Source organism: Choloepus didactylus, chromosome X (genome assembly GCF_015220235.1).
Source record: "Choloepus didactylus isolate mChoDid1 chromosome X, mChoDid1.pri, whole genome shotgun sequence".
Taxonomy (NCBI): Eukaryota; Metazoa; Chordata; class Mammalia; order Pilosa; family Megalonychidae; genus Choloepus; species Choloepus didactylus.
The window spans coordinates 180312440-180456618 of NC_051334.1; the positions used below are offsets into that span (position 1 = coordinate 180312440).

At 40.6% G+C, this 144179-nt stretch overlaps 1 protein-coding gene and 1 pseudogene across 2 annotated transcripts; both read right to left on the reverse strand.

Annotated features, from left to right (window-relative positions):
• Positions 1 to 5031: 5031 nt before the first annotated feature.
• On the reverse strand, positions 5032 to 79113 carry LOC119522501 (annotated as a pseudogene).
• Positions 79114 to 121681: 42568 nt separating this feature from the next.
• SLITRK4 (SLIT and NTRK like family member 4) lies at positions 121682 to 129117 on the reverse strand. Of its 2 annotated transcripts, none has more exons than XM_037822599.1 (2): positions 129060 to 129117; positions 121682 to 125433 (listed from the first exon to the last, which is right to left on the reverse strand). In XM_037822599.1, exon 2 carries the CDS (start codon positions 125381 to 125383, stop codon positions 122870 to 122872), a length of 2514 nt encoding a protein of 837 aa, XP_037678527.1. In that variant the 5' UTR covers positions 125384 to 125433; positions 129060 to 129117; the 3' UTR covers positions 121682 to 122869. The 2 variants fall into 2 exon arrangements, with proteins under 2 accessions (XP_037678527.1, XP_037678526.1); XM_037822598.1 differs by lacking the exon at positions 129060 to 129117 and adding an exon at positions 127846 to 127868.
• Between the last annotated feature and the right edge of the window lie 15062 nt (positions 129118 to 144179).

Below are 144179 nucleotides of genomic sequence, written 5' to 3' on the forward strand. Positions count from 1 at the left end.
ATATTTGTATATCATAGGAGGTAGGGTATTGCTAATTATGTAGGTCTTAAGTATACAGTTCTCTGCTGGAATTCGTTCTGTCACTGTGCTTGTCATGTAGCCAGTGTTTGACAAATGATAGCTTCACTGGTATTATAATTACTATTTACCACATTTTAAAGAATATTTCATAGGACTTGCACCACATACTAGCTCATCTGACCATTGCAACAACCTTTGTGAAGCTAGTAAGTCAACAAGATAGCAGTAGATGCCTCAAAATAGGTCTGGTGTATGCCTGGGTGACTGCTGGTATCCACAGAGAATACACATCATCAAGATGCATTGGGGTGGGGGGGATTCAGAGACAAAATGGTTTTGCATTAATCAGGATTCTTGCCTTGCAGGTGAAGGGAAACTTACCCCATTCTGGCTTAAGGAAATAAAGGGACTGCATTGGTTTCCATAATTGAAAAGTCTAGAGATAGACTTGGCTTGAAGTTTGGTTTGATCTAGGTTCTCTTCACCAAGTCTCCCTTCTCCTGGTTCTGCCTTCTTTTGCATTGGCTCCATTTTTCATTCAGGCTCTCCCTTCTTAGTTGCAAGGCTAGCCACACCTCTCTATTCATATCCCTACAAGTCCAAACCAAGAAGAAAAGTGTGCATGACTCTCAATGACAGGAGCAAAAGACCAAAGATTGCATTTCATTAGCTCAGCCTGAATTATATGCCCATCCCTGAACCAAAAACTGTGACCTGTAAGATTCTGATAATACATGCCTAAGCTGGTGTGTCCAAAAGAACTGTGAGGGGAGGTCATTGTCCCAAAGGAAATTCCAATTTGTGTTCCAAAAAGGCTGGGGAGAGAATAAATGTTGAGTCATTAAAACAAAATGTCATCCCACAAGTTTGCTGTCAGAATATCAAATAGCTGAAGAAATCATCTTAAGGTCCGAGAGGACAGCAAGGAGGTCTTAGACGCAACTCATCTGCCAGTAGATTCCACACTGTCTTTCTGATCTGAAGACTTGCTCTCCAAAGGATCACAAAGGCAGGAGATGAAAATGGCCTGTTTCAAAAACAGGTGCACACAGGTGGATCTGGCACCACAAGAGCTCCTTGAAGAACAATCTAGGACTTGGTGAAAGAGGAGCTCATGTTCCTAGTACACATGGATTCCAGGAAGGTTGGAGAAATTATGAGTGTCAGCTATTAGATAGGACTTAAGTCAGAGCCACCATAGAACCACTTTCTCTGAAATCTTAGCTCTTTTCACAAATCAAATTGGAAGGAAATGCACTGACAGTTCCTACCTCTGTCTAATTTAAGTTAATTTCCAAATAAATTTAACAGTAGGTGTGAAATATTTCATTAATTAGCTTTACATTAACTGGGCTACTCCTTCTGATTTGGTGATTATATCATCAGATACATTGTTAAATTGGGACCATTTTGATCTCTCATAATCATGAATTAAAGTACATTCAAATTCAGCAGAGCTGTAAATGCACTGCTAGAGCTATTTCCCCTTCCGGTGGGGGGGTAGAACTGCTGGAATTTCTAGCTCTAGTCAGGAGGGCCAGGCTGTCATGAGTCGGGCAGAGTCTTGCCCACAGCTGCCATGTGCACGGAGCCAAAGGCAGTGACCAAAGGGCCGCCAAGAGAGCCTTCCAGGCCACCACTAGAGAAGTGTGTCTCTAATGGGTCATGAGAACCTGAGGCCGGAAGCTTAAGTCAGAGCCACAGTAGGGAGCCAAGAGGTTCAGATCGCCTGGAAAGATTAGAGCAAGAGATGGTGAGTCATGACTGGCAAAGGAAGGCCGAATCCTGGAGATACTGCTGCTGGCAAGAGATTAGGTGAACTGGTTAAAGTGTCCAGGGTGGAGAAAATTACTGACTGGTTTCCAAAAATGTCTGGCAGCATGCTCATAAATCTAATTTAATCCATATAAAAATACCCCTTCAGATCCAGCCTGTCCTTGCAGCTCTTTCTAAAGGTGGGGCAGAGCGCTACCCAGAAAATGTATGGAAGACATGATTTCATGTGTGAAATTGAAATTTTAAAAGTGGTTCCAGACAGGTATTTGCACCTGCCTTGAGCCTTTGTGCAGTTGGTTAAATGTGCTCTTTTCTACTTTCTCCTAGGCTGTCAGGGAGAAAGGGTCCATCTTTCATTCTGTAACAACCATTAGATTGATGGACATTGGGAATGCATAAATTGTAAAAGACAGTATTTATTTTTCATTCATTCAAGAACTATTTCCAGAGCATCAATAATGTTCCAAGCCCCTGTGCTAGGCGGAGGAAACTTAATAATTAATTGGACCTGAGGAGGGCATGGAAGAGTGAGTTGTTAAGGATAATTCTGAAGGAGTAATCTAGATGACCACTCTCCTTGTAGGGTGCCCTACAACCACAGCAGCCCAACAGCAGTTTCCCCTACACCTTATAGACTAGTCACATATATGTGTTCATATCACCTCATCAGTTTCAATGGAAAGCCTCTTGAACTTTCCAAATCTCAAGAAAGGTATCCTGTGCCAACCAAAGAGAAAAAAGAAAGAAACACAATATGGGAGAAGATGTAGTAGTTTCCTTTTTTTGATGTCATTCTCAAAGATTCTCATTGAAATGCAGCAAGCCTAAGTTCTCCTTCATTCACCATTATGTATTAATTATCCATGGCTAGATCTCAATTCTTGTTAAACTTATTTCAGAAGCCACAAAGCAAAGGGTTAGAAACTGGCAGAGTATTGGAACCTATGGAACATACTCCCACAGAGAAATATTTCCTTTTAATGGTGTGGAGGAAAAGAGAGCAGCAGTTGGAGTCAGGCAGACAAGTTCAAATCTTAGTTCTGCCACCTAGTGGGCACGTGACTTTGGAGCACCACGTTATTTCCGAAAGTATTTCCTTGTCTCTAAAATGCATTCCATAATGCCTGAGTTACAGGTTGTTGTTAAGGATGATATTAGATAACTAAACCATAGTTTCCTCAAATCCCCATTATGGGACAATTGTGTTTCCACTCAGAATCATTGTGTGGCAAGATAAGGAAACACATATATGGCACAAAGAGGGCACTCAGTAAACCATAGCTATTAAGAAGAAGGGAAACCCTTTTTGCCTGTTCTATACAAGCAAAATTGTTAGGGGGAAAAATCTCATAATTTGAATAAAGCTTTTATGGAACTAGTTACTACCCCTTTGAGGAAAAGCCACTTTTTTTTTCATGTAACTATTTTTATTTCAGTGAGATTCCAAAGTATGGGCTGGACTGCTTTTGAATAGTACAAAATGGAGTTTTACCACAAATATACAAACCACACAAACCAAATGACAAACCAGCAGCTTGCTGGCTGACCCCTCACAGTGCTCTTAGCATTGTAAAGTTCTGACCGTTGAACGGTAACAACTGCACACTAATATACTATCACACTTCAACTGATGATGGGGCCTCATGCAACATATTAGAATGAATTTTTTATAGTCTTAGTGCAACACTGATTATAAAGTACCTCTTAAGATTCTGTTTGGCATTATTTTCTTCTCTTCAAATACTATTTCCTGAAAGGTTAACTTTCCTAACAGAAGTGGAGTTAATGGAGTTTTCACGTTAAGCCCTTTATCATCTCTGAATTCTTGAGTTATTATGCACAAATGAAAATACACTTTTAGACTTTATGGACCTGGGTTAAAACACAAATTGGACAATTTAAGGGTATCTAGATTATGTCCTTTTGTCCATTTCACATTCCCTTTGAGGATTTGCTTCTTATGGAAATATTTCATAAGGGACAAATTACATATACAATCTGTATCCTTTTTAATTAGGCCCCTTCTTTTCACAATACTCTTTATATCATATGTAGATTGTACTCATAATGTATTTTCCAAGTATATTCTGTTACTGAGAAGTCATTCTGTCCCCCCTAAGTACTCCCTGGGGACACCCATTCAAAGTCCCCTTGAAAATCAAACAAGAGCGGGTATGGCAAGCACATGAGGTTCAATTGTGTAAAAATTATCAGTAGATAGCACACGCATGCATCTAAGATTAAAGCAGATGTCCTCTGTGAAACAGATGACGGATGTGATGGCTGCAGTTTTCTTCTCTTACTTCTTGCTCTTCTAAATTTGAGCTAAGGTGGGACTTCTATTTTATATCTCTCATAAAAAGCTTTTAGAAGGGGCTGGAGAATGATTACAGGAGGGTTTTCAGTCAGGGGAGTAGGAAGGCCAAGCTCTTTGGAAAGCTTTATGAAGAAAAAGACTAAGAGAACACCCAATGGAAAACTGTTCAAAAGAAGAGGTTAGAAGGAACAACTTTGGATTAAAAAATGCTTGTAAAAGATTCCAATACAACTAGCATTGACAAAATTAACATATATGTCTTTTGAAATCAGACATTCACGCTAAACTGCTCAACCACCATTATAACCCTCACTGTGCTATTTCCCTGAACATCTATTTGAACGATCGGGAAAAGGAAGCAAGCACAGTGGCCACTCCTTAATGACTCCTATCAAGTTTTTAAGGATTTGGTTAAAATCGTGAAACTACTACCTCAGAACTACTACCTCTGACTTCCACGTTCCTTTGGGGAAATGAATGGATAAATGTGTTTTGTGGACAGAAAACAAACAAAAATCATCACATAGCTCAGCAAAATACCAAAGGGCTAGCCTGTTGGCCCCTTAACTTTATAAGTACATTTTAGGGCCAACTTTAGAGAAATTATAAGTCTTATAACAATTTTAGCAAATATAAATTACAGTGACCATCTGGATATTCAAACAGCCAGACAGAACAAAATTTACGTAAGTAGACACTTCTCTAAAATAGACACATGCACGAAATCAGAACTCAAAATTCATTAGAAGGTTCATTTCCTTGGGTGTTTTAATCAGGCTCAGGCTGAAATAAAAGTAGTCCACATAAAAACCCCAGTCTGGAAAACCAACCCTGCAATGGTTGTGATTTCGTCTTTTCAGCATCTTGTGACACACATTTAGACAGAGTGTAACATTTTGTGTAGGCAGTTTGATGTCTCAGTCCCCTGCTGTGGACCTGTGGCTGATGAAGAGGAACAGACTGGGAGAAGCAAATGGACAGGGGACACTTAAAACAGCAGCCTTTGGACACCTTGCTTGGGGCTTCCCATCTGGTGACTTGGTGAGAATTTTGGGGGTGGAATTGGTGAAAGTAGAAAGCCAGGAAGGCGGTTGTCTTTGCAGTGGCAAAAGCTCCTCCAACTGACTGGCCAACAGCTTCTCCTAGTTGTACAACATTCTGGCTGGTTGTGACCATGGCACCATGGCATTTCCAATTTTTTTTTTTTTTTTTTTTTTTTGCCACATTGGCTATTCTAAACAAAATGTGAATATCTGAACTTCATGTCTGGCACTGAATGTTGGCCTTGAAATAGATGATTAGGATTTATTTCTGAAAGTGCCGGATGCTTGTTGCCATTGCATACCATATAGTTTTGTGTATTCTTCCATGCTGTAACAAGGTTGTCCCATAGGTCACTATCTAACTGCAACGTCACACCAGCAGAGCATGGATGTGGACTGCGAACTGGGCCCAGATCCATTTGTCACCTCCCTCCTAGCCTGTGCCACCCAGGAAGATGTCATCCCAGTTCTCAGTCATGTGCTTCACTAGATAATCTAGGGACTCAATCAGAGGTTGGGTTAAGCAGCTTCCAGAGTTCTGGATCAGGGATCTGGATCAGAGCATCTTCCACTTCCACAATGGCACCACTGAGTTGTTTCTGTTGGCAAAAAAGGATGTTAGTAGCTCCAGCAACAAATCTATGAGTGGTGACATGAGAGAGAAGATGCTGCTGCTGCAATGCCATACTGGTCCTCTTCCAACCCCAAAATTAGCCCTGGTTTCAAGACCACCTGCCCTGTGTTAGCTTGAGGTTGTTCAGTCATCAGAGGACTGTCTGAGGGCACAGAGTCCTTTGAAAATGAGTTTGTCTGTTCTGACCCCACTTGTTCCCTTTCTTTTGAGTTGGGATCCTCTAAGACACTAGGAGCCAAGGTCTCCTAGTCAGTTTCTGAAGACTCCAGAGAGGGGCAGTGTTCCAGTTTGCTAATGCTGCCATTATGCAAAATACCAGAAATGGATTGGCTTTTATAAAGGACGTTTATTTGGTTACAAATTTATAGTCTGAAGGCCATGAAAATGTCCAAATTAAGGCATTGACACAAGTATACCTTCACCAAAGGAAGGCCAATGTTGTCCGGAAAGCCTCTGTTAGATGTGAAGGCACATGGCTGGTGTCTGCTGATCCCGGGTTGTGTTCCAGCTCCTCTCTCAGCTCCTGTGCATTCTTCAAAATGTTGCTCTTGGGTGTTTTGTCCTGTCTTAGCTGCTCTCCAAAATGTCACTCACAGCTGCTCTGAGTTCCTTCTGTTTGTCAGCTCCTTTATATGACTCCAGAGATTTAATTCATACCTACCCTGAATGGGTGGGGTTACATCTCCATGAAAATTATCCAATCAAAGGTCTCACCCACAGTTGATTGAGTCACATGTCCATGGAAACACTCAATCGATAGGTTCCAACCTAATCAGCACTAATACGTCTGCCCCCACTAGATTGCATCAAAGAACATGATGTTTTGGGGGACATAATACATCCAAATGGGCACAGGCAGGAAGGAGGTTGTAAATATTAATTGGTATCATTAGGTTCCTTTGCTGTCGTCATTTTCTACTTGGAACAAAGATCCTTCATTCTTGATGACACTATTTTCTCCATGTTTTCCTGTCATGGATCTCTTGAGAATTCCTAAGTTGGTATTTGAAATGTCAGGAGCAAACCCAGAAGCAAAATCATCTGCAGGGGGATAACTTTCCCAAAACCCAGCATCTTCAGACATACTCTATAGTGAGAACAGTCACTGAGACCGTATTCAGTCATGCCTGGGAAAAAGGGATAACACAGTCATCAGTGCATCCACTGACTTATTCACTGGAGAAATGTAAAAGAGAACCTTATTCTCAAGAAGAATCAGTTTAAATAGGATTTAGACCTTGTGTCGAAAATGAAGGACAAGATCTTGAGGAGATAAACCAACTTATACTTAGGGTCCTCCTAATGAACTTCTTTCCAAGGGGCTATTCATATGTTCATGAAGCTCCTTTAGAATAGAAATTTGGGAAAAATCCTTCTCTTCTAAATATGCATGTGTAGTGAGTGGAAGTTTTGCTGGAAGTAATCTATAGAGAGGTGGTTTGCTTAGAACACACAGACACTTTTGGGAACAGTCTCTCTGGTGATATATGTTTGCCTTACTTTCAATGCCTTGGCTTCAATTTGTCGATAGCAAAAGTTACTGTATGCTGTGGCTCCATTTCCACTTCTGGGTGGCAAGTGACATAATACGGTATCTTCCTGGTAGTTATGAGCACCATCTGGTAAGGCAATGAAGGGCCAATATTTCCATTCTCCAGGTAAAGTATGGCAATGATGCCCGTCTCCTGGGATTAGGGGAGGGTAAGAGAATTCAACCTGGCAGCCCTTCTCTATAGGTGGCCACTGCGGGCCCACTGGACAACAGCTTTAATCTCCAAGGGCAGCAGGTGCAGTGGGCCAGCTGATGCCACAGTCCCTAGGAAGCTGCCACCACTCTTCCTTTGTCCTCTCAGTTTTTTTTCCACACCAACACTACATAGATTTAACAGGAATTTTAAAAAAATTGTTTTCATTACTTGGCATCATTTGATGCCATGATACGGAATCCCCAAATTTACCTTATTTCCAATGATGCCTTATCAGAGAAGTCTTCCTTACTCTCCTACATCAAATAGTACCTGTCCCCTCACCCATACTGCAGACATAACCCCATCACCACAGTTCTCCCGGCCTCTTTCCTGTCCTTTGCTGTCCATAATACCTATCACTGGCAAGCCTAACCTGTTGACTTGTTTAAGTTCTATCTCCCCCCACTAGAATGAAAGCTCAATGAGAGTAAGATTATTTTGTTGTGCCTTTTTCACTGCTTTAGCTTTGGCACCTAGAACTGTACCTGACTGTTCCAGTTTGCTAATGCTGCCAGAATGCAAAACACCAGAGATGGATTTGCTTTTATAAACAGGGTTTATTTGGTTACAAAGTTACAGTCTTAAGGCCATAAAGTGTCCAAGGTAAGTTATCAACAATCAGGTACCTTCACTAGAGGATGGCCAGTGGTGTCCAGAAAACCTCTGTTAGCTGGGAAGGCACGTGGCTGGCATCTGCTCCAAAGTTCTGGTTTCAAAATGGCTTTCTCTCAGGACGTTCCTCTCTAGGCTTCAGCTCCTCAAAAATGGCACTCTTAGTTGCACTTGGGGTATTTGTCCTCTCTCAGCTTCTCCAGAGCAAGAGTCTGCTTTCAACAGCCATCTTCAAACTGTCTCTCATCTGCAGCTCCTGTGCTTTCTTCAAAGTGTCCCTCTTGGCTGTAGCAGCTTGCTCCTTCTGTCTGTTCTTATATAGTGCATCCAATGGGCGGGCCAACACCTCCATGGAAATTATCCAATCAGAGTTATCACCCACAGTTGGTTGGGGCACATCTCCATGGAAACACTCAAAGAATTACAATCTAATTAACTCTGATAGGTCTGCCAACACAAGATTACATCAAAGATAATGGTGTTTGGGGGGGACATAATACATTCAAACTGGCACAGTGACACATAGTAGGCACCAATAAATATGTGCTTTTGAATGAAGACTAATATTTATGCATGCTTACCAAATAAAGACAATCTGCCAATATGAATCATAATAATAAAGCTTTCATGCAAACTGCAGTTTATCCTTCCTGGAGGAGACTAGGGAAGGCTTTATTGACCTTTTGCAGTAGAGTAAATCTAAAACAGACAAGAGAGGTGCTTTGCCTGATACAGCACAGCTAGTGAGTGTGATTCCTTCATTGGAACCTGATTCTAGAAGCCACTACAGTTGAGGTGTCACAAATGCAGGAAAAGTCACTATGAAGCATTCAGATTGTATGTGTCATTAAATGAATTTCTTACTTTCTAGTTGAATTTCAAGTTTCTTGTATTAATGGAAGTATGCAAATGGTGAGTGACTTCTTGCTCACCCTACATTGCAAAGGTTAAGGGCAAAGAATGAACACCTGCTGTGTGATGTTGCTTTTGTACAGATAAAACAAAAGAATTGGGAGCTTGATTTATAAATACCTGCATAATGACAATGCATGATAAATGAAAAAGCCTGGTTTCATCTGACAGAAAGCAAGCGTACCATACTACATTCAATTCAGATCAGTATTTTCCCACTTCACTGTAGAAAATGTGTTCTGCTAACACAATGATTTAAGATGCATTTGGGTAGCAAGTCTTATGTAGGCCCACCCTGGGAAAACTGGGAGGTAGGCAGACCTTAGCTGTTGTGCTTTGCCTATCTGCCCATGCTACCATCACCCCTGCAACCACTCCCAGGTAACAACAGCCTTCTTAAAACAGTTCCTTTAATTTCCTTGTGACCTTTCCCCATACCTGATGCCCAACCTGGACCCATCCCATCCCGCCACTCAAAAAAAATTTTCTTTTGATCAGCTAATTTATGCTGACTTATCTTAATGATTCCAGAATAATTTTAGAGTCAGCTCTCCATGTGAAACCACGGTCCTCCACTTACTAACTTTCTGCCCTTGGACAAGTTGCATAATCTCACTGGGCCTCAGTTTTCTCACCTGCCAAATGGAGCTAATAATAGTACTTACTTCACAGGGTTGAAGTGAAGGGTGTGTGTGTGTGTGGGTGTGTGTGTGTGTATGTATGTATGTGAAAGTGCCGGAAACTAGTAAGCATTATATTTAAGCATTTGGTGTTAATGAGAGACAATACAATGTAATAAAAGGAGTGAAAGTGCAAGGTTTGAGTTCTGTGACCAAGGCAAGTCACTTAACCTCTTTGTATTTAGGCTCCTTGGTAAAATGGGAACATGTCTCACTTTACAAGTCAGATAAAGGATCACTAATAATGTATGTAAAGCATCTACAATACTGTCTGTTGCAGAGCAGATGCCCCCATGGTATTAAATATTATTCTTTGCAACCTACAAGGGAATTGTGGGATATATTTATGTTACTTTAAAATAACTCAATGGATAATGGCTTTGAGGGAATGGTTTGGTTAGAGAAAGAGGCCTCTACATGATCTTTTTAATCAGACCAGCAATTTTGATAGAAAATTATGGTTTTCATACCAGATGTGGTGATCGCAGCAATAGCTCCCATCCCATATGTCCTTCTTACCATGTGACTTTGACATTCCTTGAATCTAGAGGTGGGATATATAGCTCTTCCTCTTGACCTTGAGCCTTCATGACTGTCTTGATCAGTAGTGATGCTATGTGACTTCCAAAGCTATGTCATTAAAATGCTATGGGCTTCTGCCTTATTTTGGGGGGACAGTCCTTCTGCGGGATGCCAGCCACCAGATAATCAAACTGCCTTGAGTCTGCCATGCTTTGAGGAAGCCTACACTAGCCTGAGTGGAGAGCCCACATGGAGAGAGTTTAAGGCTCGGAAACTTGGAGCCAGAGTTGCCCAGCTAAGCCCTACTCAAGTTCTTGAAGCTCAGAAACAGTGAGAATTAAAAAAAATCATGGTTTAAGCCAAGTTTTGGAGTGGGTTGTTATGTAGTTATCGATAAGGGATTCACTATGCGATGGCTTTATTGTGCTTTACTGTGTGTTAAGTTCTTTTATTATATATTTTTTGACACAACTGCCCCAGGAAATAGATATTATCATCTTTTTTTATCACTGAGGAAATGGAAGGTCTGAGAAATTAAGTGTTTTGTCGGAGGTCGCACAGCCAAGAACAGTGGCAGAGCTGGGACCCTAACACAGATTCTCCAACTTTAAGGCAAAAGTTGGCCTATCTAAATCACCCACCTAAAAGGAAAGGACCTTTAGAAGACCAATATAAAAATTGCTGATGGTGCAGCTTTTCCTCACATTTCAAACACCTTTTTAAAACTAAGATCGCATAAGCAGACACGATTTATTTCAAGATCTACCTGGTGTTTGGTTGATGGATTTCCATAGTTTGTACAATAATTATGAGTTAGTGTTGTTTTTAACTACTTGAAGTGAAAACCTGAAGCATGTTCAATATTTACACTTCATTCTAGTAGATCTTAGTCATTTTATTGTTATTCAATTTCACATTGTAGTTTTATGATTCTCACTTGCATGAATATTAATCGAAATGGGAAATGTACTCAGTGATTTAAATGTGTGGCTTTTTTAAGTACTGGAGGGGGGGATCTAATTAGGGTGATATGTCCTGGAAAACCATCTTTCTATAGAAGTGGAAATTATTACCATGTTGTGGTTTTGTCTGAAAATGTACTGTGAACAAAGATACCCAATTAAAGAGCATGATAATTGCTCCCTTGAAATTCTTACAGGTAATTAAAAAAGTCATGCTTTTCTTTCATCGTGTATATTTTCTACATCCCAAAGGTTTTTTCTCCTCTCGATGACTCTGACTATTGTTTGCTCTTGATTGGTCATGGTAGCAGGAGTTTGGATACAGGGCCCATGAAGTGACCCTCAAGAATTATCCCTGTTCCATCCATTGCTCCAGGCCACAGGCATTCTCTAGATTAGAGACTGGAGTGCTTTGGAAGAATGGAACATGGGGCTAAGGATTTGATTTCATTTCGTCTCCTCAAAGTTCCCCAACTCAGAATGCTATTAGTCTGATATCCTGGATCTCTTTCCCTTCAGTGATTTTTGAAATAGAAGCATTTTGAAGATAACCCACTGTTTTAGTTTCTGAGCCTGCTGAAAGAAGAGACCATGAAATGGGTTGGCTTAAACAATGGGAATTTATTAGCTTACAATTCAAGACCAGGAAATTGTCCAAATCAAGGTATCATCAAAGCGGTGCTTTCTTCTCAAAGACCAGCTACCAGTGATCCTTGGCTTCTCTGCCACATGGCAAGGTACATGGCAGCATCTGCTGGTCTCTCTTTTCTTCCGGGTTTTGTTGATTTCAGCTTCTGGCTTCTGTGGCTTTCTCTCTCTCAGTTTCCATCCCATTTTTAACAGACTCCAGTAAGAGGATTAAGACCCATCCTGAATGAAGTGGGCCACACCTTAGCTGAAATAACCTCATCAGAAGGCCCTACTTACAATGGGTCCACCCCACAGGAATGGATTAGATCTAAGAACATTTGTTTCTGGGGTACATAAGCTTCAAACCATCACACCCACCCATTGAGATATTGGTTGTATAACTATTTTTAGAGATCTTTGACATGCTGCTTCCTAAAATGCAGGTTTAAATTCCAAGCTTGTTTAGGATTATAGAATGCCCGATTTAGTAGGGGCCCACTTGAGATCATTTAATCCACATCTTCTAAGACGACAAATGGGCCGACCGAGGCTCCAAGAGAGGAAGTACCTTGTCCATGGTCACATCGAGGAAGCCATCTACCAGCTCTCTTTTGTTGGATGAACCTCCTTCATCATCATTTGCCCCTGAGAAATTTTGTCCCTGCAGGCCCATGTGAATTTCACAGATCAACATGAAATGGATTAGATATTAGATTCTCAGTTGCTTTCACACCCTCCAATGGCCATATTGCAGCAGGCATTATGGGACAGGAAGCCATCATATGGCCTTTGTGCTTCATGGAACTTACAGACTGAACACCAGAGTGACTGAATTTAAAGATGCACTAGTTAGTCTTACCGTATGCAAACACCTTCTCTGCTCTCTGAAAACCCCTTGGCCATATATTGCAAGACAGTGGGTACCAGAAGAAAAGATTTTCACCTAATAGTCAATGCATAAGGACCATCTCCAGGCTCGGCCCCACCCCAGATAGCCATATATCCAAAGCAGATACTTTTCCCACTTGCTCCTCAGGCTGTTTTCAGTTGCAGACAAGAAACTTTCTATGCAGCATCTGTCTCTCCTTCTGGGCTAACATTTTCATTTGAACTGTCTCTTTTCTTCCTGACCCCATTCCTTTGTTTCTAGAATGTCTAATAGAGAACTTCCTTTGCTCTATACCCACTGTTGTGAATCAGGCTAGACCCACTGGGAAATAAGAGGGTGTTTGGACATTCCCAAACCAGAAAGAAAAAAATCAGTATTTTGATTAAACCTATTAGGTTGACTTATAAAAATATTTTAATATTCAAAATCTAAACAAGGCATTTCAACACACATTAACCAAGCCTTTGGCATTATCTATAAGGGTCAAATGAAAATTTTGAATAATGAAACTACCTGGGTAATTCAGGGAATAAAACTTGGATTTGGGAAGAAATGAGTTTTTGTGGAGGCCTGAATTAGACACATTCCCCTTCTATCTAAACCAAATTGAGCAGACAGTGCCTCGTTTCTTCAGTGTGCTTCAGAGTCATTATCTCAGGCCAAATGGAATTTCCTCGGTTCAGCAGCAGCCCTTGAATGTGGCCCCAAGTGAGGTGTCAAATTTCCCACCATGAACTACATCCCCCAGATAAACTGTCACAGCTGCAAGGGTAAGCGATGGTCCGAAGCCAGTCATCATGTATAGACATGGCACAACGTGGGCATAAAGTGTCCTTGTAAAACAGAAAACAATTAAACAATGAACCCCAGAGCTTTTCCCACACTGCAGGAAAGTCCACAATGTGAAAATGGCCCTGTTGCCAATTTCTCTGTGTACCCAGCACATAATAGACACCATATATACATTGTGTTGAAAGAAGAAATAATCATTTCAAATTTGGCAACCCATGGATCAGTTTTAATGAATATTGGTTATATGAGATTTGTACAACAATCCTATACATCAGTGCTTCTCAAATTTTAAGGAACATAGGAATCACCTGGGGATCTTGTTAAAATGTATACTGGAAATCAGTGGAACCCGAGATTCTGCAGGTCTAACAAGTTCCCAGGTGACGCTGATGACTCTGGTTCACAGACCACACTTTCGGTATCACGGCTCTAGATTAAAGCTTCCCAACTAGTGGGATGCAGTACTGTACTGAGAATGCATTACTATGGTCAGAGGTATTTATGCCCACACCCCTTGGAGCAGTTGGGATTTCCCTGGGAAGGATCTAAGCTAGATGTCTCAGGCAGTGAAATTTACCCCACTGTGTTGTAGAAACGTTATCATTTTCTACATATGCCATGATAGGGGAAATGTTTGGAGGCTCTTCTCTAAATGACAATGGAGGTTTACCATAACCCCCATCACTGCAACAAGTTATTCTTAATAATAAGCATAATGATAATGATAATTTTATCATTTATTGTACACTTACTATGTTCCGGGAATTGTGCCAAGTACTTTACATGCACGTACTCATATAATCCTTATAACAATCCTAAAAGATACATGATTTTATTAGCTTCTAGGAGACCTCAACTTTGCCTTTGACTTCAAAATTTCAATATTATTTTTTTACTGATGATTCCCAAATTTATATCTGCAGCTCTGACCTCTCTTCTGAGGAGAGGTCAGAGCTGCCTATTAGACATTATCCAACTGCCTATTTGACGTCTCCACTTGGGGATGATCAAAATCTGTAACACAGATGACCTAGACGGAATACCTGTTCCTCTCTCAAACTTCTTCCATCCAACTGCTCAAGCCCAAAAGCCAGGAATCTTTTTTGACTTCTCTTTCCCTCACCCCTCACAAGTAATCCATGAGGAAATACTATCAACTCAACTTTCAAAATATAATCTGAATCAGTCTACTCTTCTCTCCTCTGTCACCCTCAGCTGTCGCCTGAGTCACTGCAAAAGCCCCCTGGCTGGTCTCTTCTCTGCTCTTGTCTTTGAGCAGCTTCGGTTGGCTGGAGTGAGGCTGTGTGGCTGCAAGTGATAGCCAGTGAGGCCAGACTAGGAGAGTTGAGCCAGGTAATAATAGCAAGCCCATATATTGAACCCACTATGCCCCAGGCACCTTCCTAAATACCTTTCACATAATGACATATTTAATACTCTCAGTGATTCTCCAAGTCATGTTCTATTGTTCTCCCCATTTTACAGACAGTGAAACTAATGGATGGAGAAGCCAAGTAACTTGCCCAAGATCACCTAGCTAGTGAGCAGTGGAACTAGGATTCAAAGTGAGGCAATCTAACTCTAGAGTACGAGATTTGAAAGCCTCTGCTCTACTTCCTCTAATGAATCCACCAAGTTAACTGTGTGGTTGTTTTGTCTATGGACAAGTAAAATAACCAAGCCAAGGACATGGTTAATTTTCAACCGAATTGATCATTTGAGTGAACTGAATCAAAAGAGGAGAGTTGCTTAAGCAAATAGGTAACTTCCTTTGGAAGCTGTGGATATTGCTAATTCTGCCCATCCACTCCCACTTCCTTGGGAAGATGTCCTTAAGGAACCCCAACAGCTTTAGATAAAGAACATTTGTCTGATGCTTCCATATATTTAGACCAGTATATATTTTTACCTTTTTTCCCAATGTATAATTCCAGTTTGAATAAGAAGTAGAAGAGAATGAATTCCAATCCCTTTTGAAACTGTAACAATACCTTGCCTGTTCTGAAAAATACCTCCCAAGAGACTTGGCTTATGGTTAACTTACCTCTTTGGCAATAAACCCTGAAATGTCATTCAGTACATCACTGGCAACACTCAATCAATACACTACATTAATGAATAAATAAAAAAAGGTCTATTCATGCCAATCACTTATCTCAAAAGATTTGCAAAGAAAGGCATGGTACACTGTGCATATGACTCTTTCAGCACTGACCACACTATATCATCATGATTTGTTACTTGCCCATCTCCTCCACTGAACCATAAGCTCCCCCAGGGTAGGAAGCACAGGTTGTTCAGCTGGGAATCCCAAGTACCTAGCTCAGTGCCTAGAAAAAAGTGCACTCTCAATAAATGATTCTCAGATACATGAAGTGGCATTTGACATAGCTGATCAGGCCTTCCTTCTTAAATACCTTTTTTCGCTTGACATCTGAGATGCTACTCTCTCTAAGCTTCTCTCCTACCCTTACTGGCTGTTCCTACTCAGTCTCCCAAGGTTCTACACTCATTCCCTTATGGAATGCATCCAGCCTCTTGGCTTTAAATGTCACTCATAAGTTGATGATTCTACAATCTTTCTCTTTCGCCCAGACAGCTCACCTGAATTCTAGATTCGCATAGCCTACTGCCTACTCTAGGTCTCCACTTAGATGGCGAAACTCAAACCTGATATATCCAATGGCTAACTCATGACTTCTGTCTCTAAACCTGCTGCTTTTATGGTCTTCCTCATCTTAGTAAATGGCAATTTCAGTTTTTTCCAATAGCTCAAGGCAAATAGTTAGAGTCTTATAGCAACATCAAATTTGTCAAGCAACTCCTGCTTGGCTCTACCTTCGGACTCTATCCCTAATCCAACCATTTCTTGCCAGCTAACATCTTAGTTCAAGCTGCCATTCATCTTTTGCTTGGCTTATTGCAATAACCTCCTAACTGGTCTCCCCAGTTCAACCCTTGCCCTCCTACAGTCATTTTCAACACAGCAGCCAGGAGATCATTCCAAAATCTAGGGCCAATAGTGTCATTCTCCTGTCCAAATTCATCTAATGGTTTCCAAACACAGAACAAACTCCAATTTCTTTACCCAATGTGGCCTGCCTGCCTCCCCACCTCTGACCTTATCTCCATCCTACAACTCAGTCCTTAGCTCATGCTGTTCCAGCTGCACTGGCCCCCTTGCTTTTGGGGGAGATATACCAATCACACTTCCATTACCTGGAGTGCTCTTTCCTCATATCTCCTTCATTTCCTTCAATCTCTTCTCAAAGGCTTCTTTCTAAGGAAGCCTTCTGTGCCGGTTTGGATGTATTATGTCCCCCAAAATGCCATGTTGTTTGATGCAGTCTTGTGGGGGCAGACATATTAGTGTTGATTAGGTTGGAATCTTTGGATTAGGTTTTTGCCACGGAGATGTGACCCACCCAACTGTGGTCAATACTGTTGATTACATTATTTCCATGGAGTTGTGGCTCCACCCATTCAGGGTGGGTCTTGATTGATTTACTGGAGTACTCTAAAAAGAGTCACATAGGGCCACACACTACACATTTTGGAGAACACCATTCTGAAATGCAACCTGAGAGCAAGCAGATACCAACCATGTGCCTTCCCAGCCAACAGAGGTTTTCTAGATGCCAATGGCCTTTCTCCAGTGAAGGTACCCTATTGTTGATGTGTCACCTTGAACATTTAATGGCCTTAAGACTGTAACTTTGTAACCAAATAAATCCCCTTTATAAAAGCTAATCCATTTCTGGTATTTTGCATAACGGCAGTGTGATGGTTGGGTTCATGTGTCAACTTGGCTAGGTGACCCAGCTGTCTGGTCAAGTGGGCACTGGCCTGATGATTGCTGTGAGGATATTTGAGGCTGGTTAATAAACCAATGGGCTGGTTTGTTGGATCATCAGTCAATTGACTGCGGCTGACTGATGACTCATCAAGGGGCGTGCCTTCCACAATGAGAGAATGCAATTGGCTGGATTTGGTCCGGGTGATCAGTTGAAGGCTTATAAGCGGGACGGTTAGAGAACCTTCACTTCTTCTTCGGCTGCCCAGTGAAGCATTTCCTGGGGAGCTCGTCGAAGTTGCCGGTTCGTTTCCTGAGGAGTTCATCAGACATCTTCCTTGGAGTTGACAGTTTGTTGACGGCTCTGCAGAATTTGGACTCGTGCATACCCACAGTTGCGTGAGTCACTTTTACAATTTGATAATCAGAGACATCTATCATTGATTCTGTTTCCCAAGAGAACCCTAACTAATATAGGCAGCATTAGCAAACTGGAACACCTTCTTTGACCATCCAATATAAACTAGTTCCCACTCTAACCCCATAAAACTCTATCCCCATTTACTTAGCATTATTTTCTATTCATAGCACATATTGCCATCTGACATGTTATATATTTATTTGCTTTTCTAAATTGTCTGTATCCTCCATCTAGGCTATAAGCACTTTGAGGGCAGGGGCTTTGCTTTATTCACCACTATATTTCCAGTACCCAGTTTAGTACCTGGAAATGAGTGGGCATTCAATCAAGGTTTTTGGAATAAATGGATGAATGAAATGGCAGATTCTTGAAAGCAAATGATAAATTGTAATTTATACTTGCAGCTGGTGAAATGAACCCCCAAATCCCCATAATCAATGAGTTCAAACCACATCCCTCATTTTATTTCATGACCAGCTAGAGAGTTGGCTCTTCCTTACTCATCTTTGTGTCTCTAATGCCTAGCATAGAGCCTGGGATGTGGAAGGTATTTGATAAATGTTGAAAGAATGAATACAAACATATTTTTCTATTAGAAAGCAAGCCCAACTATTTTAACTTGTGTCCCCTGGGTTGATGTGAGGCAGGCTTGTTAAAGGTGATCGTAAAACAATTGTCAGGCACTAGGGTCATGCTTGGTGGCACTTTAGATTTTTATTTGAATGGAGAAGCCATTAGCACTGTGGTTAATTCAGTTTTCTGATTTGTCCACAAGGGCTCCTTCATGTAGCTCTAATAGCCTTTCTCTCATGAGAGAATTAACCTGCTTGCCTTGCCTTTGAAAAATAGGAAGATAGGGCTGTTACAAATGAAACCACAGTCCTTTTTAAAAAGAGTTAAGTCCTGTGAAGTTTTATATTTGGGCCAACTAGAGTCATTTGTGAATTACCCAGAATCATAAAGAAATAACTATTCTAAAATAAGATGATGGTTACATATCAGGGAAGTGCAGTTAACACAAACAAAAATGGTTATTTTTTTTTAATTGTGGTGGTTTGTAGCTGTTATGTACCCCAGAAAAGCCATGGTCTTTTAATCCATTCATGTGGGTGCAGGACCTTTTTGTTAGTTTATTTCAATTGGGATGTGACCCACCTCATTCAGGGTGGGTCTTAATCCCCTTACTAGAGTCCTTTTTAAGAGATGAAATTAAGAGAAGCTCATGGAGAAAAGCCTTAGAGACGCTAGGAGAGGACCCGCAGAAACTCAGAGGGAAAGCAACTGGAACCAGAAGCTGAAAGCAATGAAACCCAAGAGAGAAGGACCAGCAGACACCGGCCATGTGCCTTCCTGTGTGACAGAGGCATACAGATGCCAGCAGCCTGTCTTCAGAGAAGGTATCAGTCGTCCTGTTGACGTCTTAATTTGGACATTTTCACAGCTTTATAACTGTAAATTTGTGAGCTAATAAATCCCCATTGTAAAAGCCAACCCATTTTTGGTATATTGCATTTTGGCAGCTTTAGCAAACTGGAACAAATATTCATCAACATTTAAAAATGCTTTGAAATATACTTATTTATTAGATATTTTTATTGTGATTCCTTTATAATTCCTGAAATGTCATTTCCATAAACATCAACATTTCCTATATGTAGGGTGACTGTAAAATGTATTATTCAGACCAGAACGCTTTGAAAGTATAAGAAATCTCTAATAATAATAATACCCAATCACAGGAGCAGACCGGGACTGCCTCAAGCCATGGGGTCACTCTGCCTGAATGAATGCTGATTAGCCCCTGTGTGGTTAACTTCATTAAAAAACATCAAGATTTCTGGTTGTCTGACTTTTGTCTGGGTTATAAAAAAGTAGATGGCCTAAACAATTTATACAATGACCTGTATCTTACATATTTGTTTCTTTCTCTACATGCAATTTCATTTATAATGCAGGAACACTTTGATTATCATTTTTAGCAGTGAAGGAAAATGAGAATATGCAGCCATCATGAGGTACCTGCAAATCAGTCAAGAGAAGGGAGATGCAAACCCAAGTGTTCTGGACTCCCAGTTCAGTTAAGAAATGGTAGAGTTAAGATTGAAGGACAGATATGTCCTACTCCAGAGCCCATGCTCTTTTCATCTACCCCACAGCAACTTGTACTAATCCTTTATAAGTGGGTAGGATATAGATAAAATAAGATTGGCCATGAGTTTGTGAATATTGCAGCTGGGTGATGGGTAAATAGGGGTTCCTTATACTATTCTAAAAAACTTTTGTATGTGTACAACATTTCCCACATAAAAGTATCTTCTTCTTCATTACGCTCCACTAACTCCAACTTTCAATGAATGCTAGGCTTAATATATAAGAGAACATGTATTGCTATTTCTCTCTTTAAATTTTTATGATGAAAAAATTATACATCCTTATTTAAATGATTTTGAAAGTACAAAAGAGTATAAAGGAGAAAATAAAAATTCTTTATAATCCACTCACCCAGCAACAAATACTCTTAGTATATTGATGTCTCACTTTTGACTTTATTTTTTTCTTTTTCTTTTGGTAAAATATACATAATATAAAATTTACCATTGTAACAAATTTAAAGTATGCAACTCAGTGGCATTAAGTACATTCACAATGTTGTGCAACCATCATGTACTTTCAGAACCTTTTCATCACCACAGAAAGAAACCCTGCACCCAATAATCAGTCACTCTTCATTCTCTCCTCCCCACAGCCCCTGACAACCACTAATCTGCCACCCATATTTATGGATTTACCATTTCTGGACATTTAACTTAAATGGAATAATACAATACATGGTCTTTTGTGTCTGGTCTCGTTCACTTACCATTAAGTTTTCAAGGCTCATCCATATCATAGCATGTATCAGTACTTCATGCCTTTTAATGGCTGAAAAATATTCATCCATCAGTTGATGGATAATTAGATTGCTTTCACCTTTTGACAATTGTGAACAGTGCTAATTTACTATAATTTATAATTAAACTTTCTTATTTTGAGATAACGGTAGATTCACAAGCTGTTGTAATAAAATAATACAGAGATATCTACTGTACATTTTACCCAGTTTCCCCCAAAGGTAACATCTTGCAAAACTATACTACAATATCATAATTGTGATACTGATACTGATATAATCAAGATACAGATCATTTCCATCACCACAAGGCTCCCTCAAGAACCCATCTCCCTCCTGCTCATATCTCCTCACTAAACCCTGTGGCAATCACTAATCTGTTCTCCCTTTCTATAATTTAGACATTTCAAAAATGTTATATAAATGGAATCATACACTATATAACCTTTTGGGATTGGTTTTTGTCATTAAGCATGATTCTCTGGAAATTCATCTAGACCACTGCACATATCAATTGTTCATTCCTTTTTTACTGCCAAGGAACATTCAATGATAAGGATTACTACATTTTGCTTACATTACCCATTGAAGGGCTTTTGGGTGGTTTCCAGTTTTAGGATAGATTGAAGAACGCTTCTAGGAACATTTGCATACAGGTTTTTACATGAACATATGTTTTCATTTTTCTGGGATAAGTGTCCAGGAGTGTAATTGCTGGGTCTCATGGTAGTTGCACTTTTAGTTGCTTTTTTTTTCTTAAGAAACTGCAGAACGGTTTACCAGAGTAGATGAAACATTTTCCATTCCCAACAGCAATGTATGAGTGGTTTCCATTTCTTCACATCCAGTGTTGTCACCATTTTTAAATTTAGCCATTCTAATAGCTGTGTAGTGATATCTGATTATGCTTTTAATTTCCATTTCCCTAACGGCTAGTTGCATTGAGCATCTTTTCAAGTGCTTATTGTTTGCCATCTGTATATCCTCTTTGGTGGAATGACTTTCCATGTATTTTGTCCATTTCCTAATTGGACTGTTTGTTTTTTACTGCTGAGTTTTGACAGTTCATTGTATATTTTACATAATAGTCCTTTGTCAGATATGTGGTTTGCAAATATCCTCTCCTGCTATGTAGCTTGCTATTTCAGAATGTTAACAGGAACTTTCACAGAGCAAAAGTTCATAATTTTGACGAAATCTAATTTACCAATTTTTCCATTTGTGGCTCAGGCTTTAAGTGATGCCAGTGGGGATGGAGCCTAGTGGTGCTTAGACATGCCTTACATCACCTCATTAAGCCTCACTGATGCTGGGTAGGGATGGAGGCTCAGCATGCTCCTAGACCCTACTGACACTGTCATGGTGGAAGAATTAGAGCATCACCTGCTTCAACTGGGTGGGGATGGAAGATCAGCATGCAACTTGACCCTGTTGACACCACACAGCAGAGGACCTTCAGTGGAGAGGTAGGCTGGATAGAATATCAGCTCTCCACTCAGCCCAGCATAAAGGTGGGGGTGCAATTTTCCCATTGCTTTCTAGTTGGAATAGGGCAGGTATTGCAACACCATAAAGGTTTTCTATTACGTTAGAACACCCTTTTTTACAATTCTAAGGCTAGGATTCCCCGTCATCCTGAAGCAGCCAGATAGACAGAATGGTGCTGGGGAAATATGTTCACCAGGAGGTTGTATATATTCTCCATCAGCGTCTAATATATGGTGCTGTTTCTACCATAGCCAGGGTTCACAGGTCCAATAATCAAGAGGTGGAAATGGGAGTGGCACCACTCACTATGATACCTAGTGATCCATTAGAAAAAAAAAATTGCTTCCAGTCTCCCAGACCTTGTGCTCTGCTAATCTAGAAGTCTTAATTCCAAAGGGAGGAGTGCTTCCACCAGATTATGTAACAATGATTCCATTGACCTGGAAATTAAGACTTCCACACAGCCACAATGAGCTCCCTGGGCTTCTGAATCAACAAACAAAGAAAGGAGCTGCTTTACTGGCTATTTTGTAGATGTGATTTATGTCTACAATCAGTCAACTTTAATTAAAGGTGATTACTCTCAATAATGTGGGTAGGCCTCATTCAATCAGTTGAAGGACTTAAGAGCAAAAACTGTGGATTTGAGTAAGAGAAGAAATTTTGCCTCAAGACTATACTCTACTCCTCTCCATGCTGATTTAGGACTCAAACCTTCAATATCAACTGTGACAGAATTTCTAGCCTGCTGGCCAGAATTGCCAGCCCCTGAAATCAATCATATGAGCCAATTCTTTAAAAATAAACATATATATCATACATCTCTCTCTCACACACACAAACACATCCTGTTTATTCTGTTTCTCTGGAGACCCCTGACAAATACAGGGGAACAGGCTCTTCATGGAGCATTTGTTTGTCTGTGCATATTCTTGGTTCTGGGTTGAAGCTTTCTGTAGCATCCAGTCCAGTATATGTGGGAAACAATAAGAAAACCCAAGGCCATTTTGTTTCTCAAGTCCCAAGGTCCCTATGCATCTGCCTTTTGCTTTCCATCTTTCAAAGTCTTCCTTTGCTCATTTGTTGCGCTATGTCTAGGATTTTTTTAGCTGTAAGAGGGAGTATCTGGGAGAAATGGATGGGCCCACTCTCTATTGGTGAACTGGAAATCCCTCTAGTCTATTTTAATGCAAATATTATATATATTACATAAATGTGTTCATTCTAGAGTAAATTTATATATATATACACATATATATGTGTATGAATATTTGTGGAATCTTAGAAGCACTTAAAATCTAAAGTCTCAGTCCATTTGCTTATTTCTTTTATTTTTAATCTGTAAAATGAAAAAAGTTGAACTGGATGGATGACCTCTAATACCTCTCCAGCTCTGGCAATCTAGGATTCTAAGTGCATTCTAGAAATAGAATGAGTGATGGTTCCAAGCCACTCAGAACAAATTTTTAGTCTTCATCACTGCATTAAATCTTCAAAGACAGAACTTGACCTTTTAACTTCAAGCCCTAAGATTTTCTCTTTGACAGACAATCCATTCTGCAAGAGGTGAATTTAGTTTCTACATGCAAATCTTTGCACTCAGTACAAAGAGAAGGCTTATTGTTGACTAATTGGGTAGCAAGAAAATTATCATAAGGATTAGAAGAATTTATGAAAAAAAGCACATATATTTGGATCAAAGCTTCAGCTTTGGGCAGTGTTTCAGTGAGAAGGAGACATTTTAGTTGAGGCATAGGCTCTGGAGTACCTAGACACGAAAATGAATCTTGACTCCATCACTTCTTGCCTGTGTGACCCAGAAAATCATTTAACTTCACAATGCTCATCTCTAAAGTGAGGAAAGTCAATATGCAGCTCATCAAGTTGATATAAGTTTTACATGAGAAAATATGCATATAGCACCAAGGACAGTATCTGGAAAACATAAGCACTCAATAATAATAGATAATGATAAAACGTTTGACCATAAAATTACAAAATCATTATCATCATCATTATCATCATCATCATCATATCAGGTCCTCTATTCCTGATCCCTATAGTGGAGAGTGGTTGCTAAGAACAAAGGCTCCTGCTGCCAAATGTCTGAACTCAAGTGCCTTGTCCTTCACTAGCTGTGCAACCATAAGCACATTACTCCATCTCTCTGTGCCTCAGTTTCCCCATCTTCTGTAAAAATGGGAATGATAACAGTACTCACTTCATAGTGCTATTGTGAGAATTAAATAAGTTAAATGGATTCGAAGTGCTCAAAATCACAGTTGGCATAGATTAAGTACTTAATAAAACACTAATGATTTTTGTCTACCTGTGTATATATACAGCAATCTCTGACCACCTGGTACAGGAGCATTGAGTCAGGTCAGTCAACATTGACTCAAACTTGATTTCTGACTGATCTGACTGGCTGTTTTCACATCAGGCAGTCAGTAATGCTTTCACTTTGTCAGCTATGTAAATACTTTGAATGTTCGCAATTACTATGGGGAATAGAAGATATCTACTTTCAAATGGAAAACACTTCAGATGATCTCTGGGCCTGGCTTTCCTAAAGTCTCCTAACCACATTTGAAGTGTCTAATTCCTGGAGGCCCTTATTCAAGTTTACCTATTTCTAGAAGCTCACAGAGCACAGAGCCTCAGGCCAAGTCCTCTCCATCAACCCCACCCCCCCTGCCTTGAGGAAGACGGAAAATTTTCATCTGGTTCCACAAAAGAATGGTCAAGTCCAAAACCGTTCTGAGAATATCCAAAATGAGCTTTAAAATAGCTCCTGGCGGTGTCCTTTTTTTGAAAGCAATACACCACCAGCCATATTTTAAATGCAACGATCACATTCAAATGTGGTGACACAAACACATTCAGACTCTGGGGATGACAGGGTAAAGTTGTGGCACTATTCTTTAGGAAAATAATCTGTGGATTTTGCAAACACCATGAATAGCTTTATTAAATGAGGTCTTACTGACCAACCCTTCTTCTCCTAACCCACACTGGGCACAAACACAAACACACTCTTAATCAAAAAGATATTTATGATTGGTTTATTTATTACAATAAAGGAGCATCTTTGCTCACCCACAGGGAAAATAGTTAAAATAATTTATCTACTCAAGGGAATATTATGAAACAATGAAAAATGTTGAAAGTTATCACCTTTCTATATATATGATATATTCACAATAAGGAAATAACTAAAATTGTGGAACTGTAACCCATAACATTTTTTGAAATTTGCTAACTACTTGTTAAATTGTACTTTGAAAGTTATTACTGTTCTGTATGTATGTTATATTTCACAATAAAAAATGAAAAAAATGTTATCTATGGAGACTTTAACATGGAAAATGCTTATATGATATTAGGTGACAAAACCCACCAAGTTATAACTATGTAAAACATGCACATTTATCCTCAGCAACTTTGGGGATAGACACAGAAAAACAGAAACAACTGACCCAGTGGTGATAAGAATATAGATACAGTTATTCCCTTTGACTCTCATGGATAATTGCTGTAACTAGGAAGCAGAATCAAACCTTGCAAGGGATTTCCATTTACCAACTTTTTCTTCTAGTCACATTTTTGTTTCCTACCATGAGCCTACAATGCATTGGACTTTCATAGCCACACAGTGATGCAGTCTCAATTCCCCTCCCTGGCCTACTGGGTTATGGCTGCACACTCTCCCTAACTGTCATACAGTGACTTCATCTATACCAGACAACACTGGAACATTCCAGAACATTTTTTCCAAGACCCTTCAGCCTTTCTGCACACATCTTAGCCCTATTTTTCGCCCCCGTACAGATGCAGGAATATAGTCTCCACACTAAGGTACCCAAAGTTCTTGCCTTCTTTGCTCTTCCCCAAGGCTGCTCTGATAAAACCTACACCTGTTCTGCCTCCATTCACACTCCCTTTGTCCTTCCAGATCCCTGGTTCTCTCTTTCCTGTGTTTCTCTGCACATATTGTTTTAAGTTACCATACTTCTGAAATGATTTCTAAGGCAAGTGTTTTTTGGCACTGTGATACAACTTGCATAGCCATCCCATGGCTTTAGCCATGCCAATCAGGTCATGTGCCTTGGCTGTGTCAAAAACCCAGCATATTGTCAGCCCCCATGTCAGATGCTTTATAAATTTGATAAAATGCACAATTACAAGTTTTCATGTAATGATTATTTTGAGAAAGGCAATGTTATGGCTTACCTTGCTCCTGAAATAAAAAAGGGCATCTACCTTACATGAAAGGCATCAGATATTTTTTCCAAGTAATTCAATTATCCCAAAATGATTTCAGAAGAGTAACATAAGTGCCCAAAGAAAAGAAAAGCTATGACAGAGTCATGCCTCATAGAATTAAGATATTTATCAAGATGACATGGCAACACCATTGCCCACACCCTGCACAACAGTTCATCATATAACAAATAGAAAGTTTTTGGCCATTATACAAGTTCATTATATAAGCTCATCTACAGCATAGTGGTAAAAAGGTGAAAGCCTTGGGTTCAACCTAGACTGGAAACACAGTTCCACTGGGACAAGTTACTTCCCTTTGCTGAACCTCACTTCTGTCACCTGTAAAATGAACACAGCAATTGTACGTACCTCATGGGGTCACTGAAAACATTAAAAAGGTGATATGAAGTGATCAGCATAGTGTCTACAGTGCAGTACATGTCCAATAAATGCTAGTTATTATTACTACTACTTGACAACTCTGCTGAAACACATCAAGGAAAGCATGTGGCTGTCAACCCTGATACTCCCACTCACTTGCACTGGATTTAATGTAGCTCTCAAGATCCAACATATTAAAAACAAGACAATGACTAAAAATTGTTTTAAAGAAAAGATGGGAGGAGACAGAAGATGATTGTGGCATAGAGAGGAGTGGAAGTTAGTTAGTGCCCCTGGAGCAACTAAAAAACAACCAGGAACAATTAGTAAATGATCTGGAATAACTGCTGGGGGACAAGCATGACTGTCCACATATTGTGCACCAACCTGGATTGGGAGGAATGCCGGAGATCGCAGCATGGAATCTGTGAGTAGAAACTGAGGAACTGAGCTGGGAGTCCTCTCCCCCACGGCAGACTGAACTGCAAAGCCTTGCTGTGATAGAGAGCAGCACTCTCTGAACAAGTGAATATTCCTCAGTCCAGCTCCACCTGGGGTTTTAATTGGTAAATGTGGACTGCACAATGCCAAGCTGCAAATCCCCAACAAGCAGACAGAGGCTTTTAGTGATGACTGACCTTGAAGAGCCAGGGCACTTCTCTTTCCCAGGAAAGGGAGTCCAGAGGACTGGGTGCTATCTCTGGCTGATGGGTGAAACTGGAGGCCATGGATGGACCCTGAAAGGGAGCTTTCTGTCCCTTTATCTGTCTCTCAACCTGAGCAGCTCAGTGGAGAAAACCTCAGCCATTTTCAGTTCACAGTACTCTGCAGTGGAGAAAGCCTCAGCCATTTCAAGTTCACAGCACTCAGACCCAGACAAGGGTGGAGATAGCAGAGTCAGAGAGACAAAGAACCTATGTAAATGTAAATGAAAACTCCCTGGGGGGTGTATCTTCCCTAAGAGGAAAGAGGTGGTACCCAGCTCTACCATCAGCCTTCCATTCAGAACCAGACCCCAGGGCCTGGGGGAAAACAATCAAACCAGAAACAACTTAAGCTGAGAATTAAAGGGGCCACACCTCCTGACACTGGTTGGGAGCAACAGGCTGAATGGCGCCACCTGCTGGGCAGGTTAGGAAAAGCACTGTGGCTTGAGGCCTCACAGGGTGTGTCAATCTTCTAAGACACAGCTTCAGGGAAACCTGGTGCTGAATATTTCCCCCTTCTGGGACCTAAGCCAGTTCTGTTCTGGGCAAACCTGATTAGGGTAACCAAGGAAACCAGATGCCTAGACAACAGAAAACTACAACCTACACTAAGAAAAACGAAGATACAGCCCAGTCAAAGGAAAAAACTTACACTTCAGTTGAGATACAGGAATTGAAACAACTAATGTTAGATCAATTCAAAAAGTTTAGGTAATATATGGCAAAAGAGATGAAGCATATAACGAAAACACTGGGTGTACATGAGGTAGAAATCGAAAGTTCGAAAAAACAACTGGCAGAATCTATGGAAATGAAAGGCACAACACAAGAGATGAAAGACACAATGGAGACATACAACATCAGATCTCAAGAGGCAGAAGAAAACACTCAGGAACTGGAGAATAAGACACCTGAAATCCTACACAAAAGAACAGATAGGGAAAAGAATGGAAAAATATGAGCAACATCTCAGGGAATTGAATGCCAACATGAAACGCATGAATGCACATATCATGGGTGTGCATTCTCCTTCTGGGTGTCCCAGAAGGAGAAGAGAAGGGAAAAGGGGCAGAAGCAATAGTAGAGGAAATAATCAATGAAAATTTCCCATCTCTTATGAAAGACGTAAAATTACGGATCCAAGAAGCGCAGTGTACTCCAAACAGAATAGATCTGAATAGACCTATGCCAAGACACTTAATAATCAGATTATCAAATGTCAAAGACAAAGAGAGAATCCTGAAAGCAGCAAGAGAAAAGCAATCCATCACATACAAAGGAAGCTTGATAAGACTATGTGTGGATTACTCAATAGAAACCATGGAGGCAAGAAGGAAGTGGTGTGACATATTTAAGATACCGGAAGAGAAAAACTGCCAACCAAGAATCCTATATCTGGCAAAACTGTCCTTCACATATGTGGGAGAGTTTAAAATATTCTCTGACAAACAGACAATGACAGAGTTTGTGAACAAGATACCTGCTCTACAGGAAATACTAAAGGGAGAAGTACAGACAGATAGGAAAAGACAGGAGTGAGGTTTGGAATACAATTTTGGCTGATGGTAGCACAGCAATGTAAGTACACTGAACAAAGATGACTATGAACATGGTTGAAAGAGGAAGGTTAGGAGCATGTGGGACACCAGAAGGAAAGAGAAAAGTTTATGACTTGGATGTGTAACTCAGTGAAACCTAGAGTACTCACCAATTGTGATAAAATGTACAAATATGTTTTTTCATGAGAGAGAACAAGGTGTTAAAAATAGGAAGGTATTGGGGGAAAAATAAAATCAATGCAAACTAGAGACTATAATTAACAGAAACATTGTATTATGCTTCCTTTAATGTAAAAAAGGCAATACACCAAAGCTAAATGCATATAAGAGGGGGACATGGTGGGGGGGGGTATGGGACTCTTGGCATTGGTAACATTTTCTGACTCTTTATTCTACCTTAGTTTAATGCTGGCTTTCCTTCGGTTGCTTCCCAGCAGGCATGGCTTTATTTTCTCTTTTTTCTTTTTCTTTTGTCTCTCTACCTTCTTTGACTCTTCCTCCTGCTTTGTGGAAGAAATGGAGATGTCCTTATATAGATAGTGGTGATGGTGGGGAATACATAAATACATGACTATACAGGGAACCATCAATTGTTTACTTAGGAAGGAATGTATGGTGTGTTAACAAAACTGTCTTAAAAAATGGGTTGATGAAGAAACTTTGAGGGCACTATATTGAGTGAAATAAGTCAGACACATAAGGAAAAATATTGTGTGGTCTCATTGATATGAACTAATTATAATATGTAAACTCATAGACATGAAATATAAGTTACCAGGATATAGAACAAAGCTAAAGAATAGGGAGCAGTTGCTGCTTATTATGAGCAGAATGTTCAACTAGGGTGAACTTAAATGTCTAGAAATGGACAGAGATGACGGTAGCACATTGTGAGAATATCTAACAGTGCTGAATGGTGCGTGAAGGTGGTGGAAAGGGGAAGCTCAGAGTCACGCATGTCACCAGAAGGAAAGTTGAAGGTTAAAAGATGGGAAGTTATAAAACACTGAACCTTGTGGCGGGCAATGTCCATGATTAACTACAAATATGAGAAACCTCTTTCATGAACCAGAACAAATGTATGACACTATAACTAGAAGTTAATAATAGAGGGGCATATGGGGGAAAATATATCTATTGCAAATGATATACTACAGTTAGTAGTATTTTAACATTCTTCATCAACAGTAACAAATGTACTATACCAAAACTATGAATCACCAATGGAGGGGGGCATGTTTAGGAGTATGGGAGGATCTGAGTTTCCTTTTTTTGTCTTTATTTCTTTTCTGGAGTAATGAAAATGTTCTAAAAATTAAAAAAAAATAATTGTGGTGATGGATGCGCAGCTGTATGATGGTATTGTGGGCAATTGATTGTACACTTTGGATCTTTGGATAATTGTATGGTATGTGAACAATCTCAATTAAAAAATGTAAAAAAGAAAGATGGAAAATTTTATATTGAATGGATGTTTCCACAATAAAAAGAGAGAAAGACAAAGATGAAGATGAGAGAAGAAAAAGAGAATGTAATCCTATGAGAGAAGGAAGAGCTGATGATACCAGGCCTCTGAAATACAATGATTGCAACCAAGGAATATTGCTTTTACCTCTAGTTTTTCTGGCAGGGTAGGCATAATAAACATTAACACCTTCGTTTTCACAGCCTGTGCTGTCTGATTAAACAAATGCATCCTTACCTTCAGAACAAAATTTTACAGGATTAACCTCAATGAAGACTATATGATATTGACTAATATTTAGTGATTGTCTTTAATATGACATGTTCGAGAAACATGTATATTCTGTACAAATAGGCAAGTTTTGTGTCCAGGGCACCTGAAGGTCATAACCTATAAATGTAGTAAATGTCATTTTCAGCACTCTTCTTCCTGGTGAGTACCAAGACAACTTTAAGAGGACTATTCCAACTTTCTGTGAGGTCCCACTTAGTGTCAGCAATTTTGAAATTCATAAAAATTATGGAAGGGAAATGATTTTTCTCAGCATAATATAGGAGATTCATGTCTAGGATAGCTACAATAAATGAAGGATATATGATAAAATATGCACCAGAACTAGACTCAGTTTGAGAGATAAATGTAATTTTTTTACCCCCATATCGTCCCAGAGATTCCAATCTCAAATTTCATTTATCTGGGAGTGAAGATTTGACCAAATATCTTCCTCTTTGGAAACTGGAAAGTGAGTTTATAGGAATGAAAAAGAGTGGCAGATTGTATTTTCCAAAGATTGCCACACCAATACATTTGGCCTGTCCCACACAATCTTCTTACAACGTGACTGACTCTTCTTCTTCCACTGAGGTGGGCTCTCTGTTTCTTCCCCTTGTATCTGGCTGGGAGCTTGCAGCTGCCCTAAACAACTGAGTATGACAGAAGTGAGGCTATAGCATCTGGCACTAGATAAAGCTTCTACCTGCTTCTCTCTTTTGGGACACACACCCTTGAAGCCCAGTCACCAGGTTATGAGGAAGCCTGGACTACACGGAAAAAAAAAAAAACCAACACTTGTAGGTGTTGTAGCATCTACTCCAGCTAAGGTAGAAGCCAACAGGCAACAGCAGTTGCCAGACATGCAAGTGAGCAAGCTTTCAGCTGACCCCAGTCTCCAGCTGTGTGAATCTTCTAGCAGAGGCTCCAGACGTCATGGAGCAGAGACAAGCTGTAGCCACTGTATCCTTTCTGCATACCTGGACTATAGAATCTGTGGATAAAACAAACGGTTCTTTTTTGCTACTGAATTTTGGTGTAATTTGTTACACAGCCATAGTAACTGAAACAGGAAGTTAAAGTTGCAGTGAAAAACTCTCCAAATCCTTGATTATCCTCCTCCATGTATACACTGCTTATTGGGAGGTGCCCTCTTTACTTACATACAAACTGTCTGTAGACAGACTGAGAAAACTGACAATTGGCCTTGGCTCTTGGTGAGACAGCTTTCCAGAAGGGCCAACTTGTGAAACCAACAAGAAAATGAAGCCCTAGAAATATGAAATTAGGTTCAGGTTCTCCTCCAAATAACAATGTCAAAATCCACTGCCATGGTCATTTCCAAAGCAGTTTTATGAGATTTGGGGACAAAGTAGTTGAATATGTATGTCTCTGGCTATGTTCAACTTCTCCCCAACATGCTTTGTAACGCGCTACCCTGTTCCTGGGCACTGCCTCCATCATGAAGTGAAATTCATTCTTATTGATGCATAAATTTAGCTAACTAAAACTGCTGTCACCTAGCTCCCCCTTTCAGAACCAATGCACTTATTTCCCCAGCTGCCAGAGTGCTGGCTGCAGATAGCTCAAGATCCCTGAATCCCCCTCTGGGAATTACCCTTCCATGTCAGAGGCCATACCCCTTCCCTGGGGCAATCCATTCCCAGTGGCTGTTTAGGACATTTCCGGAGAATAGTCTCAATTCCAGAGCTCTCTATAGGATCAGCTGCAGCCTCTGCTGCAACTGTATTAGAATTCAGCTTCTCCCTCTGCTCGACCTTCCTTCCCTCCCTCCCATAAGGGTGATGTTCCAGAGAACAATCCTAATATACCTCCTGTGAGCAAATCTTTCTCTTGGAGCTTGTTTCCTGGGAACCCAACTTGTGACACATTCCCCATGGAATATTTAACAAGGTTGAAAGATGAAGGCAAAATGAATGAAACCTTGATTGTGGAATTGCAGGCATTAGCTAGCAGGCGGAGTGAGTCTGCAGGTACATATTGGGTCAGGTCATCCTAGCCTCGAGTCAGAACATGATATTTTGAAGATGTGTATTTCATGGCCATTTTTCCCCTGCCCTTTTGCTTTTGTGGATGAGAAACTCCTGCTGGTATGAAACTCTTTATTATCAGGAAAGTTGACTAGGGAGAGATAGTACCCACTCTAGTCATAAGTGAATTGGGGGGGGTCTGTAAATCAATAGCAGTCACATAGCAGTCATATACAACTCCCTAAGGTGTCCCTTGCCCACTTTAGTTCCTTACAGCACTCCAAATAACTTTTATTCTGCTTTGCTAAGTTGCCATGCAAGAAGGAACCATCTGGTCAACCCTGGAATACTCATCAGCAAGCATTGCTTTAGGTGATTGAAAGGCATTCTCCCATTTAATTCTCAGGGGGAAAATACAATGAAATTTAGTAGCCCATTTTATAGATAACAACATCAAGCCTCAGAGAGGCTAAGTTATTTGCCCAATGTGATAAAGCTGCTAAGTGAAGGGTTGGCAGTTGAGCCCAGGTGTGCCATACTCCAAAGCTTTAGTTGGTAAATATATACTGTACTATATATTATACTGTGCTACATTAAACTAGAAATATTTTTACTTGACAGGGAATATTGTTGGAGAAAAGAACCTTAAACGAGATGCCAACTTTCTTTGATTTTTTCAGCATCTTTTGCTGGGGTTCTTAGACCCAAGAGCTAGATAGCCTCCGCTGTGTCTAATTTGGTCTGCCTTGTGTTTTCTATAAACTTTTATATAGAGGTAATATATTTGGACTCTAAAATGTTACCACAGGTCATTAAAACCAGACAATGAAAATTTACTGCCATTATTATTGATATAAATTTAGAAATGTTTCATTTAATGCTAACCCTTCAAATGTTAAGAGTGTTGACCGAATTCACCATTTTCTTTTCCCTGTGTTCACTGCTTATTAGTATTGTGGAAAGCCAAAGAAAAACAATGTGATATGGAGCAAAGGCCTACCTGCAGGTGGGACCTATGAAACTCCAAAATTTCAAAGGTGCATGGGAAATGTCTGAGGTTCCTTCAATCAAAGAAAAATCCCTTTTTCAGAGCAAGACTCAGGAGAAGATGAGTCCCACATTGGGGGAACACACGGACCAGAAGACCAGCCCCTGCCTTGTGATGAATTAGGCCTCAGCTACGTCTGACATCATAAATTGGGGCATGCTGCACAGTCACCCAGGTGCACTTCGCTAATAGACAGAACTAGTGCTGCACTGGTTTAAGGTCATCTCCATTGGTTCATGGTAATTGTTTTCAATTAACCCAGCTGCTGCATTCTGCAAAGGAATTTTCCAAATACGTGTGTATTTTTCTAAGCAATATCTGAAATGCATGCACTCAAATACCTTTAGGTGACAGTGCAATAATAAAAGGGAAAATTCTGTAACACAGGCTCTGAGACTAAATAAGTATACATTCGTAACATCTTTGAATTGATACCACAGAAAACATGCACATTTGCCCTTACCACTCTGATGGAAAGTCAAGTGATGCTAACATTTATAGTGATAAGACTTTGCTCTTCTCTTTGAGACTGCCTGGGTTTGAATCCTGGCTTCACCAATTATTACCTGGCCTCTGTTCCTAATTCCCTAACAAAAGCACTGAGCTCATAAGGCAGTTGTGAGGACTAAATGACTTTCTGCATATGAAGTACTTGATATTTAATAAATTCTAAAAAAATACTGTTAGAAACAATTAGAAAATATTAGATGCTATTAGAACTAGTAGTATTCATTGTTAGTGAAGCATTTCAGTCCAAATTAAATGTTCTTAGTTTAAATGTGCATTGGTTTGCAGTTTACTAAAATAAAATAATTAACTTGGGATCTTTTCAATGTCAAGATGAAATAATATAAATTACACTAAGCTTATCTGCTATCTGTGCATAGAACCTTTCTTTGGGTAGAGATCAGTCTCTGTGTTCTATTGAAACCTCAGCTAGAGAGACTTGTTCCATTATCTTGAATATCTTGGATGTTTCTGCTCTCAGATTAACATGCTACACAGTAGGAGATGGAGACCCAAAAGTTTTAATGACTAAACCTAGAGTCACAGAATTAGGGACCTGGAAATCACCTGCATGGACATCTGCTTAACTAGCCCAAGTTTATATTATCAGTTGGCACCTGAGCTGGGACTAGAACCATGTCTAATGTGAGTCACCCTATGTGGTGGTTTGAAGCTGTTATGTACCCCAGAAAAGGTCACGTTCTTTTAATCCATTCTTGTGGGTGCAGACCTATTGTGAGTAGGACCTTATGATTGGGTTATTTCAACTGAGATGTGACCCAGCCCATTCAAGGTGGGTCTTAATCCTTTACTGGAGTCCTTTCTAAAAGGATAAAACACACAAGCTAAAAGAGATGAAATTCAGAGAAAAACACCCAGAGAAGTTTAGAGGAAAAAAACCACAGAGACGCCAGAAGCTGAAGCAATGTGACCCGGGAGAGAAGGACCAGCAGACATCACCATGTGCCTTGTTATCTGACAGAGGAACCCAAGCTCACCAGTAACTGGTCTCCAGGCAAGGTATCATCCTGTTGATGCCTTAATTGGGACATTTTCACAGTCTTAGAACTGTAAATGCGTAAGCTAATAAATCCTCATTGTTAAAAGCCAGTCCATTTCTGATATATTACATTTCGTCAGCTTTAGCAAACCGAAACACCATCTAAGACTTTTTCTCCATTACTATGCTACCGCTCACCTCCCATGCTTGTGCCTTCATTCAACAAATAATTTTTGGTTGCCTATTGTGTGCCAGACACCATGCTAAGTCCTGATGAGGCCATAGCAGGCCACGTTGACACCTGACCTGCAGGGAATTTGTGGTCGAGCCACCCCACATCCTTGCCATTGTTCAGGTTTCTACATTAAGTAACTTTCTTCTAGAAGTGATAGAAAGTACTTTTTTTTAAAAAAAATCCACAACAACACTACTTTCTGTCAGGGGAAATACAGTTGCAAGTGTTAGACATTTTGATGTAGAGAGTGACAGAGGTGGTGAGACATTCTTGCCCAGAGGAAAAAGCAAAATGTGCTCAAATTACACAGCTTTTCCAGGGTGAACTCATCCAGATCAGCTGTCTGATGGGGTTTATGACAATTTCACCAAAGTTCCCAATTGCAATCAGAGGTATGATGCTCAACAAGTCCAAGTCCAACCTGCGGCCCTCTGATCCCACACAGAGAACTGAAGAAAGATACTGTGATCCTCCCTGAGACTTTTGCTTCTCTGAGTTCAGTGTTCTTGGTCCTGACCCAGCCCTTATCCCCAATGTCTGGCTAACTGTGGACCTGTTGATCTGCTCCCCACCCTGCTCCCCTCACACACCTGCCTCTTCCCTTCCTCCCTCCCCACCATCAGAGAACACACAGACACACACACACACACAGACACACACACACATCTCCTGGAAGGAGGGGCTTGTCACAACCTGTTGATTTTATTTTTATCATCATCATCCATGTGCCTTGTTGGCATAATATTTGGTCTTTATGGGTTGACTATTTCTCTAGTGTCTCCTCTAGAGATTCAGCTGATGGTTCTTGGTCTCTGGACTTCAACATGCACAGGGCGTTACTTGGAGTGGTGGAGATCTCTGGAGTCTCTTGTTTCTCCTCTAGCTGATTTTTATTCATTTTCTTATTCAGCCTATGGTAGAAGACTACTATTGATGGCTTTCTTGCTCACTGAGAATTTCTCAAACTTCCTTTAAGGGCTAATTTTACCTTCAAAATTAACTTCTGCACTTTGTAGGGCAACAGGATGAAAACAGAAGGGTATTAGTTTGGGAGAAGACAAATGGTGGGAATGGGACTTCACCAGAAGGGCGGCAGGCTGGGTGCTGGGTTGCACCAGGCAAGGACTGGGTAGGAGTCTTGGGTGTGGGATAGATGGGAAGAAGAGGAGGACCATGGGTAGTGGCCTCTGACCTTTTTACTCTTTGGAGTCATTTTGCCAGGGAGTCTTCCTCTTCCTCTCATTAGTGCTCAATATGGTTGGTTTGAGGTTGGTGTTGGTTGTTCTCTATCTGTGATAGGCTCCTGTGGTTTTTCAGCCATGTCTGCCATGTTATTGCCAACAGTGGTCTACCCTAGGGCTCCTGACCTCTCTTTATATGAGTCCCCAGGATGATAAGCAGCCACACCCTTTGGCATTGATTGGTCACCAAGTCACTCTCCCAGCCAACAGTGGCTAAAGGCGGCTTAGACATCACAAAGCACCACTGCGTACACCTCCATGGAGGGGAGGGGAGGATACTGGGGAGCTCAAGATGTGGCTTTGGCATCAAAAGCACAAAACTTGAGACACTCACATGGAGGAAGGGGGATGATGGGGAGACCAAGGTGTTCCAATTGGAGAAAGGGGGTGTTTCCTCAACACTCCCTAAAAGAGTTTTTCCAAAATGACCTGCTATTCTGGTTTGCTAATGGTGCCATTATGCAAAATACCAGAAATGGATTGGCTTTTATAAAGGGGATTTATTAGGTTATAAAGCTACAGTTCTAAGGCCATAGAAGTATCCAGACTAAGGCATCAACAAGAGGATACCTTCAATGAAGAAAGGCCGATGGCATCTGTTACACCTCAGTCAGATGGGAAGGCACATGGCTGATGTCTGCTTGTACTTTGCTCCTGGATTCCGTTTCAAAATGGCTTTCTCCAAAATGTCTCTGGGCATCTGTCTTAGCACTTCTCTCTCAGCTCCTGTGCATCCTTTCTTCTTTCTCCCAGGATGTTTCTCTCTAAATGTCTGGAGGTCCTCTCTTTGCTTCTCCAGGGCAAACTCTGTGCTTCATCTCTTAGATTACCATCCCCAAGTGTCCTTCTGTCTGCATCTCTCAGTGTCTCCAAGCATCAGCAAGCATTTGGGTCTGTGTCAGTTCTTAGCTTCTCTCTTAAACACTCTAGTGAACTAATCAAGGCCCACCCTGAATGGGCAGGGCCACATCTCCATGGAAATAATCTAGTCAAAAGTATCACCCCCAGTTGGGTGAGTCACATCTCCATGGAAGCAATCAAAAAGTTCTACCCTAATCAAAAGACTAATAAATCTGTCCCCACAAGATTGCATTAAAGAACATGGCTTTTCTTGGGGACATAATATATCCAAACCAGCACACCTGCCATCCCTTCTCATCTCCCCATGTTCAATTCTGGAGGATCATGTGACAGAGAGGGTGTTTCTTCTAAGCCATTCCCCATGGACACCCCCATTCAGTGGTTCATTCTGTTCTCAGTCACACTGCACCATTACCTAGTGTTTTGGATGTCTTACCTAGAATCCCTCCAAGGTAATGTGACCATATTTAAGTTTCCATGGAGATGTGAACTATCCTGCCTCCCTCCTACAAATTTCCCTTATATGCCTCAAAGACCATTCACTTCTAGGCTACTATCGGTGAACTTTCCCATCCACCTCCTTTCCCCAGTGTCCACGGGGATCTCTTCAGTTTTCTGTTGTCCAGTCTGAAATCACTGCCTTTAGGCTGTCAAGTCTTCAGTGAATAAATATGCTCTATTGGGTATCCTAAGCTTGTTTCAAATATGGGGGATCGTATTCATCTTTGTGGATGTAGGTATCCAGATGTGGGTTTTTACCAGTACAGTGGGGAAGGGGCAGCTATTCCCATGCGGAAAGTTATTCTGGTTGTTTGCATGCAGGAAACTACAACATAAGGCTGAGGAGGGTAATCAGGCTAGGAGATGTTCATTTTTGTACTAGAGATTCCATCCAGTACAAGAAGAAGAAAAAAAGACAGATTGGAACAAAAGAATTCAAACTGTCTTTATTCACAGACTACATGATAGTCTATGTAGAAAGTTATATCAATCTAAAGCATGCTTTTACAACAAACTGCATTTAGCAAAGTTGCAGAATATAAGATCAATATACAAAAACCAATTGTATACTTATACATGAGCAAAATTGAAATTAAGAACAGTGCAATTTAAAATATCATTAGAAAATATGAAACACTTAAGTATAAATCTGATGAGAGATGCAAAAGACCTGTTCACTAAAAACTGCAACAACATTGTAGAGAGAAAGTAAAGAAATAATGAAATAAATGGAGATCTATACCTCATCCATGGGTCAGAAGACTGTATTTTTAAGATGTCCATTCTTCCCAGATTCATCTACAGATTCAACTTAATTCCAATCAAAATTCCAGAAAGGCTATTTTATAGAAATTGGCAGGATGACTCTATCATTCTCATCGAAATGCAAAGGACCAAGAATAGCCAATAAAACTTAGAAGTGTTGACACTTGCAAATACCCTGTGACTTATATCAGTGTCACTGATATAATTATAATAATCAACCTCAAGTGTCTCTCAATGGTTTTCTTCTCACTTGCTGTTGTATTTTTTAACAATATAAAGCAGGTTTAGAAAACATTCTGAGCACCAGAGGTAGGATGGAATCTGCTTGAGGTTTTGCTTCACTCAACTCAGTGGCCAGAGAGGGTGAGGAGTTAGAGTTCAAGCATCCATTTTCCTTCTCGAGCATGGCACAGTTGAAAAGTAATAGGAAGCAGGGAAGACGTGAGGATGAGAGGGATATTTCCTGTAAGCTTTGCATGTAGTTTGCTGCGTGAGTTTGGACAACACCAACACCTTCACCTCCACTGCCACCACTACTACCACTTACACTACTACTTAAAGCAGCAGTCTCCATGTATCAGAACCTCCTCTGTGCCAGGCTCTGTTCTAAGCAGATTGATGTATCAGTCAGGGTCCAAACAGGAAACAGACGTAACAGTCAACTTAGAGTAAGTGGTCAACAACTTCTTTAAAAAGGCACTATTAACAAACCAGTGGGTCCAGGGAGATCCTCTGGGATCGTGAAGTAAGCCAGTGCTAGTAGCAGCTGACCTGCCATCACACCGACCCAAAGGATGAGAAGCGGGAGTGGTTCCTGGAACCTGGAAATATAAATAAACACAAGGAAAAGGCTGTCTTGAGAGTAATGACTTCTATCAAGAGACTCAGCCAGCCCAAGGTAACTCTGGCAGGAAGGGAGCCAGGAGAATAAATACCCTGACTTCTTTCTCCTAGCACTCTCCAAACCCTTGCTGGGGCTCACCACTGGGCAAACCTAATGGACCCCAGGGGGCACAGGACCCTGTTGATATAATCCATAGAAAACAGCCTCCCAGGACAGAGAGCAGGGCTGAGAAGGGAGGAGATCAGATTTGAAAATGGCCAACAGAAGATGTCCAGTAGAGACACAATACTCACAAGATTCCCAACAGGTGGGCACTTAATTAACATTCCTATCTACAGATGAGGAAAGTAAGGCTCAGAGAAGCCAAATAACTTGTACAAAATCGTGAAACAGCAGTCAAACTCAAGTTCTTCGGGCCCTAAATATCATATTCTTTCTGGTACCCTGAGTATGTTGCATACCTTCTAGTTCTCCCATCTGTGGAATGGGGAGATTGGCATAACTGATTCTAACTTTTAAAGATATTCTGAGTCTATCATACTAGCTTTTAAAAACATTTTGATTCCTTTCAACTCTTAATAATATTATGAGTTTAGCCAACAAGGCTTACAGTCCCACAGTATAAAACTGTAAGTGTGGTGGGGATATCTTGCTTCAACTACCCTTCTGGCTCTCTCTCTCTCTCTGACTTGATCACTGCAGGGAGGGTAGTAGCCCCATCTTGACCCCTGAAAGTAAAGCCCTTTCCTTAATCTGGAGGATCAGCCTGGGAATAGGGAGCTTTTGACAGAGGTAATCCATAGAATGAAGACCATGAAGTCCCTCGACAACCCCTGAATGTGTACATATTCTGTGTGGGACACAGTGCTAGCCACTGGGGATATAAAGGCCCATGAGATGTGGCCTTGTCCTGCACTTTTTGAAGAAAATCTTCCTGCTCCATATCTTCCAAAAGGTATAGTTCCTTATTTGACATATTGAAAAAATGCCCCGAAGTAATTTCCATCCTAATAGAATATAAACCTGACCCCTTAAAATCAAGCATTTTGACTATTCCTTTCCTACACTGCTCAAATTTTAACTTCTTTTCTCTCCGATATGCCTAAGGCTAAGGAGTATGATCCTTTATTACCATGCCTAAGGTGAAAAATGCTTTAATGCCACATGCTAGATGGAAATATAAGTTTGCAATGAGAAATACCTTAAATTGTGCATATCAAAGAAATAGAAAACTGCATTGCGATTTTTTTTTTACCCTGTGGCCTGACAACTTGAAAAAATGTTCTTTTATTCCAAAGAAGCTATTTGGGGTCCCTTTTCTGGAAATTAATGCTGGGTATTTTGAGGGAGAAAAGAAATCATGCTTTAAAAGTTTTTTTTTTTTTTTTTGCATATCAATATTTACTACATTTTATTTCTCCCAATTTTTCTTTTCATTTTCTCAGGGACAATGTTAGAAACTAGCATAGCACAGTTAAAAAATAATTAGAATAGCAATTTGTCCCTACATTCCCCCCACCACACACTGTTGAGAAGCACTTCTTGTTTTACCCATGCTTTAGATTCAGTTATTTTTCTAGCATCTCCTGGACTCTAGAAAGAAAGCCACTGTGCCAGTTTGGATGTATTATGTCCCCCAAAATGCCATGTTCTTTGATGTAATCTTGTGGGGGCAGAGGTATTAGTGTTGATTAGGTTGGAATCTTTGCATTAGGTTGTTTCCATGAAGATGTGACCCACCCAACTATGGGTAATATCTTTGATTAGATTATTTCCATGGAGGTGTGGCCTGGCCCATTCGGCATGGATCTTGATTTAATCACTGGAGTCCTATAAAAGAACTTACAAACAGAAGGACCTCAGAGCAGCCAAGAGAGACATTTTGGAGATGGCCACTGAAAGCAGAGTTTTGCTGACACTTTGGGGATGGCTAGCCCAGTGTTTGCTCCAGAGAAGCTAACAGAGGACAAAACACCCTAAGAGCAACATTTTGAAGAATGCACAGGAGCTGAGAATGGAGCTGGAACACAACCCGGGATCAGCAGATGCCAGCCATGTGCTTTCCCAGCTAACAGAGGTTTTTTGGATGCCATTGGCCTTCCTTCATGAAGGTATACTCATGTTGATGACTTAATTTGGACATTTTCAAGGCCTTCAGACTGTAAATTTATAACCAAATAAATCCCCTTTATGAAAGCCAATCCATTTCTGGCATTTTGCATAATGGCAGCATTAGCAAACCACAACAGCCATTGACTGAAGTCAGTTCAAAGACAGAGAAAGTGAGATGTGCTGTCCACACATAACTCCAAGGTGAACCCACAAGGTGTCTTGTCCCTCTAACCTATGTATTTTCACCAAGCAGTTTTGTTTTTACTATAGATATTAAACAGTTTGACCTTTAAAAAATCATTTTATTAATTTCCATAGCCTTAATTAAATTATACATTTCAGAAAATTATAATACTAAGCAGAAATGTCATAAAGCCAATAATGGACATGCTGGCCTAAAAGATGATCTCTGCCACTTCACGCAGTTCACATTTCACCTGCAAAAAAGCTCTTCATACTCACCACAGTTTACTTTCCTTTTCCCAACCCATGGCTACTTTGAATACGTACACTTTACAGATATCGACACGTTTGTAAGCCATACGTGCCTTGGTGAAAGACTCTAGTTAATTATTCCCGGTAACATAAACATTTAAGATGCATTTGCAATTTTGTTTTAGAATTCCCTTTCTAATTATTACATTATAAGCAACTTTTTCCTGCCACTTACTTAGGTATACATATATCTTATTCTGCATAGCACTTTATATTTTACAAAACACTTTCACTTTGTAAAGCATATATTTCTAACATAGGAGTATACCTAAGTAGAGGATGAAGTGGGGGTGGCGATTCTTTTCATATTTATATCTGCCAGGACAATGTGCTGCATTGTTCAGCTAGATGGAGATGCACAGATCCCCATTTGTGCCATTTTGTTCCTTCCACAGAGGACACGATCCATCTTTCACACGTGCCTCATCACACCCTCCACAGGCCTTTCCATTAAAAGAGAATCAAGGGCTCTCATTGGCAAATGCTGCCAGCATGTCACATGGCAGAATATAGATACTTCATGCTCCATCAGGAAAGTCCAGGAGAATCAGGAAAGTAAGGGCAGAAGATTTCCAGATTTCCAGAACCTGGGCCTAGAATTCACAACATTTGTGCCTTGCTAAGCTTGGCCATGGGATGAGTGACAATTAACCACTGGCAACGATGGAGTAAAATATGATTTTCACTAGTAACACTGTTTCAACAAATGTCCGCAATCAAATTTCTTTTGTGGTTATATGAGGAGATGCTTACATTTTGACAGGCTCAGTGTGATCAGTTAGAAAAATTGTGGGCGCACTGCTGAGCAGTCCCTAGGGTTACCAAGGGCAATAGAGACCCATGTGGTCACCAACAGAAATGACACTGGACATTCATTTGCACCCCCAACAAGAATGTGTTCTGCCTTCAGGCAGCCCTCTGTTTAACTCCTCACCAGAAGAAGCTTCTGGGGACAGCAGCGTTCACTACAGAGCACTTTTCCAGTTGAATTCAATGAACTCTACTGGGCTCCTCTGTGCAGCCACCGAGGTATGGGGGACACACTGATGAATGGGACACAGAGTTTTTAGGGAAAATAAGACAGAAAAGGACATAAGCGAGAGAGAGCAGTTTAGGACAGGAATGGGGTGTTTTAGGGGCTCCAAGGAGGGACAGAATACAAGCAGATAGAAAGGGGCTGTGGAGGAGGTGGGGTCTGGGAAGGCCTTTTCTGGATGGAGGGGAGATTTTTCAGTGGGGAAGAATGAAGCCACTCAAGAAGGGGGACCGTGAGCCATGCATGGGGCAGGGAGAGAAGGATGTGGGCAGCCTGAGTCCTGCCTGGTCTCCTCCCAGCACCTCAGAGTTTGTACTCATCCCTCTCCTGCACCCTTGCTTGCTCACTTGTCTGTCTCCCTCATGATACCATGAGAGCAGGAGAAGTCACTTGGTCATCTCATCCCCAGTTCCAGCATAAAGCAGCAAATGGGGGCCACACGGAAGATACTCTTAAATTTTTGCACAACCAGTGGATGCATAAGTGAAGAAATGAAACTCTGAGAGATAAAGCAACTTACCCAAGGGCATGCACACTTATGAGGTGGTAGAGCTGAGGCTCAAGCACAAGTTTAACTAACTCCAAATCCTGGCATTGAAAACGCTGTCTTGCTAGACCCTGACAGGCAGAGCAAATGCTAACTAAGTTAGAGAAGGTACAAGCAATTGGCTTTTCCCATCACATGAAATAGAAATAAAGTCAAGCCTGGTCATCTTTCCTTGTTGACGTTATGAGGAGGGTGGAGACAGAGGCTGTCACAATTTTGAGGGAAGTAAGGAGAGCATCCTGAGACAGCCAAGTGGTCTTGTCCATCACTTTCTGTGCCTTACATTTTCAATGAAACAACATCCTGGGTGAAAGTGGATGCAACCTGATAACCAGGGTGCAGTCAGGTTGAGGCTTTGAAGTCAGTGGACATTGGCTCAAATCCCAGCGAGGCCCCCTGCTAGCTGCTTGACTTGGGACACATTCACTAACCTTTCAGACTCCATTTCCTCAGGAAATAATGTCATCAACATCAGAGGTGATGTGAAGAGTCAAAAGGAGACAAAGCCTGTGGCCTGCTCAGCCAGTCAACATCTGTTATCACCGCTCCAAGGAAGGCATGTGCCCATCTTCAACCAAAACTCAGGAAGGAGAATTGGAAGGGAGTTCCCCAGGCAAGAGTGGCAATGGTGCGTGCACAATAATCAATCTGCATGGTGGTTGGAAGTCTTTTAATGGAGAGGCCTCTGTATCTCTGTATATGGATTCCAATGAGAAGTTAACATGTGCCAGGAAACCACCAGAGGTTCCCGGGTGCAAACTCGCTCATTCCTCCCCACAATCCCAGCCTTATCTGCAAAAGCAGGCAGACTTGCTATATAGGGAAGCCCTACGGGGAATTTCAGCCCTACTCACAAGCGGTCACAGTTCCCGTCCCGATTGGTCAGGGACCGTGACATTGCAGGTGTTTGATATTAAAACTCCCCCCCATCTTCTAGGACTTGTAACTGCTCTCTGATAAGCAGAGGGTATACAGCACCAGGCTGTTGGCACTGAATGCCCAAAGAACCCTACAGATGCTCAAAATAGGGAGATTGCTTAAGGGAGGTGACCGTGGGCACCCAGGGCCACAATATCCTCCAGAATCTTTGATAAAGGATGACAGAAGACTCCCTGCTGCCAACTGTGTCTGCCTACCAGCAGACCCTTCCTCCTGAGCTTTCCCAAGAGGGTTTGGCCCTGCATCCACTGGCTTCCTCTAAGTAATCATAACAAACTCTTGTTTATTTATTGAGCCCCACCTTTGGACCATGCACTCTGCCAGCAACTTTAAATGCATGTGTCTCATTCAACCCTCCCAACAATTCTACTCAGTAGGCATGTTTACCACCCCCATTTTACAGATGAAGAAAAAGACTCACTAAGGTAAAGCAATCAAAGGATGTGAGTTCTTCTGGACAGAGCTCCTGGGGAGTACTGGTCCTTGGGAGAGGCAACAGCTAATCCCCTGTGCCCATTTGGTAAATAGCCCAGCCTTCCTGCCCTTCCAAAAATGTTGAGGGAGGAAAGAGAAAAGAGGGTCATTTTTGGGCAGGGCTGGTGAACTGGCTGTCTCAAGTTCAAGGTCTTTCACAGAGATGCAAATTATTTCCATGAATGGAAGGGGTGGTAAGGGGACAGCAGCTCTTTGGTTTGATCACTCCTCCCAGGCCTCATGCATCTGAGTAAAGGATCAAAATGAGGCTGAGGGCTTAGAGGCACTAGCAAAGGACAGCTGTCTCTTGCTGCTGTGCAGAAATCAAGAGTCCTGGGAGCAAGACTCTAAGGACTCTGGAAACTAGGGCATCTTGTGTCTGGTAGGTGAAGTTTTGATCCTCTGTTTCTGCATGGTGGTTAACAGAAGACCCATGGAGATACGGTCTGTGTGCTGGTTTTTGGACCCTCCAGGGAAGGGGGAGTAGGGGAGGCCACATTCCACACAGAAGCCAACCATGGCAAGAAGCGGTACCCCGAAGAAAGAAGTGGGTGTCTGAAGCTCAGAGGGAGAGGTGAGCAGGCAGTCCCCAGGCCTTGCAGTGAGGAATGGGCAGGACACACACAGCCTGTCTGGGCTGAGATGCAGTTCTTAGGCTGAGCAGTTGGTGGGACAAATGTGAAATTCCCAGGTAAATGTTGGCTCAATAGTCTTACTGGAACTCAACGTCCCCACCACCAATTAAGGCAGTACCTGAAGGGTAAACCGGTGTGCCCAAGAATGGAACACTTTCAAATAGGGAGTATGATGCAGTGTTCTTACAGTTGGCTAAGAACCACAGGGGCTCAGGATGGGCTTTGCACTGAAATAAAGAATTAAAAAATGAATCATGTCCTTATGGGAACAAACACTTTTATGACTTTATTGCAGCTATAAATGTCTTAATAAATGACTTTCATGCAGCCTCCTACATGTAAATATTGGGCATTATTTTAATGGTATCTGAAGCTGCTAATATTATTGCAATAAAGGATTGAATCTTCAAAGGGGCCAACATAAAAAGCATATTAAAATTTTAAGTGTACCATCAACTAGGAGGTTGATGCAATCCAACTTCTTGCTTCCTAAGCTGAACTTGGAGAGTCCCGGGACCTTGTGGAAGAGGGACCTTGGGGTCTACCTAGCCCAGAGGTCACAAACCAGAGATCTGGGCCTCAGGTGGGTTTTCTTGGGATTTTCTTTGACTTGCATTGCAATTTTTAAAAAACTGGCTACAAATTATAAAAGATGGGATTTCACCTGGAAATCTGGATTTGGGGCTTTTTCAGAAAAATCAGGTGATGTGTCAACATTGAGCTTGCATGTGAAAAGTCAGCTGGAGCTGAGTAGCAGTGGCCCCTTTGCATGGCCACATGTTCTCCTGTTAGCCCACGAGTCCCTCAGATCCCTTGGAGAGGCCAGGGGCCTGTTGTTGGTTATCAGTGTGTTTCTTGACAGCTTTTCCTTATACCCACCATTTTTCATTAATTTATGTTATCTGTCTGACCCCTGCAGTCCTTGACTTCGCCACTCATGCTCTAGTCCAACAACCTTCTTTTACACAGCAACCCAGAGGAGATTAAAGGACTCACTTAAGGACACACAACTGCCTTGCAGTGGGTGTAAGAGAACTGAGGTCTTTGGCCTCTTGGTCTTGCTCCCATAGGGCACTAATACAGTTCTTTCTGGATAATGTTTTTATAAAAGTTCCAAACTGCTCATTTTGTCCCACAATACATGGAAACAAATTCAAATCCACAAAGACAGGGTATCTATAGTGGTCCAGGCCCTGCCCTAAGTGCAGGTAAGGCAGAGAAGAAGCAGACCTGACCCCTGTTCCAAGGAGCTCCTGGGAAGCAGCTATGGATAATCTTGGCAGGCAGGCAGAGTGGGACAAGTGAGTCCAAGGGGCTGTGGGAGGATGAGGAAGGAGGGTCTAATCCTTCCTGAGGAATCAGCGAAGGTATTAGGGAGAAGCTGACAAACAGAGGGGATTGGGCCTTGCTGAGCAGAAATCCAGTGGGGCAGGGAAAGTTATTCCAGGCAAAGAGAGGCAATCATCCTCTTTAAAACTTCTTGCCAGCCTGGAGCAATTTAGGAAGTTGATTTTTTTCTGACTGACCTCGAAGTTTGCAAAAGCAGGCCCAAGCAAGTTGTATGGGGGTGGGAGTGGGGTGAAAAATCCTGTCCTCTGTCCCTCATGACTGACTCACTTCCAGCTAAGCCAACAGAGCGTCTATTCCTAAATCCCCTTTAAACTCAGACCCCTAGCACCTCTCATCCCTTAGATTAGAGAACTCTTAATCCCTTGAGAATTGGCTCCATCTATTAAATCACCCTCTGGTGAACTAGGGGCAGCTTGTTTCTCACCAGTCAGTAGGGCCCACTTCCACACTGGTATCATTAGCCAAGTTAAAAAACCACACAGTAGAGTCCAGAAACAGATATACTCATATGTGGAAATTGAGTCTTGACAAAGGCACAAAGGCAAATCAATGGAGAAAGGATAATCTTTTCAACACATGCTGCTGGAAAAATTGGACACCCTGGTCTGGTTTGCTAATGCTGCTGTTAGGCAAAATACTAGAAATGGATTGACTTTTACAAAGGGGGTTCATTTAGTCACAAGGTTACAGTCCCAAGGCCACAAAGTGTCCAAGGTAAGGCAGCAACAATAGGGCACCTTCACTGGAGAAAGGCCATTGGCATCCAGAAAACCTGTGTCAGCTGGGAAGGCATGTGGCTGGTGTCTGCTTGCTCCCAGGTTGTGTTTCAAAATGGCGTTCTCCAAAATGTCTGTGTGTCAGCTTTTCAGGGCAAACTCTGGGCAAGTACCTCCAAAGCATCAGCAAAACTCTGCCTTCAATGGCTGTCTTCATAATCTCTTTGTAAATTGCAGCAGCAAGCTCCTTCTGTCTGAGCTCTTATATAGGGCTCTAGTAAACTAATCAAAGCCCAGGCTGAGTGGGTGGGGCCATGCCTCCATGGAAATTATCTAATCAGTGTTATCACCTATAGTTGGGTGGATCACATCTCCATGGAAACAACCTAATCCAAAAGTCCCAACTTAACACTAATATGTCTGCCCCCACAAGATTGCATCAAAGAACATGGCTTTTTCTGAGGGACATAATATAGCCAAACTGACACACATCCCTAAGCAAAAAAAAAAAAAAAGAAACTCAACCTAAATCTCTGTGCTGGTTTGAATCTATTGTGTACCTCAGAAAAGCCATGCTTTAATCCACTCCTGTAGGTGCAGACTTATTGTGGGTGGGGAATTTTGATTAAGTTGTTTCCATGGAGATGTGACCCCACCCATTCAAGGTGGGTCTTCATTAGTTTACTGCAGTCCTTAAGAGAGCTCAAAGCCAACACAGACCCAGACACTTGGAGATGCTAAACTAAGAGATGAAGCCCAGAGTTTGTCCTGGAGAAGCTAAGTGAGAACCCACAGATGCTTAAAGAGAAAGCCACTGGAATCAGAAGGTGAAAGCAACACAACCTGGGAGCAAAGGACCAGCAGACACCAGCCATATGCCTTCCCAGCTGACAGAGATGTTCTACACCTTTTCCTCAGATAAGGTATCTACATCTTGATGCCTTAATTTGGACACTTTTATGGTCTTAGAACTGTAAACTTGTAACCTAATAAACCCCCTTTATAAAAGCCAATCCATTTCTGGTATTCTGCATTCTGACAGCTTTAGCAAATTGGAACAACCTCGCACATTATACAAAATTAACTCAAATTTGAACATGGACTTAAAGGTAAAACATAAAACTACATAGCTTTTAGAAGAAACCATGAGAGAAAATCTTTGGGTACTAGGGATGGTGAAAAGTTCTCAGACTTGACACAAAAAGCCTGATCCATAAAAGGGAAAAATGGATGACCAGAACTGAATCAAAATTTAAAAAAGAAAAATTTTGCTCTGAGAAATCCACTATTAAGAGAATTAAAAGACAAGCTACAAACTGGGAGAAAATATTTGCCAATCATATATCTGACAAAGGACTTGTATCCAGAATACATAAAGAACTCTTAAAATGCAATATTTTTTTAAATGGCCAAAGATCTGAACAAACACATCACCAAAAAAGACAAATGGATGGCAAATAAATGTATGAAGATATGCCACTAGGGAAATGCACATTAAAATCACAGTGAGATACCACTACACATCTAATAGGATGGAAAACCAACAACAACCTGGCTATATCAAGTGCTAACAAGGACACAGAACAACTGGATCTCTCATGCATTGCTGATGTAAATGAAAAGTGGTAAAACCTCTTTTGAAAACAGGCAGTTTCTTATAAGTTAAGCATATACTTACCACAGGTCCCAACATTCCCAGTCCTATTATATTTACCATAGGTATTTGCCCAAGTGAATTACGTTCACATGAAAACCTGTACATGAATGCTTAATAGCAGCTTTATTCAGCATTGCCAAAAACTGTAAACAACACAAATGCCCTCATTGGGAGAAAGGATAATGTGTAGTACATTCATATAATGGAATACTACTCAGTAATAAAAAAGGAACACATGACCCCACCCTGATAAAGATGGTTGAGTGAGAAGCTTCAGGGCTCAGTTCCACTCCCCCATAGAAACTTTGAACAACCAGCAAGAACTGGCAGAGACATTGTTTAAAATGCTCCAGAAGATAGTTAAAGGATTATTGTAACAGGTGAATGCCGAACCAAGGAAAAGGCTGTTTAAAAGCAGTAGGATCTCATGGTGCCCTGGCCAGCTGCTCCCCCACTACTCACAGGCTCAGTGTGGAGCTGGCCTGTGTTCCCAGTGTGGATCCCTGGTCCTGGTTCCAGAGGGAGCAGAGTAACCATCATGCATGTACTGGGAGCATGTATATCTGGCCCAAGCCCTCTGGTGTTTGCCTGAGGGATTTGCCATCCCAGAGCTTGCCCTGTGTGTAGAGGGTGGCTCACTGAGCTCTCCTATAGAACACTGTGGGAGAGCAGTCAAGTTGTGCTGCCTGTGGCAAGGGATTGTTGGCTGTAGGACATACAGTGTGGTGTCTGGGACCATGAGGAAACTGTCCTATTGAAGAAGGGGCATTCATATCTCTGTAAACAGGGAATTCCTCAGCCCAATCTCACATGCTCAAGACTAGACACATACACTTTGAGATGGAGCTAGTCTCAAATCTCATTGTATAGATATGTTCTGAAGGAGGGGACTGCACAGGTCAAAAAAAATTATTATTTTTTATTAGCTCCTGGCGTTCAAGGAAATATCTTCCATAACACTAGCAGAATACAAGCTTAAAAAACAGACACCTCAGAGTTTAAATTCCAGTGATAACACATTAAAATATCAAAATGCCCAGGTTTCAACATTAGATTACAAAACATACGAAGACACAAGAAGTGATGTTCCAAGCAAAGGAGAAGATTAAAGCATTAGAATCCATCAATGCGGAGGATCAGGGCTGGGAAATTCCACACAAAGACTAAAAAATGGTCCTAAATATTCTCAAAGAGCTAAAGGAAAATATGGCCAAAGAATTAAGTAAAATCAGGAAAGTGATAGGTGAACACTGTGCTGGTTTGGATCTGTCATGCACCCCAGAAAAGCCTATGCTCCTTTAATCTAATCTTGTGGGTGCAGACCTATTGTGGGTGGGATGTTTTGATTAGGTTGTTTCCATGCAGATGTGACCCTGCCCATTCAAGGTGGGTCTTAATCCCCTTGCTGGAGTCCTCTATGAGAGGATAAAAGGCAGAGACATTTTACAGAGAGCTCAGAGAAGCTAAGAGAGAAAATGCCCAGAGACATTTTGGAGAAAGCCACTTTGAAACCAGAACCTGAGATCAAAGAAACAGCAGACGTCACCATATTTTCCCCATCTGACAGAGGTGTTCCAAATGCCACTGGCCTTTCCTTAGAGAAGGTATCTTCCTGTTGATGCCTTAATTTGGACATTTCGTGGCCTTAGAACTGTAAATTTGCAACCTAATAAATCCCAACCTAATAAATAAATAAACGAAAAAGCCAACCCATTCTGGTATATTGCACTGCGGCAGCTTTAGCAAACCAGAACAAACACAGAGGATTATCAATAGAGAGATGGAAATTATGAAAAGGATCCAAACAGGGCTGAAGACCACAGTAACAGAAGTTAAAAATTCCCTGGAGGGGTTCAAAAGCAGCTTGGACCTGGCAGAAGAATCAGTGAACTTGAAGATAACACAATTGAAATCACTCAGTCTGAGGAACTGAAAGAAAAAAGAATGAAGAAAAATGGACAGAATCTGAGAAAACTGTGGGGCACCATCAAGAGTATCAACAAACACATTGTGGGAGTCCCAGAAGAAGAGAAAAAGGGGAAGAGAGAATATTCAAGGAAATAATGGCTGAAAACTTCCCAAATTTAAAAAGGACATGGATATATACATCCAATATACTCAGTGAACTCCAAATAGGATAAACCTTCATAGACCCACACCATGCCATGTTATAATAAAACTGTCAGATGCCAAAGATAAGAGAGAATTCTGAAAGGCACAAGAAAGAAGCAATGGGTCACATACTTGGGGGCCTCAATAAGATTTTGTGTGCTGATTTCTTATTGGAAATCATGGAGGCAAGAAGGCAGTGGGGAGAAATATTTAAAGTGCTTGAAGCAAAAAAAAAAAAAAAAAAAAAAGCCAACCATGAATTCTAAATCCAGCAAAACTGAATTTCAAATATACGGGAGGGATTAAAACATTACCAAATAAACAAAAGCTGAGGGAATTCATCACCACCTGACTGACCCTACAAGAAATGCTAAAGGGAGTTCTGCAGGTTGAAATGAAAAGAAACTAGACAATTAACTGAAGCCACACAAATAAATAAAGATCTCTGATAAGGATAACAAATGTGGTAAATATAAATGCCAGTACTATTGTTATTTTGGTTTATAACTTCATTTTTTACATCCTTCAGGTTCTAAAAGGAAGATGCATAAAAAGTAATGATAAATCACATAAATCATTTGTGACAAGAACTAGATAAAGGTGGGGGGACAGAGGGGTAAAGGGATATAGTTTGTGTATACTATTGAAGTTAAGTCAGTATCAAAGGAAATGAGATTATTATAAATTTAGGATGTTAAATTTAAGCCCCATGGTAACTACAAGGAAAATATAAGAGAATTTGCAAACTCATATACATTGAAAGTATAGGTTATCAGGACTAGGAGAAAGGGGCAATAGGGAGTTAATGCAGAACGAGTATAGGTTTTCTGTTTGGGGTAAAGGGAAAGTTCTAGTAATGGATGGTTGTGAGTGTGCTGCAACATTGTGAATGCGATTAATCCCACTGAATGGTATGCCTGGGAGGAGTATGGATGGGAAGATTTATGTTGTATATATGTTTTTACTCTAAAAATAAAAAGATAAACTTCAGAGATAATGACAATTAAATGTAATTAAAGAATACAGGATGGGATCTAAGAATGGAGGAGAAAATGCTCAAAGGACATTATTGGTGCATATGAAAAAAACGGAATATGGACTGCAGTTTTACAGCAATGTTAAATTTACTAAACTTGATAAGTACAGTTAAGGTGGTTACACAAGCGAATATCTTTGTTTGTAGGAAATGTGCATGGGCATATTATGTGTCCAAGGATAATGATGTGTACCCTCAAATGTTCAGAAAATTTATAGAAGATAGATAGATAGATGCATAAATAGATAGATGACAAGCAGATTGAAAGAGAGTAAAAAGGGAAGGGAAGGGAGAAAGGAAGGAAGAACAGAAGGAAGGAAGGAAGAAAATGTGGCAAAGGTGGCAAAATGTTTATATTGGTGGATCTGGAGATTTGGGGGTGTGGTATGTTGGAATTCTGTCTATGGGGTTTGTATTATTTTTGCAACCATCCTGTAAGGTCGAAATTATTTCAAAATAAAAAGTTAAAAAAGGAACACACTACTGATACAAGCAACTTACATGAATGTCCAGAGAATTATGCTGAGTGAAAAAAGCAACCTCAAAAAACTGTATACTCAAGGATTCAATTTATATGACATTTTTGAAAAGACAAAACAATAGGAAGAACAGATCAGTGGTGGCCTGGATTTCAGGGTAGGGGGAGGGTTTGACTATAAAGGGTCAACATGGGAGAATTTGGGGGGTGATGGAACTGTCTTGTATCCCGATTGTGTTGGCGGTTAACATGAATCTATTCATGTGTTAAAATTTTTAGAACTGAACACACACACACACACACACACAAAGTCAATATTGCAGAACATTAAAAAAATCACACAGATAAGAGTGGAATTGGGAGAGAGCTCAGTATGTGAAAGAAGTAGTTAGCTTAAGGGAAGGTGCACAGTATGCCACACTTAGGGATAATGTCTCAGCTCATGCACCTCATCCCTGGAACATAGAAAGGGTTCAGTGCATGTTTGTTGACTGAATTAATAAATACTGAAATCCATTGTGGATGCTCTGATTCCTTTTCCACCTGTTCTGAGATTTGTTAGGTCCTATTATTTAATCTACTCAAATATGGGGGCCAGAAACCAAATGGAATACACAAGAGTTGCTTTACCATCGCAAGCAGCAATATTTGCCTCACATTTCCCCAACCCTAGCAAGAATGTAAGCTCCTCACAGAAGAAGAAAAGGTGAATAATTCAGTGTTTGGTAGGTAAGGTTAAGGGATCTATGAAACTATCCAAACGAGGTGTTGAAGAGGCAGTTGGATCTCTAGAAGAGAGATCTGAGATGCAGGCTCAGATGCATGAGTTTGGTGGCAGTGGAAGTCACAGGAATAGTAAAGCCTGTAAGGTAAAAATGACAAGTGGACCAGGGCCTAAATCTGGGAAATATAAACTTTTAAAGTATGGGCATAGAAAGAGGATTCTCCAGCAGATTGTGAAAAAGGAGTGAACTCAGAGGGAAAAAAAAAAGCAATCAGTAGACAAGGCATCACATCAACAAAGATGATGAAGTATTAAGAAGGTGGTCACAGTGTCAACAGCTGCAAAAATGTCTATAGAAAAGGAGAATGGGGACATGAGATGATGTCATGTTCTCTGATTATTTGAACAAAACTCCAGCTACTAATTTTCTATTGTACACCAGTTTTATGTAGGAAAGATAATGTTCTTCTAATGAGAAAGGGTAGAACAGATCGTTTAAGGAGGGAATTGCAGCCCCAGATTAATCAAGAGATAGCCAGAGATTATCTAACTATTTACAATGAATACAAACCCTCAGGTACAGCCTAATGACACACTAGGGTTTTGAAGGATCTAACAGGTATAATTTTGGTCACCATCAGTAATTTTTTTTCATTCCTTGTGAAACCAGAGAGAAATTCCAGCAGAGTAGAGACAGGCAATGGTTGCTGAGAATGTCAAGAAAGGGCAACAAATGGGCATCTAGAGAATAATACTGTCAGTCTGGCACTGAATCCTAATAAAATGTTTTAGTAGCCGGAGGAGTCAGAGATAACTCCAGGTTTTAGGACCAGGTCACTGATTTATGGTGGGAATGCATATATATGCATATATACATATACACATATATACACACACATACACATATATATAATATAGAAACCTCACTTATATGAACTAATTAGAATATGCAAATTCATAGAGTCAGAAACTAGAATACATGTTACCTGGGGCCAGGCATGGGTGGGAATGGGGAGTTAATGCTAATGCTTAATGGATATGAAGTCTGTGTCTGGGGTGAGGGAAAGTTCTGGTACTAGATGGTGGTGATTACATTGTGAATGTAATTAACACCACTGAATTGTATATTTGAAAGTGGATATAATGGGAAATTTTCAGTTGTATATATGTAACTAGAATAAAAATTTTTAAAAAACATAGAACTGTACAATACAAATAATGAACCCTGATGTAAACTATGGACTACATTGAATAGTATAAGTATAATAAGATTGTTTGACCAATTGTTTCAAAGGTACCACACTGATGCAAAGTTTTAATAATAGGGAAAACTGTGTGAAGGGAGGTGTGCCAGTTTGAATGTATTATGTCCCCCAAAACGCTATTATCTTTGAGGTAATCTTGTGTGGGCAGAGGTATCAGTGTTGATTAGATTGTAGTTCTTGGAGTGTTTCCGTGGAGATGCGCCCCACCCAACTGTGGGTGATGACTCTAATTGGATAATTTCCATGGAGATGTTGCTCCGCCCATTCAAGGTGAGTCTAAATTAAATCACTGGAGCCATATAAATGAGCTGACAAACAGAAGGAACTCGGTGCAGCTGAGAGTTACATTTTGAAGAGAAGCTACAACCAAAAGGGACACTTTGAAGAATGCACTGGGACTGAGAGAGGAGCTTCAGCTTACAGAGACATTTTGGAGATGGACTTTGAAAGCAGACGTTTGCTCCGGAGAAGTTAAGAGAGGACAAACGCCCCAAGAGCAACTAAGAGTAGCATTTTTGAGGAGCTGAAGCCTAGAGAGGAACATCCTGGGAGAAAGCCATTTTGAAACCAGAACTTTGGAGCAGACGCCAGCCACATGCCTTCCCAGCTAACAGAGGTTTTCCGGACGCCACTGGCCATCCTCCAGTGAAGGTACCCGATTGCTGATGTATTACCTTGGATATTTTATGGCCTTAAGACTAACTGTGTAACCAAATAAACCCCCTTTTATAAAAGCCAATCCATCTCTGGTGTTTTGCATTCCAGCAGCATTAGCAAACTAGAACGTTAGGGAAATCACAAGACACCTGCTCAGCAGCCATTTCCCAGACCTCACTCTCACCTCCTTCTCTGGGGAAGTCACATTAGCAAACTGGAACAGGAGGTATATGGGAACTCTGAATTTTCTGCATGAGTTTTCTGTAAACCTACAACCACGCTAATAAGAAAAAAAAATTAAAGATACAGAAGCCTGGGGGAAAAGTTTTAGAGGAAAGGACATGTCATACCTGCAGATTCATACATGGGATTCCTTCATGGAGAGATGTTTCACATAGTAGCTGTAAAAGAAAAAGTTCTCAGAAAGTAGTAAAAATAGAATATCATTGGGATATTGCTTGAACCTAGAGAAGTGGTTAGTGTCAGTGGTGAGAGAGAAAAAGGATGCTCAGAAAGATAGATGGAAAACCAGCAATGCATATTGCCAGGACCAAAGTTGGAGTATTATGAAGTCCCCGGATGTGACATTCTCTTGCCCACCTACTGATGACAATAAACAAGTTGTCTCCTCTACTTGGGATGCGCTTTTCCCACATCCCATCCTCAATCAGCAGGCAAATGTCTCTATCCATTCTTCAAACTGCAGCTTAGATGTCATCACCTCCAGAGAACCCACCTTCACCCTCTGTTTTTGGTTTGTTAAAGATACCAGCATGCAATATAATAGAAATGGTTTGGCTTTTTCAGTGGGGGTTTATTAGTTCACAAATTTACAGGTTTAAGGCCATGAAAATGTCCAAATTAAAGCATCAAGAGGAAGATGCCTTCTGTGAGTAAAGGCTGCTGGCATTTGGGGTTCCTCTGTCACATGGGAAGGCACATGGTGACATCTGCTGGTCCTTCTCTCCTGGGTTCTGGTTTCAAAATGGCTGTCTCTAAATGGCTCTGGGTATTTCTCTCTCAGCTTCTCTGAGCTCTCTGAGTTTCATCTGCCTTTTATCCTCTCACAGAGGACTCCTGCAAGGGGATTAAGACCCGCCCTGAATTGGTGGGGTCACATCTCTGTGGAAACAACCTAATCAAAAGGTCCTACCCAGCAGTATGTTTACCCCCACAAGATTGGATTAAAAGAACATAGTCTTTTCTGGGTACAGAACAGCTCGAAACCAGTACAACCTCCTCTCTACCACCTCTTTAAAAATAAAAAAATGTTGACTACCCCCACCTCATACCTTGGTACATGTTTTTTTACAGGGATACTCAATATTACAAATTATCTGTTTATAAACCTCTCACATTAGTTGATGATATCACTGAAGGCAAGGACTGGGTCTTATTTGCCTCTGTACTCCTAGCAACTAGCACAATGTCTGGCACAGAGAAAGCATTTGGTCATTTGTGTTGTCAACTGTTAAGTCATTTGATGGTGGGGTAGTCCTTGGTATTTTATACCAATGGAGGTATCACAGAGATTGCAGAAAAATGTCTGTTATGGTTTGAATTATAACCCCCAAAGATATGTTGAAGTCCTGATAGCTGGTACCTCAGAATGTGACCCCATTTGGAAACAGGCTCTTTGCAGATGTAACTAGTTAAGACAAAGTCATACCAGAGTATGGTGGGCTCTTAATCTAAGATGACTGGTGTCCTCATACGAAGAGGAGAAGAGACACAGATCCAGAGACACACAGGGAAAAGATGGTCATGTGAAGATGGAGGCAGAGAAGAAAGTGATGCTTTCACAAGTCAAGGAAGACCTGGAGCAGCCAGAAGCTGGAAGAGGCATAGAAAAATACTCCCCTAGAGGCTTTGTAGAGAGCAAGGCCCTTTCAACACCGTGATTTCAGAGTTCTAGCCTCCAGAGCTATGAGAGAATACATTTCTGTTGTTTTAAGCCACTTGGTTGTGGTAATTTGTCACAGCAACCCTAGGATACTAGCACACTGCCGATGACCTTGGTGATCTCTGACAGCAGATCCGACAGGCTAGTGGTAAAGTAAACCTGATTCCTGGAGCTTACAAAGGTGACAGGTCTTGAGGAAATTGGAGGGAATGAATGTCAGTCAGCTCCTAGTAAAGCTGACTAGATGGATATTGTCTAAGGCTAACCCATTTTCTGATGGCTAGTTGTGTCCTTAATTCCATTATACAGAACAAAAAAAGTGAGGGATGATATCCTACAGAGAGGAGTTTGAGCCGCACCTCCTCTGCATTTTATGGGGAAGAAAAATAGGAAACATTGATATAGCCTCATTGTGATGGTTTAAATCTGTTATGTACCCCAGAAAAGGTCATGTTCCTTTAATCCATTCCTGTGGGTGTAGATCTATTGTTGGTAGGACATTTTGATTAGGTTATTTCAGTTGAGGCATGCTCCAGGTGGGTTTTAGTCCTCTTACTGGAGTCCTTCATAAGAGGATAAGACACACAGAGAAGCAGAGAGATGAAATTAAGAGACACTCACAGAGAAAAGTCCCAGAGAAACTAGGAGAACCCACAGAAAACAGAGGGAGCCACTGGAACCAGAAGCTGAAAGCAACAAATCCCAGGAGTGAAGGACCAGCAGACACTGGCCATGTGCCTTCCAATGTGACAGAGGTGTCACAGATGCCGGTAGCCTGTCTTCAGAGAAGGTATCATCCTGTTGATGCCTTGAGTTAGACATTTTCATGACCTAAGAACTGCAAATTGTAAGCTAATAAATCCCCACTGTAAAAGCCAACCCATTTCTGGTATATTGCATTTCGGCAGATCTAGCAAACTGAAACACTCATTCACACACGTACGCAAACACAAAACCAAAGGAGTTTGAGAACTTCTGCTTAATTTACAAATGCCTTTCTATAATAGGCTCATCCCTAACTTCATTGCTGCCTTGACTCATAGTGTTTACTCATTTACCAGAAACAGAGAGACAGAAGGAACTCAGAATAAGTAAAGACCTCCACTGCTGTCTAACACAACTGGTCACAGGAAGTCCACAGCCAGGTAGAACAAGGTGGAAAGAGTCAGGCCATCCTTTCACATGTTGCTTCACCTCTCTTAGTCCAGTTTCCTCATTAGTAAAATGGAGATGAGAATAATAGTTCTCTCCCACTAGGTTGTTCTGAGGATTAAATGAGATATGAAACAAAAAGCACATTGCAGGAGGATCTAAGATGGCGGCATAGAGAGGAGTGGAAGCTAAGTAGTCCCCCTGGAACAACTGAAAAAAGACCAGAAACAACTAGTAAATAATCCAGAATAACTGCAGGGGGACAAACGTGACTGTCCACTCATCATACACCAACCTGAATTAGGAGGAATACCCGAGATCACAGCATAAAATCTGTAAGTAAAAACTGCGGATCCAAATTGGGACACCCTTCCCCCACAGCCTGAGCTACAAAGCCTCTTGGTGCCAGAGAGAAGCTTTCTCCCAGCAAGTGAATATAGCTCAGCTGAGCTCCAGCTGGGGTTTTAATTAGCGAGTGTGAACTGCCCACTATGAGGTACAAATCCCCAACAAGTAGACAGAGGCTTTGGGTGACGACTGACCTTGGAGAGCCGGAGGGTCACCTCGGACTAGCTCTGTTCCTTTTTCAACTCAGTGGAGAAAGCCTCAGCCATTTTCAGTTCCCAGTTCTGTGACCCAGACAAGGGTGTGGCACAGGCAGAGAGAGACCATTGAAATGCTAATGACCCCCCCTAGGGCATCTATCTTCTCTAAGAGGAAAGGGGTGGGGCCCAGCTCTACTACCTGCCTTTCATTCAGAACTTACACCAGTCAAGAATTATAGGCTGACAGGCACCACCTGCTGGGCAGAAAAGCACAGTGACTGCAGGCAGCAGAGGGTGTACAAATTTTCTAAGACACGCCCTCAGGGAAACCGGATACTGAATATTTCTTCCTTCTGGGACCTTAGCCCATTCTGGTCTGGGGAGTCCTGATTGGTGTAACCAAGGAAACCATACCTAGACAACAGAAAACTACAACCTACACCAAGAAAAATGAGGTTATGGCCCAGTCAGGGGAACAAACTTGCACTTCAACTGAGATACAGGAATTGAAACAACTAATAATAACTGAGTTCAAAAAGTTTAGGGAAGATATGGCAAAAGAGATGAACCATATAATGAAAACACAGGGCATACATAAGGTAGAAATTGAAAGTTCAAAAAACCAACTGGCAGAATCTATGGAAATGAAAGGCACAACACAAGAGATGAAAGACACAATGGAAACATAGAACAGCAGATTTCAAGAGGCAGAAGAAAACACTCAGGAACTGGAGAACAAGGAATCTGAAAGCCTACACACAAAAGAACAGATAGAGAAAAGAATGGAAAAATACAAGCAATGTCTCTGGGAACTTAAAAGACAAAACTAAAAGCAAGAATTTACATGTCATTGGTGTCCCAGAAGGAGAAGAGAAGGGGAAAGGGGCAGAAGAAATAATAGAGGAAATAATCAATGAAAATTTCCCACCTCTTATGAAAGACATAAAATTACAGATCCAAGAAGTGCAGCATACCCCAAACAGAACAGATCTGAATAGGCCTACACCAAGATACTTAATAATCAGATTATCAAACATCAAAGATAAAGAGAGAATCCTGAAAGCAGCAAGAGAGAAATGATCTATCACATACAAAGGAAGCTTGATAAGACTATGTGTGGATTTCTCAATAGAAACCATGGAGGCAAGAAGGAAGTGGGGTGATATATTTAAGATACTGAAAGAGAAAAACCACCAACCAAGAATCCTATATCCGGCAAAACTATCCTTCAGATATGAGGGAAAGCTTAAAATATTCTCTGACAAACAGACAATGACCAAATTTGTGAACAAGAAACCTGTTCTACAGGAAACACTAAAGGAAGCACTGCAGACAGAAAGGAAAAGACAGGAGTGAGAGGTTTGGAAAACAATTTTGGGAGACAGTAGCACAGCAATGTAAGTACACTGAACAAAGATGACTGTGAATATGGTTGAAAGAGGAAGGCTGGGATCATGTGGGACACCAGAACAAAAGATGAACGATAAAGACTAGGACTGTGTAACTCAGGGAAACCTAGGATGCTCAACAATTGTAATAAAAGGTACAAATATGTTTTTACATGAGGTACAACAAATGAATGTCAACATTGCAAGGTGTTAAAAATAGGCTGGGATTGGGGGAAAATACAGTCAATGCAAACTAGAGGCTAGAATTAACAGAAACATTTTGTTATGCTTCCTTTAATATAACAAAAGCAATATACCAAAGCTAAATGCATACGGGGGGGAGTGGGGAATATGGGAAGGGTATGGGACTCCAGGCATTGGTGATGTTGTCTAACTCTTTATTCTACTTTAGGTTAATGCTATCTTTCCTTTTGTCACCTTCTAGCTATCAAGTTTTTTTGTTTGTTTGTTTTTCTCTCTTTCTCTTGCCTTTTTCTTTTCCCTCTCTGCCTTCTTTGACTCTTCCTCCATCTTTGTGGAAGAAATGTCCTTATATAGAGAGTGGCGATGGTGCTCAATACATAAATATGTGACTATACGGGGAACCAACGATTGTTTACTTAGGACGGAATGTATAGTGTTTGAACAAAGCCATCTTAAAAGAAATGGGTTGATGAAGAAACCTTGAGGGCACTATATTGAGTGAAATAAGACAGACACATAAAGGCAAATATTGCAGGGTCTCACTGATATGAACTAATTATAATATGTAAACTCATAGACATGAAATATAAGTTACCAGGATATAGAATGAGGCTAAAGAATGGGGAGCGGTTGCTTATTATGAGCAGAATGTTCAACTAGGGTGAACTTAAATATTTGGAAATGGACAGGGGTGATGGTAGCATGTAATGAGAATAACTAACAGTGCTAAAAGGTGTGTGAAGGTGGTGGAAAGGGTAAGCTGAGAGTCACGCATGTCACCAGAAGGAAAGTTGGAGGTTAAAAGATGGGAATGTATAAAACAGTGAATCTTGTGGTGAACAATGTCCGTGATTAACTATACAAATATTAGAACTCTCTTCTCTCTCACGAACTAGAACAAATGTATGCCACTATAACTAGAGGTTAATAATAGAGGGGCATATAGGGAAAAAATATATACCTATTGCAAACTATATACTACAGTTAGTAGTATTTTAACATTCTTTCATCAACAGTAACAAATGTACTATACCAAAACTATGAATCAATAATGGAGGGGGGGGCATGGTTAGGGGTATGGGAGGATGTGAGTTTCCTTTCTTTTTGTCTTTGTTTCTTTTATGGAGTAGTGAAAATGTTCTAAAAATTGAAAAAAAATAATTGTGTTGATGGATGTACAGCTGTATGGTGGTGCCATGGGCAATGGATTGTACACTTTGGATATTTGGATAGTTGTATGGTATCTGAACAATCTCAATTAAAAAAAAGGGAATCAACAAGAAAGCTACTAGAGCTAATAAATGAATTTGGCAAAGTTGCAGAGTACAAGATAGCACACAAAAATCAACTGTTTCTTACCACAATTACATGGAACTTTGAATAGGAAGTGAGCTATGGTAGGTCTATATAGGTTAGAGTGAAATAGCAACACATCCCAAAGTAATTTGGGCAGAGAATAAAAATATATATTCGGGGTCCCCCTGAGGAGCTGGGGGAAGATGCGGAGGTGTTGGACTTCCTCACCTGGATTGTTGCTGATGTTCTCACAAACATTGGGGACTGACGGCTTGACATGCTGAGTCCTCTGTCTTGGGGCTTGCCCCTATGAAGCTTGTTACTGCAAAGGAGAGGCTAAACCTGCTTATAATTGTGCCTAAGAGTCTCCCCCTGAGTGTCTCTTTGTTGCTCAGATGTGGCCCTCTCTCTCTAACTAAGCCACCTTGGCAGGTGATCTCACTGTCCTCACCTCTACATGGGACTCCCAGGGGTATAAATCTCCCTGGCAACGCAGAATATGACTCCTGGGGATGGATCTGGACCCGAATCATGGGATTGAGAACATCTCCTTGACCAAAAGGGGGATACAAAATGAAACAAAATAAAGCTTCAGTGGCTGAGAGATTTCAAATGGAGTCGAGAGGTCACTCTGGTGGACAGTCTTATGCACTATATAGATAACACTTTTTAGGTTTTAATGTATTGGAATAGCTAGAAGTAAATATCTGAAACTACCAAACTCCAACCCAGTAGCCTTGACTCTTGAAGACAACTATATAACAATGTAGATTACAAGGGGTGACAGTGTGATTGTGAAAACTTTGTGGATTGTACTCCCTTTATCCAGTGTACGGATGGATGAGTAGATAAATGGGGACAAAAACTGAATGAAAAATAGGGTGGGATGGGGGGATGATTTGGGTGTTCTTTTTTATTTTTATTTTTTATTCTTATTCTGATTCTTTCTGGTATAAGGAAAATGTTCAAAAATAGATTGGGGTGATGAATGCACAACTATATGATAGTAATGTGAACAGTTGACTATACACCATGGATGATTGTATGGTATGTGACTATATCTCAAAAAAACTGAATTAAAAAAAAAAAAAAGTGATAACACCAGTGGTCTTTTTTACTTTAATTGTTCTTTTTCACTTTAATTTTTATTCTTATTACTTTTGTGTGTGTGGTAATGAAAATGTTCAAAAATTAATTTTGGTGATGGATGCACAACTATATGGTGGTACTGTGAAAAATTGATTGTACACTTTGTATGACTGTATGGTATGTGAATATATCTCAATAAAATTGAATTATTAAAAAAATAAAAAAAGCACATTGCAATGCCTGGCATATGGTAAGTAGTCAATAAATGTTAGCTTAAAAATATTAAACCATAGCCAGGTGTGAGGTAAATTCTCATCTTTCCTAAGCCACTAAAAATAGAAACAATAACCAGATGGTTGCTGCTTATTTCACTTAGCATCATCAGAAGGCAAAGATGCTTAAACCACTCCCATTACAGGTTTTTAATGGATAAATATAGTTTTCCTCAGAGGATTCTCAGTTTCCTAGAAGACTTGATAATATAAAAGGGGGCTATTCTAAACATACACAGGCAGCAGGGACAAAGGCACTTGTTTCCATAGCTACAAGGATCATGTGAAAGTGGTAGACAAATTTCTATACCATCGCCATATCCTTGCTTCTTTCCACTCTTCTTCTCTGCCTGGGTTTTTCACTTCATGGTTTTGAGAAATTGAAAAACCCAACAACCTCTCTTTGAATATCTACCATGGAGAAAATATTTAAAAGATAAGTACAGTCTGCCTAAGGTGTGAATTCGTATCAGTCATTCCTTCAGAGAAACAGAGATGTTAGAGACAGTGTAAAAGAATGTGTGAGTGTGTGTGTGTGTTGGGGTGGCAGTTATAGTTTTATAATTTTAACTGTATGTTGAAACAATCTTTGAATTCATTGAGGATAAGAAGTAAGTTCTTTTCCTTAGGTCAAGTGTACGCAAGTTGGCAGAGGGAAAAAAAGTCTGACAAGGTATGGTGTGAGTCTCTTTATTTAACTTACAGAGCTTTATTAACTAGAGAAAGAACATCATCAAAATATTAACCTTGTGCCATACAACACTAATATTAGATCTTCATTCACCAGAGGTGCTCAGTAAATGCTAGGTGAATTGAACTAAGTGAAATGAAGCATCTCTTCACCAAAACCAGAACCTCAGCATCCTTTTGACTCCTTTCTATTTCTAAGTCAATTCTGCCATGAAAATATCTCTGGAATCTTCTAAGCCTTCTCATTTTCATTGCCACAGGCTTCTTGCAGGCTCTTATCACTCACATATTTCCTCTGCAATCATTGGGTACTAAAGAGATAATGGAATCTGGAATCCCTAGCATGATATTCCAGGGCAGTTGACATTGGAGCTCCAAGCTTTGCTTCCAATGCTGTCTCTCACTACTCACCATATGCCCCACCCAACCTGGAGTCCAAACACAAGGGCCATTCACTTCTCTTTCTTTGAAAACTTCAGTCACTTTCATTGCTCATTGCTTTTGCTCATGCTGCTTTTTCAACCTTTAACAGCCTTTTTACCTCCTCAACTACATCTTACTCCTCACCTATCAAAGGCTACCCATCCATCAGGGACTCCATTCAAATGCCCCCACTAAACCTTGCCTGACCCTGGGAAAAGAATCAATCTATTCCTCCTCCAAGTTCCCGCAGCTTTTAATTATATATATTTTTTCTTATGACGCTAGGAGATAGTGTAGTTTAGGGGGAATGTGGAGTCGGATAGGCTTCCTTTACAATCTCAGCTCCACTTCTTTCTACATATCTGACCTCCAGGCATGAAAACTAACCTCTTTATGTCGCAATTTCCTCATCACAAAATGAAGGCCATGACAGCACCTACCTCCTAGAATTGATATAAGGAATGAATTATTGGATGTCTAGAAAGTGCCTGATACAATGTAAGCACTCAAATACTATTCCTCTCATTCATTCCTGGCATGCTCTGTGTGCCAGAGTGACATATCTCTATCTATCTATATCTATCTATATCTATATCTTTATCATCACCTATCTATATCCATCCATTATCTATCATGTATCTATCCATCCATCCATCCCTATCATCTACCTACCTACTGACTGACCAATTGCCCTATTTATCTATCTATCTATCTATCTATCTATCTATTTATTGATCTATCTATCTTACAGTCTTCTTGTTAGGTTTTTCAATGGAGAAGAGAATAGATGAAAATTTGATCAAAAGGAGTTTTATTGCCTGGTTGTGTGCAGGAAGACTGAAGCCTAAGAAAATTGGCAACAGCCCTGAACCAATAAGCAACAGTAGGGCTTATAAAGGATGGTTGGTGGGAAGTTCTTCATCCAGGGAAGGGGAGGCTGGCAGGCCTAGGTATGCAGTTTTCAGTGGCTACTTTTGGGAAAGGGGGTAGCTGGCAAGTTTCCATTGACTGGTTTGAAAGCAGGGGCTTGGAATCAGGAAAGTTTAAAATTTTAACGTTCAGGACTCTTAAGGGTGGGGGCAGTGGCTTATTGCAAACCCACAGGGTTCCTAGGGCAGGGCAGTGGCTTACTGCATATCTACAGGGTTCCTAGGGCAGGGTGAGGGGTGGTGGCTCTATCACAAAATTCCTAAGGGTGGGGGTGGGGTGAGGGCCCAGAGCCTGAACCTAACACTTCTCTACTAGATTAATAGAAGACTACTAAGACTTGAAAGACAAAGACCCTATTTGATTTTTCCTTATGTCTTGAAGCACTTAGCACTTAGCCTAGTGCCTAGCACAATATAGGTACTCAATAATATTTGCTTAATGAATGAAAAATTAGTACATCCTCAATGAATGCTTAATCAGCAGATGAGTTCCTTAACTCCATTAAACATTTTTATTCTTACCACAGGAGGAAGCTAAGATAGAGATATGAACAGAAATGTAATATCTCCTCACTCCCGGTCCGGCATTCACCAACTTTATCACTGTCATCAAAATCATCATTTCTCTCTTCTTATTGTACTCTCCTTCCTATGGAAACTTTATTCCAAATGAAAACACCTAATTGCCTTTACAATCATGCTACCTAATAATTAATCAGAACCACCTGGAGGACACAGAGGAAGAAGTTGGCAGCATAGAGAGGAGTGGGATTTAGTTAGTCCCCCAGAGCAACTAATAAACAACCAGAAACAACTAGTAAATAATCTGGAATAACTGCTGGGGGACAACCATGACTGTCCACACATTGTACATCAACCTGGATTGGGAGGAATGCCTGAGATCACAGCATAAAATCTGTAAGTAAAAACTGCAGAACCATGCCAGGAGCCCCCTCCCCCAATGGCAGGCTGAGATGCAAAACCTCGCTGTGATTGAAAGCAGCATTCCTGGAGCAAGTGAATATAGCTCAGTCCAGCTACAACTGGGGTTTTAATTGGCAAACGTGGACTGCTCAATGCAAGCTGCAAATCCCCAACAAGCAGACAGATGTTTCTAGTGAGGACTGACCTTGGAGAGCCAGGGGACTTCTCTGTCTCAGGAGGGGGAGCCCAGAGGACTGGGTGCTATCTCTGGCTGACAGGTGAAACTGGGGGCCATGAACTGACCCTGAAAGGGGGCTTTCTGTCCCTTTTTCTCTCTCTCAAACTGAGCAGCTCAGTAGAGAAAGCCTCAGCCATTTTCAGTTCACAGTGCTCTGCAGTGGAGAAAGCCTCAGCCATTTTCAGCTCATAGCACTCTGACCCAGACAAGGGTAGAGATAGCAAAGTCAGAGAGAGAAAGAACCTATTTGTATGCAAATGAAAACTGCCTGGGGGGCACATATTCCATAAGAGGAAGAAGGTGGTGCCAAGCTCTACTACCCACCTTCATTCAGAACCAGACCCCAGAGCCTGGGGGAAAACTGCCATGGGCCACACCTTCTTACACCAGTTAGGAGCTACAGGCTGACAGGCACCACCTGCTGGGCAGAAAAGCACAGTGACTTGAGGCCTCACAGTGTGTACCAGTCTTCTAAGACACCCGCAGGGAAACCGGATACTATTCCCTCCTTCCAAGACCTGAGCCTCTTCTGGTCTGGGAAAACCTGATTGGGGTAACCAAGGAAACCGGATACCTAGACAACAGAAAACTACAACCTACACTAAGAAAAACGAAGTTATGGCCCTGCCAAAGGAACAAACTTACACTCAACTGAGATACAGGAATTGAAACAACTAACACTAAATCAATTCAAAAAGTTTAGGGAAGATACGGCAAAAGAGATGAAGGCTATAAAGAAAGCACTGGGCGTACATAAGGTAGAAATCTAAATTTGAGAAAACAACTGGCATAATCTATGGAAATGAAAGGCACAACACAAGAGATGAAAGACACAATGGAGACATACAACAGCAGATCTCAAGAGGCAGAAGAAAACACTCAGGAACTGGAGAACAAGATACCTGAAATCCTACACAGAAAAGAACAGATATGGAAAAGAATGGAAAAATATGAGCAACATCTCAGAGAATTCAATGACAACATGAAATGCATGAATGTACAAACATCAAAGACAAAGAGACAATCCTGAAAGCAGCAAGAGAAAAGCGACCCATCACATACAAAGGAAGCTTGATAAGACTATGTGCAGATTTCTCAGCAGAAGCCATGGAGGCAAGAAGGAAGTGGTGTAATATGTTTAAGATACTGAAAGAGAAAAACCACCAACCAAGAATTCTATATCTGGCAAAACTGTCCTTCAGATAAGAGGGAGAGTTTAAAATATTCTCTGACAAACAGACAATGACAGAATTTGTGATCAAGATACCTGCTCTACAGGAAATACTAAAGGGGGCACTACAGACAGATAGGAAAAGACAAGAGTGAGAGGTTTGGAAAACAATTTTGGCTGACGGTAGCACAGCAATGTAAGTACACTGAACAAAGATGACTATGAATATGGTTGAAAGAGGAAGGTTAGGAGTATGTGGGACACCAGAAGGAAAGAGGGAAGATAAACACTGGGACTGTATAACTCAGTGAAACCTAGAGTGCTCAACAATTGTGATAAAATGTACAAATATGTTTTTTTATGAGGGAGAACAAATGAATGTCAACCTTGCAAGGTGTTAAAAATAGGGAGGTATTGGGGGGGAAATAAATTCAATGCAAACTAGAGACTATAAGTAACAGAAACATTGTATTATGCTTCCTTTAATGTAACAAAGGCAATATTACCAAAGCTAAATGCATATAAGAGTGGGGCATAAGGGAGGCGTATGGGACTCTTGGCATTGGTAATGTTGTCTGACTCTTTATTCTACTTGAGTTTAATGCTATCTTTCTTTTTGTTTCTTCCTAGCTGTCATATTTGTTTGTTTTTCTTTCTTTCTTTTTTCTTTTTCTTTTGTCTCTCTACCTTCTTTGACTCTTCCTCCTGCTTTGTGGAAGAAATGGAGATGTCCTTATATAGACAGTGGTGAGGGTGGTGAATAAATATGTGACTATACAGGGAACCATCCATTGTTTACTTAGGATGGAATGTATGGTGTGTGAACAAAACCATCTTAAAAAAACGGGTTGATGAAGGAAACTTGAGGACACTATACTGATTGAAATAAGTCAGACACATAAGGATAAATATTGCAGGGTCTCACTGACATGAACTAATTATAATATGTAAACTCATAGACATGGAATATAAGTTACCAGGATATAGAATGAGGCTAAAGAGTGGGGAGTGGTTGCTTATTATGAGCAGAATGTTCAACTAGGTTGAACTTAAATGATTGGAAATGAATAGAGGTGACTGTAGCACATTGTGAGAATAACTAACAGTGCTCAATCGTGCATGAACTTGGTGGAAAGGGGAAGCTCAGAGTCACATAAGTCACCAGAAGGAAAGTTGGAGGTTAAAAGATGGGAATGTATAAAACAGTGAATCTTGTGGTGGGCAATATCCATGATTAACTGTCCAAATATTAGAAATCTGTTTCATTAACCAGAACAAATGTATGCCACTATAACTAGAAGTTAATAATAGAGGGGCATATAGGAAAAAATATATATCTATTTCAAATTATATACTACAGTTAGCAGGATTTTAACATTCTTTCATCAACATTAACAAATATACTATTCCAATACTATGAGTCAACAATGGAGGGGGGTGGTTAGGGGTATGGGAGTATTTGAGTTTTCTTTTTTTGTCTTTACTTCTTTTCTGGAGTAATGAAAATGTTCTAAAAATTAAAAAAAAAATTAATTGCGGTGATGGATGCACAGCTGTATGATGGTACCATGGGCAATTGATTGCACACTTTGGATCTTTGGATAATTGTATGGTATGTGAACAATCTCAATAATAAAAAAAAAAAAACAGCTGGGAAAGCAAGTGGAAAATTGAATTTTTTTCAGTGAAATTCCCCTCCTAAAATTGTCAGTGGAATGACTTCAGAAGAGGTTGTTTTAGTTTCCCAGGCTACTCAAGCAAATGCCATAAAATGGGTTGGGTTAAACAATGGGAATTTATTAGCTTAGGGTTTTGAGGCTAAAAGAAAGTCCCAATCAAGGTGTCATCAAGGCGATGCTTTCTCCCCAAAGACTGTGGTGTTCTGGGGCTGGCTGCCAGTGAACCCTGGTCCTTAATTTGTTACATGGCTAGACACATGGCTGATCTTGTCTCTCTCTCCTTTTCCAGGTTCCATGAATTTCAGCTTCTGGCTGCTTCCTCTGCAACTTTCTGTCTGTGTGTCTGAATTCATTCCTCTTATAAAGGACTCCAGTAACAGGATTAAGACCCATCTTGAGTCAATTGGGTCACACCTTAACTGAAGTATCCTCATTCAAAAGTCCTACTTACAATGGGTTCACTTGCACAGGAATGGATTAGGCTTAAAAACATGTTTTGCTGGGGTACACAGAGCTTCAAACCACCACAAGGGTCCATCAGGCTGAAGGTGTAGACGCCTAACTTCAAAGATCAGTGCTGACAGACAGAATGGCTGACTGCTGTGGGAAGCACCAGTACGTGCTCAATATTACAACTATAAGTAAATAAACAGATAAAACAAAGAGCTCATAAATGACTCAACTCTGGTATTCATCGTTTCAATACATATTCAAGGATCAAATAATTAGTGCAAACAAAGGCATCTCGCTCTGCAAAACGATGGGATATTTCTCAATTAATGCAAAGGCCTCATGAAATAAAAATCAGGGCAACACATACTGAGTCACTTAAAAGCTCATACCTTCTGACCAAATAATATAAATCCTCAGAATTTATTCTTACAAAAGCATTTCAAAAGAATAAAAAAAAATATTCAAATAAATATTTACTGAAGTGTTTTTTTTAATAATAGAAAACACATGGAAACAATTCAAATGTCCAACAACAGGGAAGGGTTTATTTTGAATGGATACATTGTGTTACCTCTTTGTGCCTCAGTTTCCTTATCTGTAAATTGGAAATAATAATATGTACTCATTGCTTCAGGGGATTAATTATTCCAGGTAAATATGTACATCATGAATTGGGTTCCAAATTATTCCTCCTATTAATAAACCCTCTTTCCACTTGAGCTTTTTTGTAGGGTTTCTATTTCTTGCTCCTTGCAATCAAGTGATCCCAAATTCAGGTGGGAAGAGGGGTGGTAGGCAAGAAAGAGACAGACATAGAGAACTATTTCCGTCTTTTTCCCTCTGTCCTTAGGCATATGGAAAAATGTAGTAAATGATTATACATGACATAAATTGACAGAAATCTTATGGAAATCTACAAAAATCTCATTCAAATATTACTTTTTTTTCCATAGAGATGCATGCTTACAATGGGTCAGCCACTGCCAAGCATCTATGTGCAAGATTTCATTAAATACTTGTATCCTTCATCTTACAAAGAGGAGGAAACTAAGACTCAGAAAAGTTATGTACAGTTGAGGTGACCAAATCTGTATATGGAAGGTTCCAGGCCTGCAATCAGGCCTGCAATCTCCTGCGCGGTAGAACTTGGCTAAGGGACTTACTTGTTTTGAAGCTGCTTTTGCCTAGAGGCCTACTGTTCTGCTTTGCTAATGCCGCCATTACGCAAAATACCAGAAATGGATTGGCTTTTTATAAAGGGAATTTATTAGGTCACAAATCTACAGTTGTAGGGTCTTAAAAGTGTCCAAACTAAGGTATCAACAAGAGGACAAGAGATACCTTCACTGAAGAAAGGCCGATGGCATCTGGAACACCTCTGTCAGCTGGGAAGTCGTGGGGCTGGTGCCTGCTAGTCCTTTGCTCCCAGGTTCTGGTTTCAAAATGGCTTTCTCCAAAACTTCTCTGGGCTTCTGTCTTAGCTTCTCTCTTTCACCTCCTCTGCTTTCTTGCTTGTTCTCCCATGGCTTGTCTCTCTAAGCATCTGGGGGTCCTCTCTTAGCTTCTCAGGGGCAAACCCTGGGTTTCATGTCTTAGCTTAGCATCTCCAAACCTCCTTCTGTCTGCATTTCCAAGCGTCTCCAAGCATCTGTGTCAGCTCTCAGCTGTCTTAAGTATTCCAGTGAACTAATCAAGACCCACTCGGAATAGGCAGGGTCCACACCTCCACAGAAATAGTTTAATCAAAGGTATCACCCACAGTTGGGTGCGTCACATCTCCATGTAAACATTCAATCAAAAGCTTGCCACCCAACAAGATTGGGTTAAAAGATCATGGCTCCTCTGGGGTCCATAACAGCTTCAAACCAGCACACCTACTGTTTGTCCCCAATGTTCATTTTTATGGTATGAATTGTGGAAGTTACTCAAGATGAGGGATTTTGTATTGAAGCTTCATTTGAATAGCAAGCAATTGATCTTCACTTAATCTTCTGCTATATCTTCCTTTGGGGAGGTTTTGTGGAGCATAAAGCTGTTGGGACATCCTAGGTGGGGAGATAAAGGCCCTCCTATTGTTCTCTGCTTTCTGGCTCTGCAACTGTTTACAATCTAGTCCAGAGTTGCACAGGTCTGCCAGGCCCAAAACCAAAGTTCTTAACCACCCAGGTGACCTCCCAGAAACAATAATACTGGTTTTAAAACCCTACATTGCTAAAGCACTTTACAGTTCACAGAGAGCTTTCTGATCTGTGATCTCATTAAAGCACGACCCAACTTACCAAAAACAACATTCATATTTTAATGAGTCCAATTAAAAAGACCTTAATGTAACGCAGCTGTCCTAGACCTCACCAGCCTGAAAGGTCACGTTTCCTTTCCATGACCAAATCATGGATGCTCCAAGCCTCTACCTATTTCTGTGGAGGTGTGGACCCTGCCTATTCTGTATAACCCTTGACCCTTGGAAATGAGGCCCCTATTTCCCAAACATCCCCTTCATATATCTGGGGGTACTTTCCATGCACCCCCTACCAGACAGATGGTCAGCTGCAGCCACTAGGCAGGCCCCACTCTAGTCTTCCAGGCTGTATCTCCTACTAGCTTGGGTTGCTGCCCTCCAAGCCAGCGGGAAGAGGCCTTACCATTATCATGGCCCATCCTGCCAGCCCCAAAGTCTACCTCAATGGTGCTATAGCCAGATGCTTTCCCAAGGTCCCAACTTTAGGGTGCTAGAGCATTGCTGGAAGAAAGGCGTCCAGGAGCTCCAATTCAGGCTCACCACTTGGCCCTGAAACAGCTCAGCTTGCAGCCAGAGTCTCACTGCACCCAAAGAGATGACTGAGGCCTTGGGCTGGAATCTCACCTCTTGTCTGGAATCTCATGGATTATCTCGTAAAAGTACAGTTCTATAGATTTCTGCTGCCTGGGCTTCTAACCAAGAGCTCACATACAGTCCACAGGGCCAGATTGCAGATTGTCTTCAAGAGGTTTGCTGGAAACAGTCTGATGGAGAGTTGCTTGTGGGAGACTGACAGGGGAAAGCTCTTGAGAGTGACAAGGTTGAACTTCACCCAAGTGCTGTGTTCCCAGACAGCAGGGGCAATTAAGAACTCCCTCCCACCACCACTACCCTTTTCTGTTCTGGAAATGACTCACCATAAGGGAACACCCTGCCCTCACATATTTGCGCTTTCCTATCTATGACCTACTCTCCTTCCACATGACCCTCATTTGACTCCCAGCTGATACAGATGACTCCCTTGCATATCTGCTTCTATAAAACCCCAGCTCCCTTCTTTTCCTTTGGGGTCTTAGTGATTAATGAGCATTCTCTCTATTGCCCAGTGCATTTTGTCTGTGACTGGAGATAAGCCTGGGAGGGGCTGGAAAAGGCAGGGTTGGGATGATGACATGACATCCCGCAACGTGGTTGCAAATGGGACCTCAGCCGATTCTATGGGTGCTCTGAGGCTGGGATGGCCCTTCAAGAGTTGTCCCAAATTGAAGCAAGGCCGGGGTCTTTGTGTCCTAGAATCATCAGTCATCCAGCTTCTGGCTGGGGTCAAAACCAGGTCAAAGTGGCTCTCTGAGGCCTTGGGTGATTCCCATTGAGGGGAGGCATCTGTGAGCTACCAGCAGCTAAAGTCCCAGCCCTCAGTGAAAGTGCTGCCCTCCTCCCCAATTTAAAAACCAAAAGCTGCAAGAACATAAGTGAATGAAAAGGATGCAAACAAATCTTGGAGGGGGGTAAAATATAGATGATAGTGAGGGTTAACTGGGGAAAGGGGATGGATGTGCCTCTACATAAATTTTAGGGCTCTCAGGGAGTCTTGAGCTGTGGTTCATCAGACTTTCCTGGCCTGGTCTCTTCCTGCATTAAACTTGACAACATGCCACTCTCTAAACTTTTCTTTCTGCAATGAATTAGCAACTTACTCATGAATAGTTAATGAAAATAAAATTAAAAAGACAACTGACACCATTTGTTGCTACCAAATCAAAGTCAGCTCCAGTCTCCCATTGGTTCCAAGGAGAGGTCATTCATACTGAATTTTATATGAATTTGTGCCAGCTTCATCTCAAGATAGAAACACTGCAGGTCACTCATTTGTTATGGTGAGCCTGATTCTGTGCATGTCTTCTTTCCTTCTTCCCAGAATCATTTTCTTCTCCCTAATTCAGTGTCAGGCATTATCCTGTACCCTGTGGGGAAGACAAACCTTTTTTTTCATATCTTTCTAGCCTTGATTCCTGCCACCATGAGGGACAGTTGAGTTTGCTAGAACAATGTCAGTGGAAAGGGAGGGGCAAATTGCAGACTGCAGTTAACTGGGGAACCGATACTAATTGAGCATGTGAAGACAACAGTATGTAAACTCCTACTTCTAGGTTCTAGAGATCCCGGAATCTAGAAGTACTGCTGTGAAGAGTAGAGAAAATATGATGGACACTAGAGGGAGAGAGGTGGTGGGAGGGTGTGCTTTGTTTTGCATTTTGTTCTGTAGTGGGAGAGACTGGGGATGTGTAAATGCTGATGAGAAGAAACTCAAGATGCCAGTAAACAGGATTGAAGATAGAGGAGATAGGTTCAGTTCTGAATTAAATTCCCTGAAGAGGTGGTAAGAAGTGGGATTTGCCTCAGACAGAAGGAAGAGTAGCTCTTCGATTAAGATTGGGGAGAAGAGAAGGTAGAACAGGAGGCCAGAAAGTTGCAGCAGACAGCTGGCTTGATTCAGGGTTGTAGTTTTGCCAGAACAAGGAAGGATCAAAGGAAGTAAAGGATTTGCCAGTTACTAATTGAAGAAATATATCATAGCATTGAGGTTAAAATAGGAGAGGGAGTGTAAACCGAAGAAGACCAATGGTTTGGAAGAGAATGGAAGAGTCTGAAGTTGGGAGATAGCAAATGGTTTAAGAAAAAAAAGCAGGTGTAGAAGGAGAGAAAGAGAGAGAGAAGGAAGATAACAGTAACAAGAGCTAGCACTTACTATGTGCCAGCCTTTGTTCTAAGTGACCAACTCAAAATAACCCTAAGAAGTAGGTACTATTACTCCCTAAGAAGTAGATAATATTCTTTCCCACATTTTACCTATGAGGAAACTGAAGCCCTGAGTGGTGAACCATGTGTGCAGGTCACACAGCTAAGAAATGGCACAGCTGTGGTCAGTCTGGCTCCAGTCTGTTTCTATCCACTGCCAGACATTGCTATACAGGGCAGAGAAGGGAGTGTGAACTTCTTATTTTGAGTGAGCAGTTGGTGTGGCACAGGGATGGGAGGCTGGGGTGGAAAAGAGGCTGAACCCAGTCCACGACAGCAACTCTGCTCTCTCATTCAGCTCTGCAAGCTCGCCAGCCTGACGCTGGCTGGTGGAACTGCAGCCTCCTGGGCCTTTGCAACCAGCGGGGCTGTGACAGGGAGTCAGTGGAGAAAGGGCCCGTGGAGCCAATCCAAGAGGAGTTGCATGAGGAAGTTCCCATAGAAAGATCCAGCCACATTCAGGAGGCAGGAGTGTGTCTCAAAATACATGGGTAAAACACAGCTGTTTCCTAACCCCGTGGCTCGTTTTTCAAAATCTTCACTGTGAGTTTTCTTTTGCTGGGTGTTCTCTGTCATTCCAGCTGAATGTTTGGCATTGCTGAGAGAACAGTAGTCTGGGGCACCACAGCTGAAGCATTCACATCATTAGTGGAAATCTGAAAAGTCTCAGTTACCCCAGCAAATGCGGAGAGCCCTGGGATCAAAGCCCCAGCCTTGAAATATAGCTATTTGAGTTAGAAAGTTGCTTTACTATGTGCTTTCTCTTCAGAGTCCTGGTGCTAAGAAAACTAAGCACACAGTATCTCTTCTGCAAAACCGGTTAAATAAACATCACGGTGCCTCCTAGAGTTTTACTTTGCTAGCAATGGGGTGTGAAAAGTGATTGTGCTAGTGTCCCAGCTATGCCGCTTACTAATTGTGGGACCCTACTCACGCTACTTAAAACTCCCAAGCCTCAGTTTCCTCATCTGGAAGATAGGGATGATAATAGTGCCAATGAGATCAGTCCTCAGGATTGTTTAACAGAGCATGACTCAGAGTAAGACCTCATAAATAGTAGTAGTAGAAATAGTAGCTGTTGTTATTGTTGTTATATGTATTGTTTGTACTTCTACACCATCCATTCACCCATTTTTCCCTCCTGTACCTGCCCCTCCACTGTAAAACTCCCACCAAAGCCATCAATGTCATCCTTGACACTAAAGCTAAAGCACACTTTGCAGTCCATATTGGACAGAACCTCCTGGCAGCATTTGACAGTATTGACCATCTTTTCCTTCTAAAGCACATTCTTCCTGTGGCTCAACAGCTAACATCTAGTAAGTTCTGACTGTCTGCCAGGCACTGTTCAAAGTGCTTTATATGAGTATCTCACGTACCTATACAATCGATACTAGTTTTAGCCCCCATTTTACAGATGGGGGAAAGAAAGAGGCACAGACAAATTAATGCACTTTGCCTTTGGTGAGCTAATGAGTGAGGGAGCTGGGGTTCAGGCTCAAGCTTGGTGTTCCTTGGGTACTGTCCTAGACCCTCTTCTCTTCTTACTCTGCAAATGTGTCCTATGTGATCTTATCCATTTCCCTGAACTCTAAGGCCATTTTTGAGTGTTTATGTTATGCCAAGTACTGTGCTAAGCACCGTGTGTGTGTGTGTGTGTGCTGTGTATACACTCCTTTAAACCAAGCAATGGCCTTATGAAACAGATACTCCAGTTCTATCATCTCCATGTGCGTGGAGGAAACTGAGGCTCAGAGAGATTCAGTGAATTGCTGAAGTTACCTTGCTAGGAAATGGCAGTCATGACTTGAACTAATTCTAAAACCACTGCCCTTGGCCACTACATTATACTACAGTATAGTTACCAAATAATATGAGATGATTCCAACCTCATGAGATTATCTCCAACTTCATGTGTGATTCATATAAATTAGACCTGAGTAAATCTCAACCACAAAGTTTACTGAAACATTGATGTCTGTGTTCAGGTGTAACTTTGCGAGAGTGGAGCTGGATATGCAGACTTGCTAGCCTTAAAAGCTGGCTTCGACATAAGGAAGCCCCTAATGGGGCCAGCTAAAGCTGGAAACACTCAGGAGTCATTTGTAAGAGGCGGAGGCAGGAGGCTGAGAGCAGGGGTTTTAGCTTTTATGCTGCAAATAACATGAACTTTGGCCGCAGACCTCTGATAACCAGGATGTCCAACCATCCCCTCAGTTCAGAAAGGGTGAAAAGTAGGTCCTTCTCCTTCCTCAGTGGCCATAATTTTACCAGGAAGCCACCCATTACCTACTAAAGCAATACATAGGGCGATTCAAGAGAATCTGGCAATGACTGCAGCCTACCATTTCATGATTCAGCATTTCTCTATACAGGAGTCTCCTGAAGAATATAAATAATTCACCATAATTATAGTTAGTAGAAGGATATTTTAAAGCCTGAATTTGGGATTAATACATAGAATTCCTAAAACCAGCTTGAAGAGGGAGAAAGCAAACATTTGGACTATCCAAATAATACTTGACAAGGGTTTTATGTCACTTATTTAATATTCCTTAAATTAATAGTGATTTCCACATGAAAGTGAAATACAATGTATAATTTTTTCCATTAAAATGAAATATTATAAAATATAATTAAGAGGCTTATCAATAGTCTCACATTTGGGGGTGGAATGCAAGGGTACAATTTCAGAAGCTTATTAAACTAGATGAGTGATCACTATATCTGTTTCTTAATTATGAAATATTTATACCTCTGATATCATAGACCATACAGTATTTATATTACATGTGCAATGAAATCTATATTCAATATTTGGGCAACATGACAGGAATAAAAAACCTAACTTTTAAACTGCTTCTAAAATTGCCTTCAATTTCAGGCATTATCTCGGAAATGCACATAAAGCTTTAAATTCATGAGAATCTAAGATCTTTTTGCTTGAATTGCCAAAGAATCTGCTGTGGGTATTTAGTCACTTTGCCAGTAGAGATAGCCAGCATTTCATTAAACCCCTCTCCACCTGAAGGCTAGTTTTGCTATAGACCCTTGCCCACCTCTACTCCCACTTGCCTATTTTTAGAAAGAAATTCATTTGTCTTTAAACATTAAAATACAACTGAATCTTTTATCACCAATGTCAGGTTTAGAGGTCTTCCAGCAGAGACCAGATTACAAACTCATGAAAAGGCAGCTTCCTGTAAGGATTTTTCATTTGTTCTCTTTTTTAGACAATAGGTGAAAATCAAATGAAGTCCTAAGGAGGCGGTTCTCAGACTATAGCCTGAATATCAGTTACATGAAGGTTTTCTGCCCATCCCCCCAGGTGCTGGATCTGTGATTAGGCCAAAATGGGGAAAGGGAATCTGCATTTTAACAAGCACCTTCAAAGGTTGCTGATGCAAGGGGTCCCCCGAGTTTACTTTGAGGTAATTTGCCTTAAGGATTCTTCCCTGAAACTCAGGCATTATATTTTTGTATGACGCACACACCAGGCTGTATCCAAAAATGGGTCTGGATGACGAAAACAAAATGACTCACAAAAATATCCTCACTGTTGGCCGGATGGAGGGCGCCCCTTGGTATGAAAGGGACTGGCCTCCTGACAGGCCACGTTGCCGTCCAGGATGGTCACAGGTACTTCTTGCCAGGGACAGAGTCTACTTTCTCCACACAGATGCCACGCAGAAGCCAGTGGGCTCTGCAGGGCCATGCGGGAACCGGAATGTTCTGGAAACCGCCACACAGACTTAAAACCTCACCTCCTTGCTCATAGTGTTTTACGTCTATACAGAAACCTTCTTGAGAGCCTTAAGTGGAATTTTTCTACATCATAAAGTGGTTATTAAGCTTTCCTTTTTACTCGTTGCCTAACTTTTTTTTTTTTTTAATTGTCTCTCGTTCGCTTTTATGCCGAGAGCACGCAAGGCCGCTGTCAGTCAGGGCAGCGTGACAGGAGTTTCCCCAGCAGAAGGCAAACTAATGAGGTGTATTAAAATAATGATGGTATACCTACATATGCATCAAAAAGGGGGGGGTTGGGTATTAAAGCAGACAGCTCAGGATTGATTATAGATTCTACCATTTACCAGCTCTGTGGCTTAGGGAAAATCACTTCACCTCTCTGAGCCAGTTCTCTCATTTGTAAACTGCCATGTCCCTCACCGAGTTCTTGGGAGATTTAAATGAGGTAATGACCATGTTGTATGGGAGAGATGACTGTGTGTTCACCAAATTCTTTTCACCTTCTTCCTGAGCAAACAGCTAGCCTCTCCTGTGCAGCTTAGTAGGATCCTGTAGCTGTCATTTGGCCAGTGGAAATTGACACCTGCTACTTCCCTTCAGGACCTCCTTCCCCCAAGTCTCTCTTCCCTGTTTGCTATCTAGATGTCAATTCCCAGAGCATAGTTGAGAAACCTGTATGGTATCTGGTTGCCTCAGACCCTGAATGACTTGCTTATAACTGAACTCTCCCCTCCCCCTGGACTCTGCCTAGCTGCACTGGCCTGCGCTGTGAGCAAGAAACAAACATTTATTGGGATAACCCACTGAGATTGGGAGTCGTTTGTTACTGCAGTTAGTCTACTCCGTGAACCATAAAGTCGTATATAGATGTAAGAGATTAAATCAAAAGACAACACCTGGGGCAGATTGAAAGCAGAACTGATATGCCAAGCTGGCTTTTTCAGAGTAGGCATTGGATCTGAGGCCTTCTGCTCACAAATACCTCTTCACTCCCTATTCACTTGTTCCATTGGGCCGTTTGCTGGCTGCAGATCACAAAGACAACAAAGGAAGCCAGGACTGGAGAACAAAGACATTGGCAGCCATGAAAAGTAGGGAGCAAGCACAGGGGCGTGGGTGCATAGACGGAAGGTGGCAGATCAGGAAAGCATAGAAGCCTGAGGTCCTGGAAGAGCTGGATTCAGAAGCTAGGCAAGCTGCCAGCAGTCAGCATACAGGTAACAATGTCAAAAAGGCAGCCAAGCAGACACTAGGCACCTTTCCGTGAGCCAGCAAAAGTGCAGACGCAAGTGGTCAGTATAAGCCAGGGGTTTGGAGCAGATGGATTCAAGTACCAGGAAGACTTGCCCTTTCCTTCAGGACTCCCTGCAAATGTCACTTCTCTTACAAAGACTCCAGCTCGATCACAAGTCTCTAACCTGGGGTCTGTAGACCTGAAGGGTGCAAGGATGAACACTCTGAACTTGAATGCAAAATTATGTGCCTATATTTCTGGAAATAGAGTTCTTAACTTTCATCAACTTCTTAAAGGGGGTCTATAAAGGAACTGGAAGTGTTTAAGACTCACTTCCCTAGATTTGTGAATATCTCAAAAGCAGGTGTTTGGTTGTAAACATTTCATTACCCCCATGCCAGCACAAAGTAGGCACTCAACAAATCGTCAATGAAGGCATGCATATGTCTTCTCAGCTTCTCCAAATTCAAACTGCTTTCTTGGCCTTCCTGATTCTCAAATCACTTGGTTTTGAGAGGGTCTTGGGGCACTGCTCACAGACTGCATCGCATCTAAGTTCATGGTTTACTTGCTGCTTTTCCCAGCCTTCAATCACCTTAAGGGCAAGCAGGCCCTCTGTGAGGTTCTTCTTTGTATTATCAACATTGCCTAACACAGCAAATGGCATAATACAGGATATCTGTTACCTCACTTGATCTTTTTTTTAAAGTTTTATTCATATATCATACAATCCATCCTAAGTGTACAATCAATGGCTCCTGGTATAATCACATAGCTATGCACTCACCACCACAATCTACACCTCATCTGATTTTGAACAACCATCCTGAAAGATATGTGGCACCATCATCCCCATTTTACAGATAGAAAGCTAAAGCTCAGAAAGGTGAATTAGCTCATGTAGGGTCATATAGTTATTAAGTTGAGAGCCATGAGTCAAATTCATGTCTAGCTGATTTTAAAGCCTTGGACTCTGCTTATATTATACTATATTTTTCTACATTATATTTACTCTGCTGTCATAGCTATCCTTCAAGATTGTTGAAGTAAGCTGACTTGAACAGAACTGAATTGAATTTTACAGACATGGAATTGGCATGGACTCCAAGGTGATCAGAAACCCCTGATCTAGTCCAGTCATCTTGTTTTACAGATGGGAAGAAGGAAATGTAAGTGTGGGAGAGTGTATGGCCCAAAATCATGCAGCACAGACATAGCCAAGCTGGGTGACTTGCCTCCTGCATCGGTGCCTTTTCTTCCATTATTTTCTGTTCCCCCTTGTTTTCTTGGTTCGTGTTGCATTGGAGTAAGATCAAAGGTCCAAATCCAGGTAAATTCCTATAAAAATGTATGACATGTCTTTACAGCTTAATTTAGCTCATTAAATATTTTAAGATCCCCTTTGACAGCTGGTAATGATCATGGTTCTTGATTAGACAATGCATTTTCATGCATCTAATTTTCTACTTTTTTTCTTTCAAATATTCTTTTTAAAATGGAAGTAGGAATGTGCCAGATCTTATGATAAATGCAGTCTACTTAATCTACAGCAATTGCAGTTCCTCATTAGCAATAAAATATTAAAAAGACCAGATCATTTCAATGTGTCAAAAAGAGCCTTGCCACTTGGCATACTTTAAGAGGTCATAGGGTGCATTTTATAATGCTCACCCATTTCTAGCATTTCTGATCCAGCTCATCTCAGCTTTTATGATTCATGGGACTTACCCAAGACAGTTGTTTAGGTATGGAGGCAAATATAAGGAGAAAAACCAAATCGTAAATTGCATTTGAGAATGGATGGACACACATATTCAGAACTGATGTACATCATTGAAGTTGGAGTACCACCAGAAGAAGCTGTATTTGGTTGTTTTTATTTCACTCTAAAACATCTCTTCAAATCAAGTAATTAAAAAATAAAATTATTTTTGTACTCAAAACTATTTTGTACAAAAACCTCAAACCTCAAAATACCAATTCAAAATATCAGTTTAACATTTCTTTTGATTATTTTTTACCTAAATGCTTACAACCATCACTATTTTTGTCTTCCTTAATTGATTCAGGTCAACTTCTGGGCTAGTTCAACCAATAGTGAAATCATTAATTAAAGGTGAGTTTTGATAAAGAGAAACAGGAAAAAATAAAGTGGTAAAGAGGAGCCAAACATTCATTGACTTGGTATGGTCACAACAAATCAAGTCTCTGGTATAAACACATTTGATCTTCAGTGGGAAATTTACTAAATGCTCTTTTTTGATGCTTTTGTTTCCAAATTAAGACCAGAAAAGGGAAGGACCAAGCGTTCCTTTAGCAGAAGAGCTAGCAGACTTAAAAACCATAACAATATTTTTTAAAATGATGGAACCATATCTTCAAAGAGAAAAGGTATGATAGAAATACAATGTGAGTAAAAAAGTCCAGAAAGTAAAATGCATTCATTCACCAAGCATTGATTGGGTGCCAACTCTGAGCAGGCCAATGAGCCCAGTGGTCATAGGTCGGGGGTCAGACTAAGACAGGAGGCACACAGCCCTGCCCTCCCTCTCTCAACCCAGTAGTGGTGACAGCAATACAGAACTAACTATAATAAAAGGTTTCCAAGGAAAGAGACAGATGAAACACAATGGGAGATCTGGGGAGGCAGAGAGGAATTCCAGCAGCGAGGATATTGGAAATCATGTAGCGTGTATCTTAAGCAGACACCCCAGTAAGAAAGATAGCCAGTCTCATGGACCCACTACTAATTCTACTTCTGTGTGATCTGAATGGAGTATTTGCAGGAGCACAATGAGTTCTTGGAAGGCTCTCAAAGAAGGCCACATGCAAGCTGGGCTTAAAGTATAACAGTCACAAAGCTGGAGAGGTCAGAGGGGGCCTGAACATTTAAGGTCTTGAAGACCATGTTACGGTATTTGAATTTTGTCATGTGGGCATTGGAGAATCATCAAAGGGTAAGGGAGCCCTGTGGTCATATTTGTACTTGAGAAAAGATCATTCTGGCTGCAGTGTAGGAAATAGATTGGAGAGGAGGGGGGCAGGAGAGAAGAAAGGAAAAGTCCTTGAATTAGTTTTTATGTGAAAGATGATGAAGGCCTCAGAAGGCAGTGATAGTGAGGATAGAGAAAGTGTAATTTCTTTGATAGCAGATGTGGGAAGGGAAGGACAGATCCGAGAGATAGTATTATTAGAATTGGCTGAACATGATAAGTGATTGGGTGGGGGAGGTAAGGGAAAAAGAAGAGTCAGAATTAGCCCTCTGGTTTTAGCATGGCTGACTATATAGTGAGTAATAGCATTTTAATAGGGTAGAAAACACAGAAGGAATGTTATTCCAATGGGGGTTGTGACTGGAGTGGGGAACTGGGAAGAATAAATTGGACAACTGATCAAACTCTATGGAAGCAAGAATCCCTTTGTCGTCACTGTAGTCCTAGAGTCTGGCTCAACAAATACTGGAATGAATGAATGAATGAGTGAAATGAATTGTTTAGGACATGTTGTGTTTGAAATCCCACTAAAGGTACTTGAGTCTGTAGAGTGAGAAGAAAGCCCATTGAGCAGTTACCATGTGCCAGGTACTATTTTAGGTACTGGGGATATAGTGGTGAACAAAACAGAGACAGATCCATCTTCACAAATTTTTATTCTAGTGAAATGAGACAGACAATATATATAAACAAACATATATTTAAGTTGATGACAAATACTAAAAATAAAAATAAAACAGCATTGTAGTGTTAAAGAGTGACTGGATGCTTTTAATATAACATGATCAGGGACCACCTATCTCAGAAGGTGACATTTGAACAGAGTCCTGAAAGAAATGGAGTGGGACATGTGGCTATCTGGGGGAAGAGTATTCCAGGCAGAGGCAAGTGAAAAGTTCTTAAAGAATGAGTATGTCTGATATGTTCATGCTCAAAGAATAGAAAGGAGGCAAGGGGCCTGGGGGAGAGTGAGCAAGGGGAGAATGGACAGCAAATGAGGCCATTGAGGTCAGAGAAACCAGGGACTGGATTACATCAGGCTTTAAAAGCTAGTGCGAGTATGCAAAAGAATGAAATTGGACCCCTATCTCACACCATATATAAAAATTAACTCAAATGGATTAACAACCTAAATATAAGAGCAAAAACTATAAAACTCTTAGAAGATAAAATTGGGGAAAATCTTCCAGAACTTATATTAGGCAATGGATTCTTAGATATGACACCAAACCATGAGTAGCAAAATAAAAATAAATAAATAAATTGGACTTTATCAAAATTAAAATACTTGTACATCACAGGACATTATCAAGGAAGTGATAAGGCAGCAAATAGAATGTGAGAAAATATCTGCAAATCTTGTATCTGATAAGGGTTCAATATCCAGAATGTATAAAGAAACTCCTACAATTCAACAACAAAATGACAAACAGCCCAATTAAAACATGGGCAAGGAAATGAATAAACATTTCTCTAAAGAGGATATACAAATGGTCAATAAGCACATGAAAAGATGCTCAACATCATTAGTCATCAGGGAAATCCAAATCAATACCACAACGAAATACCACCTCACACCCACTAGGTTGCTACTGTTAAACAACAACAAGAGAAAATAACAAGTATTTGTGAGGATGCAGAGAAATAAGAACCTTCTTGCATTGTTGGTGGGAATATAAAAAGATGTAGCCACTGGGGAAAACACATTGGCAGTTCTCCATGAAGTTAAACACACATTTACCATATGACCTAGCAATCTCACTTCTAAGTATATACCCCAAAGATTTGTACACCAATGTTCATAGAAGCCTTACAACAGTCAAAAGGTGGAAGTCACCCAAGTGTCCATCAACAGATGAATGGATAAGCAAAAGGTTCTAAATACATACAACAGAATATTTTTCAGCCATAAAAATGAAGTTCAGATACATGTGACAACATGGGTGAACTTTGATGACATCATGTCAAGTGAAATAAGCCAGATACAAAAGGACAAATATTGTATGATCTCACTTATATGATATAAGCAGAATATGCAAATCAATAAAGGCAGAAACTAGAATACAGGTTACCAGGGGGTGGGGAGGGGGAGGTGTTGGGGAATGGAGTGTTAATGTTTACTTGATATGGAGTTTCTGTTTGGGTTGATGGAAAAGAGTTAGCAATGGAGGATGGTGATAGAGGCACAATTTTGTGTAAGCAATCAATACTATCGAATTATATATTAGAATGTAAATAAAATGAGAAATTTTAGGTTGTATATAAGTTACCAGAAAAATTTTTAAAAAAACATAGAATTTTACAACACAAAGAGTGAACCTTAATATAAACTATGGGCTATAGTTAATGGTATATTAATAATAATAATGTTTCATTAATTCTAACAAAGGTACCACACTAATGCAAAACGTTGGTAATAGGAAAAGCTGCGTGTGTGTGTGAGGAGATATATGGGAATGCTGTACTTCCTGCATGATTTTTCTATAAACCTACAACTGCCATAATAACAAAAAAAGAAAAAATTTTGGATTTCATGGAGCTCATAATATATTGTGGAGTGAAAAAAAAGGTAACAATATATTTTATATGCATAATGTATTTTGCATACAATGATCCCATTAATATTGAAAAAAGTTTAAATTGTGTGCATGGCTAATAGTGATTATCTCAAAATAATGAAATAACTGAATATTTTTGCATTCGTTATGATTGGCTTAAAATATTTGATTTTTAAATAATTTATTCTGTAACATTTCAAACATGCAGAAAAATACAGAGAATACAATGAATACTCATTTACTCATCACATGGATTTAGAAAATCTTAAGATTTTTATATATTTGAGATCTTTTTTTTAAAAAAAATAGCACAATACAGAAACAGGTAAAGCCCCATTATGCCTCCCTAATTTCAACCTCTCTCCCAGCTTCTCAGAAAATTCTCTCAGTCCATATTTCTGTACTTTACATATGTATGTGGACATAAATAATACAGAGTATTGTTTTGCATCTTTTAACTTCTCAAAAATGGTATTGAGCCTAGGTATACAACCCAAAGAACTGAGCGCAGGGACTCAAACAGATGATTATACACCATCTGTGTATAATCTTTTTTTCAAAAAGGGAATGAAGTTCTGAAACATGCTACAACATGGCTGATGAAAAGGTTTTCATAATGGATGGTGGTGATGGTAGCCCAATATTGTGAATGTAATTGTTATCACTGAATTGTACACACAAAAGTGGTTAAAATAGGAAATTTTGCATGCTTTTTTACATATATGTTACTACAGTAAAAATTTTTTTAATGTTTTAAAATTTAAAAGCTACTATAACAATTTTGGATGTTATCTTGAATGAGATGGGCTCCACTGGAAAGTTCTGAGCAGAGTGACATGGTCTGACTTACATTTTAACAACCTCACTCTGCTATGTAGACTATAGTTTGTAAAGAGGCAAAAGTGGAAGCCAGCAGGTTGGTTAGGAGGTTCTTGAAGTCATCCAAGCAAGATTATCATGATGGCTTGGACCAAGATAGAATGGAGATGGTGTGGTAAGTAAGAAGTCACTTCCCACCCTGACAACGCATGGTCAGTGGAGTGGAGTGGTTTAGGTGAAAGCGTGATTACAGTGGTTTCAAGAGAGGTGAGGTGGCAAGACAGTAGAGAGGATAAGGGTAGGTAATTAATTTCAAAGGGGAGCACAAAAATGGGGCTACCTGGTCATAAATGGAGCGGAGGAGGCAAATCACGTAGGGACTTTTAGTCCAGGTGAGTACTTCAAGATCTACTCTTGGAGAGACAGGAAACCATCATCCCAGAATGTTATAGTGGGTTGAGGACTGTTCAGAAGAGCCAAGAGTAAAATTAGTTACTAGGCACATTGAACCAGGACAGAGGGGATCAGCGACAATAACTTATACAGAGGTGCACATGTGTGCACGTGTGTGTGTATGTGTGTATATATACACACATTTATATTTTCTTATGTATACACACACATATACATCACATATATGATAAAATGCATAATAGTTCCTTTAAAAATTACAGCAGGAAGCGAGGATTTAAACATTTAAAAACAGTGGGCTTCAGGGAACTCAGAATGCTTACCCGTTAACAATTTGAATGGATGACCAGTATAATTCTAACTTTTATAAAGGTGTAAAATTGTTTTCACAGCAGCAATTCCACACAATGGATTGGCTTAAACAATGGAAAGAAATTAAATCACAGTTTTGAGGTTAAGAGAAGTTCAAAATTGCGGCATCAGCAAAGCGATGCTTTCTCACAGAAGTCGGTCACATTCTGGCTCTAGCTGAAGGAGAATATCAGGGTTCCTCAGCTTGTATCCGTGCCTCACGGGAGACCCCGGTGATGTCCTCTCCTTTGTCTTCCAGGTTCTGTTGACTTCCGGCTTCTGGCTCCTCCCCATGGCTTTCTCTGACCTTGGCTTTCGGTTTCTTCTCTTTATAAGGCCTCCAGTAACCCGGATTAAGGACCACCCTGCTTGTAGCTACACCTTAATTAAAAATAGCATCTTTGAAAGATCCTATTTACAATGGGTTCACACCCACAAGAATGCAGATTAAGGTTGAGAATATGTCCAAACTGCAGGAGATAATTGACTCTACCACAGTGATTAAAACTTGAAATGGAGTGACTCCAGTTTGAAAAGGGAGGGGAATTCAGATCTTAATGACTTCAGAACTAAAATTAGCGCTTGATTACAATAAGTGTATCTTCCCCATTTCCTGGTACAATTATCTCTCCCCATCTCTCTTTGGTTTTTGAGCTCATCTTGATATTTACTGGAGCTGCCCTGTGTGGACATACTTTTACTATGAGCTTCCTCAAATCTCTCTGGGATGTTTACAAATACAAACAATATTTGAACACACCTTAGGAACTAGCACTGAGGTAGATCTTGAAGAGGGAATTATTCTAACCTATAGTCTCTGTCCTATAAGCAAGTTTCTCCGACAATCTTATAGAGGATTGTTTGGTGGAGCTGGCCAGAAAGAGCTGGAGAATTTTAATAGGATCTTCCAACTGTGACAGACTGATGCATGAAGGGCCAACCTGTCAAGGGAAAAGGACCTTTGTGGACTTTGATCAAAGCAACTGGACTCCTGGATAAATATGAAATGTTCCTGCCTTTGGTTCTCTCCCAAATTCTGCCCCACCCCCATCCCCCCAAATTTTGTACAGAACCCAGCCCTTTTGTTAACATGTTTTATCTCTGATTCAGATTCAACTACCATTCATTAGGCAATTATACCCACTCAGGTATTTGGTTAAGCTGTAATAACATCTAATGTTTAGTGAATACTCACTCCAAGTACTTAGATGCCATTTAATCTTCAAAATGAACCTCTTAGATAGGTGTTACTATTACCCATTTTACAAATGAGAAAACAGAGGAAAAAAAAAACAGCATCATACAATTAGGTAGCAGTAGAGCCAGAACTCAAACCCAAGCAGTGTGGCTCCAGAATCTGTGAACTTAATTGTTATGCTCTACTGCCTTCCTAGGGCTAGTATGCCTTATCCCGCAATGGCACATTGCTAAAGGGCTCATTCCCATTTGATAGAAGAGGAAATTGAGATGGAGAGCATCTAAGGCTCAGTAAGTTGTTTAAGGGAATACAAGTGGAAAATAGAAAGAATTTCAATGCCAAGACTATTGTTCTTTCCATACTTATATAACATGATTTATCTAGATCTTGCTTTTTCCTTAACTCAATATTGGACAGGGTATATTCTTTGGCTGTTCTCAGTAGGCATTATTTAAAATAAAAAAATAAGGTTACATTAGCAACCCTCTTTGGGGAATACTGGGTTAAGCAAAGCTAAAGAGGTGCCTTTTGTACAGGTCTTTTCAATACCTCTGATATGCTTAAAGTGCCTTTTGAAGTTTTTTAAGGAGCAGGTATTTTTTAGCAAGTTGACCACTGTGCCAGTTTGTATATATTATGTCCCCCAGAAAAGCTATATTCTTTAATGTAATCTTGTGGGGGCAGACCGATTAGTCTGTTGATTAGGGTGGAACCTTTGATTGGGTTATTTCCGTGGAGCTGTGGACCCCGCCCATTTAGGGTGGGTCTTGATTGGTTCAGTGGAGTAGTAAGAAATCTCAGGAGCCAACAAAGGTGCTTAGAGATGCTTGGAGATGCAGACAGAAGGATGTTTGGAGATGCAAAGCTAAGAGATGAAGCCCAGAGTTTGCTCCAGAGAAGCTAAGACAGGACCCCCAGATGTTTAGAGAGACATGTCCAAGGAGAACCAAGCAGAGAGCTGAGAGAAGCTAAGAGAGACAGAAGCCCAGAGACATTTTGGAGAAAGCCATTTTGAAACCAGGACCTGGGAGCAAAGGACCAGTAGACGCCAGCCACATGACTTCCCAGCTGACAGAGGTGTTCCCGATGCTGATGCCTTAGATTGGACACTTTTATGGCCTTAGAACTGTAAATTTGTAACTTAATAAATCCCCTTCAAAAAAGTCAATCCATTTCTGGTATTTTGAATGATGGCAGCTTTAGCAAACCGGAACAACTATGGAACTTGTTTTTCTGACAGCATCTTACCAGCAAGTGCACAGAACCTACTGTGGATAACTGCATAACTACATTTGTGGGCAACCCATACTCTGGGGAACTTAATTAGATTGAAAGGCAATCTGAATTTTGTATCCAATTAAGATACAGTCTAATGTTCATTCTAGTGATATAAGAAGTAGCCTTTTCTTAATACCAGACTTACAAGGCATTCATTATGATAGGTTATTTTGAAGATATCTGATCTTGTCCAGCATTTGTTCAGCTTTAGAGAGTGACGTTTGCAGATTGATCCCAAAGTTCTGAGGCGAGGTCTATGCAGTATTCCATGCCCTATGCACTGATAACAGCAGTTCCTGCCTTAGAATGTGCTGCCAAAAATTCATGAAATGATTTTGTGGTTTCTGTCCTTTGTAAGGCTTATTTGAATGCAGTCCCTTCATTTGCTTGAAAAGTATCTCTGACATTGGATGGGTTACATGAATGGTAACCAAGATAAAAAGTAAGAGTATTTAAAGCACAGGAGGATAAGAATGTGATAGACATGTTTCTTGATTGTCATCACATCTCAGCTACAATGAGACCACTGCTAAGCTGACATTTGGTTCCAATGATGATGTGGATGTGAGTAGAATGATGAGGAGGTCTCAAGCCAGATATCATTCCACATCCCCATTATAACATAAAATGGAGAAATTACATTTTGAGGTGACACTAAACTTGGAGAATCTTCAGGAAGGTGCAACACCCTTCCTCCAAATTATAAATAAATGTGAGACTGTGTTATGTGCCAGAAAAGAACAAGCTGAAATGCAAAATGATTTTTTCCTCAGAGAAGTCATTAGGAATAAAAGTCAATAGTCAGGTCATTGTGACTTGTGCCAAATTTCATGACTGTTAGGGAAAAAAGCAAAACTTCTATTTTCTTAAGAAGACCAACTGGGATGGGCCTGAGCTAAGGCTTACATAGAATGAATATGCCTTAGGTCCAGAAAAGAAGGAAAGGAAGAATAAACATACACACAAGCACACACATACATGCCAAATTTTTACTTGGGTTCTACAACCTGTCACAGAATCAGGAAATCAGAATAAGAGAGTTGGAAGAGACTATTAATCTATCTGATTTATCAATCCCACCTACAGTAGCTACAATAAGTAATCATCAAATGTTTGCATGAATGACCTAATGACATATTCTCTTTCATTGCTATATAATTTATACTGGTCATCTGGGAGGCCTTGTATCACAAAGGAAAGAGCATTGATTTGGGAAGCAGAATGGAGAAGAATCAACTCTGACTTCTTGTATATATACAACTTGTATACAAGTTGTATATATACAACTTATTTATAGTTGTATCAGTCAGGATGGTTTAGGTTGTTACAGTAACAAATAACTCCAAAATCACAATGACAAATAGAACTTACGCAACATAACACTTACAACTTAAACCATAGCATAAGGATGCATGTACATAGCAGCCTTCTCTTGGGTCTTCATGGCCAGTGATAAAGGTTTATTTCTTACTTATTTATACATCCAATGCATATTGGCAGAGGACCTCTGCTTCATCTTGGCATGTGTTTTCATCACCATCACTGCAGAGAGAAAGGAATGTGGAGAGCCACACACTGGCTTTAAAAACTCCACCCAGATGTTAACACTGCCACTCAGCTTCAAAGAGAGTAGGGAAGTGCAATCCTATCATTTTCCTAGAAGGAGGAGAAACGGAATATTTGTGAACAGCCCCAATTACCACCACGCTAACCATATGACCATGGGAAAATTACCCTTTCTGGGTCTATTTCCTCATATTTAAAATGGTTCAGTAACACTCACTTTGCAGATTTTGTTAGGAGTATTAAGTTAAATTACATGCATAAAATATGTAGAATGGTCCCTGGCCTAAAAGGTGCTCAAGCAGAGTACTTTCCCCTCTATTAGATTTTTCTTCCTTTTTCTATCATCCTAAACATAAGCCTAATATGTCTTCCACAAAACAGCCCTCTGAATATTTAAAGATATTACTTCTTCCTCCACACAATTCCTCTCCTCACCAAACTGAATACACCAAGTTCTTCCATCCATCCCTCATATGGCTTGTGTTTGGATACCTTCATCGTCCTGTTCCCTCCCCAGTGACCTTGTTCCGGTTTGTCCTTCTTTTCTTTTGGAGTGATGACCATATCTGAGAGCAATGTCCCAGCTGTGGTCTCATCAGCAATAGCACTAAGTTGGGACTCTAATGAGCCTCATCTTGGACACCATGCTTCTCTTCCTGTAGTAAGCATATTTTGGGAAGTCATGTCACACTCATAAAATCACAGGGTTATGGTTGGAAGGAAATAAGAGTCATCTAAGCCAGTGGTTCCTAATTACGTATCTGTGGTCCAGGATCATCAGATTTACTGGTAGAGTTTTTTTTAAAAGGAGACATTCAAGGGCCCCACTTTTGGAGTTGCCAAATGAGTACGTCTTGGATGGAACTCCAGAAACTGGTGCATGGCCAGGAACTCCAGAAACTGGTGCATGGCCAGGTTTGAGAACAACTTCTCTGAAGTATCCCCAAAGGCTTTCTTGACTCTACATCTTAGGTTCTTTCCAATCGTTCCCATGTAGATCAACCATATGCTTCAGAGCACCTGCACTACTTGATAAAAATAGTTTCTAGAGACTTACCCCAAAAATGTAGTATCATTATTTCTGGAAGTTGGGCCAGAAATCTGCATTTGTAACAAGTGTCCTAGGTGGATCTGATGTGTATCTAGGCTTGGGAAACTCTGGACCCGTTCAACCTTCCCCCTAATGCTTGATCTATCAATATTACTGCCAAGAAGTTGTACAGCAAATATCACCTTGAGCACATCTAGGAATTTATACAAAAGAACACTGACAGCTTAGGCCAAGAACATAGGATAAGGTTGTATACACACAGTAGCCTTCTCTTGGGTCTTCATGGCCAGTAACAGAATCATGGAATCATAGATGCTCAGGGTCAGAAGGTATTTGAAATTCCACCTAGTCAGCATTTCCCAAAGTATGTTCCTTGGCACACGAGAACCATAAAAAAGGGAGTTACAAAATTAACTAAGATTGGAAAACAGAACAATCTAGCATGTGTATGGGAGTGTTAAAATGTATGATAGGTCAGTAAACACTGTGAGAAACACTGCAGTAAATAAACCTGTTTAACTTTACTAAAATCAGTGCTTCCCAAAATCATTTGAGCATAGAACCATTTTTTTAAAAAATCACCTATTGCCTTAAAGAATCAGTGTTCTATGGAACAATTTTGGGAAATAGTCATCCAGGACACTGTTCATCTGATGTATGAATACCCTTTCCAACGTTCTAGCAGGAACTCACTAAAATTGGAGACCAATAATTCCATTTTTAGACATTTCTAATTGTTCACAGATGCATCAGCTTATTGTCCTCTGCCTCTTTTATAGCCTAAGTCCAGACCATATGCTTTCTATCTAGAGGCAACACAGACTAGGGAAACAAATGTGAAATTTGCTGTCAGCAGCCCTGGGTTAGAATCTGGACTTTACCAACTACTAAATGCATGACCTTGGGTGAATTATTTAGCCTTCCTGAACATCAGTGTTCTGGTCCATAAAAAGAGGATAAAAATAGTACCCATCTCACAATGCTGTTGTGAGAATTAAATGAGAAAGTATATGCAGAAACCTTAATGCAGAGCCTGAACAGAGAAGGCACTGAGTAAATAAGAGCAATACTCATTTTGCAAAGGGCCTAGTTTAGATACAGAAGGAAGGAAACCCTGTCTTGTTCTCACTCCTATGCACCGCATCACCATATACAAATCTCCTTTCTCCAATGCTTTCTCTCCAGATCTATATCTGACCTGTACAGATCCATATTAGTCTGGAATTAATATCCCAATAACTGGTAAGTTTCATTTTAATCAAAACAATTCTATTGACCTTATTGTTTCCTAACATTATTTTCCAACCAGCATCTAATAGAATGTATACATTGTGAGCATATTAATCTCCTGTAAAGATGTGATAGATGAAGAAACACTGAAACAAAGTACATTTTGTGGGACTAGTAGGAGGTGCTGAAGATGCTCTTTTAAGAACCAGTGTGTTTTGTGAAAAAACATTCCTTGGGAAATGGTGACTATTTCTCAAGAGGAAATACATAGCGGAGACTCCAGTGAGTGGAAACTGCTGGTGAGATCACTTACTCATTAGTGTAGAGATCAGTTACTCTATGTATTTATTGGAAAGCGAAGTTAATAGGACATTCTACCTATTAAAGCATATGACAGTTAGATGGTGAAGTATTGAGTGTGGTAGGAAGACAATTATGGCTGAATCTATAAAGGAGCAAAACAAAGATGAAAAATGGTTTCCTTAAAAAGCAGTGAGCGTGCCGCCAATGTTAGGTGTGCTGGTTTGAATATATTATGTCCCTCAAAGTGCCATTATCTTTGATATAATCTTGTATGGGCAGACATATCAGTGTTGATTAGATTGTAATTCTTTGAGTGTTTCCATGGAGGTGTGCTCCACCCAACTGTGGGTGATGACTCTGATTGGATAATTCCCGTGGAGGTGTTGGCCCCACCCATTCAGGGTGGGTCTGAATTAAATTACTGGAGCTCTATATAAGAACAGACAGAAGGAGCAAGCTGCTACAGCCAAGAGGGACACTTTGAAGAAAGCACAGGAGCTGCAGATGAGAGACAGTTTGAAGGCGACTGTTGAAAGCAGACTCTTGCTCTAGAGAAGCTAAGAGAGAACAAACACCCCAAGAGCAACTGAGAGTGACATTTTGAAGAGGAACTGCGGCCTAGACAGGATCATCCTGGGAGAAAGCCATTTTGAAACCAGAACTTGGAGCAGACGCCAGCCACGTGCCTTCCCAGCTAACAGAGGTTTTCCAGACACCGTTGGCCATCCTTCAGTGAAGGTACTCGATTGCTGATGTGTTACCTCGGACATTTTATGGCCTTAGGACTGTAACTGTGTAACCAAGTAAACCCCCTTTTATAAAAGCCGATCCATCTCTGGTGTTTTGCATTCCAGCAACAATAGCAAACTAGAACATCAGGGAAATCACAGACAGCTGCTCAGCAGCCATTTCCCAGACCTCACCCCACCTCCTTCTCTGGGGAAGTCACAAACACATGCTAAGTGACCATTCTCTGCCTTCTGGTCACCCCCACCTCCTTTTCAGTTGTGTGCTGTTCCTTAATCTGGGAGAGATGTAAAGTCTAGTGAAAAGGCCCAGCCAGACTTTACATTTGAAAAACCACAGAATTGCCAAACAGGAACAGATAGTAAATATTAAAAAGAAATATAAATGGCTTGGAAACATATGAAAAGTTGCTTAGCTTTAATCATAACTAAAGATATGCAAATTAAAGCAGTAACGAGATACTATTTTTCACATATTGGAATGGTAAATATATAAAACAAAATTATTAGTATACAACATTGGTGTGGGTGTAGGGAAACTGGCACTCATATATGACATTGATGGGAGAATGAATTAATATAACTTGTCAGAGGTCAATTTGGCAATGCAGATAAACATTTTAAGGGCACATCTTCTAACCCCACAGTCCTGATTCTCAAAAATCATCCTAGCAATACATTTGCATGCATGTGCAAATGCAGCATGTGCAAGGCTTTTCCTTGCAGTCATGTTTTTTAATAACAAAAGACCGGAAGGGCACTAAATATATAAAATTTGGTTTAATGAGATACCATGAAGCCAGTAAAAAAGAATGGGAATAGAAAGGAAAACCACTCACAGGGCAAGATCCTCTTAATAACTCACACAGAAAGAAATAAAGAATGAATAGACTAACACACATTTAATGATCACTTCCTGAGTGTGCTGGCACTTTATTTGTTAATTCATTTACTTTTTATATAAAACCATATGTGGTAGGTACTACACCTACCACATATTACCAGTGAGGAACTGGAGATGCCCAAAAAAATTAAGTGACATGGCCAAGGTCAAACAGTTGGGATGTGTCAGAATGATGATATAAACCCAGGAAATCGAGCTTCTGAGCCTGCACTATATTAACCGCTGTCCTTTGCTGACTCTTACGATAGAGTCCTTTGTATTCTTCCATTTGAGGACAATACAAAAAGAAAATGTGTACAAATGCCTGGACATGATGCATTAAAGTCCAGGAACGATAGCCAAGAAAACTTTTAACAGTGGTTTCCTTGAAGCATAGGGCCTGGGGCTCTGGATGGAAGGAAGGCATAATCTAGGCCATATAAATCTCTTTGTGTGTGTCGGTGTCTGTTTTGTTTAATCTTTATCATTTGCGTATATTACTTTTCATTGAGTAATAACTACAAATGCAACTAGTTTTTCTTGGGGGGGGGTGAATAAAATAAGCTAACACCTTAATTCAACAGATTGGTAAACTGAGACCCAGCGAAGGGAAGGGATCCACTGAGGTCAAGGAGCTAATTAATAGTTGATTAAGAACTACTACCTGTTTGTTTGAGTTTTCTTTCAGCTGCTTTCTTATCCCTCTTCTCCATGACCCTCAGAATCTCTCATAGGCAAGATCCCATGAGAGATTATATATTTTTTTACTTAAACAAATTCTTTGATGGTTTAAAATTCCATCATAATAATTAAAAGCTAATTTGTTCAGGGAGCAAGGGGGATGCTGTGACCTGCCAAGCTGCAAATATCATGTGAAGTTCAGTCTGTGCAGTTCAGACCAGATAGAGAGTACAGAAACACGGAACCCCAGTGGCAACCATGGCAGTTTCAGTGGTGACACATGAGCTTTGATAGTGCTTTGTCATTTACTTTTTTTTTTTTTTTTTTTAAACTACTTAAACATTTTATAGTATGGCAATTATACTGCAATAAAGCTGTTGTAAAAAACATTAAGATCAGTTATGAGAATAAAGTTACACCTAAATTGTGACAAAAAAAAGTACATATTATTGATCAGTTAGGCTGTAGAAGAGCTAAATATCTGGAAATACTGTGTAGTTACTGCATATTACATTGATGTATCAGTTTCTTTGAAATCACTCATTCTACTAACCAGCTACACTCTTGAATCAAAAATTGCCTTCAGGTCAAGACTTAAATGCTATTTCTAAAGTTTCAAGTAGTTTTTTTTTTTTTTTTTTATCTTCATTTTATTGAGATATATTCACATACCACGCAGTCATACAAAACAAATCGTACTTTCGATTGTTTACAGTACCATTACATAGTTGTACATTCATCACCTAAATCAATCCCTGACACCTTCATTAGCACACACACAAAAATAACAAGAATAATAATTAGAGTGAAAAAGAGCAATTGAAGTAAAAAAGAACACTGGGTACCTTTGTCTGTTTGTTTGTTTGTTTCCTTCCCCTATTTTTCTACTCATCCATCCATAAACTAGACAAAGTGGAGTGTGGTCCTTATGGCTTTCCCAATCCCATTGTCACCCCTCATAAGCTACATTTTTATACAACTGTCTTCGAGATTCATGGGTTCTGGGTTGTAGTTTGATAGTTTCAGGTATCCACCACCAGCTACCCCAATTCTTTAGAACCTAAAAAGGGTTGTCTAAAGTGTGCGTAAGAGTGCCCACCAGAGTGACCTCTCGGCTCCTTTTGGAATCTCTCTGCCACTGAAGCTTATTTCATTTCCTTTCACATCCCCCTTTTGGTCAAGAAGATGTTCTCCGTCCCACGATGCCAGGTCTACATTCCTCCCCGGGAGTCATATTCCACGTTGCCAGGGAGATTCACTCCCCTGGGTGTCTGATCCCACGTAGTGGGGAGGGCAGTGATTTCACCTTTCAAGTTGGCTTAGCCAGAGAGAGAGGGCCACATCTGAGCAACAAAGAGGCATTCGGGAGGAGGCTCTTAGGCACAACCATAGGGAGGCCTAGCCTCTCCTTTGCAGCAACCGTCTTCCCAAGGGTAAAACCTATGGTAGAGGGCTCAACCCATCAAACCACCAGTCCCCTATGTCTGTGGTCATGTTAGCAACCATCGAGGTGGGGTAGGCCAATACCCCTGCATTCTCCACAGGCTCCTCAAGGGGGCACTACATCTTTTTTTTTCCTTGTTTTTCTTTTTTTTTTTTTAACTTTCCCTTCTTTTTTAAATCAACTGTATGAAAAAAAAGTTAAAAAGAAAACAAACATACAATAAAAGAACATTTCAAAGAGACCATAACAAGGGAGTAAGAAAAAGACAACTAACCTAAGATAACTGCTTAACTTCCAACATGTTCCTACTTTACCCCAAGAAAGTTACATAATATAGCAACATTTCTGTGAACTTGTTCCTACTATATCCATCAGAAATTAACAGACCATAGTCATTCCTGGGCATCCCCAGAACGTTAAATAGCTTATCTGTTCTTCTTGGATTATTGTTCCCCCTTCCTTAATTGCTCTCTATTGCTAGTTCCCCTACATTCTACATTATAATCCATTTGTTTTACATTTTTCAAAGTTCACATTAGTGGTAGCATATAATATTTCTCTTTTTGTGCCTGGCTTATTTCGCTCAGCATTATGTCTTCAAGGTTCATCCATGTTGTCATATGTTTCACGAGATCGTTCCTTCTTACTGCCATGTAGTATTCCATCGTGTGTATATACCACATTTTATTTATCCACTCATCTGTTGAAGGACATTTGGGTTGTTTCCATCTCTTGGCAATTGTGAATAATGCTGCTATGAACATTGGCGTGCAGATATCTGTTCGTGTCACTGCTTTCCGATCTTCCGGGTATATACCGAGAAGTACAATCGCTGGATCGAATGGTACCTCTATATCTAGTTTTCTAAGGAACTGCCAGACTGACTTCCAGAGTGGCTGAACCATTATACAGTCCCACCAACAATGAATAAGAGTTCCAATTTCTCCACATCCCCTCCAGCATTTGTAGTTTCCTGTTTGTTTAACGGCAGCCATTCTAACCGGTGTTAGATGGTATCTCATTGTGGTCTTAATTTGCATCTCTCTAATAGCTAGTGAAGCTGAACATTTTTTCATGTGTTTCTTGGCCATTTGTATTTCCTCTTCAGAGAACTGTCTTTTCATATCTTTTGCCCATTTTATAATTGGGCTGACTGTACTATTGTCATTGAGTTGTAGGATTTCTTAATATATGCAAGATATCAGTCTTTTGTCAGATACATGGTTTCCAAAAATTTTTTCCCATTGAGTTGGCTGCCTCTTTACCTTTTTGAGAAATTCCTTTGAGGTGCAGAAACTTCTAAGCTTGAGGAGTTCCCATTTATCTATTTTCTCTTTTGTTGCTTGTGCTTTGGGTGTAAAGTCTAGGAAGTGGCCGCCTAATACAAGGTCTTGAAGATGTTTTCCTACATTATCTTCTAGGAGTTTTATGGTACTTTCTTTTATATTGAGATCTTTCGTCCATTTTGAGTTAATTTTTGTGTAGGGGGTGAGGTAGGGGTCCTCTTTCATTCTTTTGGATATGGATATCCAACTCTCCCAGCCCCATCTGTTGAATAGACCATTATGACTCAGTTCAGTGACTTTGGGGGCCTTATCAAAGATCAGTCGGCCTTAGATCTGAGGGTTTATCTCTGAATTCTCAATTCAATTCCATTGATCTATATGTCTATCTTTGTGCCAGTGCCATGCTGTTTTGGCAACTGTGGCTTTATAATAAGCTTCAAAGTCAGGGAGTGTAAGTCCTCCCACTTCGTTTTTCTTTTTTAGAGTGTCTTTAGCAATTCGAGGCATCTTCCCTTTCCAAATAAATTTGATAACTAGCTTTTCCAAGTCTGCAAAGTAGGTTGTTGGAATTTTGATTGGGATTGCATTGAATGTGTAGATGAGTTTGGGTAGAATTGACATCTTAATGGCATTTAGTCTTCCTATCCATGAACATGGAATATTTTTCCATCTTTTAAGGTCCCCTTCTATTTCTTTTAGTAGAGTTATGTAGTTTTCTTTGTATAGGTCTTTTACATCTTTGGTTAAGTTGATTCCTAGGTACTTGATTTTTTTAGTTGCTATTGAAAATGGTATCTTTTTCTTGAGTGTCTCTTCAGTTTGTTCATTTCTAGCATATAGAAACATTACTGAATTATGTGCATTATTCTTGTATCCTGCTACTTTGCTAAATTTGTTTATTAGCTCTAGTAGCTGTATCGTCGATTTCTCAGGGTTTTCTAGATATAAGATCATATCATCTGCAAACAATGACAGTTTTACTTCTTCTTTTCCAATTTTGGATGCCTTTTATTTCTTTGTCTTGCCGGATTGCCCTGGCTAGCACTTCCAGCACAATGTTGAATAACAGTGGTGACAGCGGGCATCCTTGTCTTGTCGCTGATCTTAGAGGGAAGGCTTTCAGTCTCTCACCATTGAGTACTATGCTGGCTGTGGGTTTTTCATATATGCTCTTTATCATGTTGAGGAAGTTTCCTTCAATTCCTACCTTTTGAAGTGTTTTTATCAAAAAGGGATGTTGGATTTTGTCAAATGCTTTTTCAGCATCTATTGAGATGATCAATTGATTTTTCCCTTTTGACTTGTTAATGTGTTGTAATACATTGATTGATTTTCTTATGTTGAACCATCTTTGCATGCCTGGAATGAACCCCACTTGGTCATGGTGTATGATTTTTTTAATGTGTCTTTGGATTCGATTTGCAAGTATTTTGTTGAGGATTTTTGCATCTATATTCATTAGGGAGATTGGCCACTGGATTATTGCCTTTTGTCTCAGAGCTCTCTTAGTTCTGCTCTTGACTTGACCTGCCCAAATTGCAAGTCTTTGAAGCTTTCTGTATTGGGCTTCTTAGAGTAATTATTTTAGAAAAAGAAAAAAGGATTAAAAAAAAAGGGCCCTCCTCAGAGATCTAATGGGTTATTGAAATGCTAAGAGACAAAGCAACCAGGGCCATTAAGGAGAGGTCCACAGGGCAGAGAGATCAGCTTTTCTTCGGGATTTGCATATGCGCCTCAGGGCCTGAGCTCTGCCCTTCCCCTTTCTATGTTCACCAGAACTCCAAAAATCCTCAGCTTTTATTTTGGAGTTTTTTGTGTTGTTTTTTTTCTATGCCTGTCTCCTCTCTGCTGGGCTGGCTGCTCTCAGATTCTCTGGTGTCTGGTCTCAGTCTATCTATGGTTGGAGTTTGGATCAGTAGAATGAGTTTCCGATAAGGGCTGCCACTGCACTTCTCCCTTCTCCTTCCCGGAGCTGACAGCCCCTCCTCCCACGGGACTGAGCCTGGCAGGGAGGGGCGTGGGTCCCCTGGCCGCAAAAACTTACAGATTTCGCTGATCTCAGCAGTTCCACATTTTCATGAGTGTTGTATGAAGTATGCCCAAAGTCAGATTGCTCTGTGGTGTCCAGTCCACGCAGTTCCTGGCTTTCTACCTACTTTCCTGGAGGAGTAACTAAAACATACAGCTCACCAGTCCGCCATCTTGCCCCGCCTCTCCTCATTTACTTTTAAGTTATGTAAAAAGTGAAATGAAATTTTTGGTATCTTCATACTCTTTTAAAGTTAAGATGAAAATTCTAGAACAAGTCAGGCTCTGAAAATTTTTAAGAATATTGAATGGGATCACATAGATGGACTTATTGGTTCAAGAACTAGCCCGTAGAAGGACTCAATAAGTGCTGGTTGGTATCATTATTAGTTAGCGTTTTATTAGGCCAAGAAGGAGACTAGCTAAACCAATCAATCACTTGTGTTGTGTGCAGAAAACCAAACAACCAATTTGCCTATTAGTGTCACAGGATTTATGGACTCTTTGGTGCCAGAGCTATATAGCCTCTGCAAAGTATCCTGGTAGACTAGACTTTTTAAAAAGTTGCTGATATATTTTTTTCCCAGCTTGAACTACTAGTGGTGATAAATTGTTTATTTTTTTCAGACAAGGGAAGTTGCCAAGAAGTCTTTAACCCCTTGAATATGCTGGAATTTCCTTGAGTTGGACAGTTTAGTGTATTTAATCAACCCCCCCCTTTTAAAAACAGTGCTTCTATGGAGAGATGGCAAGAAGGACGGAAAAGATCCATCACCAGATGCAACAAGGCATTAGCCACACTTGACCTTTCAATGTGACATTATTGTCTTCTAGGCCCACATAGGGGATGTCTCATTGGGTAGATGACAGCAGCTCCTGGTGCAGGCAGACTGCATAAAATGAAAGAAAACCCAAGCAATGGTGTCTGAACATATCAAGTCACAAAGAAAAGTCTGAAGTGTTTTTTTTGTATATTTATACAGAAGCTGAGGGTGGAAGTGGGGAAAGGAAGACAAGGAAAAATCCAGTTCCATCTTTTAATAAAAATATAAGACGAAAGTTCTTTATTTCTATATCCAACATGTCAATGGTGATGAGTCCTTTGACTTTGTTTAAGTCAACTCATTTACAGTCTTCTTTCCAGATTAATTTTGGAACCTTTTCTGACCTCCCCACAGTCAGGAAAAACTAAATTCAGTGCCATCTAAAATTTCTTATTGTTTTCTGGGTAGAGTGGTTGATGATATTTTATGCCAGAGAATGCAATTCACATTCACCTTTCTACCTGCCCCCCAAAGTTCACAGGCCTTTCCTGGGCTGCCACCTAGTAGATCATAACCATAAAATAATTTTGAACCATGTTACTAGTGAAAAGCAAATCTGCACAAACAAGGAAGTAAGAAGGATGGGTGGTTGCTGCTGACCATAAAATGGCAAATGATGGAGTGCTTTTTAAAAAATAAAAAATGTCCATTGACTGTTTAGCCACTCTTTTTAAATTCACATGACGAAGGGCATAACAGTGATTTCTCCCCCCTCCTTTCCAAAATAGAAAACAAACAAATGTAGACACAGAACTTTGGACATATGATACAAGGGTGAGTGACACTGTGCAGCTTCTACAAGCCCTCTCCTCACTTGTCATTTCAGTCCAAAACCCTGAGCCAGGCTGCCTTCTTACCACTTAGCCTTTGAGACAGGGATTTCTGTTTTTCTCTGCGGCACCCTCTTGAGATGGGAAATATTCCACGGGGGAAACACTCCTTCCCAAATCCACTTCCGATGAGGCACGATTGACTCCACCTCTGAATACCGAGATCCCATGGGAAGGAAAGTGCATATTACCCAGTATGGGTAGATTTCTTTGCCAGTTTTATCTTGGTCCCAGTGGAGGCCAAGATGGAAACATGCCCTCAATTAGAGAGAAGGGGCTGATTCTCTTTACTCTGCTGATATTTGACCCACAGGGGTTCTAATTTTTGAGACCCAAGCGCAACCAATTAGACCACCCAAACTGCTGCTTTATTTCCAAGACGAACATGAGTCACACACCAAATGTAACAAAGGTGAGAGCTCACCGAGACCTGCCTACGTCAAACAGCAGAGCAGACACGCACAAAGAAGAAAATGGAAACTTACTCTTCCTTACAGAGAAAGCAGAAAAACAGAAAAGGGAGACAAAGAAAGAAAAAAATGAAAACACGCCTTCCCTATCACCTGAAACCAGGGGCGAGGGCCACCTGGAAAACATAAAGACCCCATGTAGAAATCTCTAGGTGGGTGCAGAGACAGTGCCTTGAAAGGGCTTGCTGAGTGCTGTTAAAAAACATCTGCAATACTCAATTCTTTATCCCTGAGATGCTGGCAAAGAATTAGAACAACCCAAATATCCACAACAAAAGCTTCACCTTAGCTTGCAGATGCACCTATCAAGAGAAGTGGGAGTAATGCACCACCACCCTGGCTTTCAAGGCTTTAAAAACAAAAACCCCAAACTCCCTCAAGGGCTTTACTGAGCTAGAAGGAAATGCAAACTCTTGCACTTGAAGGAGAAAACACCTTGACTTCAGTCCTTTCTCCTTCAGAGTGGAGATAAACAGACATACAAACCAAAGCATGATTTAGGCTAATTCTGTGGTATAGCCAAAAAGTGAGTTTCTGCACACTGGGGAAATGGCCCTGGAATGAACCATCTGAGTTTCAGGACCCTTGAAGGAGGGGAATAGGCCTTGTTTTCCTGTGTGCATACACCCCAGCACCTGTCATGGAGTATTTATTCATTCATGTTTACATCCTCCTAATACATGCCAATGCCTACACTGGCAGGGCCTGCTAAGTTCTGGGGGTACAGAGCTGAGTCGTACATGATCCCTGTCCTTAAGAAAAGCAAAATCAAGTCAAACATGTCAAACAACAAATCTGGACTTGGGTAAGGAGAGAATTTTTTTGCAAGAATTATTGCAGTAAGGGGAGTGGGACCATACTTGGATGGTAAGATCTGCAAGTGCTCCAAAGATCAGGTAGAGAAGTGCTTTTCTTTTATAAGGAGGAGTCAACAAAGGCTAGGAAGAACAGGGTGTGGGGGAAAGGGATGAGTGGGTGGCCTGATGGGACAGTTGATCAGGAAATGTCTTTGCTTGGGTTCAAATTGTTCTCAGAAAGGGTTTTTAAGGGGGTTTGGGAGTTGCTCCATAATCCAATCCTGGCTCAGGCTGAGGGTGGGTCAAAGTTAAGGGGCCTAGGGAAAGTTGCCAAGCATGACTAAATCTTGATCAAGTTAGTGGGCGTTTTGTCCAGATTGGTCAGAGGGACCAAACAATTCAGCTAATCATTTAGGAGAAAAAGAATGGGAATTTAGAGGGTCTGTGTCTGGCCTTGTCATAGGTAAACAAGGGGATCATTCCAGAGCCTTAGCTAAGTCATATGGTGGAGAGAGGGTCTTTGTAGTAAGTTGTTTCCAGGAACACAAGGGTTAACCATCAGTCTTTATCAGGAACATGAGGCTCAGATAAAGTTCAACCTTGTGGAGGGAAAAGACCTGCCAATAACCAATTTAGAATAAAACCTAACCCTTACACCTATGGAGGGATGTACAAACTGCTGTCACAATAGAGGGGAGAGTTCCACTAAGTAGGAGACAGGGAAGGTGTTACAAGGAAGGTGACATTTTCACTGGGCCTCAAGGATGATTGATTTGTCTACCAAAGTACTACCCTCCTTCTTTTAGCTCTTTCTCTCATCCCAAGGGGAGACCCTTACTTATATACTCTCTAACCATGGAGTTCAAATGAGAACCATCAGCTTCTTATAGTTTTATTCACTCATTCAATGACATTATTAAGCACCTAATTCTTAGTGCCAGGCATTGATCTAGGTACAAGGGATATAGAGTGAACAAAACAGATGGAAATTCCTGCTCTTGTGGACTTTACATTCTATAATAAATAAGTGAATTCCTCAGTATGCTAGAGGGTGGTAAGTGTCATGGGGGCAGAGGGGGTTCAGAGCAGGGTAAGGAGGGTCAGGCTGCAATTTTATGTCTGGTGGTCATGGTAGGCTTCATTGAGAAGGTAATTTTTGAGCTAAGAAATAAAGGAGGTGAAGGAGTAAATTATAAGGCTTTCTGGCGGAAGTGTTCCAGGCAGAAGAAACAGGTAGTGCAAAGACCAGGAGGTGAGAGTGTACCTGGGATGTCTGAAGAACAGCAAGTGGACCAGCATGGCTGGAAGAGAATGAATGAGGGAGAGAGCAATAGGTAAGGTGATCAGAATACTGATGGGGTTACATTGTGTAGGGCTTTATAGCCTATCATAAGAACTTCAGCTTTTTATTTGGAAAGAAATGGGGAGCCAGTGGAGGGTTTTGAAGAGATAAGTGACATGATGTGGCACACATTTTTCTTAAATGTTCCATTTGCCTACCGAGTTAAGAACAGACTGAAAGGATACAAGAGTAGAAGCAGGCAGACCAGTTAGAAGCCCATTGCACCCTCTAGGTGAGAGATGGTGATATTTTAGACCTAGGTAATAGCTGTGAGTTGTGAATTAGAGATAAATGGGAAGATTCTGGATATATGTTCAAGGTACAACTAACAGGATTGGATGGATTGGTTTGAGAGAGAAGAGTCAAGGATGACTCCCAGTGTTTTTGGCCTGGGCAAATGGAGGGTTAGAATAGCTATTTACTGAGATTGGAGAGGACTATGGATATTGGTGGTTTAAAGAGAAAGAGGAAGAATTCAGTTTGGGAACTGTTAAGTCTGAGATGCCTATTAGACTCCAAGTGGAGATGTTGAGTAGTTAGAATTCAGCAAAGAGGTTCAAGCTTAAGGTACAAATTTGGGAGTTGTCAACGATTGATGGTGTTTAATGGCATGGAGCTGGATGAGATCACCTAAGCAATTAGTCTAGACAGAGAAAAGATGACTACACACTGAGCCTGTTGTACGTGGTCCATATTGATTTGTCAAAGGGAAGACCCCTGACATAAGTCAAGCCGGATCCAGGGGAATCTAAGTTTCCCAGGGTTTGAAAGCTGGGACCAGAGAGCCCAATTCAGTTCCTATTGGGGGAGAGATGTGAGACCCTGAGATGTCAGCAGCAAAGTCCTCTGTCATATGAAAGAAGTCACTCTGTAGCAGGAGGAGAAAAAAATTGCAGAGACAAGTAGAGTTGTGAGCTGGAAAGATACCTGGTAGCATCTTTTGGTTACAGTCATCTTGTGGCCAGCTGTACTCTTTCCCGGCACTTCCCATAGCCATCTGTAATACCTTAGACTCCTTCCTATGAATTTCCATATTTTTTTGCCTAAGCTACTGCAGGGTGTTTTTCTGTCACTTGCTATAAAGACCTGGTGAATACCTAAAAGCCCAGCCCTGTTTCCCACTGACCCCTCATGTACCCCACCCAAACAACTACTGTCTGGCCTCACATGCATCTTATACCCATCTTGCTCTGAGCCTTTGCTTAGGCTGTTGCGTTCACCCACGTCACCACCTATCTTTGCCACCATCCAAATCCCACCTCTTCTTTAGGGTCAGATCTATCACCACCTCCTCCATTATCAGTCTTTCCAAGTTGAATTAAACTCTCAAAATTTCTTCTTATTCCTATAACATTTACCTTTCTAGATCATATACTTATTTGTGCATGTGCCATATGTGTACAAGTCCTGTGTCCACCAGACCAGAAGATCTATGAGGATGGGAACCACATCTGATTCATGCCTGCGAATAAGGGACTTGTACATAAAGGATGCTTCCTGAGTATTTCTTAAATGAATAAATTCCCTCCTCCTACACACTCTTTCTTCATTCAAGTCATCACAGGTGTAATCACCTTGTTCTGATACTATGGGTCATCACCGATTCTTCCCTTTCCTGGCCCTCTGCATCCAATCATTTGCCTAGGCCCTTATCTCCTAGTCCTTATCATCTATCATCTGGAGCAGTGTTTTCCAAGCTTTTATCCTCTCTTACTGGACCTCAGGGATATAATACTCCTATTAGAAACAGTAGCTCATATCAGTAATGATTCTGAAAGGAGGAGGTGAGAGGTAGGAATATTTTTTTTTAATATACATGATCATCCTTCTCCAAAAATTGACTTTCACCTTCCAAGGTGAGGCATGCATCCCCTGACTCTCTAGTCAAAAACCACTGATCTTGTGATACATGCAACGACATGGATGAACCTTGAGGATATTATGTTGAGCAAAATAAGCCAGAAGCAAAAGGACAAATATTGTATGTTCTCACTAACATGAACTAACTATAATGGGCACATTCAAAGTTCAATTCAAGAGCATAGGTTACCAGGCGATCGAAAGAAGGTAGAGATTAAGCAATTGATGTTTAAGGAGTGCAGAATGTTTAATAAGGTTGATTGTAAAGATTTGGAAATGGATAGCACAATACTGTGTGATGGCAGCACAATATTTGTAAGTTCACTGAACAAAGATGATTGTGAATACGGTTGAAAGAGGAAGGCTAGGGGCATGTAGGACACCAGAAGGAAAGATAGAAGATAAAAACTGGGACTGTAAAACTTAGTGAAAACTAGAGTAGACAATGACAGTCATTAATTGTGCAAAAAAGTTCTTACATGAACTAGAACAAACATACATCACTATTACAAGTTGTTAATAATAGGGTGGTATATGGGAAAATACAATTAATGCAAACTAAGGTCTATAGTGAACAGTAACATTGTAATATTCTTATATTAATTGTAGCAAAGGTACTATACCAAAGCTAAATGTCAATAATAGAGGGATATAAGGAGTATGGACTTTTTTATTTTGGGAGAAATGAGAATGTTCTCATATTGACTGTGGTGGTGGTGAATGCATGACTATGTGATTATACCAAGAGCCATTGATTGTACACAGGATGGATTGTATGGTGTATGAATCAAACTGTTTAAATAAATTTAAAAAAAAGTCAAAGTAGGCTTGGGGGAGGGGGACCACTGATCTAGCCTAGAGTAATAGCATCTGTGGTAGATGAGATTTTTATTCAGCAAATAGCCATTCCCTACCCTTTGACCTCCATCAGAGGAGTAATTTTCCCTGCCCCATTGATGTCGGGCTTGCCTGCATGACCTGCTTTTGTCAGTGACATGACGTGAGCAGGAGCTTGATATGTACTTGTGTGTTTGCCCTCATCTGATACAGGAATGAGAAGAACTTTCCCTGGATGGCATGAAGGTCACAGAAGAATGAGAGACAAAAGGAGAAGACAAAACTAAAACAAGAATGTGGAGCTGAGCCAGCCTAGATCTGAAGCACAGCCACCCCAGCTAACCCTGTGGCAGAATTTTGGGGGTAGTTTTCAATGCAGCCAAGACTGACTGATATACATCCTAATTCTCTTCTTGTCTTCAAAATTCTCTCTCCAATTTCCATAGTACCCTCATACTCATCTCCCTAAAAGAAAAAGTTCTGCTCTCCCTTCTCAAATATCTTCAGTAATAAAATTCAAACATCTTAGCATGACATTCAAGGCCTTTAATAATTTGAATCCAAATGACCTCTCTCAGACCTCACCTTCTCTCATGTCCATTAATATATTTATTGATTGAATAAATATTCTGTCACCCTCTACTACTAGGTACTATGTTAAGCACGTTGGACGCAAGATGACCAGAACAGGGAACCTGGGCTCCAGGAGCTCTTAGTTTAACTGAAAGACAAATAAGAAAAAATGCAATTTTGATACAAGATGCCAAGTGCTGAAACAGGCGTTAGCACAAGGCCCTAGAGGCGTGTATAGGAGAGGCTTTCAGGGGGAGGTGATGAGTAAGCTGAGATCTAAGATAAGCATAGCAGTTAACCCGGGAAAGAGAGAGGCAGAGGGTGTTGTGGGCAGAGGGTGTTGTAAACAGAGGGAGTGTCGTTGCATGTCCAAAGGCTTGAGGACAGGAAAGCATAGCACAGTCACATAACTGCAACCATTTAGTTTAGTGTGCCACGTAGAATAATAAGGGGGAGAGGGTGATAATGGTATAAGGCAAGGCTGGAAGGGCAGGCAGAGGCCCAGCAGTGCTGGGTAGGTTGTGCATGGCAAAGAGTTTACATTTTGGTAGAGCTGTGTAGCACAGTGGAGAAAAATCTGGAATCAGTAGCCAGAATGCTGGGGTTCTTTTCCCAGCTATGTCACTTTCTACTGTGTGACCTTGGGCAAGTTTTTAAAATCTCCCTTTGCCTCCATTTCTTCATCTGTAAGTTGGGGACAATGGCCGTGTCTACAACAAAAGTTGCGACTGGCAAGTTAAGAAGCACTCAATAAATGAGAGTGATTTTCGGCCATTTTTGTCTTCTCCTAAAGGCAAATGGGAAGTCACTGGAGGAATTAGAGTATGATTTGAAATTTAAGATAATTGTGGCTGTTCTTGTATGAAAAATGGATGGGCCAGAGTGGCAGCAGAGGGGGCTTCAGCAGAAGTCTAGGAGAGCACCAAGGGCTGGGGCCTGGACCAGCATGGAGGCCACAGGGGGTGGAATGGAGAGAAGTGGGGGAGAATCCCCAGACCTTGGTGATGTCAGGTGAAGGAAAAGGAGGGGCTTGGGATGACTGCCAGGATTCTAACTGGAGTAACCAGGTACCTGAGGGGCTGGAAGAACATTCCATGTAGGGAAATGAAGAATTCAGGCTGGCATATACTATAAGTTTGAGGTGCCTGCGAGTCATACAGGCAATGATGGCATGTTAGCAGGTGGAGATATCCCTCAGGAACCACATGCTCCAGCCACACTGAAATACTCAGAGTCCTAAGAACACTTTGCTCACCCACACCTCTCTGACTTTACACAAACTGTTCTCTCCTATCAAAATCCAACCCACCCTCAAAGGTTAGTTTGAGTGACACCTACAAAGCCTTCCTTGCTCCCCCTAGATGCATCCCTGTTCCTGTAGCACATTGACTTGACATTACAGCACTTAGGATGTCATGTTCTAGTTCTTTAATCATTTTCACACCTGCCTCAAGTTGTGAGCTCCATGGGGGCTAGAACTTGGGCCAACTCTTCTCTATCTTCCCAGCATCCGGCCTAGAGAAGGCACGTGGTAGGCACTCAATAAATGTGCATTAATGTGAATTTAAGGGATACACTCTGTTAAGGAGATGATGCCATGGCATGGAGGGATGGAGGTGGGGGTTCCTGGCAGAATATCTTCCCAAAGCCCAGTGGCAAACATCTGAAGCTCCAAGGGGCCCCTGGCTTGTTCTTCATCCTAGACAGGGCAGGCCCGCTGGGCATCAAGTGTCTTTAAAGACGGCTGGAGTTTGGTGCGCTTCCATCTCAGTCTGCCCCTGCTACCCTGCGGTGCTGACTCTGGATCTCCCTTTCACTTCCTGCTTTGGATATGACCCTGTTGCTGACTTGGCTGTTTCCAGGCCTCCCTGCTGGAATGCTGAGTTCTTCCTTGCACTGCTCTCTTGCTTCCACTTTCCCCAGTGTTCCGGTTCTTATTCTGCTGTCATTTCTCAGACCATCCCTTCCCTTGGCTACCCCTGTGGAGTTTCTGTCTGAGCGTCTGTCACCTGTTAGGGCATGGAGTCCCACAGCTGTTCTGACATCTGTCTTGGATGCAGTCCAAGTGGGACTGGTACCTGAAGAGTCTGGTTAGATAGAATTGCTGTCTCTCAGCAAAACCCTGGGCACAGTGGGTCACTCCCTCCTTGTCACACTCTTTATTTTTTGCTCCCAAGACCTCATGGTATCCTGTTTTTCCCTTTAGCTGTCTGGTCACAGTTTCATCCTTTTTGCAGTCACCTTCTCTTCCAACTAACCTCAAAAGCCAGGATTCTCACAATTTAATGTAAGGAAGAATAACCTGGGGAGCTTCAGAAATGCACATTCCTGGACCCTGCCCACAGAGTTTCTGATCCAGTAGGCCCCAGAAGGGCCTGAAAATCTGCACCTTAACAAGTCCCTCGGGTGTGTCTGATGCAGGTAGTGCACAGATAGCACTGAAAAACCAAGTTCTATAGAAGTTGCAGTCAGTGTTGTGCCTTGTTTTCTCATTCTATGCCTTCTTTCCATGACCTTAACTGTCAATGAAGAGGACTCTCAATTCTATCTCTGGCCTGAGCTGCTCCTCAGAGCTTCTGTCAGAAGCTCAATGTTTTGTTGACATTGCCTAGAGAATTCTTTGGGTATACTTCACTATTTGTGTGTGTTCCTATGTGTGTGGGTGTGTATGTAGGTAGGCAGACCTGGCCTATAGGTGTAAGCTGACAGAAAAATTGCATCAAGTATGCGCCACCTACCTGACATCTTGACAACTCCAAACCATTTCAAATTTAACATGTACAAAATGGAACTCCTCTCTTGATGCCCCCTGTAGTGGTTTGAAGCTGTTATGTACCCCAGAAAAGGTCATGTACTTTTAATCCATTCCTCTAAGTATAGATCTATTGTGGGTGGGAAGTTTTGATTATGTTATTTCAACTGGGATGTGACCCACCCCATTGAAGATGGGTCTTAATCCTTTTACTAGAGTCCTTTATAAGAAGATAAAACACATACAGAAGCTAAGAGATGAAATTAAGAGAAGATCAAGGAAAAAGCCCCAGAGAAGCTGAGAGAAAAGGACACACCCACAGAAGCCACCCCTCCCCCAGAGTTTCCCATCTCAGTGAATGGCCTCTTCATCAGCCCAGTTGCTCAAAGCAGAGAACTCTAAAGGTCCTGCCTGACTCCTCTGTCACCCTGGACCCCCATATCCAGTCGATTAGGAAAAGCCTTCACATCTACATTCAACATGTATCTCATGGCCGTATACTCCTTCATCTGAAACAGCCTAGATCACCTTGGCCTTTTTTCAGAATGGTTGCAAGGGTTTTCTTGCTGGTTTCTCTACTTCTACTCTGTTCCTCAACCCCTCTAGTCCAACCTTCATATAACAGCCAGAAGTCTGTCCTGCTCATGTCACTCCAATGCTTTTTAAAACTTCCATTGACTTCCCAAAGCACCTAGAAGTCAGACTCCTATCACATCCTTGACGATCTAGCCCAGGGGGTGGCAAACAATGACCCTGTGGCCAAATCTGGCCCCCTGCCTGTTTCTGTCAATAAAGTTTTATTGGAACAGAGGCACCCTTTTTTTTTGGTGTATCATCAATGGCTGCTTTCATGCTATAAGGCAGAGTTGAGTAGGTGTGACAGAGACTATATGACCTGTAAAAGCCTCAGATATTTACTATATGGTGCTTTACAGGAAAAGTTCACCAACCCCCCTGTCTTAGCCCCTGCCTACCTCAGCACCACCACATAATGAGATAATTCCCACCTTGGGGTCTCAACCCATGCCATCCCCTCAGCCTCAACTGCCCTCCCATGACCCCCCTCGTCCACAACTAACTTGAATTCATCCTTCAGGACTTTAATTTAAATGTCATTTCCACGGAAGAGCCTTACCTGACTGACTGCTCTTCCCTTCTAACTTCAGCATAAATAAGGCTGAATTGGACTTATCATAAGGCTTAATGTAGTCTGTTGAGCTATAACCTAAAAAAAGCCTTATTGGACTTCAGTGAGAGTAGGTTTAAATCTGTCTCCCAGTCCCCATTGAACCCAGCTGCTCCAGCTTTACATGTGGTGATACCTGAGGGATAACACAGGGAGTCTCTTCGCCCATTGCTTGTCAGCCTGTAATGCCACCATTTGTTCCACTGATATGATCTCCTTCCCTCCCCCTTGATATTCTCTCTTAAAAATGTAGGTATTTCTGGGAGTTCTGACATACTCACATGCATGTGCATTAGCTGTATGTGTATTTCGTATCTGAATGTGACTTAGGTGTGTATGTGGGGGGGCACTAAACAGAGTCAGTGTTTTGATCGGGGTGGGGTTGCTTTTGGTTCTATATGGCCACCGTCACAAGAGAGGATGCTTGAGTGGTGGAACTTTGAGGCTGCACAGGAAGTAGGTAGGGGGAAGTGGACACGTGAGAGGTAGAGAAAGGAGATGCAAGAAGGTCCATTTGCCTCGCTCTGATAGACATCTTACCATGTCAGCCACAAATCAAGCTCAACATTCTTATCCCCCTCTATTCTTCTCTACTTAAAGGGAAAGTTAATTATGCAGAGGTTACTTAGGCATTTAACACTGTGGCCTTTTAGATGTGAAGTATTATTCCCTAGTGTAAAACTGTTAATTTTTAATGAATTACTAGTACCTGAAGGAATACTCTATGAACAAAAGGGCCAGTAGACGCACAGTAGTCTCTTGTGACAGGGCTACAGTGAACAGTATTTAATGAAGACAAAGTCAGAGATGCATTTCAGAATCATCCTGGATGTACCCAGAATCTTTCAAAAACTAATAACAACAAAAATAAACAAAAATTCTTGAGGTCTGAAGAGTTTTTGCTTTCCTTTTTTTTTAAAGACCACTTTCTGTGTCCGGGGAATGAAATTCAAATAAATGTTTCTGAGAGTATCTTTTTTATGGTTCAGATCTTTGTAGCTGCTATTCTTAATATAATCTGTTGAGCTATAACCTCAACTATATTCTTTGGCATAAATTTCAGTTCTATCTAATTGAGGGTAAATAATAATAATAATAAAAAAAAAATAGACCCAACTCCAATTAGAGAAGATGATATTAAAATAAGCTAACCTTTGTGTTCCATTTGCCAAGCTCAAAAAATAACTTCAAAATTTAAGTTTAGTATTCAAATAATAAATACAAGCATGTCTTCTCATTTCTAGTATGAGGTTGTTACTATAGTGCCATCTTCAGTGCAATGTACAAAGGAGGTTATTTTTTATTCCTTTGTAAAAATTTAAAACGTCAGAGACTATTCTTTTTGGAATACTGATACTAAAAATGAAAATGCTAAAAATTAGGCAGAACTTCATGTCTCTTCTAACATGATGCCAACTATCTTTCTAACTGGCAGTTTGGTGATTGATTTGTTGCCATCATTCATTAGTAATTAAACTACTATGGATCAAGTACTTGAATGTTAGGACACAAAAAAACACATATTGGATAATCTTGACCCACTTGATAAATGGCTTCAATGTGTATACCATAGAATCCTAGCACCTTAAAGCTAGATGTGCCCTCCAAGATCATCTGGTCTGACCTTGCATTCAAACCAAATATTCTTGAATAACATTCACCCTCCTTGTGAGAACCATTCTCACCATGGATACTTCCATGGATAAAGAACTCTGTACTCTGTATGCCTATCCAATTATGAACTGCTCTAAAACTTATGGAAAATATTCTTATACTGCATTGGAATGTCTTCCTGAAACCCCACCTACGGATCCTCATTTTCCCGTCTGGAACATCCACTGAGCAGTGTGAAGGACATAACATTATTCCATGAATCAGGAGAATCAGGTCCTAGACCTGACTGGCCATAACATGGTATGTGACCTTGAGCAAGTCACTTTCCTCTCCAGTTCTAGTTGCTCTTCAGTAGGAGGAGGGATTTGGACCACATGATGTTACTTGAAAATTCAGTGAGTGCATATTCTCCATCTTCCTACGATAGTCCTTCAGTATTGAGGATGGCTATTCACCAAAAAGCTTTACTCCTGTTCTGATAATCCCTAAGATTGAATAAAGATTATTAAGTGCAGTCTCACTTGGCTTTAATTAGAACCTTATGTCAGAAACTGGGCTTTGCCAATTTGTTTATATTCAAATAAGCAGCTGAAATCATGTATGCATTTGGGTTTAAATAGCCAAGTTAGTGCTCACACATTCTGCACTGCATCACAGCTTAGGCAGCCAAGATGACTGCACAGAATGGAAATGCTGTCTCTGACCGAGATTTATTTTCCTTATAATGTACACATCAAAGCCTACAAAAAGCCCACAGGTTCAAAGGGAGGTGGTCTCCCACGATGGCATTTTAATAAAAATGCCTGCGTCATGGTTCTCTTAAAAGCCCTCTTTCCTTAAGGACACACTAGTTCTCCTCCTAATCCCAATGGTTTTAATAGGTTTCCAATACACATCTTTGTGTAACCGTTAAGCTATATATAGAAAAAAAATGCTTTGTGAATTGTCACGGTGAGAATTGATACAGCAGCATCTCAGCCGTTGTGTCAAATCCAAGCAAATGAATATTTTCTGAAACAGAGAGTACAAGGAGAAAATAGCAGCCATGTTTATGGCAACACATGGCAAACCTGCCCGTATGTCAGCAATACCCTACTTCTTTAGTTATTGCAGGGACTCCAGAGTAAAAACTGATTTCTTCGTGTCTAGCTCACAAGCTCATGCCTTGTACTCCAATTCCCATGCAAGGAAATCTAAAACACAAGAAATATCGTCCTGACGCTGACTTTTTCTTATAACTCACTCTCTCCTCTCATAATTAGTTTTGTATCAGGAAGACTTCTTTTTGAATCTATCCTTTACTGTACTATATTTCACATATTTCTAGAAGTTACAGAAGGAAATGGGCAGAGAGAAATGTGATGATTCCTTCTATAAATAACTGTGTTTCCAAGACTGAGATTACCTTCCACTTTGAAGGGTAGCTATGAATAAAACAACTAGTAGCTGCTGAGGACTGGAAGATAACCGGTGAATAAAAACAAAGATAGCAATTTGGAAAATATACACAATAAAAAATACTCTCTAGTCGTGATAATATTGCAAAGGGGAATATATGTTTGGATTTAGAATCCTAGCACTTGTGTGCTTTGCCACTGACTACCAGACAAGACTGAGAAAATGTCCCTAAACGAGCCGGTGCCACAGATAGGGTTGGCTGTTGGTACACAACGGAAGAGAAGAATTTCCAGCAGGGAGGACTTTGGCAAATGTGACACATCCTGCTATCGAGCCAGGAGATCTGTGGCAGATACACGGTTTCCTGGGGCTTCTTGCAGGAAATGGTTTCTCAAATACGCATTTGGTAATTTTTATGGAAATAAAATTTCTGAAAACAAACCAGAAAGCCTCGTAGCTTTTGACCACAAAATTGGGATCTTAAATGTTTGTACCAATTATTTGCACCCTATCAAAATGTGTTACATGTGATGTGCATGTTTCACCTCCAATTCTCATTAAACACAAATACTACTTATTGTTTTTCACAGCTAAAACTCTATCAGGAGGCCCTGACAATCAGTCAATCCACGATGCCAGTAAACCAAAGAAAAAAATTCCGTGGGGGCTGGAAAGTAATTGCTTGTTTTAATTGACCAGTGAATTCTATTAAAACATATGAAGTACTAGTGTGTTTACACAGCCTGAATTACACATCTATTTTAAAAAAGAAAGCAAAGAGAATAAGGAAAAAGAAGTCCAAGATTTGACAGATTTTTGCCCTGATTCTTTCTCAGTAATTAGGTTCTGAGTTCTATATGATAAGCAATTCTTTCTTCTCTTAACACTCCTTTGTCCTTCTTCTCCAATCTTAACCTAGGCACATACTCTTAAGACAGTAATTATCAACCAACTTTTCCTTCTTGAAAAACAAGAAACAAAACAACTTCTACGTCCTAATCTTTTCTGCGGCAAATCCTCAGCCTGTGGGGGTCTTTATTTTGGATCTATATACCTTTATAAGTTTTTCTGAATAATGCTTGCGAAAGGTGGTAACCACATTAAGTTGCCCCATGGCTAACTGCCTGGGAATTGCATCTCGTACCATATATTTAGGAAGCATATAGCTTGAGGATGATAATGATGATAGAGTTAATATATAAGGAAAATCCAAACCAAATCCTAAGACAGTAGCCATTACTGAAACTCAGGAAGCCCTGGGAGATAAGCTGGGCCTAATTTCTACTGTTTTTGACACAGAAGTCGGATTCCCAATTAAAATGAAGCAAAAAGCAAGGCAGTTATCATTCAGGCCCAAATGCCTACTTTGATTTGAAATACCTAGGTAGTTGAGGCAGAAATGTTTTGTTGACATTGTCTAGGTAACTATTTTCGGGTGTACTTCACTATTTGTGTGTATTTCTGTGGGTGTGTGTGTAGGTAGGTAGACCTGGCCTATACGTGTAAACTGATAGAAAAAACTGCATCAAGTATGAAACAGATTATTTGCATTTATTCCTCAACTTGAGCATCATTAATTCCAGTATATAAGGAACTAATAAACACACTGAATGGCTACAAATGTGACCTATAAGAAAAGACATTTATTTGTGAAAACAGAGTAAGATTACTGAATATCAACTCCAGAATTTTACTGCAGTGGTTCAGTTCACATGAAACAATGATGGAAATACACATTGCAATTTTCACCAGGGAGAACAGAGTTTACTATGATTTTCAAAGGCTTCCATGAGCAGTATCCACTGAACGACTGGGCATCTGGCATGATCTAGTATTTCTGACATGCCAAATAAGAGAAAGATATTGTTCAGGAACTTTAAAAGACTATTACCTTCCTATAGCTAATTTTAAAGTGATAGCATATAACCATTCATAACATATTCACATTTTCTCTTTGAAGAACCCACCCATTCCAGTGTCTACAAAAGTAAACTAAGGGGAGGGCTGAGCAATTCTCTCTGGACTGGGTAGATCTGGTAATTACCAGTAGATTGGGTAATTACCGGTAGATCTGATAATATTAATAAAGAAAAAGTTTGTATCTTTTCATTCTCAATGGCAATCCATCTTCCCGAAACATTCAAATAGTTATCTCAGAGCCCCCCACTTTATTTCCCTCTGCAGACATAGGAACAACTGGTGAAAAATAATTTTTAGAAAAGTAAAACTCACAATAGTTCCTGACAGGTGGACAACACAGGTTGCTTTGCTTGATTTCTCCTTCTAAAATGCAATACCATCAACTAGTGAAAACCAAAACAAAATTAAATTCAAAATAAGATTAAGAGAAGTTTTGTACAAAAATAAGTTCTTACAGTGCGTTTAGCCTCCCATTTGTACTACAACCTAACAAAGGACAGAGCCCCAGCAAATCCGAAATTGAGGGTTAAGAATTGCAAGAGAACTTGAAATATGTAGTTGGTTATTCCCAGTAAGTCAAGCCACAAACAGGATATTTTAGTTCAGCCCATCGGACCATAATGACTAATTGAATGAGCATTGGAAATGAGGCCAAATCTTGATTTGATGCCACTTGTCTCCATAACTGAATGGCTGGAACCCAAAACCCAGGGCTCAGTATGCATAAAGAACTAAAATAAGCTCCATAATCCCGTGGTACATCTCCTGGTGACAAATATGACATTTTGTTCCAAAGTATTGGTATATGCCATCTTTACCGTTCACAGCTTCATCATAGCTAGGTATAGATAGACCTAAGGCCACAGCGATCTCAACTAATTTATATTCGCTCTTTCTCTTTCTCTTTCTTCCCATAAGTAAACATGCCTTACATTAACTTTATTGGGCAATACTGTCTGTTTATATTCTTCTCTTCCTTCACATCAACGATCATGTAATTGATTAATTTTCCTCAACCATAAGAACTCTGGTGAAGTGATGGATTGATGATTTGGGTTGTGTTTGAAAGAACCAAATAAAAATCACAATCTACCCCATAAATGTGGAACCAACCTATAATCAGTCAAGCTGGCCATGGATGACAGAGGTCCTGAAGTCCTTCTAAAAGTATTCAGAAAGATAATTAGGGTCAGACACTAATATCTGCTTATCTGCTGTGATGTCAGATTCCAACTAATTAATGAGAATGGGCAAGAATCAAAACATGTTGCTCTTGGCACTGCCTGACTATTCTCCAAAGGAGCTGCTGGTTGAAAAAAACACAGATTGGAAAGATATCTGGAAAGAAAGCATCTCTCAACATAGATTTAGCAATTCTGTTGAATATGAACAGTAGTCTAAAGCTATATAGCTTACCCTCAAATCTAGGTGAAATGATCAGTTTGGTTACTGCTTTAGTTCTTCTGAAAAATAATGGAAAGGTGAATATATTTAACAAACTCTGGCTGCAGAAATATCATTGTAGCAAACAATTTTATTAATACTTTCATAAAAATGGCATTTAATAAATTCTCTCTAATACCTTGATATTGTTAAAAGCAAACAAAATTCATTAAAACAGTTCCTTTTGGTGATTTACATTAGCTTTTATAGCAATAATTGATTTTTGTTTTAGAAACTAACCTAAAATACTAATAATCAAGTCAGGGTAAAAACAATACAATGTGTTTTATTTATTTCAAAATAGTAATTATAAATACATTCTTAATATATTTTCTCCCCAGCTCTTTGGATGCGACAACAATAACAACAACAACAAAAAAAACTCACTGTGCTCATTTCATACAATGTCAATGTATAAATCATGCAAAAGTTATTATAGATTACTATTACTGCCATACATTTCTAGATGTGTTCTGTTACCTCCGAAATATCTGTTGATGATACTCATGAGGCCATGCCGTGTATAATTTATGCATCCTTATGGCTTAAAAAAAACTGTGTGAAAATAAGCAACAAAAGAAAGCTGGTCTTAAATGATTTTCTAATTAATATATTTATTCAGTTTATTATTCAGAATGGAAAACTAAATATAGAATATAAATTGACTTATAGACTTGAATCACTGTACTTTAATAGCTGCTTTCTCATAAAATTACACAACGATTTACTTTTAAAGAATTGAATCATCTTTATTGATTTCATAAAAAAATAATTTAAAACTTGATTTATATTACATGGACACAATATATTATCTCAACCCCTTCACTGATTTCAAACCATCTGGCTTTCTTTGCAACCATTCTAACAGAGTCCACTCAACATAAACAGAAAGCCAAGAAGCCCATGCTGTGACAGAGCACATTAAAAAGGAATACTTCTTGGATTTTCTAGATCCCAAAGTTCTACTAAAAATGCTGTCCCAACACATATATCATTGCTCAAGGGGTTAAACCAACACCAAGGTTATAGTTGAAACCAACGAAATGTAGATACAGTATTTTAACTGCACTTGTACTCAACTCAAAACTTATGCCTAACTACATTATCATAAAATGTACGAGTGGAACTGATGAGACCTGTGCAAAATAATATACACTGTATAATGTAGGCACAAAGACTTTAGTTAAGGAAGGTATATCAGCCTTAACCAATGATTTGTTACTGTCATTCATTTACAATTAGAATTTCCAAATAACCACTTATATTTAAATTATTTTTTTAAGTTAAACAGGTATACCTTTCAGCAGGAGAGTATGAGCTAGGCAATATGTTACAGCAAGCTTTGAGATGGTGGCAGGTACTCTTGTCATTGACAACTCTGCAGCAACGTGAGACATCTTCAAAGCATCACCACACTGAATAAAAGGCATCATCCCAATGACCTATTATCCCCAGATCACGGGTAGAACTTTCCTTTCCTCCCATAAGTGTATACTTAAGATTCCTCAATCCATATTTCATTGACAGGATAAACTAAAATGCTTTCTTTGAAGCTTTTGCATCTTTATCCTGTTGGTATGCATTAGGAGCCCTTTAATCCATGGATGCTTGCTAATGGCATATTAAAAGTCCTTATGAAGTTGTAGATGAACACAAGCTGTCAGGCACACATCTTAATGTCTTTCCTTTCAAGCTCAGAATGCAAATGTTTGGATTATTTTATAATCATATAAAGTTTTCACAGACATTGTCATGAAAATCAAAATGAACCACTAAAGTTTTAAGAGCACCAGCACATACATGTGGAGACAGTTTTTGTTTTTCACTACTTAAAAAAACTCCAAATTATCTTTATGTATGCATATATACCTAAACATACACACACACGTGCACACACACACACACACACTTATCTCCCAGAATGTCACGAATTTATTTTGGAAAAACACATAAAGCCCTGAAATTAGTCATTAACAGAGGGACTGCTGTTACAACTTTAAGCATAATATCATTTTGGAAGCTGTACCAAAACGTCTGCCACTTGAAATTCGTGAAGAATGTCCATGTTTACCTTCTTGGCCATCTTACTAATTAATATAGTAATTATAAGACATGGAGCACAAATATATGTGTGTGTGTGTGTGTGTGCGCGCACGCACGTGTGTATTCATGCAGGCCAAGAAGGCAATGTGTCTGGATGTCACTTTGCTAATTGGGAGCTCCTAAAATCTTCAAATATCTCCCATTATTAAGTACTGTGTTCCTCTGACCAATTTTGACTTGGAACTTAACGGCACAAGCAAAAACAGTGGCATTTCATTTGTAGTTGCAGACTGTGAACTCATCTGAGACCCATGAAAGCATTTTACAGTGTGGCTTTGATAGATGTAAGATTATCATGATGTTTACTGTTCTACTTGATTATCTGATAGTAGTCAGAATGATGAAAGGATGGGATACGGATGCATACAAGAGATAACTATTAACCTTACTCATTAATTTTTTAAAAATTCTTATAGTGAAAACTATTTGAATTAAGCTCATAGAACCCTGAAAAGCAAGATAACTGATGGCAAATAACTGCCCCAGACACCATACCATAAAACTAAAGGACCTATTTTCAAATGCACAACTGGCAACAAATCTGAAGATAATATGCTAATTTCACAAGGATAGCACAGAACTGTTTTTTTTTTTTTGTATTTTTGTTTTGCTTTTTTCATTTTTTGTTGTTTTTCTTGTTTTAAAATTATACCTGATCACAATGTCCAGGACTTCTATACATATCAGCTTCAGTTTCAGTTTGGTATAATTTTCCTGTCTACATTTATACTTATTGATAAGTTCACTGTGATCAGGAAAACAAGTCAGGCATATTAAATACATATTAAGGAGTACATATTTTCCTATTTAGTATACAAAGTACTTCATAAATATGAATTATGTTACAAAAATAGCTTTGGGTGCGCTCACACGGTAAGCACTTTGCTAATTTTGGACAACCTTTAAGGATTGTGGGTATTTCACATAACTGAGAACAAACTCTAGTGTTAGTTTAATTTGAGTCATGTTTAATTCTGATAAACATCACGTATTTCTTCAGATCACCACAAATGCTATGTAACTCACGTTGATTTTTTTTCTCTGAATTTTTTATGTATAGACAGTTAATGCTTAAAGTGTTCAAATTTATTTTATAGTTATGTAATGCATGGTATATTTTAAACAAATATTTGCACAATTTAACATTATAAATCCAGCGGTTTCAAGATGCAGGCCATAAAGGTTCTGATTTACAAATGCTATCGAAAGTTCTCTCTTTGCATGCTTTTTTTTTGTTAACTTTTCCGATAATCTTTACACAGAGTTGTTAACAATGCCACAAATCAAAAGGATTATTCCAGTTCCACCGACATAATCGACATGCAAGATGAGGGACCCAGCTGAGGTACGAACACTGGTACCAGTTTTCTTCAGTTTGCTTTACAAAGCACAAAGAGACGAAGGTTTTGCATCTAGGGTACAAAACAGATTTGCCTCTTGAGGTTAAATTCAGTGTATTATATGTATAAAGCATCCCTTTGGCAATAGAGTTTGCAGTATCCCCACAGGACTCCACAGTATAGGTTTTATGTAGTAAAATCTATTAAGGAAATTCGTTTCTATTTCACACATCTCTGCAGCTACAGTTAATGAGACACCCTTGGAAACACCTGCCTCTATGCCTATTGCTAATATAGTATTTGGAAGTTTTAAGTCAACAAAAGGCACTTTCATCATTAAATAAATGTCCTCTGTATTAAGCAAGATTGCATGACCTAGATCTTGTTCAAAGCTGTCTGCTCCTCCAGGACCTGTAGGTAGTCAGGGGAACTCTGAAGTTTTGCCTTCAGTTCAGAATACTCGCTCTTCCTTTGCTCCACAACAATTTTACTGTGGTTGCCTCCTATCAGCGACTTCTTGTTTTTTTTGTCTTGCTGTTTCTCCGGATAGCGGATCTCGAAGCCACTGACACCTATGCTATTGTACTCCTTTTTGCTTTCAAGAAAATTCTGAATAAACACATTGGAATCCCGGCTAGGGAATAATTCATCCAGCTCATCAATTGTGCTCAGTCTCTTTCGGGTATCCACGTGTAATAAATCTTTCTCCTTTTCGGCAGCATTTCTCATAATGACTTTCTGTCCTGGAGGATCTGCAAACATGAACCCGGTTTCGGCCTCTTTCAAGCCACAGGTGTGGCTCTTGCTCATCTGTTCTATGGTTTGTGGAATGAAAGCTTCTGTGCTCAGTCCATCTTTTTTATTGGTTTTGTGGTCATGCTTCCGCAGCTGCAGCTGCATGGAGCCACACTCGGGATTCCCCAAGCCTTCGTGCTTCACCGTAGGTTTCTTGTTGCGTTGCAGCACGAAAACCAGAAGGCAGAAAGCCACGAACACAGTTAGAATGAGGACCACTAAGATACTCAAGATTAAGATGGACAGTGGCACGGGGCCCCCAGGAGGACTTCGAATGGGCCCCAGCGGGGTGGTGAATGTAATGGCAGGTGCAGGGCTCGTGAATGGTGCCAATGGCTTGTTTAAGAGTTTGGGACATAAGATTTCATTTTTGAGGGACTTCAGCTCAATGTTGGCAAACTGAACGGGCGTCTCGCATTTCAGTTCTTTCACGACAATCCCGTCGTTCAACTTCTCCAGCCACAATTTTAATGCCACCAAGTCACAGGTGCAGTCCCAAGGATTGCCCTCCAAGTCAATCTGTGTAAGGGACTGCAGCTGATCGAGGACTCCGCTGACAGGTAGGTACATGAATTTGTTGTTTCTCAGGTTCAGTCTCGCCAGGGGCGCTCCGGAAAAAATGTAAACAGGCAGGCTCTTTAGTAGATTATTGTTTAAGTACAGTAACTGCAAATTCGTCATCGAGTCAAAGGTGCCTGCCGAGATTTCCTTAATCAAATTGTATTCCAAATACAGGTACTGCAGGTTGTGAAGGCCTGAAAATATTTCAGGATATAGCCTTTCTATCTGATTGCCATTGAGATACAGCCTGCGTAAATTAGTGAGGTTGTGGAATACATCTCCCTTGATCACTGTAATCTCATTGCTGCCTAAGTGGAGCAAATCTAGTCCTTCGAACTCAGTGAAGTCTGAGACGTCCACGTCTTTGATGCTATTGCCGTTGACGTGCAACTTCTTGGCATTTAAAGGTTTCGGTATCAGTTCGGATATGGATTGTATGTTTTTCTCTTGGCAGTTGACACTCAGTCCCAAATCCGAGGGATGGGTCTTGCAGAAGCAAGGGGCTGGGCAAGGTGTCAGAGGAGGCACCCTGGTCTGGTAAGACACAATCTGACTGAGACTGCGGTTGGAGAGGGCTTTGCCCGCCACGATTCCAGAGATCTTGGAAGGATTTGTTGTTTTCGGTGGTTTGGTAACCAATCTGTGCAAGGACGTTTGGGTGGTGTGACCGTTGGGAGTGGTGTAGCCGTTTTCCAGCTGAGATGGTGGCAGGATGCGCACATCGAAATCACTGCCTGTGCCCATAGGGCATAATTCTTGTTTGTTGGTTTCTTTTAAGAGCCTTCCATATAAGTCACTGGGAGTTTCACAGATAGCTTCTCCTATGTAAATATTATATGGCATGTTCTCCAGCCAAGCTTTTAAAGGCAACAAATCACAGCTACAGTTCCAAGGGTTATCTTCCAGTTGCAATTCGACGACACGGCCGATGTGTTCCAGAACTCCGATATACGGGAGCTTCTGGATTCTGTTCCCTCGTATATCCAGATGGGTCAAAGATGCGAATCGGAAAATATTGTCAGGCAGGAATGAAATCAGATTGTCATTAAGAATGAGAACTTTCAGTTTGTGGAGCTTATTGAAGGCTCCTCGTTCAATATACTTGATTAAATTGTAGTCAGCCTGGAGATACTCCAAGTTCTCTATGCCAAGGAAAGTGTCAGCTCGGAGAATCTTTAATTCATTGTTGTTCAAGTGCAACTGCTTTAATGCACTCAGCCCAAGAAAGGCTCCTCCCTCAATGTTCTGCAGTTTATTATTTCCCAGCTGCAGGGATACTGCGTGTGAAAAATTCAAGAAGGTATTTGGATAGAGGATATTTAAAAAGTTGTTTTGGAAATTGAGGTGATAAAAGTTAGACCATGGTGGTTTCAGCTGATTTGGTCTGTAGACTGAAACCTTCTCACAGTTGACATAGAGCACATTTTCAACTGACATGCAGGAGCACACACTGCAAATTTCCACCGATATGTCAGAATCTGCATTTGTCGAAGAAATCGGGGCTGACAAAACCAGAAAGAGCCAAAGAAACATCTTCTTGCAATCAGCAAACAACTTTATGCTTCTGAATAAAGAGAAATAATCTAAAAAATAAAAAGAAAACATTTTTTCAATTCTCATGCCGTGAAAAATTACTTGTGTTTATATCATACCATAGCGAACAAATGGCTATGATTATTAGCTTTTCCTTTTTAAGGCACCAGAAACTCCACATACTCTAAGTTGAACAATAATAACTACCAAAAATGCCATACACTTTATTTTCGGTACCTGCACTTTATACAGAACTTACATGTAGGGAACACACAACAAACAATAGGAAGAAAAGATTATTAACCATGCTTAAATCTTAACAATCTGAAAATATCTGCTCTACATGGACCACCAAAATCTGCTTCTTATTTGCAGCTCAGGTGACCCCAGACCATCAAGTATGCTAGATCCTTCAGAGGTAGCATCACGAGTCATGTCAGTTTGTGAGTTTCTAGTCTCCAGGCTTTAGCACCGTAAGAGGCTGAGCAGAGAAGATATCAGATCCTGGGTTCAGTGGAGGATGACAATGGACGTGTTGGGCTGCTGTGTTGGGGGATAGTTAAAAGACTGAGGTGCAAGGAGCCCTGGGAAGAGAGATGCCTGAGCTTCAGCCCATAGTAGAGCAGTTTGCCATGAATCAGTTCACTCCTGTACACTGCTGCCTTGGAAAGCACAAATGTCCCTGTGGGGTTCTAGAAAAATAATTTAGTAGGGGGGTGGCCAAATTTTATTTGCAAGTAAATAAGCCATTTCTGCTTTCCTGTCAGTTATCTCCCAAACAGGGTGGGGGAGCCTTTTGTCTTTGTGTCCCTGAAAACAGGACAGGAACCTGTTTGCATCTCCATTGCCTAGCTGATCTCCAGGCTGACTTCCAGCCCCCAGAACAGTCTCCCTTGCCCTACTAGCTTTCTCCCATCCCTTTGTGTGTCATTTTGAACCTAGGTCTGACTGACACTTGATGCAAATATGTGTCTCCTTCACTCTGACCACAGAAGGCCACTGCTGAGAAGGAATTCACACACTACAATTCTTGGGTGTCTTTTTTTTTTTTTAATTGGCAGCACCAGATATATTCAGACAGCAAATTTTTGTCCTAAAATCATGAGTTTCCAAACATTTCTCTCAACATGACCACCTTCTTGTCCATCCCTGTCTACAAACAAATACAAATCAAGAATCACTTGTTGGTTGCGTTTAATGCTTAGCCAATTAACCCGTTGTAGCCAACTCCTTAAATACTGCATAAAACACAGACAGATGAGCTGCTTCATGGAAAAGACTGAAAAGAACAAGAACAACGTGCATTTTGTGGATGCAATTTTAGCCATGTGAGTCTCTTCCACAGTGAATAGGAAGCTGGCTGCAATTTCAATACGGTTACCATGAAGTATTAATTAAATAAATAAAATACCCAGGCAAATACCATGAGGAAATGATGCAAAGAAAGAAGTGTCACACAGAAACTCCTTTGTTTATTTTGCCAGTAAGAATCAGCTGGTGGTAAAACCCAACAGTGTCTCAAGGTAGACAATCCATTAGCCAGGACCCAGAAAGATTTACATGTTAAGTAGTTTGGTTCAGAATACAGCCGGCCCTGCCCAGATGCTGTTCTGCCATACAGACATGTATTTCCCCGATTCACCCTGACGGCATGATTGACAGTGCAAAAAGAAGTCATAATTCTTCAGTATGACATCACCCAAACCAACTTTCATTGTAAAATCAAAATTGTCCTCAATCCTTTTGCCGTGCTATCAATGTGCTTTTCCACAGCTATTCTGGTTCAGTTTAATCATTTCTCCCCCCAAAGACCAGAAAGCAACCAAACCTAAAACGAAACAAAAAAAACAACAAAACACCCCGAGTTACACAAATTCAGTATAAAAGCAAGAAAAAGGAGCATCAACAGATCTGAAATTGCATAAGGAGCTGCCCTCTCCTCCTAATTTCTACTTTAAATAGCAAGTGGGGGGAAACGGCGCAAGGACGAGCTAGGAAGTTCCCGAATGCAGCTCTTGTGAAACAGAGGAAGCCCAAGGCAGCTGGAGGAGCAGGCAATGGAGAGGAGGATTTGGCTCTCCAAGGAGAGAGGAGAAGAGGGACTGAAAGAGGGAGAGACCTTGGAGAAGTGGAGAAAGGTAGAACAGGGCTAAAAAGAGGCCAAAGGGGCAATGAGTGTAACCGAACGAAACGGCACATTCACGTGGTACCAGCAAAACATGCACAATTAGAAATAAGAAAAAAGAAAAAAAAGGCGCTCGCAAACATAACACACACACAGAGGCACAAGTACGAGTTGGGTACCAAAAGCCATTTCTCAGGCTGCCAAGAGCAGCCGGTCTCGCTGTTTGTCTCTCTGCCTCTCTCCCTGTGGCCGGCAAGACGCTCTGCTCCCACCGCCGGCCGGGACTGCACAAACCCAGCCTTACCACAAATCCGGGGCTGCACAAACCAAGCCTTACCACAAATCCCGCATCTGCCAGGGTGCCGCGCCTCGCTCTCCGCGCCCTGGGATGGAGGGCGACGAGGTGGCTCCCTGAAGCTGGTAGGGGAAACCTCTGCCGGTCCCCCTAGGGCCGGGGTGCGGGTAGGGGATTTCCGGGAAGAAATGCCTCCGCTGCCACCCCTCGTGCGCTACCTCGGACCGGCGGCGACGCGGCTGGAGGGGCCGCTGGCGCTGGCGCGTACCGCAACGTTTTGCCGCATCCCGGTGCCCGGAGCCCGCGCGCAGCCCCCTTTCGGGTCCCGAGCCCGAGCAGCGGCCTCACGGGCCCGGCGGCAGCGGCGCGGGAGCCTTCAGCCCCGCTGCGCACACATTTCTCTGCGCGCTCGCGTCCCACAGGGAGCAGCTGCTGGAGTTTCCGTCGGCCTCTCTAGACCCGGCTGTGCGGGGGGGGGGAGGGGGTGAAGAGCCAGCTAAGGCCGCGAGGGTGACAGCCGTAGGGCGTCACTGCCCCCCGCTTGACACAGGCAGAGTGACCCCCGTAGCTCCGTGGGCGCGAGCGGCGACCCAGGCTCCCCCTTTGCCCGCTTCCTCTCTCCTGGCCAGCGACATAATCCTGCTCCCACCAAGCCAGAAATCAGCTCAACATTTTGGGCACCTTGCAAAGTCGCACTGCTCGCGCTTCCCCGGCTCGGCAGGGCTTTCAGAGTTACCCACCAGCTCCACTCGGATTCCCATGTTGCCCGGTGCCGGCGATCTCCGACCAGCCCGCGAGCCACTGCCGGGAGCCCCAGATTCCCGTCCGCACAGAGTGCCTGCGAGGGGGGCGCAGAAAACAAAGCCCAGCCCAGCCCAGCGGCCCTGACAGCCCGAGCTGCCCGAGCCCAGGGACACTCTCCCCGCCGCCCCGGCCGCCTAGGAGGCCACCGATGCTAAGGACACCCGGATTCTTTTGATCCTCAGGGACGTGCGACCACGCCGTGGACAGGCAAGCGAGGAGGGGGGTTAGCCACTCATCCGGCCACTCATCCGGCCCCAAACCAACACGACCCAAACTAAAAATAATAAGCTACCTGGCCCCCCACCCCACGGCGCGCGCGCGCGCATACACACACACACACACACACACACACACACTCACACTGACACACGCACACGCGCTGCCCAGCCGAGCTGGGAAGAGGCAGCGCGTGTCGGTGCAGCTCGCGCAGCCCCCGCTAGAGAATCACCCACCTCTGGAGCCCGGCGGCTCGCGCAGGGCCCGCGGCGCCGCGATCCGCGCTGCGTTTTCCGCGGTTGGTCTCCCGGAGAGTCCCGGCTCGCGCTCCTGGGCGCCCGCTCGCCCGTCAAACCCACGGAGCAGCCCTCGCAGGCGGGCAGGCGGGCAGCGGCGCGCGGGCGCGCACCCGGCCAGATACCGCGCGCGCACCCAGTCCCTCGCACACGGGCTGCACCTTTACATACACGCGCCGAATGCCCGCCCCCGCCCCCGCCCCCGTCACACGCGCAGCCCTCCCTCCCGGCAGCGACACCCAACCACTTCGACCCCCGCACATTCCTGAGCCCCCCACTCAGACCCTCTCCATTTGATTCCTCTTCCACCCACACACCGGGAAAAACAGCGCACTTTCCTTCGGGCATCCGCCCCCTCTTTTTGCCTAAAACAGCCCCTAGTGGGGAGCGACCCCTTTCTTCACGCGTGGAGACCCTGGTCCCCGAACGCGGAAGCGCTGGACTCCATCCCCCCACTACATATACGCACATACGAGTCCTTTCTCCTCCCCCAGTCCCCTAGGAACGAAGGAACACACACACACACGGACACACGGGGCGTTCCTTTGAGATAGCAACCAAGAACCCAAGCAAAGCCAAAGAAACGTCGGAGAGCCTGGAGCGGGGTTGGGGGGGAAGAGGACCAAGGGAGGTGGATAGGGGCGTCGAGTCTACACGTAATTGAATGATTCCAGGATGGAGGGGGGTGAGTCAACAGCAATGACATTCAAAGGCAACAGTCGCACTTGGGTTTTGGATCGCCGGTACGGTACCTTTGGCTAATTGTCACCCCGCAGGGCAGGGGGCTCCCGGAATGTTTCTTCTGGGTAGCGGGTGATGCTGGATGCTCCTTCTTGGGAACAATTTTCTGGGATCCAGTAGTATTCACACTCCCCCTACCTGTCTGCGCGCAAAGGGGCCAGGGGCTTTAAGGAAAAAGTGTGAGGCTTTAGCCCAAAGTGAGACAATTTTTAGTGGGGTTAGGAAGAGGCGGGTTAATTCGCCGCCGCTTAGAACTCCGCGGGCCTTCGGCGCAAAACGGGTTAAGTGGGGTGCTTAAGGAGCTGGGGGTGGGGAGCGGGGATAGGAGTAGAGGAAACAGAGGTGTGGGACTGGGAGAGATGCCGCACTTGCGACCGAAAAAAAAAAAAAAGATATTTGCTTTGGCTACTGAGCATGCCCAGTCCCTCAGCTCAAGCCCTATAAGGGAGGCATTGTGTGCGTTCCACTTTTCCGGGCTTTGGTGGTGACCAGGAGGGGTCTTTGGTTGGGGAGGGGGGTGGGTGGTGGACGGGAAACGTTAGGGAAAAGGGAGGAGGTTTGGGGCTTTGGGGCTGTAAGGGAGGGATTGTGAAGAGGAAAAGGGAAGAAATCCACGGGGTACCTAGTGGAGACAGAAAGAAATGAGATGGACTGAGAAAAGTCACTTCAGGAGCCTTCATCGTCGTTTCTCTACCAGAGAGGCTTTAGTAGCTGAGTCTCTAATATCCAAATCCATCCTATGGATGATCTAGGCTCCTTTCTTCTACCCATTTGTTAGTGCTTCCACAGAGGGTAGGAATATCTTGATGAAGAGACTAACATGGAAACCAGTTTCGTGTAGATCCGTAATTTAACTAAAAAGCCAGGTACGAAAGCAATGAACCTAGGTGGCCGGGGAGTTTGGCTATCATGTATGTATTTCATATATCTGGCTTTCCTCAACAAGAAAAGACTAAAACGTTCCTTTTGTCTCCCTCCCCCCAATCTTGATGTTTCTGTAGGTGCCTGGCTAAGAAAAACAAGGCAAGGCGGTCTCTCTTTACTTTGTGTCTCTGGGAATAAACTGGCTTTAGGCAAATAGAGCTAAATTAGAAATGGGAAGTATTTCCCGAGAATTCCTAGTACCCATTCTTTCCCCCATTTCAGGTAATACCGTGGGTCCCACTGCTTCAGGACCCATATTCTGCCCAATCCACGAATTTGAATTCCTAGTGGCTCTAGCCACAATAGAATATAGCCAGTATCCAGAAATGCTTTTGGTTTAAAAATGAAAAAAAAACAAAAAAAAAACAAAAAAACCTCCTAGAGCTAAAACTAGCAATAGCTTTGCAACCAGAATCTGGCTGTCTGCCTGAACTCCTACAGTTAAACATTTACCGTAATTGGCTGATGTTTAAAGGCCCCAAATCTAGGCAAAAGAATCCTGATGGGCAAAGGATTTATTATATTATTCGCTTCAATACTGTCCTACCTTTTATACTGTCTGTAGTATCTGTTCATATATGTTTTATTTTTTTCATGTTTGTCATCTCATGAAGCTGCCTTCTGGTTATATTCATGCAAATGTTTGCTGGGCACAGCATTATAAAGAAGTGCACATACAATATTTAAATGAATATTTAATAGATATGTGTATATAGGCAAATTTCTTTATGACCTTGGTAAAGATTGCATCTTTCATAAAGAATCCCTTTGCCACCCCCACTCCCTGCTTTCCTGAGAAATTTCATTTTCTCTTTTAAAAACAACCTACAGGCAAAAATTGAGTAGGCCGCAATGGCAAATTTTGCTATATTCAATGTGAAATCCATTACAGAATAGCATTGCTTAAGGAAACACTAAAGGATCTGTCCGCAACATATGTACTTGTGCAGCTCCTCTTAGTAAGGTGAAATTTGTTTCCTCCATCAGTAACAGCTGCAGTATGTTGAAAAATCCCTCTACTGTTGTACGTTTGAACAAAACAGATCCTGCTAATTAAGAACTCAACATTTGCATTATATTGCATAATGCAATTTGAAAGTGGTAATGGATACTAAAACAAGTTGGCATTTTTTTCAAATGCAAAGAATTCAGGAAGCTACAATATAGGTGAATTGTTTGTCCTTTACTATAAATGTTAACACGATTCAATAGAATGAGCAAAAATTTTTTTACAAGAAAATATAATGTATATTCCAAGTACTGTGATAGCTGAAAAGGCCAGATTTGGACAGTAAATATCAGATCATTTAAATGCATATCTTTATGCAACTTTGGAAAGTGTTCTGAGGGTTGATTATATTTGACTGCAATAACTGTGGAATGTTCTTTTTCATATGTGTATGGAGACAGAAATATGAAAACAAGTGCAGCAAGATTACTGGTAAATTACAGTTACTAATAGTGCTAAGATACTTTCAGCAATTAATATCCAACTCATTAACGTGAATCCTATAAAATAAAATATTTTGCTGCTTTAAAAGATAAGGTGAACACTCAGAAAACAAAAAAGAAATGACAACTTCCATGACTTATGCTTCTTTTGCTTTCAAAGCAATTAAAACACCCAATCCTTTAGTCCTGCAGTCTTTTCTATCTCCTAGAAGTACAAGTGATATCCATACAGAACAATAGTAAATTAAGGGAAATTTCTAACTTAAAAAAAGAAAGCACATATATAAGTAAATAAAAGTGTTAAAAAATTTAAAAAAAAACCTCTGGCACTATTTACAGCAATTCAAAGAAAAACAAAGCTGATGTTCTTCCAAAAATATATGAATGTAAGTATTGTGTTTAAGAGATGGATTTGCAATAGCTTCACAGCTTTTCAAATATTTACTGTTCTTATTCACGGCTTTGCAAGGAGTACAGTTGGAACCATAGAACTACTTTGATATGGTGTGTCTCCCTCTTTCAGGGCAAATAAACAACTGCACCAGGACTTTCACCAAGCTCCTGTATATCCTTAAATTCAAAGGCAGGTTTAGTCATTAAAACACTATCAACCAAACATTACTGTAACCCAAACAAATCTCGGCCCTGCAGTAGACTTTCACTTTCATTGTAGTCCTCATTTATTCTGCCTTGTCTCACTGCTGTATAAAATCAAATTAGCCTGAATTTTGGTATCCAGATATCACAGATCATTTATTTTAATATAGAAGATTTATTTATACTCTGGCATTTTAAAAATTACTAACTTGGCATTTCTCTAAGTGGAATATAAGAAAGCCCTTAAGATGCTAATAGATCTTCTGGAAAGAGAAGTTTCCATGATCAAATAAGTTTAGAAAACTCTTGGTTCCATAAAGATGAACATTTTTTTTTTTAACTTCAGGATTTCTTGGCATATTTAACTACACTAAAAATGAATTTCAATTTTCTGAGGAAGAAGGGCTATAGCATGTAGCATTTATCAAACTTATTTGACCATGGAATACATCTTTTATTTTTTTAGCATATACACTTTGAGAAAGTTTGTACTAATTGCTGCTCATTCCTACACATTTTACAGAATTTAGGAGTGGGAAGGGAGCTTTCATACCATAACCTAATTTATAAAATAATAGCTACTATTTATTGAGTGCCTCTTCTTAGCTAGTTTGTCTACAAACACTATTTCATCTAGTTCTCTGAACAGTCTTACAGAGGATGGATTATTAAGCTCCTTTAAAAAAAGGAGGTTCAGAGAAGCTAAGAAATGTGCCCAAAGTCATACAGTGAGTAAGTGACAGTCAACCATCTTCCTTTTCCACAAAGGAATTGAGTCACTTTTAACTTTTAAAACAGAATAGATTTGTTTTCCCCGAAGATAAACACGTAGGACCTAAACATTTTCAAATATTAATGTTATTGATACTCAATATAAGAATAAACCAGTAAAGAACATGAAAAACAGTTCACACCAAGAATGCATGATGGGATCTCATAAATGAAATGATTTTACCCTTTGTCAATAGTTGGCTTATTCCATCCATCCTGTTCTTTCAACCCTCATTCCTGAGTTGATTCTGAATCTGTGATGATGTCTCAACTGTCCCTAAAAACTACTGCCACATGAAGCCATGTGAAGCAGTACTGGTTATCTCTAGGCTTATTCCAGAGTTGAAGACAAAAGAACTGCTCTCTAATAGGATGCCAAATGAATTGAAATATGTGAGATTAGCCAATTAATTGATTAGATTATATCACCTAACCTGACCTTCTGTTTGTCCCATGCTGCCTCTTTATATTACAGCTAGTAACCTGTTGCCCCCTTTTTTTTAAAAGAAACTAAGGTGTCAGTGGTTAGTGTATTGAAGTCTGTGTACTCTAGGCATTGGTTGGTTTTTCACATCATCTTTCATTCACATATTATTACTTCTGGAGGAATAAAAAAGGGACAGATGTTGTTTTCATGGGTCTTTGTAATTTTGTCTCCTAATGAGTATGTGTTCATATGACTCACTGGTACCACCTATATTTACCAGAATACCATTTTTCTACGCCCCAGATCTTGATATAATATTGTTCCTGTTCTGTTTACACATTTTCTTCTGCTGTATTCTCTAACTTGGAGAAATCTCATCTTTCTTGCTCACTGTCAACGATTGGAGCCCAGAAACAACCGTAACTGCTCTCAGACAGCTCAAAGATAATAAAGCTCATGAAATAGAAAAAATAGAAAGTTAATAGCCAAACAATCTACAGTGAAAATTACTCCCATGGGCTGTACAAGTTCCCTAACACCAACCAAAGCTTCATCAGAGTGACAGAGAGGTGATGAGAATTTGTCTGTTTTTACCATGCTCAACTCTAGGGAACCACACTGCTGTCGCCAGCCAGCCAAGACATTTTTTTTTTTTCTTGCAAAAATATTGAGGGTCTTTCTCTTCAATGATTTTATGAGTACTATTTTTCCTTAGAAGTATAAACTTACATCTGTTCTTCAAAACTGATCTGGTTCCAAGCTCCAACTCTCTTTTATTTACAGACTCTTTTTGGGCAATTTAAAATATGGATCAACATCAGGGGCATTAAAGAAAAGGCATACTATGAAGGCATGAGTTATTGTGTGACTATATCCCAATTTTGATATCAAAAATAAAATTTATCCTTTGAGGAGCCTCAAAGGGTGAGTCAGAGGAAAGTGGAACATCTCTGTAAGCTAGTATCATGTATCTGTGATTGACTACCTTCTTTTCCAGCTCAGAATTGGAGCTTCTAATTCCCTGATCTGACTCAAAATGAGTAATGTCTACCACTTAAAATGCTCCTCAGGTCCCCATGTCAAGGGATCATGGCATGGGAAAAGTTATCATTGCAGAGAACTTGTGCTATATCTTTTATGTGTACAGTATTTTTATCAATAATAGAATTTCCGGGTTTAAAGGAACTTAAAGTTCTTCTGGTTTAACCACTCATAGTCGAAGCTGAAATCCCTATCAAGAGAACACTCAATGCTTGAATATGCCCGATGATGGGGAACTCACTGAGGCTAGAAGCTCCAGTGCCTCACCTGGAAAATTAATTACAAATTTTTGAAATCATTGCTATTTTGTAAAGATGAAAGGAACCTAAAATTAGACCTATCAAGAGTATGAAGTTTGGAACCAGATGGACTTGGGGTGCAATTCTTGCTTCATTATTCAATAGCTATGTGGTTTGGAGCCTCATCTGTAAAATAAGCTTGGCAAACTCAATATTCCTGGGGTTTATGAAGGTTAACTAAGTTAATGCTTGCAAAACGCCTAATACGGTGCCTTTCTGGCACAGAGTATTATTGTTGCCTTCTGTTCATATGTAGTTTATATATACAAAAAGCAAAGAATGCAGACTATATATTCATTTCCTACCCAAGTCTATTTAAAAATGATGAGTAGAAGAGGGTGATGGGATTATTTGTTTTGCTCATGTTTAATGTTTTCAAAAGCTAGAGACCATTATTTAAAAATGAATCCTTGGGTTCTTACACCTCCTGTTCTCCCTTCGTTATTTTTCGTACTCCATTTTCATCTATTACTAGTTATTTTTAAATTAATTTCAACAATGACTTCTGTAGAGGCAAGCCTCACAAACTCCATCACTATTTTTTTTAAGAGTCTTGCTTGCCAGACTTTAGTCTAGACTCTCATCCCCTGAAAGCCAGACCCAGTAGAAGTGGCCATTGTCATTATTTCAACAAAGTTATTCATAATGGCTTTGGAGATAACATTAAAACATATTTGTCTGAAGCTGTAACTGAATATCTTTTTGAGAAAACCAACAGGAAGAGAGAAAAAAAAAGGAAAAAAAGAAACCAGAGTACAGATAGCATGATTATTTGTGATATATGTGCAAAAAATGTTCCAGTGGCATAAGAGCACCAATTTTATGACTTTTTTTTCCAATGGAAAACATATTTTTAGAAACTTAATGACTTAAAGGACTACCATTTTTTCTATCTGTAGGGTTATTTTGTTGTAAGAGTGACATATTCTGTTTTTTAGAGAAAAGAAAGTCCAACCTGACATGATTTGATGCAATATATCATATTGTGCTAAATTATATATATAAATTAATTCAATCTCAATCCAGTAACTATTAAGACAGATATGTCTATAGGCATGTGTCTGAGCAAATGTTAATTGTGTTTCCTTAGAATATTCGTTGTTGAGATGTTGAAATCTCACTTTCATTATCTGGAGTCTATTTCTGCCTCCCTATATTAAAAATATCCTAATGTCAAAAATGTTCAAGGTATGACCTCTAGCCAACTTTTTTTTTGCACAGAGTTAAAGTTGTTGAGCATTTTATTTCCATTTATAGCTGAAGCTATTCTATACAATTTCATTTTTATTATCTTTATGGATGAAGGAATATCCAGAAAACCAAAACTATAGGATCCCAGTACTCAGGGTAATGAGAAAAAAAAATACAAATGGACCATATAATGATGACTCCTCTCATTCCTCTGCCTGTGTTTCAAGAGATGTGAGTTTCCTGAGGCTTGAAGGGAGAAGAGTCTCATTGATAACCACTTTGACTTTCTCCTTAAGAATCTGTCCTACACAACAAATGGCAGGGCATCCCTGGGTGGGGCAGTTTTCCTGAAAGTCTAATCTTCCACTCCTACCTTTCCATGTACACTTAAAGAGGGCTTCCATACAAATGTGTAGGAAATGCCATTCTCCGGCTTAATATTTGGTGAATGGCCAGACTTGTATTAGTCAGTCGACCAGTTATGTTTTGCAAACCTGAGGACCTATAAGAAAGATTCAATATCTCAAAGTTAGCACTGTTTAAACTTGGAATTAAATATATTGACAAGAGCTTCTCTTTGGTTAATAAGAGTTTGTAAAAAGCTGTAGGATTTTGTAAAAGAGATGTTTTACTATATAAGAAGTTTAATTTGGTAAATATGGTGGAAACGATAAGGAGATAATTTCATATATTTTCTCCATAGTAACAAAGGACAGGCAAGAACTGGTGGTTAAATGGATTTTAACTCAAAAGGTAAATGGGTTTGGGTCTCTTTTCCAGCTCATTATTAAATATTATCATATAAGGTATCTCTAATTCATTAGAAATTCTGCTTGTATAATTTATTAAGACTAGTAGCAAGAACAGACTAGCCTAGAGGGGGAGAATGGATAAAAGAGAAGCAATGACATTTTAGCATAGCCATGCATGTGATGTATAAATTGCGCATAACTCTCAGGTTTTTATTCCTCATTCAAATCATTACCCACTTCCAGCAATTACCTTTTCTTTAACGAAGATGGTTGCTCCCCCCCCCCCGCCCTTTCCCACAGACTGCAAATTCTGTATTAATAACATTTTCCCACAGAGCTTTTCTGGAAAAAAGCACATTTAAGCCTCAGAGTCCCTAGAAAGCCTTGTTGTGTCATATACCACACAGACATAGCACTCTACAATTAAAACAGTACCATTGCCCCTTCCCATCGTGGTTCAATAATTGTTTTGATGGCTGCACATTGACGGAGTCAAAATGTATACTGAAAACAAATAAGCATGTCTCACTCTATCTGTACCAGGAATAGAAAATTGCCTTTCCTTCTAGACTCCAAGAACTCCATGAATTTCAAGAACATATGAAGTTTGGTAAAGGTAGCCTGACTGTAAATAGTCTCCTCAACCATAAAGCTCAGTTCACTAAATCTTTATTGATTGCCTATTACCCATAATGCTTTGGATATGAAGGTGAAAGAAATTGCCTCTTTCCTCCAAGATCTTTTAGTCTAGTGATAAAACAGATATAACAAACAGTACTCTATAACATATTGAAGGGAAATGCCCTTGAACTACTGAATGCTCATCTTTAAACTTGACCTTTTTTTTTTTTGTTTTTATTAAATATTGTGAAATACTACAGTTGAAGGCAATAATGGTAGGCTTCCAGGGCACCTGTTCAAGGAAATTAAGAAAATCAGAACATTGCCTTCCATCAAATGGCAAGGTCAACAACTTGTATGTCCTTTTAGAGATGACACAGTCCCAAACTTTGGAACTCCTCCAGAACAGAGTCAAAATGTACCATGTGCCAGGCATATTTGGAAAGAACATTAACAGGAAATGTTCTATAAAATAAGAAATTAAATCATTTGGAAGGGGCAGAAATTGAAAAGCAAACATAACCAAAAGAAACGAAATGAAAAAACTACCAAAACATAAGGGTCTTTTCAAATTAGGCCTCCAAATCATAAAAGCTTCACGAAGGGTGACATGGAAAGGAAGAGAAGCTCATGTTCTCAGGAGTGAGACGATTATATAGGTATTAGGGACTTGGTTTCTCAAGTAGAACTGAGAATAAAATACAACAACCATCTTCTCTCCTTAAGGGTGTATCTGGTGATGGAGAAATTTAAAAAAATATATGTTCTCAGAAAATAAGGGCAAGTGGGAATAATATCCTAAAGATAAGAGGGGCTGGTTTCACATTGTTTTTTATCTTACAGATCTACACAAATGTGCCACAGTATTTAAATGGGTCATTTGAAAAATTTTAAGAAATACAGGAATCATTGAAATTATATTACCAAGGCTGAAAAGTGGATTACTTTATATATTTTTAAATATGTTAGTAGGTCAAAACAGACTGTAGATTTACTTCTTACAGCTGTTTAGCCTTGGAACTCCTTCTTCAGCCTGACAGTGATGCCTTCTAATTGCTGTTTATAGATGTCAAGAGACTTTGCACTTTTTTGTTTGCTTTGATTCTTTTTTCTAGCATTGTACTTAATTTGTGCTTTTCCTCAGCCCACCACCACTAAACAATCATTGAGGGAATGTTGCAGAGATTCTATCAGAACTTTGTCAGTCAGTTCCATTGCTTTACTGCATAAACAAATCCCCACCCTGCCCCAACTTGCACCCCCTTCCAAAAAGGAAACAAAGATAGAAGGAAAGAGAAAAAAGCAATCACCCCAAAACATTGGTTTTTGGCATTGCATTAGTCAGGGTTCTCTAGGGAAATAGAACAAACAGGAGATATCTATAAATATTATGAGATTTTTATTAAAATTTTCTCACACAACTGTAGGGATGTATGGGTCCAAATTCCATAGGGCAGGCTGCAAGCTGGGAACTCCAATGAAGGTTTCTATGAATTCCCCAGAAGCTGGCTGGCTGAAATAGAGATGGGAATTCTCTCTTCTGACTACTTAGGTCCCACTTCTCCTTTTAAAGCCTTCAACTGACTGGATGAGATGTCTCTCATTGTTGAAGGCAGTCCCCTCAGTTGTTTGTAGATGTCATCAGCCATAGATGCCATCAACATACTGATGATTTATGTCCACAAAATGTCCTTACAGTCACAAAATGTCCTTACAGTAATAATCAGGCCAGTGCTTCCTTGACCAAACAACTGGACACCATAACCTGGACAAGTTGACACGTGAAATTAACCATCACAGGCATCTTACACTAAAATCCCCTTTGGCTATTCAATCTACTTCAGGTTTATTTTTTTCTTTAAAGAAATAATTTGGGAAGAAAAGAAAAAACATTGTCCCTGCTATTGCTGTTGTACTATCATTTGACTGATTTTCAGTTTATTAGTCATTCATCTGGATTGTTGCCTGAATATTTTCTAAAAGACTTAATATGGAAAATTATTTCTTTGGCCACATTAACTCTTAGCTCAAAATTATATCTTTTTCCATATTGAAGGAGCTTCACAGATTTTTTTTAACTCTCACAACACTTTTGTAGATTATGAAAGAAAGACATTATAGTAACCTCATTTATAATATAAGAAACAGACTAAAGCTAAATTGATTAAAGCTGTATTAGCTGGTAAGTTAGGAGCTAGGAGGAAAGAAAGCAAAACAACAACTAAAAAAAATTAAAACTGGTTCTCAGTCTGATGCACTAAAAATGTTCTTCTCTGATTCTATAAGGCAGTTTACTGTAAGATAGTTATCATTTATAAACAGAAAAATGGTTTTGGGAAGGCTGAATGAAGCTGCTGCCAGAGTGGTTGTTAGGGGCAGCAAGCAATCAGAGTGGACCAGGTTCCTTCCCCATCCTCCCACCCCTGCAATCTCCCTCTAGCACCCCCATTGGTAAAACCTAACAGGGAACCAACTAGTCAAGGAGAAACAAGGTTTGCAGATTCCCAGGACCAGTATCACAAGCAGTATATCTCAGTGTGTATTTGGAGCTGAGAAACGTCTTCATAACCAGCACAGGCAACTTGTTGGCTGCATTTTGTGTCGTATACATCCTACCCAAATTTAAGTTCCATACAAAATAACTCTATGCTTTCCATCCTTCCTCCAAACAAAGATGCATGCCCTTTACCTCAAAAGGGGATACAAAAAGTCCTGACGGCCATGATGTCCATCTCTAGTTGATGTTAAATGTGCCTTTAATTCAGGCCCAATCCTACCTGAACATTCTATATTCTAAAGACTAAATTGTAAAGTTAACCAAGAGCAACAATCCTTATATAAAATAACAAGGAAAAAAGAGGACAGAGAAAAAACAAATTGTGTGTGTGTGTGTGTGCAAAGTAGTTACCATATAATATATGTTTGTATGTGTATACATACACACAAGAAAGGCAAAGAAGAAAATACACATAGCTGCTAAAGTCTCTGTTTCTTTCACCATGCTGTAAATAATATTTATAACTACCTTCTGCCACTGTTCCTTTTATGTTTCCTTTGCCCTAAGCCAGGACTCAGCTCGTCAGTGTTCTTTCCCCGATGCAGTGACCCAAATCTTCATTCTTGAATGGTCTGAATCCTTAGTCCTGTCACCTTTTTATTGTTTTCATTCATTTTCCATTAACCTTTTCTATTGGTCATGGAAGTACTAAGAAGGCAGTTCCAAATATAGCCTTTCTACTTACATTTTGCCACAGCAACCCCATTTCCCCTTGGTAGTAAGGATTAATCTGAGATGGCGAAACTATTGGTAGCAGGTGACTTTCATAGGCCTATTGTTGAATAATATCGTAGTTTGTTAAATTACAACTGCTACGGATGCCAACCTTCCAGATCTCTTGGTCTGTTGTGGCCCCAGCAAGCAAAAGGGGCTGTGTCCCGGAGAATGGCATGATGGAAAGGACCGGTAGACAGTAGACCACACTGGGCTGGGCAACCTGGTGGAAAGTGTGGATAACTCAGCTGACTGATTTTGGTTAGATGCTTTTTGACTAAATTGTAAAGTAACTGAAGTGATTACCTAGATTATATCCACTTTTCATTTGCGATCAGAAGAAACCAAAGCTATGCCTAGTTGCTTACAGGACAACAGGTAGACTTGACAATTCCATAATGGATCAACCAAGGGGAGTTACACTGGCCTTCTACCAGTTAAATGCCCTTTGGCCAGACAAGCTCTCTGAACCCTCCTCTTTTTTCCATTCCCCAGGCTTCGCACATAACTGGTGTTTCTCTCATCTTTATTATTTCTGCCATACACCGTGGCCCCTCAGGGTGCTCTTCACTGTAAGACTGACTATAGAATAGGATTTAGCAGTTTCTCACCTCTGTGTCCCCCCAAATGTTCTTCTTAAAGTGTTTTCCTGATAATCACCATGAGGAAAAATATTGAGGTTAATAGCAATACCATTGATTCATTCATCCAGTAGATCATTTATGAACATTTACTTTGTGCCTGGAACTTTGCTAAGTGCTAGGGTGGAACTAACTGGCCTCTGCCCTCACAGAGATAATAGTTCTAGGAAGTCATATGATGGTGATTTACATAGATCTAAGGCATTTTCCAAAGTTCTTAGAGTCACTGTCCCTTGTCTATAATTTTTCACTCTCTCACTAGATTAAGATAGTGTCTGTGTTATGGTCATATGGCATTAGATGCTGGGTTTACCTGCTTAGATTCTGATCCAAAGTAGATTCCAGCTTGTACCATCATTATGCTTGAGTGGAAAGGCTAATGACAATTTTGAGTTGGTAGAAATTTCATTTTCTTCCAGGATCACTTTCATAATCTGAGTATGTCCCCCTCTCCCACTGAAAGTTTACTTTTATGCTTTCCTTACTCAAGGCAAGTGGCTTCCTGCCCACCTTCATTTCTTTCATCTCTCCTAAGGAATCTCCTTGGGCCCAGATAAAGAAGTCCTACTGTCTTCCCTTTTTCAGGCCTCTGCCTTGAATGGTTTTCCTAACAAACATCAACTAGCCACATATTAAGACTGGTTCTATATTTAGATAAATTGTGACTCACCTCTTCTTCTAGGTTAATGGACCTTCATCCATAGATCTGATCTCTCTCTGCCTCTCATTCTTTAACAGTTATTGAACTTGTTTTGCATCAAAACACTCTTTTAGGTGTTTTCCATGTATAATTCCAATTATTTCTCACAACGACCCTATGGAGAAGGCAATTTTATTATCCCCATTTTATAAGTGAGGAAATTGAGGCCCTGAGATGATGAGGTGAGTTGTTTAAGGCCATATGGAGGCTATGTGATCCCAGTGGCTGGCATGTTCTTTTCAAGGTCTTGTTCCTAACATCTTTCAGGACAACACACAGCTGAAATATATGGGTTCCTTGTGGGGTTTAACTGAGTACAAGAGCAATGTGAGTTAACAGTGAATGTGGGCACCACAAATGCAAATAAACTTCATTAAAGAAAATGCAGTGTCTATAACAAAGAGGTGATCATTTATTTTTCTGTTCTCTGTTGGTCATACCATATCTGCAATAGTGTATTCAGTTCTGGGTACCATATTTTAAGAGAAATATTAAAACCAGAAAATATCCAGGAGGGAGCAGCTAGGATGCTTTGCCATTAGGTTCTGGAAACCATGACAGATGAAAAACCACTGAAGGGACTGGTGGTGTTTCACTTGTAAAAATGGAAGCTTAGCTGTCTTCAGATAAGTGTAATGTTATCTTATAGAAGAGAGAATTAAATTCTCCTATACATTTACAGAGGGACAGTAGAAGCACGTTAAAGAGAGAAATATCTCAACTCACATTAAGGCATAATCTTATAATTAGAATCATGCAAAAGTGCAATGAGCTACAAGAAGTTGCCTGTCTCTTATGGGATTCATTTGGTTGAGTATTCACTTTTTTGGGAATATTGAAGGATTGACGTGCCTTCAATTAGTCACTTTCAATGAAATGCACTGGCGTGAAAAGTAAATAGCATTTAGGCATTTGATTTTTGTCATTATTTATATGTATTTCCAAAAAGCAGATTCTACACCTTAGCAGTCCTAATCTCTATCCACTCACAGTTTGAACCTTCTCTTACCCTTTGGCCAAACCTGACCACCTCCCATGGCCTCTTTTATCCCCATGTATAGGTATTTGCACCTGCTGCTCCCATTTGCTGAAAGCCTTACCCAGCTCTGTCCATGCCTATTAGTCTGGAAATTGATACATCAAGCTGGCTCCCCAATGCCACCTCCTCAACAAAGCCTTTAATTGAACATTTCAATCAATTGTGCTTCTTTGGAACAGTGTAAGTACTTCACTGTCTTTCAAATTCAATCATACCTCACATCCTTTGCCATCAAATTGTCAGACTCCTTGGGGGACTGTTGTCTTACCCATCTTTGTAGTTATGCCCACCATTCCCACCCAGTAGCATGTTGGTTATTATAGCCCAGTGCCAGTCACAATCTCAGTGCCTAACACACGTTTGTGGGATTGAACAGAATGGAATTACAGGGAGATGGGTTAAAACGTTCAGATTAAGACAATACGTGAACCTGACTCAGGGATACCTGAGCAAAAACCCTTCATCCCTGAGCCTTATTTAGGGTCAATAGCTGATCAGTATTTGAGGACTTTTCTTTAGAACCCTGCCTCAAGGTACAGGAACAACGGCCCAGAAAAAGAACTGGAAATAAAAGCAAACGAGTTTGAGCTGAT

Excerpts from the sequence above, each read along its gene's own strand:
- SLITRK4 (XM_037822599.1), bottom strand. The coding sequence starts at position 125,383 with ATGTTTCTTTGGCTCTTTCTGGTTTTGTCAGCCCCGATTTCTTCGACA.